A 123558-nucleotide genomic window follows, 5' to 3' on the forward strand; every position below is an offset into this window, starting at 1 on the left:
ATGATAATAGTGACGTATCTATTTTATTTAGTCATTCGTCATATAGAATAAAATTAAATATACCATATTTTAGTGAACTTTACAAAAACACTTCATCACAAATCAAATTTCATCTATCCTTTTTTTTTAATCTGGATATTTTTAAAGTGTTCTGAATTTAGTCAGTTCTCAACCTTTAACCACCATCTTGCTTTTTGTGACTTAGTGAATAGTCGGTAAATAAAATGTTTCTTTACATATTATTTTGTTATTTTGTTTTCATGTTTAACAAATATTTTAAATAAATATTGCCTTGAAATGTGTGTAGATGTTTTATTATCAACTGAGCCGTTGTGACTTAATATACATAAACATATTTATATACAGTGGTGTGCACAAGGATTTTAACTAGGATAGGAAATTATACATCCTACAAATGGAAAAGTCTGCAATACAGTATGCAGTGCTTTTTGCATCTTTAAGTGCTCACTGCATATTTATAGTAATTTTAAAATTATTTAAATAACGCCTACTAAAAAAGCCAAGCCGTTCTTCGTTATGTGATTTGGAGTTTAAACCCACCACACTGCTGCTATGTGGGCTTAGGATGATAATGTTAGACTATAATCTACATTGATCACAATGGCAGTAAGCTATGGCTCTCATTGATGTGGAGGTGTATCTACCACAGGCTTCCAAAATCTATACTTCTATACAGCTGAAGAGTTTGTTTGTTTGATTGAACGCGCTAATCGCAGGAACTACTGGTTCGATTTGAAAAATTATTTCAGTGTTAGATAGCCCATTTATCGAGGAAGGCTATAGGCTATATATTATCCGTTTTCCTACGGGAACAGGAACCACGAGGGTAAGACTGCGCGGCGTCAGCTAGTCTGAGAATAAATAGGAAAGAAAGCAATTTTTTTTAATTACAGTTTTAAAGGTGACTGATTCTAATCAACCATTTATTACAAAGTCCAAATTAGTGTAATTTCATAAATAATAATATCAGTTTTTGACGCTGAATTTCAGTTTCATTGACAGTTACTAATTTATTTTACCTACTTATTAATTTACTCTTTGGTTTTGGTAATTTAGAGTTATCCTAAAATAAAGGATTTTTCGTGATTGTTCATCAGCAAATCAAAAAGCTAGACTATATTTAAATCAATTTATTCATAAGCTATAATTAAATCAATTTATTCACATGACTGTCTGTTTAACACTTAAAATAGGTAACAAAATTAAACAATAATATTGCATCGCAGTAACTCTCAGATTACAGAGCCTTGACTTTGAGCTGCTTCATTTTGGGGGCCTTACGCTTCTGCTGGCGCTTCTGTTCCTTCAGCTCCCAGCGACGTTGCTTCTCTGGATCGTCCTCCTGGAACGAACAGAGCAAATCAACTTGTATACATTCGGGTAATAAGGTCAATGTTAACTAATTTATACATAAAAGCAAAGATTGTCTGGATATTTACAAAATAAATAAGATTATAAAATTTCAAAATCTATTAAAAGTCTTTTATCGTAGTAAGATGAAAATTCATACAGTTTTGGCTTCCTTATTATTAAATGTGACATGTTTTAATATGTATGAACTAAAAACATAAACGCACAAATAACAAAAATTTTAGTAATTTTGTTTGACCGCCCATACAAATCTAACGATCATTACGACCTACGACGTCATTAAATCGTACCATTTGTTGCGTTTTTCAGGGATAGCGGCCGCAAATATGACCCTTTAAATCCCTGTAGCTCCGAAAGTAATGATCGCAGATACCCTGTCACTTACAAAATTGCTTTACTATTAGCATACTCCCAATTTATATGCAATTAAAAAAACTGTCTGTCTTATTGGGTGTACTGACCGTCAACATCTTCTCCTTCTCCTGCTTTCTCTTCTCTTCTCTGCGGAGAGCGGCCTGCTCCGCGCGCGCCGCGTGTGCGCCGCGCATCCACGCCTCGGCCGCCTTCTGACGACGCTTCTCACATTTGGACAACGCCTGGACAACGAGAGAAAAATATTCAAAATCTAATCAAAGAATGGCGAGATTGCATGTATTTTGGGACTAGCTGATAGAAGTAGCGTGCATAATATAAACCTAATAATAGCTGTTTATTGTGATTAAACTAAGAAATAAGTAAATGGTAAGCAGTCTTGAAAAGCAGGGATAAAAGATATAACTTAAATTAGTAGGTACCCTATCTATACTAATATTATAAAGAGGAAAACTTTGTTTGTATGTTTGTTTGTTTGATTGTGATGAATAGGCTCAAAAACTACTGGACCGATTTTAAAAATTCTTTCACCATTCGAAAGCTACATTATCTACAAGTAACATACACATTTTATTTAAAAAAAAATAGGGTTCCGTAAGATATTTTGGTTTTTCGGACACAAGGTGTAAAAAAGTAACCAGAAAAGTAGGGTAGGGGTAGGGGTAGGCTATAGGTAGGGTAGAGGTAGGATAGGGGTACGTGAAAGTTTACATCGAGTTTCACGCGGACGAAGTCGCGGGCGTCGGCTAGTTTATACATAAATGTGAAAAACACCACCGCTGACATACAACTGCGTGGTTGCTTCATAAATACTACAAGGTGTTTTTGCAGACGACTTTTTTTGTAAATAAAATGTTTTTTTATTCTTTTGATTCCCGTTCTGTAAAATCTCAATATTTTTTTTTACAAGCAACTTACAAAATAATAGTTTTACGCGCGTGGCGCAGTGGGTAGTGACCCTGCTTTCTGCATCCACGGCCGTGGGTTCGATTCCCACAACTGGAAAATATTTGTGTGATGAGCATGGGTGTTTTCCAGTGTCTGTGTGTATTTATACGTTATATAAGTATTTATATGTAGTATATAATTATATATTAATATTATAATATCAACTATCTTAGCACCCATAACACAAGCTACTCTGTATGCTTACTTTGGGGCTAGATAGTGATGTGTATTGTTTAAGTATATTTATATTTATTTATTTATAAAAAAAAAATCAATACAAATACGAGTGTACGACGCTTCAGAGTGTGACTCCCACTTTCGCCAACCTCCTTTTATTTAAATCAAATAGGCTTAATTTACAAGCACTTTTGAAATGACAAGTTATTTCATGTTTTAATGGTGGTAATTAAAGTCGAAAACTTGAAATTAAAGTTACAAGGGTTCCAAACGCGACTCGGTCCGACAACACAAAAAACTAAGCCAAGGTTTATTTTTTTGTTTACCACCATTTTACAAAGTTACTTAACTAAAACTAAATACACAATTACACAATCGGATAATATTAAATTATTATTTAATATTTGATTATTTAATATAATCTATATAGCAGAGCCATATCCACAGAGGACCTGATGTCAACAAATCATAAACCACGACGACGACTATGAAATGTACTATAGTCAGATCGGGTAGGTATTTTAAACAATGTAAATAAACAAAAACAGCTGACTCAGGGGTGCTCAACATTTTACTACAGCATAATTTACGAATATTGTCATGAAATAAAACTTCCTTTGATAAACAAATATTTTTTTTATTCTATATTCCTATATCCTGTTATTTATCTAACAGATAATGTTTCACTTATATTCCGACTAAGGGTTCCGTAGTCAATATAGAACCCTTATAGTTTTGTTTTTTATTATGTATAAGCAAGCATAAGGTATCCTCGACATATTTAAACACATTAATCAAAACGGTTTTCTCGGAGGACGATAAGGGTGATTGCTTCGTACGTTTCTTTTTTGGTAACGGAAACGATAGCAACTCGGAATAACTGCTCCGGCTAGTACCAGGCTCCGCTTCACTCATTTTCGTACTAAACTAAATAAAATTAATAAATTAATTAATTAAACAAATAAAAAACCCGACTGCCTATATGATACAAAAACTGAAAAGAAAAAAAACAAGATCAGTCCAGAAGTGTAGAAAAAAATTAGAAAACAGTCGGGACCTATTATATTGAATATAATGATTTACGTCTACATTTTTTAATAGGTCCCCACTTTAGTTTAATCAGTTTTTGTATCATTTATGCAGTCGGGTTATTCGTTTATTTAATTATTTTATTTCATAATTTTTAGTTAGATAGATGGTGAATTTCGGATTTATTTGTTACGTTTGTTACAAAGTACGATAGTGTATACCTACGTCCAACCGAGGATAAGTAAATATTCAAAAAAATCTACGGAACCCTCGGTGGGCGAATCCGACTCGCACATGTCGATTTTTATAATCAATATATTTAATTTAGTCTATTTAAGGTATTTTATAACTACACTTCATAAACCTTATAGTCGTCCGCCTCGCGTATTATGTATACAACGTGTCCCAAAATTCAACGATAAGCGGGCGCCAAAAGATTGACCTGCTCATGAGCACTTAAGGAAAAATAATAAAAAAAATATACCTAAATTTTTTTTTTAGTTACAAAATAAATTTTAAAATTCTTTGAAAATTTACACCTTGTATGATATTTTGAACTACCGCAGCTACAATTTCTTAAATATGCTTAAGATTTTTTTTGTATCGGAACCTAAGTAGTACTACTATTCACCACAACTCTTAAAAACACCACAATGCCCGCAGTTTTTACACAAAAAAATATCAAAATATTTTTTTTCCCTCAAATTTTTAAAGATTTTTACTTTCAGTCTACTTTGACTCATGGTCTTGCAAAAAAAAGTATGAACACCGCTATGGCAAGTTATTTTCAAAGTTGACGCAACTAATCAAGATTTCAAAATAGTATAATACCCTAGGATAACTAGTCACAAAAAAAAATATGCGTACCATTTGTAAACAAGAACCAAATTTCTTAATTGTTCTTGTTGTTAGTAATAAATTTTACTATGTTCCAAAAATGTGTTTGTTATTTTAATTACACAACATTAAAGTAAATGTTCGAATTGTTTTCCACCGGCATTAATACAGGCACGACATCGCCTTAAAAACGACCGTTTTATTTTTCGCGCATATCTTCTAGCATTGATATGTGCCGCAGCCTGAGTGATTTTTTGCCGAAGCTCGTCCAATGTCGTAATCGGTTTTGCGTAGATCCTGTCTTTGAGACAACCCCAATAAAAGAAATCCAGGGGGTTTAGGTCGGGTGATCGGGGTGGCCATAGGATAGGACCAAGTCGCCCGATCCAACGCCCCGGATACTCGTGGTCTAGGTATTGTCTCACAGGACGAGCGTAGTGAGCTGGGCAACCATCATTTTGATACCACATATTTTGAAGGTCGCTTAGGGGGACGTCTTCTAGTAATTCTTGCAAATCATTTTGTAAAAAGTTCAAATAACTGTCCCCATCTAAGTTTCCTTGTAATTCAAAAGGCCCAATCACTTTTCCATTTAAAATGCCCGTCCATAAGTTGACCTTAAATTGATATTGGGATTTGTCTTCTCTCATCAGGTGCGGATTCTCATTGCTCCAGCTGTGTAGGTTGTGAAGATTTAAATAGCCATCTTTCTTGCAGGTTGTTTCATCCGACCATAGTACTTTATCCAAGAACTGAGGATCTTCCCGATGCTTTTGAAGCATCACTCGGCAAAATGCGATCCGCAGTGGATAGTCCCGTGATAGTAACGTTTGTACACGTCTGTAATGATATGGGTGTAGCCGATGACGTTTTAGTATTCGATGTGCTGAACTTTTTGGGATTCCCGTAGCTGCTTCTATGGCACGCACTGAGGTAGTTGAATCAATGTTTATTTCATTGAGAACTTCTTCATCGCATTCCGATCTAGGTCTTCCAGCGTTTCTTCTAGCTGACGGCAAACGACCCTCCGAAAACGCTTGATGCACATTCATAAATACCCGATAATCTGGATATCTTTGAGCGTTTGGGTACCTTTCTCGATACAATCTGCTAGCAGCGTTAGCATTGCACCGACATTCTCCATAAATGAGATGCATGTTAGCGTATTCCATCGGCGTGTATGGTTGCGGCATGATAACGCTAAACAGTCCAAAATACACCAAAAGTCCAATTCACAAAACACAGGCACAGTCCAAAATAATGCCAGGTCAGTTCAGTTTGCAGATCACTTAAGTCCAGTCCAAAATGCAAAGCCAAAAGTCGTTAGTACGAGAGCCACGTCAATTGAATACGGAAAGTTGCGCAGTAAACAAAGGAGCAGAGCGTACTGACTTGCTGGGAACAGGATTTTCTTTACCTGCATCATTGTCATTCAACAAAGAACATCTGTCTATCCCTCTCTAACGTATACTTATCGCTATCTTTCTCTCTCTCTCTCTCTCTTATTTTTAAATGTTATCGTTCGTTCCATTAAAATTCTAGGAAATTGCAACGTATGACTCACATCATTTTGTGCATAAAGTAAAAGTGATTTCTAGGAGCAAAAACATTTTAGAAATTTAGTTCTTGTTTACAAATGGTACGCATATTTTTTTTTTGCGACTAGTTATCTTAGGGTATTATACTATTTTGAAATCTTGATTAGTTGCGTCAACTTTGAAAATAACTTGCCATAGCGGTGTTCATACTTTTTTTTGCAAGACCATGAGTCAAAGTAGACTGAAAGTAAAAATCTTTATAAATTTGAGGGAAAAAAAATATTTTGATTTTTTTTTGTGTAAAAACTGCGGGCATTGTGGTGTTTTTAAGAGTTGTGGTGAATAGTAGTACTACTTAGGTATCCGATACAAAAAAAATCTTAAGCATATTTAAGAAATTGTAGCCGTGGTAGTTCAAAATATCATACAAGGTGTAAATTTTCAAAGAATTTTAAAATTTATTTTGTAACTAAAAAAAAATTTAGGTATATTTTTTTTATTATTTTTCCTTAAGTGCTCATGAGCAGGTCAATCTTTTGGCGCCCGCTTATCGTTGAATTTCGGGACACGTGGTATACAATTAATAAATAACGTTTTTCTAATTGTAGTTTTTTGTTGGCCATTATATACCATTTTCTCACAAAAATTTGATTCCCTTGTTGCAATATTAAAAAAAAAATCACCTCGATTCTATAGCATCTCACAGTCGTCTTGTTGGTTTTTTTTTAATTTCACCTATCTAAGAACATTTGGGTTATTAAAACAAATCTAAGGATATCTGAATTACGTAAATCCGTTCAGCGGTTTCGAAGATATGAGGTAATAAATAATACATACAAGATACGCGCGAAAAACAAACAACAAATAAACAATAATTAACAACAACAACGAAACGAGAACAAAACGAAATAATAAAAATTATTTCGTTTTGTTCTAAAAATAGAAAATACGCACAACAGTCTGGATTTAGTTGACGAATCATTAACGAATACTGTGAGGTAGGAGTATTAGTCACAGACAACAAATAAAGTAGTGTTTTGTGCTGTGAAGTGTGTGTGTGTGAAATGTCAAATCTTCTTTCACTTAATAACACAAAATCAAAAAAATTAATCATAGTATAGGGTATTTCTGCAATAAATGAAAGGTAAAATTCACATTAAAATAAAAGAAAACATCTTCTTTTGATATGAAAATACGACATTTATAAAAATTATTAAAGTTATTATTTAATTTTATAAATGCACATTTAATACCCATAAATCTTAATATCTATGTTTTTGATAATGGTTTGTGACTCATGTCTGCTTGGGGTATTTAAGGTTCTTTTTATGTCGTTTATCGTTTTTGGGCAAATTTTGCCCAACATTGTGCAAACTCTATATAATAATTAACATAGACGAATTAGACATGGAAATGAAATCGCACCCAAATGCAGAAACAAAATTGCCTGTCGTTTTTTGAAGGAGACGAGGTAAACTCACTCATCGAAAATATTTAACAAGAATAAATAATAAAATATTTAACAAGAATAATATAATCTGTACACAGAACGTTAAATTAATGGATCGATGTTTTGTTCGTTCGTTCGTTAGAAGAATAGAATCGATTTTTCTTTTAGATATTGTTTTTATTACAAATTTATTATAAATTATAATTATGTTTTTGACGACCTCCGTGGCGCACTGGTACGCGCGGTGGATTTACAAGACGGAGGACCTAGGTTCGATCCCCGGCTGGGCCGATTGAGAATTTCTTAATTGTGCCAGGTCTGGCTGGTTACCACCCTACCTACAAAACGTACCGCTAAGCGATTTAGCGTTCCGGTATGATGTCGTGTAGAAATCACACCGTCGATCTTAGATTGCATCATCACTTACCATCAGGTGAGACTGAAATCAAGGGCTAACATGTAAAGAATAACAAAAATAAAATAGAAATATTTTCAAATTGAACGTCACGTCATCTTTTACTGAATTAGAAGTCGTTGGCCGTTTTTCATGCCATTGAACTGCTTATTACACAAACCGGAATATTTAGGGAGTTTTTTAGACGACGAAAACGATTACAACAAAGAAACATCGATACAATCGAACAATCTAACGCGTTTGTTAGTTTTTTACACGCGTTAGCCGCTCAACTATCCCAGCCGATTTTACAAACACTTCTAAATGCCGCGCTCTATATAGATAGATCGTTGATTCTTTGACAGAGAGGTAACGTCTTGCGAGGTAGGTCCTTCTATTATTGGTCCGAGATAATTAATTTATTGTTTGTGAATCCGGGCTCAAAAGGGCTAGAACCCAGAGCCGTAAAGCTTATTATTAAAAATACAATGTATGTGAATCGAAACGAAAAGTGTCGCCCTGAAAGAACCTTTTTGAGAAGTGATATTGTTGTGTAAAAAGCCTAAACTTGTGGACTATATATGATTAAATTGAACTGATTTACATGAAAATCGTTTACAATAATATGATTATATAAATAACAAACTGTATCGCCAGACAAAATTGTCTCAGCGCCATCTAGTATCGATCGTGTCAAACTTTATACCGTGCAAACGTTATTCATTCATATCTTTATCCTTTTCATTTCGTGTATGGTGTGGACTGTAAACTTTTATTGACATATTATGAGCTGAAGCTGTGAAGTATTAATTTTGAAGAAGGGCAAAAGAAGTGGACATAGTATACCTCCTTGCTGAGCCGCAGCCTCTTGATCTTGTCGAGCAGGTAGAAGACGAGCAGCAGCAGCGGGCGCACCTCGTCGCCGCCGCCGTCGGGCCCCAGCGCCAGGCTCACCAGCATCACGCGCTCCGTGTCGGGCGGCTTCGTGGCCACCGTCTCCCTAGACAATCATACAGTATTAGGTACTACCCGTGACTTCGCGTGGAGTCTCCTATTGTAAATCCCTCGGGAACCATGGATTTTCCCGGGATAAAAAATAGCCTATGTGTTAATCTAAGCTATAATATATCTTAATATCAAATTTCAGCTAATTCGGTTCAGTAGTTGAGGCGTGAAAGAGTAACAAACATTCATATCATTAAAATCATCAGTTTTCGCAAATCTCGGGAAACCATGGATTTTTCGGGATGAAAAGTAAGCCTATGTGTTAATCCAGAGTAAAATCCATATCCATTCCAAATTTTAGTCAAATCGCTTCAGTAGTAGCGGTATAGAGTAACAAACATCCAAACATCCATACAAACTTTCGCGTTTATAATATTAGTAGGATTAGTAGGATTTTTAAAAAAAAAAATCTGATTGTGTAAGTGCCGTAGGCTCCTTAATGGGACCTCAGTGGAGTAACCGAGGGGTTTTGAGCGAGCACAGAAGCAACGCCTGATGGGGCCCGACGGCAGAAGCAGATGTGGGCGGAACGACTCTTTAAGGGCGTCTCCTGAGACTGGGACCTCGGCTTAGAGGGCCGTTTCGCGGGGGTGTTTAGGCTTGAGTATCAGTCCGGGCGCCCCCGAGATCGTGAGTTAAAAATCCGACGTCTGGGACGTCTTTTGGACGTCTAGATCGAGAATCGGCGTTGGGATCGGGGTTTTGTAGCAAGTCTCAACAATTAGTTGGTTGGGGTCGGTGGCAGCTCTCTCAAAATAAGTTTTCGAGAGCATATATGATACACATATATTATAGGGAGGCTATTGTAGGAGGACTGCGTACAAACCACGGAGCACCTGAATCGGTACTGAAGGACCTGGAGGGGTTTCAGGATACCAGTGTGAGGTAGTCTGCGTCGGAAGCTGTGTGAGGTAGTCTGCGTCGGCGGCTGTGTGAGGTAGTCTGCGTCGGCGGCTGTATGAGGTAGTCTGCGTCGGTGGTTGCATGAGGTAGTCTGCGTCGGCGGCTGTGTGAGGTAGTCTGCGTCAGCGGCTGTGTGAGGTAGTCTGCGTCGGCGGCTGTGTGAGGTAGTCTGTGTCGGCGGTTATGTGAGGTAGTCTGTGTCGGCGGCTGTGTGAGGTAGTCTGCGTCGGCGGCTGTGTGAGGTAGTCTGTGTCGGTGGTTATGTGAAGAAGTCCGCTTGCCGCGTGATAGAGAACTCACTCCATCTGCTTGGGCCCGCAGTAGCGGTCGGACACGTGGATGTACTGCACGTGGCGCTGGTACTGCTCCAGCGCGGCGGTCACGCGCGCGTCCAGCAGCGCCGCCGTCGCCTCCGCGCACTCCGACAGCACGGCCAGCGTCGCCGGCAGCCCGTGCTTGTCGCCAGGGCGCTTCTCCCCGCAGAACATGCTCTGTAAGAATAATTTACCTATTGAATTTCGACTACAATAATAGGTAACAGAGCCGTGATAGCCCAGTGGATGTGACCTCTTCCTTCGATTCGGAGGGCGTAGTTTGGAATCCGGTCCAGGTCGTGTACCTCCAACTTTTCAGTTATGTGCATTTTAAGAAATTAAATACGTGTTATTTACGTTTCAAACGGTGAAGGAAAAACCGACAACTATCAAAATTGTATACATACACAACTTCAACCGATATTCGGCTCACAGCTAAGCGAATCTCCTCTTAGAATGAGAGGGTTTAGGCCAATAGTCCCCCGCACTGGCCCAATGCGGATTGGCAGACTTTACAAACGCAGAGAATAAAGGAAATTCTCTGCGTAATAATTATCTAATTAGTCTGAGTATCTATCACACTGACCAGGTCCTGCATCTCCTTGCCGAGGCGCGTGGCGAACTTCTTCTGCCCGACGCAGAAGACGTAGGGGTCGCTGTCGTCTTTGCCGAGTTCCACTCGTATGAGCAACGTGTCCGGAGTGGGTCGCACCAGTCCCAGCAGAGTGTGCACTAAGTCTTGGCGCTGTTGACAAAAAAAATACGTTTTAGGGTTCATTTGCACGAGCAGCAACTGCTAACGACGACTGCAGTTGGCGACTACCGTTGGCTGCCGCCGAGACGACGCCGACTGCAGTCGTCCATAGTTGTTGCCCATATAAATGAACACAAAGTAACCAGAGCGAGTCTTTACAAACAGTGGGTGATGCCGGCGAGAACCCCTAAAATACAAACGACACGCTTCCGACTCCTTGACATCCACATCTTGCTATCTACAAACTTGTTTCATGATTTACCTTAAAGTTTGTAAGGAATATTTATAAAATAAGATTTTTTTTTCGAATCATTTTAAATATATACTTTAAGAATTATCAGTCTAATTAAAATCAGTCATTATTCAAAACTCAAATATCAAACCCAATAGTATAAAAAAAACAGTTGATGTGCCTAGTTTTTAGGGAGAATATTTTAAAATAAACTAGCAACACTGGACGATTCTCTGGTAAAAATAGTTTTGTATTTCACGTTTCATCACTATTATCGATATCAAAATAGATTAAGTAATCATCAATATTCACTTATGAAAAGTGACTCCATCTGCTTTCTTTTTATTTTGTGAACTGTTTTTACAATTTTTAAAATCACAAGACGGCATTTTTCGTATTCAGTCGCCGAAATTACCGTGACGTTATCGCTTCAGGCCTTCGAGTGGTACTGATTTGCGTCCGTATCCTTTTTTGAATTTCGTATCCGTGACGGGTACGACACCGTCATGTTCCGTACGCTACGTCTGTATATTATTGATTAATCTGTGATGAACACTAAAAGACTTCATATCAGCCGATGGACGTCCATTGAAGGACATGGAGGTAGTCTGCAACGCAAGCTGCGTTGCAGACTACCTCATACACCGAGTTTACGCCAAGTTTGCTGGCTGTCTAATGCTTCATAATATAGATGTAACGTTGAATAAACTATATTTAAGACACTATAACAAAATCGAATACATTTTCTTTCGATTTCATCTGGTATGTATGCCTATCTCAGACCAATTATAGAAGGACCTGTATCACACTCAGTCACGAACAAAATTGTCTGTTTTCTGAGGAAAACGAGCTTAGATTTTGTATATATCTTATACTAAACTAGAAGATTTTGCCCAATTCAATAACACAAAAAGGTATTTTAACGGAGCTCTTTAACCAACGAACACGATTAACATCGATTCTATAGAGACAGTTTTTATAATCGCATTAGATCGTTGATCATATACTTTGACAGAAAAGTAACGTCTAGCGAGGCAGGTCCTATACAATAATTGGTCTGAGATGCCTATGTATGTTGCTACATAGGTATAGCAATACGTCCAACCCGCTCTGGCTGGTGCTAGAGCACCCTGTACCTTGATCAGTTTGAGCGTGAGCAGCATGCCCTCGCAGCACTGGCGGCCGCTGCACCACATGGTGAAGCAGTGCTCCGCCTCGCGCCGCCAGCCGCGCTCGTCGCACACCGCCACCACGTCCAGCCCGCTTTCTCCTGCATAGGCATCATATGTGGAAATCGTACAAAAGAGAATGGCGAGGTTGCTTGTATTTTGGGACTAGCAGATAGAAGTAGCGTACATAATGGAAACCCATTAATAGTTGTCAATCGTGATTAAACTAAGAAAAAAGCAAATGGTAACCAATCTTGAAATGCAGGGAGAAAAAGATATACCTTAAAATTAGAAGGTACCCCTATATATGCATACGAATAAATATGAATTTACACTGAAAAACACCGCCGCTGACATACAACTCGGTAATTGCTTTATAAATAAGACAAGGCGTTTCTGTCTCAGGCAACAAGTAAAACAATTTTACTATGCTAAGTATAAAAGTAATCTTGATTCCTGTTCTGTAAATTCTCAATATTTTTTTTACCAGCTAAAATAATCGTTTTAATTAATACAAATGTATGAGTATACGCCACTTCTGAGTGTGACTCCCACTTTCGCCATCCTCCTTTAAAACTCCTCCAAGAAATGCAGATATGGAGAGCAATTTAAACCAATTACAGCAAGCCATGTAACAAACATTTATTACAGCAAACCATGGCTTGCTATAATAATAACTTACACATTTTCATCCTTTAACATTTTAACTCTAACAATTATGCAAGTGATATGAATTAGGGTCAGATATAGTTTTTTGTGTTCCTTTGGTGTGTAATTTTTAACTACTCAAAAGTGAATGAGCAATTTATTATAGTAAAATGTTTGTTTTTAGTTCATGCTAGTGAACAATTCGTAAGCATTGTTCTGGCAACCAATCGAAAATAGGCTTTTAACATTTGTGACGTCATAATACGTGATCACGCGCGCTAAGATATTGGATTTTGAAGACTTATACATGTGTAATGGAGTAAGTGTTTACTTTCTACGTAATAATTGTTAAGAAACAATGATCCTCTCTAGATTTAACTTTCATCGTAGTTTTGCAATGTCAGAAATCTATGAAAAATATAAAAGACAAATGCAAATTGTAATTTCTGTAACATACAGTAAGCTACCGAATTTATATTAATAATATTTTTTATTATGTGTTTAGAGAGATTGATTGATTGATTGATGATTGATAGAGAGACAGATTAACTCACCGACTAAAGTGAAGTTGTCATCCAAAAGCGGCTTGTGGAACTTGAGGAAGTTGGTGGCAATGGACGCATTCTTGGCGCGACCGATTGCGTACGCCAGCGCGTACGCCGCGAGCAAGCAGCACAGGATGCCCTCCAACCAATAGGCGTCCCAGCGCGGACGCACCATTATAGGAACCTATTTAACAAATCAATTCAAATTAGATTTGCCAACCTTACTACAATATATAGTAGTGTACTATATTTAGGGTCTGCATACTTTATACTGTCAAAGAAATATATAGTACGCAAAAATACTATATTTTCAACATCTTTACTTTTTACAAACCTCTTTCATTTTAAACCTAGTAACGCATCTAACAGTATTTAACATCATTGTTTCTACCTTGATTCTCCTAATCCCAATTCAATAAAGTTGAAATTACCCAAAAATCCTTAACCAAATAATTCAAAAATAAAAATAAAAGCTTATTTAGGTAGAAATTTCACCTTGTTGGATGTCAAAAAGTTCTTAGCTATTGGATGACTGTTGGCAACCAGAATAATTGTGGATGTCACCACTGAGGTCATGTCAATAAAAACTTTTCTGTCATATATTTCATTAAAGGAGATCATTCATTTTGGGCCCTTTTTGAAAGTGCCGGCCAACGAAAAAAAATGGCACGAATCATTAGAACTAGTCATTTGGAGTAATAGTTAATATGGCATGAAAGTTGTAGGAGGGCTCTGAACCAAGTTATACAGGTTCGACGATTCGTTATTACCATACATTTTGTCAATTTTCAAAAGTGCCCGCTAAGAAAAAAAACTGGTACATATCGCTAGAACTGTCCATTTGGAGCAATAGTTACTACGGCTTAAATGTTGTAGGGCTGCACTGAACCAAGTTATACAGGTTCGATAACTCGTCACTTGTATATATTTTACTGAGTTTTGTAAGTGCCCGCAAACAAAATAAATCATACGTATCGTTATAACTAGCCATTTGCAGCAATAGTTACTTTGGCATAAACATTGTAGTATAGCTTTGTGTCGAGTTATACAGTTTCGCTGATTCGTCCAATCTATTTAATTTATTGATTTTTTAAAGTACAGTTTAACAAAAGTATGATACTAATGGTTACAACTGCCCATTTGGAGTAATACTTAGTATAACACAAATGTTGCAAGATTGTTTTGAACCGAGATATACAGGTCCGAAGTCTCGTCACTTTAATGTATTTGATGGAGTTTTGTAAGTAACAAAGTAAATGCTATTTATCGTTATACCTAGCCTTTTTAAATAATAGTTACTTGGCATAAACGTTGTAGTATAGATCCGAATCAAGTTATACTGTTCAGATGATTCGTCAAATCCATGTATTTTACTGATTTTTTAAAGTACCGTTCACCTAAAATATGGTATCTAACGTTAAAAGTCATTAGGAGCAAGTTAGTAACACGTTGCACACGTTTCAGAATAATTCTAGTACTGAAACAAGTTATATAACTTTCATTCATTGATTTCCGAAAAAGTTTGAAAACATTAAAGCAATAATAATATAGAAATAATGATTCTGAGCATTTGCACAAATTCAACATTATGGTGCAAATGTAACTAAAAATTGTGTTATTGTGCATTGAGAGAAATAAAAACGTTTTATTAAGTTCTTCAAGTAATGGTAATTTTGGTTTACAAGCTTGAATAACATAACAAATACACGCACAACGGCCAATCACATGGCCAAGTGCAGAAACGGTCCAGAAGGAAGCACATAACAAATAATGATGACACAGCTCTTACACCATGATGACATTTATTTCATATTATTAGTTGAGTATTCATCATTATTACCGATTTAATGTTCCCCATTACATTCTACAACTCAACAGATATCAACAAAAACATAAGTGACGAGTCATCGAACGCAAATAACTTGGATCAGAGCAATCATACAATGTTTCTGTCATACCTACCTACTAACTGTATTGCTTAAATCGATAAAATGCATAGAAATTAAGAATCATTGAACTTGTATAACATGGCTCATAGCAGGCCTACAACGTTTGTACTTTACTAACTACCATTACCACCATACCATTTTCATGGTTGGCACTTAAAAATCAAGGAAATGTATGGATATTACAAATAGTCACATCTGTATAAATTAGATCAGAGCATTTATACAACGTGTCTGACATACTAACTGACAAAGTATGTTTAAATGATCAGTTAAAATGATACCTGTAAGAATTTTGTTGGCAGGCACCTTTTAAAATCAATAAAATGTATGGAGATGACATGCAATTTAACCTGTATAACTTGGTTTAGAGCAATCCTACAACATTCGTGTCATACAAACTATTGCCACAAATGACCAGTTAAATGATACGTATCATTAATACTGTCGGTGGGCACTTACAAAACTCAATAAAATGCATATAAGTGACGAGACATCGAACCTTTCTAGCTTGGTTCAGACCAAACCGTGACATACTAAATATTACTCCAAATAAGCAGTTCTGACGATAAGTGCAGTGATAAGTACATATTTTTGTAAAACGGCACTTTAAAAATCAATAAAACATTCGGCATTTGACGAATCATCGAAACTGTTTAACTGGACACAGAGCTATACTAAAATGTTATGCTATAGTACTTATTGCTGCAAATGGCTAGTTACAACGATAAGTATCATTTACATTGTTGGTGGGCACTTACAAGACTCAAAAAATATGTATAGAAGTGACGAGTCATCGAACCTGTATAACTTGATTCAGAGCAATCTTACAACATTTGTGCCATACTAACTATTGTTCCAAATGGACAGTTCTAACGATATGTATCAGTTATTTTTCTTAGCAAGCACTTTTGAAAATTGACAAAATGTATGGAAATAACGATTCGTCGAACCTGTATAACTTGGTTCAGAGCCACCTGACAACTTTTATGCCATATTAGCTATTGCTCCAAATAGCTAATTCTAACGAGTCGTGCTATTTTTTTTCGTTGGCCGGCACTTTCAAAAAGAGCCCAAAAATGTATGGAGCGTGAATGATCTCCTTTTACTTTAAGACTTTGTTTATGTTTTATTACCTGATCAAATTGAGGCGCAAGTTTTAATTCCTGAACCAATCATTATGAAATATTGCATACAGGTTGTCAGGAGTATAGAAAAAGACGTTATTATGGTATTTGGTACTAAAATTAACTTTTAAACATGCATCAGGTATAAAACTGATTGGCAAAAACAGTATTAACGCTACAGAGGGAAAAGATAGTTTTTGAATTTGCTAAACTTATTCAAACTTTGTTGTGAAATATATACCTACTCAGAGGGTCAATCATTCGCCTACTTTAATATTCATTATCAACCCATATTCTGCTCACTGCTGAGTTCGAGTCTCCTCTCAGAATGAGAGGAGTAAGGCCAATAATCCAACACGCTGGCCCAATGTGGATTGGCAAACTTAACACACAGAGAATTAAAAAAAATTCTCTGTAAGTGTTCTCACGATGTTAATTAATCCGTCCACTTTAATACTCGCGTATATTAAAGTGGGCGGATAATTGTGCCTCTGAGTATAGTTGTCAGTTGTTCCTAGTTAAACACTCTCATATAAAAATTCGTGATATTTATTAGAAATCAAAATACCTTTGAAATTGTTATCTTGGGTTGTTCTGAAGTTTTTGGAGTTGTTTCCTGAAAGCCTTCAAACTCCTCAGGATCTTGGAAATGTTCAAATTCATTATCTTCATCCTAAATAATCAAAAATATTCAATTTATTACAAGTGCAGAGAAATTCAACAATTTTAAAACTGAGTAACAGTGTCGCTAAACTTGAGAATGACTCAAATAGTTTAATTGCATATTTTTGTTTTATTCAGCTGCATGTTAAGGAGAGGAATTTGTAATTTTGTAGAAAAACTTTAGGCTTTATAAAGTACTATTAGCTATAAAGAAATTAGAAATGAAGGTAGAAATCGCATGGCATTTCATAACTTATTTATTTTAATGTAATGTATGGTTTGTTTATAAAATGTTATTTACAAAATATTAACCATATCTAATTGTTCTAAGTTTATTAATCAAATTTATTTTCATTAATTTAAGAATAAGTTAATTATAATTATTATTAGGTGTGAAATGACTAGTGATTTATACCCTTTTTTTTAATTTGTTTGTTGGTAAACAGTACTCATCAAGAAAGGCTCAGTACAACAGTACTCATCAAAACAAATATTCTAATGAATATTTCAGTTTTTAAAATCTATACTAATATTATAAAGCAGAAGAGTTTGTTTGCTTTAACGCACTAATCTCAGGAACTACTGGTCCATTTTGAAAAATTCTTTCAGTGTTAGATAGCCCATTATCGAGGCTATAGGCTATATATTATCCATGATTTCTACGGGACCGGGAACCACGCGGGTAAAACCACAGGGCGTCAGCTAGTGACTTTATATAAAAATCATTTTTTATCTAATATTATTAGATTAAATGAGTTTTGTTTCACACCTACCTCAATTATAATGTCATCTTCTACATCACTACTGTCTTCAAACTTCTCTTTAACTGGCGGTAATTTTGGCTTTAACACTGGTACAACATCTTCACTGAAATCTATAAAATTGAACAGAATTGAATCTATTAACATCTTTATGCACTATTGGATAGAAGCAGGCGTTACTTTGCGGAAGTTCACCATGAATAGATAATAATTTATTTATTTTTTTATCACCTGCAAATAGCAAACAAACCCATGCAACAACATCACCTAGGTCCAACAAAATACTCTCAACAAACTTTGCAATTGCATGTTGTAGAGTCAACATCTCCTGAGGATGCTCTGGTTCTTTAAGAACCTTATTGTTAACTCTAGCCTATTAAGGCTTTGGATTATGAACTCCTGGCATTGCTGCCTGGGATGGGCAATAAAATGCTTTTTTTTCTTCTCATAAATTCTCAGTAAAAGCCAGGAGTTCAGTTGATAGGACAACTTCAACCAGCATTAGAGCAGTGGTGGCTCTTCACTCGAAATCTCTCCTGGAAACAGGGAGCCCTGCCCCTTTAGGTGTCCAGTCATATAGACTGATAACAGTGGTGTGCAGAAACTTTTTAACTATGACATCCACTAGTTTTGGCTGGTGGGAGGCTTTGACCATGGGTAGTTACCACCTTCCTGGCAAAGACTAAATCGTTTGGCTTGTATGCCAAGCAATTTAGCGTTCTGGTACCACATTGTGTAAATAATAATAATAATAATAATAATAATAGTTTATTTAAAGGTAAAAACCCAGTGTAAAACAAACAATAATATTAACAATACAAAAATAGTAAAAATATTAATTAAAATTGACATTACACTAATTTAATTGTCTAACTAGTATAGGTATTATCTATACATATTCGTATGTTCTGCTACTTTCTATTAGGCTCTTGGTGCACTGAAAGCCAATGTTTATAGATTGAGCAGTCCAGACACTCAGCCAGCGTGGTGAGAATCTCATTTTTTGAGGATCGCAAACGGTACCAAAAATTTGCGATTCGCGATCGGATGATCGCGAAGAAGTCCGGTACTCTGGCCACCGCGAACATGCCCGACGCGCTGCAGTACCGCGGCAACTTCATCAGGATACGATACGCATCATTGTATTGTACCCTGATGTTGTTGATTGCGCGTCTGGTGTACTTGGTCCAAAGTTGACATGAGTAGAAGCATAGACAGTATGCTCTAAACAATGTCACTTTGACCTGTTCGCTGCACTTTGCAAACCGACGTGCGAGCATGTTGCATCTGACAGACAGAGCACGTCGCTCCCTCTCTATATCTTCATTGTCATTGAGATCCTCAGTCACAACGTGTCCGAGATATCTGAACCGCTCAACCCTTTCAAGTAAATTTCCTTCAAGGAACACCCCAGGGATCCTCTCTGGACCTCTGCCTGCACGGAACACCATCGTAACTGTTTTCTTGACGTTATATTTTAAGCCATGATCTAAGGCGTAACGTTCGCAGATTGCAACTAGTTTACGAAGTCCACTGATTGAGGGACTGAGAAGAACCATATCGTCCGCATAGCTAAAATTATTCATGCAGGTGGGCCCGATATGACAACCCACCTAAAACCCAAAGGGGTATGGATTTTCATCCTCCTCCTAACAAGTTAGCCCCCTTCCATCTTAGATTGCATCATTACTTACCATCAGGTGAGATTGTAGTCAAGGGCTAACTCGTAAAGAAAAAAATATATATTAAAATTTATACAAAATGGTTCTTTTTAATTCAGGTTTGTAATGAGTCTTTAGGGTAGGCAGTGCATTTTTACATCTTTGAAGTGCACCACAGGTAAAGATAATATTTAGCAATCATTTTATGCTCCCCAATATAGGATTGTACAGGGCAACACTCACCTGCGTCTGCAGTCTCTTCATCCGCCTCAAACTGCTCAAACTCTGCAAAATCATCATCCTCTAGTGTCTGGTCTTCATATGCACGTGTAACATATACACCACACAGTAACAGTGTTAAAGACAAAATTATAATACGCATTTTTCTGAAACAGGCAAAATCATTCTCATTTTTTTATATGAAAGTTTATACATCATATAATAAAAATAATGCATTGTGGTTCAGAACAGTGGTGTATGAACTTTTGATGTGTATACTAAATTACTAAAACAGACACACTTAACAGTAATATGAATTATCTTATCAAGTATCCAATGTTTGTCTAACTTACAAATTAAATTTAAAATTATTTTAAACTTCAGATTTGATGGGTAGCCAAGGTTATTTATTATGCAAGGTTACTGCCTGAAATCTTTCAGTAATTCTACGCATAATCCCATGTACTATTTATAGGGTTTCCTTTAACAATGTATATACATTTGATGACCTACTAAATAATTGAAACTAATTGTGTACTTATTACTTAATAATACAACCGTAAATTTCATGGTTAATTATTTATGTGGGTATATTTTGTTCAGTGTAAGTTTATCATTTAAATTAATTAGTATTTTCGACATCAAAGTATTACTATGCAGAGTGTGCAGAGACTGTCATGCGATATATTACGTTTTATTTTTAAATTATAGTAAATTCTACTGAAATAAGACTGTTACCACTTGACCAACCTTTTCTTGAAGTTTAGAATTAAATAAGTATATACATTTAATACAAATCACTTATTTTTATCCAATTTAAATCCTAAAAAACGCCACTTGCTTACTTGCATAAAAATAACTAATTTGTTCTACGATTCCAAACCACTCACGAACATACTTTTTGTTTTTATATACCTTTCTATTGGATATAACTGCACACGTACTTTAGCAGCAACCAATCACAAGCCAATACAGAAGTTCACCTTTTTAAGTGAAATATTTTCTGTAATAGAAAACGCACGCTTGACATTGACACTTTTTCTGTCGTCACATGACGTACACAGTGACACCAATGTGAACAGTGACAGCAGTAGTGTTGCTATATTTTAAAACAAAATTATATTTTTTTCCTTTTATACATAGATGTCAAAGATTTTTCTTTTCTACTTTGAAGAAAACACGCTTAAAATAATCTAAAGACGTCGGTTGAAAAGACCATTATTTAATGGGGCCATAGATTAAGAGTCGGTACGGACAGCCGAAAAACTCATTAAAACAAACGGCTAAATAGATCCTCACTATAGAAGCTAGCAATTTATAGCTTACGCTTAGGATGAAGCAGCACCATCAGAACAACTAGAGTTTGGCTAATGAAAGACTGAAATCGCCCGGGAAATTCAAAAAAATATCTACTAATCTTTATTAAAAAAACTAATTTGTGTGAAAACATTAGGTACTAGTTACATATTGAAAAAAATATTTAAATTGCAATTAACAAACTTGAGATAGTTAAACATTTTGTTTTTTTGCCGGTCGATTTCAGCCTCTACTTTCATTAGCCAAACTCTAATGTAGTATTTATAAAAATCAAGCTAAGCTAAGTTAAGCTTAGGGCTACTTATTTAGGCTTATTTCGAATGTCACTAATTAAGGCAATTTATATAAATAAAAATTTACGGCAATCCAGGTAAACTACCCTCAGAAACAAGTTACGAGAAGGTAGGTAGGTGCATACCTAAATATTTTTTATTTTATTATCATTTCTTAAATCAATGGTGTAATGAAAAATTTTATAACGTACATAAATTAGGTAGGAAGGTACCTAAAACTAAGTAATAAAAGAAAAGGAAGATTTTAGTGCATTTGTATTTTAAAATCGTAATTTATGGAACATTAAAAATTATTCTCCGACCTCCAAAAAAATCTGTCTGTTCTGTTTCATTTTAATGTTTTTGAAGTAATTAATTATGTAATAATTAGACACTCGTAAGAACGAGGATCTTTCATTATAAAGTAGGACTATGTGGATTAGATGCCGAACAGAACACGAGTTAATGCAATCAATAGCTCACTTTGTAAATGATTTATCTCAACATGGTACGGGGCCGGACTCAAACCGAGATGGCTACGCATTACCGTGGTGTCACCTGGTTCCCGTGAATCGGCTTGGTATAAATCAGCGCTGTATGCCCAATATTTGCTTGGTACAATGCAGCACAAAATCAGCACAATGTTGAGCTGGAACCTTTTTCAAAGTTCTGTCAAGCATGACAAGACAGTGGTGTTTTGATGCATAAACTAATTTTGGTTTTTGTCTTGCCTAAATGGTCGTGATATCACACACTAAAATAGTGTTAAGTTTTCTTTTCTCTCTTGTAAAGTATCAATTTGATACTTCATAAAATTACGATCTAGCTTACTTATGTGACTAATTAGTAATTTTACTTTAACCTAAACTTATAATATATTACTATTATACTAAGATAATGTCCAAAACTTAATCTTAGTCTTTCACTAACTATTACGTCTTTAGGTCACTTTGTACACGTGATCTTCCATGTAGCACTTAACACTACGCTATCACTAGTCACTAAACACTAACTCAAATGGATTGATCCGTTTTTTTTCTCGACTACGGCCAAGTCAATAGGAAGCTGCTCTAATAGGATCTTACCAAATTTGGCTAGGCAGGGAGAACAACACGAGCGGAGGAGGGGAGTTTTAATCGATTGTCAAGGAATTCCTTAACCCTACATCCAGCTGTCACAAGTCCTGGACTTTGCTCGGAGTTTTTTTCTCTACCACGCGTTGGACCTGGCACCCGCACGGTGAATCCATGGATTGCTAAGATATTCGTCTCATGATTTTGGCAGTCTATGTAATTTAGTAGGTAGTTTATGTAGGTATTTTCATTGATATAAATCGTTAGATGTGCCTCTCCATACTAAAGAATTACCCAAAGACGTGCACGCACATCTTATCTTAGTACGTAACAAGCGCATGCTGTGAGTAGACATGAACTTAAAATATTTACTGTTTTATTTTATTTTAATTTCTTATATATGCCTTCGTGTTGATTTTGGAAGTGTAAAAACAGAAGCCACAACATGAATAAAGAGAAATGTGTAACGAGTGACGACGTACTCAATGTGCGAAACCAATGACAATTCCGCGACGCTTTGAGGCCCATCTAACGATCTACGACCGATGTGTATTTTAATATAGGCAGGAATTCTCCAATAAATCGGTTTATTAACGGATACAACAGTCTGACCCGCCATGATATTGATATCTTTCAGGACACCTTGTTTAGTTTTAAAAGGAAATTGACATCATTTCTGTTAATATTATTATTATTGTTATTTTTATTAATTAATTGTATTATTGTTTATTTTTATATATGTCTACGACCGAAACGCCTGTTTTAAATAATGGAGCAATCACGCAGTTGCACGTCAGCGTAAAGTCTCTGGACAGGGGTTATTGGCATTTTTTGCAAGTCATAAATTGATAGATTGATTCTGGCCTATTAACTGGGCACGATTAGACGCGTCTCTGTTTGTTACTTATATGTAATTACCACCAATAAAGTTAAGTTCAAGATACCGGATTTTATTTGGCCATCTCGTTCTATACATGGTCAGCTTCGGACGGATATATTTGTTTGCATCCAGAAGGATATGGAATAAAGAAAATACATAGTGGAGTGAGATGTGCCCGTGCGTACTTGGAATTTGAACTGGTTGTATTCTTTGTTCTAACATTTTATTAGGTTGTTAGCGAATTATTAAGTGTTTTATAGTATTCAAATTATATGTCTTATTGTTTCTTATGTTGTTATAGAATCATATTACAAGTAATAAAAGTAGTTTGAATAGTAAAGTAGTATAAATTATTTGTACTTTTTTGTTTGAATAGTAAAGTAGTATAAGTACTTAGTGCAGTAGATTTAATTCGTATTGTGTACCTGCTGTAATTTGATAAGTATTGCAACATAGGTTTTGTATTAGGTATTTTTAATGTTTTTTTTGTGTTTACAGAAACTAAATACCTGATAGGTTTATCACTCACCGTCTTCCAAAATGACTGAAAATAATAAGGAATTTGCTGAGTTAACTAAAAAGAGAAGTAGCTTTAAAGGTAGAATTACCATATTCTCCGGGTTTGTGCAGTTAGTTGAAAATAAAACAACACAGTTGTCGTCCAAGGAAGCGAATGAGTTGGAATTGAGAATCGGTAAGCTGGAATTATTGTACGCCCAATTTGATGAGACTCAAACTCGATTAGAGTGTATTGCGGACAACATGGATTCGCAATTACTTGAAAGAGACGAGTTTGAATCTCGTTATTATAGTGTACTCAGCAAAGCACAAGACATTTATTCTAATTATAAGAGGTCACAAGTGCCGCTTCCGAGTGAATGCAGTCTACGGACTGGTAACAGACCGCCAGTTAAGTTACCTACTATACAGCTACCTACGTTTAGTGGTACATATAATAGTTGGCTCGAGTTTCGCGACACCTTTACTAGCCTCATCCACAATAACGAGTCTATAGACGAAGTGAACAAATTTCACTACCTGCGTACGTCGTTAGAGGGGTCCGCTGCTGTGGTCATTCAGTCCATGGAGTGTACATCTAATAACTATCAAGTAGCTTGGAACCTCTTGTGTGACCGGTTCGACAATAAACGATTGTTAATACAAAATCATGTTTCGGCTCTCTTTAACATCGACCCGGTCACACGGGAGTCCGCGGCAACCTTAAAAAATATATTGGACCATTTGAATAAAAACCTTCGTGCTCTTGGTTCATTAGGTGAGCCTGTCCAACAATGGGATACTCTTCTCATTCACATGGTCACTATTAAATTAGACATTAAAACGTACCGTGAATGGGAAGAGTACAAAGGTCGTTTGGATCAGGAACACAAAATTGAGTTACGACATTTTTTTGACTTTATGAAGTTACGTATAAATGTACTTGAGACAATTGAATTTTCGCGTCATACGCAACAACCATCTAAACAACCCAAATTAAAAACATTTGTTTCCACGAATAATGGTGGTAATAATATTAATAGTAATCTTATAGTTAATAGTAAATCCACAGATTCGTCAGATTCGTGTCCAAAGTGCAGTGGCGATCACAAACTAAGTAGTTGCTCTCAATTTTTAGCTTTAAGTAACGAAGCGCGTTTGCAACTATTACCTACATTAAAGGTCTGTTTTGTTTGTCTTAGTCGCTCTCACTTTGCCAATCGGTGCAAAAAGCCAGGTTGCAAATTTTGTAAACGGAGACATTCCTTTTTGGTCTGTGTTGCAGACAAACTGAAACCTGCTGTGCCTGCTGAGCGCGTTGACAGTAGTATCATCAGCGCGACTCCGTCCGCCGGCAATCCAATTAACAATTTAACATTATCGGCGAGCGTGTCTTCCGCGAGTCAAGTAGGAGCTAGACGCCGCGGAGACGTTTTACTATCGACTGCGCTAGTTAAATTGTACGATTCGAACAATCGCGAACATATCGGTCGCGCTGTTTTGGATTCCGGTAGCACATCATGTTTGTTATCAGACAAAATGTTTCGTTTGTTAAATTTGCCTTACGATCACATCGATCGACGTGTGCTAGGTATAAATAATGTCACATCGCGAATAAATAAAATGTGTCACCTACACATGAAGTCATTAAATGAACAATTTTCAATTAATTTAAACTGTTTCATTTTGCCGTCTTTAACAGATAATGTACCTTGTCGGCCTCTCGACGTGTCAAGTCTTAATATACCTACTGACGTTTGTTTAGCGGATCCTCATTTTCATTCGCCGTCGTCAGTCGACATGATCATAGGTGCTGATGTTTTTTGGGACATTCTAGGATCGCAAAGAATTAATTTAGGTAGGGATCAACCTACACTTTGTGAGACTAAGCTAGGTTGGATAGTATCTGGCCCAATGAAGTTATTACCGTTATCGGTATCTAACCCCATTCGGTGTAATTTTGTAAACACCGACTCGACTAGTGATATGTCGAATGATAATATTCAAAATCAACTAGCTCGTTTTTGGACTTTAGAAGAAGTAAGTAATTTAAATAACCGTTCTATTCTCTCATCAGAGCAGAAGTTATGTGAGGAACACTTTACAAAATATACCTCGCGCTTATCGGATGGTCGCTTTCAGGTAAGAATACCGTTAAAACATGATTCTACTGTTTTAAGCGATACTTTATTTCGAGCTAAGCAGTGTTTTATTTCTCTGGAACGTAAACTTCTTAAAGAACCGAAACTTTGTAAGATGTACCGCGAATTTATGTCAGAATATCAGTCACTAGGGCATATGTCTGAATGTGAGTTAGTATCGGAATGCAATGCTAACTTTATACCGCATCATGGCATTTTACGTGGATCTAAATGGAGGGTGGTATTTAATGCAAGCTTTTCAAGCAAAACTAACAATGCAACTTTTAACAGTATTCAAATGGTGGGTCCAATGGTACAGGATGATCTGTTATCCATTCTATTGAGATTTAGGCAGCACAAATACATCATTATAGCTGACGTAGAAAAGATGTACCGTCAGATACTTGTGCATCCTAGTGATAGGCATTTACAGCGAATTATTTGGCGCGATGATCCTGCCGAACCGATTAAGGCGTTTGAACTTAATACCGTAACGTACGGTACTGCTAGCGCACCCTTTCTCGCTACTAGATGTCTTAAGCAGTTAGGACTTGAATGCGATGACAAACGGATTGCTGAGGTCATCCTGCACGATTTTTATGTCGATGACTTACTGACAGGCGGAGACGACCTAAGCACCGTGCTTGAAATACGTAATAAAGTCTCAGCCACACTCGCTTCAGCTCAGTTACCACTTAGAAAGTGGAAATCTAATGATCCACAATTAGTATCAGAGTTCACTAAGTCCTCGCATAATCTGAATATAGGAGGTATTGAACCAAGTAAAACCTTAGGTTTAGGTTGGTATCCGGAATCGGATCAGCTTTATTTTCCGATTAGTGCATCGAAGTTTGAAGGAAACTCCAAACGCGAAATTCTTTCTGTAGTTTCCCAGATATTCGATCCGTTAGGACTAGCCTCCCCGGTTATTATTAAATTTAAAATGTTATTACAAAGTTTATGGTTACAGAATTTGTCGTGGGATGATTCTTTACCTTCGACAGTCCATAAAAATTGGTTGGATATCAGTAAAAACTTAAATGTTTTAAATAATTTACGCGTACCGCGCTGCGTGTTAATACAATCTTTCGTGCAATTAGAATTTCATATTTTCTCTGACGCTTCCGAACAAGCATATGGTGCCTGTTTTTACGTCCGTTGCGTAGATAGTCACGGAAAGGTTTTAGTTCGCTTATTATGCGCTAAGAGTAGGGTAGCGCCCATTAAAGCCACCACTATTCCTAGGCTTGAATTATGTGGTGCTCAGGTCGCTGCCAAACTATATGAAAAGGTTACTAATTCGTTAAGAATTCAGGCTACACGGACTGTAATCTGGACTGATTCCACAATCGTATTAGGCTGGTTGAAGATGTTACCGTGTAAATTAAACACATTTGTTCGCAATCGTGTTGGTGACATCTTGGATAGAACCAGTAAATGTACGTGGCGACACGTTTCCTCCGAGGATAACCCAGCGGATTATGTATCACGCGGAGTAAGCGTTGGCGCTCTCGAATCTCTTGATATGTGGTGGTCAGGCCCAAGCTTTTTGAAGGAACCGGAAGCCCGGTGGCCTTCCACAGTACTAAATTCCGAATCGCTACCTGAAACGCGTACGGAAATATCATGTTTAGCAAAATCTGATACTTCTTCAGATATCATTAAACTCATAAATTTTGACCGCTTTTCTAAATTTAATAGGCTCAAGCGTACCGTAGCCTATATGCTACGATTTATTGAAGCATGTAAGGGTAGGCGTTCAAAAACCGACTTCCTAACCGACACCGAATTGAGTAAGTCATTGCGCGTAATTGTTAGCATGGTTCAAAGGGAATCGTTTCCTGAATATGAGACGTTAATACAAAAGAAATCTTTACCTAAAAAGAGTGCATTAATTAAATTCAACGCATTTTTAGATGAAAACAATTTGCTTAGGGTCGGAGGTCGTTTAGGAAATTCTGAATTTTCGTATGATAAAAAGTATCCTTTAATATTACAGTCCACACATCGATTTACAAAATTATTATTTGAACATGAACATACGAAGCTCATGCCGGGCCTCAACTATTGTTAGCCTCAATTAGGGAAGTCTATTGGCCTATCGGTGGTCGAAATTTAGCAAAGGCAATTTATCGCCGCTGCATTAAATGCACTCGAATGAAGGGAAAGGTTGTGGCTCCTATTATGGGCAATCTACCGCAGCAGCGCCTCACGCCCGGGGGTTTCCCCTTTGAATCCGTCGGCATTGACTACGCGGGCCCAATTTCGTCAGCTAGTCGTCAGGGACGTGGATGTCGTATCGTAAAGGTGTATATTGCGATTTTTATATGTCTCACTACTAAAGCCATTCATTTAGAATTAGTAAGTGACTTAACCAGCAACAGTTACATATCAACCATCAAAAAGTTCATCTCGCGCCGCGGAAAACCGCGCCATCTGTCCTCAGATAATGGAAAGTCACTTATTGGAGCGTACAATGATCTAGCACGATTCTTACAAGATAACTCTAGCTCCTTATCTAACGATTTCGCAAATGAAGGAATTGATTTCCATTTTATTCCTGCTTATTCGCCTCATTTTGGTGGTATATGGGAGGCGGGAGTGAAATCTGTTAAGTTTCATTTATATAGAGTGCTAGGAAATTGTAACTTGACCTTTGACGAGTTGTATACTGTTTTAACCCAAATTGAAGCGATATTAAATTCTCGGCCACTCACTCCACTTTCGTCGGATCCTGATGATTTCACGGCATTAACTCCTGGACACTTTTTAATTGGACGACCCCTCACTGGACTTCCAGTCAAAGATTACCAAGAGATCAAAACGAATCATCTCAGTCGCTATCATCGAATCGAGCAACTTCGGCAGCATTTTTGGGCTCGTTGGACCAAAGAGTACGTGTCGGAGCTGCAAATCCGTACTAAATGGCAAGTTCCGACTCAGCCAATGCAAATCAACTCATTGGTTCTTTTAAAGGAAGATCATTTACCTCCGCTGAAGTGGAAACTGGGTCGAATAGTAGCACTGTACCCTGGGAAGGATAATGTCGCAAGAGTTGCAGATGTGAAGACATCCACTGGAGTCATAAAGCGATCCTTCAGCAGAATCTGCCCACTGCCCATCAGTGATACTGTTTGAGTTGGTTGAATGTCAAGACATCAACGCCCGGGGGCATGTCTACGACCGAAACGCCTGTTTTAAATAATGGAGCAATCACGCAGTTGCACGTCAGCGTAAAGTCTCTGGACAGGGGTTATTGGCATTTTTTGCAAGTCATAAATTGATAGATTGATTCTGGCCTATTAACTGGGCACGATTAGACGCGTCTCTGTTTGTTACTTATATGTAATTACCACCAATAAAGTTAAGTTCAAGATACCGGATTTTATTTGGCCATCTCGTTCTATACAATATATATACATTTTTTTTAACTTGAAGTGACATTCATTTTAAATTTTTAACTTTAGCTTATGTATTAATTAATGACATCCCTTTCTTAAACTCAATTATTTGATTTTGACATTTTAATTAATATTGTAAACCTTCTTGATTTTGACATTTTAATATTTTTTTTTATTATTGTAAATTTTTGGTAAATTATTTTAGATTGTAAGTTAATCTTTTACTTTTAAGTTTTTAACCGGACTCTGCAGTGTTGTGAATGCCTGTAAAAGATGGCTGCAGTAGTTCAAGAATTTTGTAACTCACTTATATATAATGTTTTCTGCTGTCATTGTTGGCGTTACAAATAAATAAATAAATAAATATAAAATGACGAATCATTTCATCGGGCTCTTTCATCTACACATTCATTTTACCTATACGTACCCCCAAACACATCCGCCTCCGTCATTCTGTCGTGAGTAATAAACTCACGAATATCAATGTACTAGGGTTTTCCTTTTTATTTATATCTATAGATAAGCTTTAGATAGTTATAGTAAGTGTCAAATAAAAAGAACGATCTCAGGAGGTTTTTAATAATAATGCAAACATTTTAAATTTTTGTAGTACTTTCGTAGGTTTAGAGAACCATAAAGTCACTTAGCTAATTGGCACATCCTGTATGAAGGTACATTAAAAGCAAGTTACATAAGACACTCTATTCAAGTCAAGTAGTTATTGAATTAAATCATAACAAACAAGTAAATAAAAAATCAAATCTTACCTCTTTAGAACATAAGTTTATGCTAGGTATTATATCTATACTAATATTATAAAGCTGAAGAGTTTGTTTGTTTGTTTGATTGATTGTACGCGCTAATCTCAGGAACTACTGGTCCGATTAGAAAAATTCGTTCAGTGTTAATAGCCTATTTATCGAGGAAGGCTATAGGCTATATATTTTCCCCGTATTCCTACGGGAACGGGAACCACGCGGGTGAAACCGCGCGGCGTCAGCTAGTCTGTATTATTTGCGGTAGTCGGGTAGTAAACTCAATGCTCTTATTACCTGAAATCTACAATAATTCAGTAGGCAGGTACAAACAGAGATAGAGTATTGATGTCAATCTTGCAATCACGATTTTGTCCTTAAAATAATATCACGATCATATGTGATCATAAATTCATAATATCGATTCTAGTATCTAGCATGCATCTATAACTAAATATTATAAAGCCGAAAGGTTTGTTTGCTAATAAACGCTCTAATCTCATGAACTATCTACAAGTTAAAATTAAAAAGAAAAAATGTATTGTATAGTCCATTTGTCGGGGAAAGTAAAGCATCACGGTATAGGAGCGAAACAGCAAAGAAAAATAGTGGAAAATCAAGAAAAACAAACCTTTTAAGAGCTTCCGTTGCGTGCCCTTATATTTAAAAAAAAATGTCGCAAACGAAGTCGTGGGCGATCGCTAGTCTAGTATATATAAGGCTGTTCGTAACATTAGACAAATCAATTATTAATAATTTCAAGGTAGATAGATATCGAAATTATAATTCAAGACCAACTTCCGAGAAAACCCGACATGATTTTCCCGGATTAAGCCGTTAAATATGCATTGTTGTACCTACCATTTTTTTAATCATACACCTCCTAAACGTAAATAGTTTAAGTTATTTATTATGTTTCTAAATATTGGCTGGTGGTAGGCTTCAGCCGTGGCTAGTTACCACCCTACCAACAAAGACGTACCGCCAAGCGATTTAGCGTTCCGGTACGATGTTGTATTTTCTCATCCTCCATAATATTCTTTCTTCTAAAAAATTTTCACTAACAATTCTTTGTCCGAAATGTGCATTCGCGTACATAGGATAGCAAGAAATTAAGTAGTCGGTCCCTATTATTAGCATCTGAAAGTGCTCGTAAAAGAGCCTAACATTGACAAGCTAAGCTATATCCCCTCTCCTATACAGGGTACTCGGTAGTATTTCCCATATCTTCAAGGTGTTGACCTTGAAGATATGGGAAATACTTATACGAGTAGGACCAGTACCGCATAACTAATTTTTTTTTTAACTACAGAATAAAAACTTTTCATTTTTTTATACAAAGTAATTCAAATAATTCCGACTATCCATGTAACACACGCCTATATCTATCTCTGTATTTTAATAGTCAAAGTTTGACTATGTCATAATTATAAGGATGCGTATGAAAGACACATTTTAAGATCTATTTACATAAGAAATATTATTTACTCCGAAAGTATTAATTTTAAAACACATGGTCTTTGAACATTTTTAATTAATTTTCGTTAAAGAACTCCAGAGTTAAGGGAAATACTCCCCAGCACCCTGTTTAGAGGGAAGACCCTAGTGGGCTGTTTAAATATGTCGCTAATGATGTCAACTACCCTAGACAAAGGGTTGGCGACAGTCTTGGTTGTCGTCAAACATACCCAAAAATAGAATTTAATATTTTCTACGGAATTCAGTGAGTCAAAGCGGTCATCCAGCTTACATATATAAGAGAGTTTAAGGCCACGACCAATGTCAGTCGGCTTCGGATGCGCGAGCGCACTCTACGTATATTAATATATATTTTTATTGCAAATTGTTAGTCTGTCACCATGGTTTCAGCTGTGATTAAGTTAAGTGCGGTGATGTTGCTGGTTGGAGTTTGTTTTGCTGACATTAGTAAGTTTATCTATATTTTTTGAGTTCTATTCTTTCTTATTTTTTTTAACGACCAAAACACATTAAGAATTTTCATTGAGAATATTTTAGAAGAAAGAAAATCTCAATATTTCACAGCAGGGGTAGCTACGCCCCTGGTTCGAATCCAGGATTACAGGATCCTACAGGGGCCACTACGCAAAAATATGTAAAAAGCAATCTACAATATTCTTAATGGTGGTACGTCCCGAGAAGATAAAAAACATAAAAAACTCGTCTATTGAGCCCCCCAACTAATTATGATACAGGGCCCCTCTAAGACACCCTACGCCACTGATTCGAACCAAGGACCCAAAATTGGTGATCCAAAGCACCATTACAAGAGAACCTGACTGACGAAAGTCCAAGGAGCTTAATCATAGAGTGGAATGGGGCGACCACTGAAGATCTATGATCTATGCTCAATACTGTGTTGCAAATCGACTAAATGAGACTTTGCTTTAGGCTTTATTTCGTGGAAAACTTTGACACAGCAGCTATAGGAGCAGAAGAAGGTAACGCTTTTAGCGATAACTCAATTATTACAAAGTATACAAAGAAAAAAAAATTATTATTTCCCCCTGTAACTCTATGTTTACGGAAGACATATGCAATCGAAATCCGTTTATCAAAATAACCATTGTTCAGCAGTTATTATAGGTAGATGATATTTTTTTTTATTGTTTACGAGTTAGCCCTTAACTACAACCTCACCTGAAAGCGCTATTAGTGTTTTATCTGTTTTGACCACAGTCGGTTTACTACAGTTCGTTTCATGTAGGATGGTGCGGATGACAGCTCGTTTTACTCTTGAAAGTTTATAATAATAGTATCTACGTATTATGAACGTCATACAGGCGACTGTCACCGTACCCATGCTATCTGAAAACACTTTAACAACAAATGTCATAGTAACTGGATGGATCAATGAACTTTGGTGCCAGGGTGCGGATCATATGAGATCACAATCGAAGCTCGCTATCATGAAAAAAAAACAATTCAATGCAAATTAAAAACATAGATAACATTTATTTTTTATTTCTCTTCATGCTATACCGGATCGGTTAGTGACATTTGCGAGTGGGAGGAATTTTCACTACCCGGTACCTGGTAAGTTGTTTTTGTTTTTGTTGATTCGTGATTCCATTTTTAATTTTCAAGTTTATTTAAACAACTCAGTCAAACATTCGATTTCTCCTTCTAAATATATTCAAAATTAATTTATTTCAAGTGGGTTTAGTTTACAAGTAGGTAAGTACTTTTGAAACGTCAGGTTGTTGTTATTATAAAGTTGAAAACTTAAATTTAAAGTTACGAGAGTTCCAAACGTAGAAGATAAGGAATTTTGACTACCTCAGTGGCGCAGTGGCATGCGCGTTGGATTTACAAGACGGAGGTTCTGGGTTCGACCAGATTGAGGTTTTCTTAATTGGTCCAGGTCTGGCTTATAGGAGGCTTCGGCGGAGGCCAGTTACCACCCTACCGGCAAATACCGCCAAGCGGTTTAGCGTTCCGGTACGATGTCGTGTAGAAACCGAAAGGGGTGTGGATTTTCATCCTCATCCTAACAAATGTTAGCCCGCACCCATCTTAGATTGAATCATCAATTACCAAGGATTAACTTGTAGAGAATAAAAAAAAGTTGGGTTATTAAATATTGTGCACCTAAAAATCCAACTGGCCATTAATTACAAATTACATGTTAATAAATACACACATGAGGAACTCCTGCGCCTTAAATAAAGGGACATAGGATGGCACTTTGTCGGACGTGAGCCTTGCACACCCACCGAAGTTGCTCTGCTTATAGGCTTTTCCGCCTACCATCCATATGCTTGTTTATTTATGGCCATTAATTTATTAAAAAAAATATTTTTTTGAAAAACCCCGAATGTCATGAAATTATTAATTACACTCTCGATCACATCTCTTTCAGTGCGCTTTCATTTTAGACCCCACTCGAGTATATTTGCAGACATTCGGTTATTCTTCCCCAATTTCAACCCCCACAACTTTTAAACCGCTCAACCGATTTTCATCCAACATGTCTAAGAACACTCACGCACATCCAAAACACCTTTCATACAAAAAAAAACTAAATTGAAATCGCTTCATCCGTTCGGGAGTTATGGTGCGTCACCACGTCAAACTTATACTCGTACCACCTCTCTTTTTGCGTCGATGGTTAAAAAGGTAGGAATAACTCATCTTTTCCATTAAGTACAGCGTAATCTTAAAAACTTCAGTTTTAACCCAACGACCTCTTATCTAATATCGTATTGATATTAAACTAGTATGTGCCTATTTATATATATAATATTTATATGTATATAGTATAGTTAGCTACTCGTAAGTCATAACAACACATATTAAGGTAGGAGTAGTTGAAAATTTACATCGAGTTTCACGCAGACAAAGCCGCGGGCGTCCGCTAGAATACTATAAATATCAACAGCATTACCCCTCAGTAAAATACCTTTAGACTTAATGCTGTGAAAATGTAAATTTTATGCATTTTGTTTGCAAACCAATGTACCACTTTCATGAGAGAGTTGTTTACATCGTCGTAATTTATTTCTCCTCTATTAATTTTAACACATAAGTGATGTGTCATCTGCAAACAAAACTATATCATGTTTATCCTTGTCAACTTATGGAAGGTCGTTAATATAAATGAGAAAAAGAAATGGTCCTAGAATAGATCCTTGAGGAACCCCCATTTTTACAACAGACCCGGTAGACTGATTTCCATTGATCTCTACTTTCTGAATTCTATTCATCAAATATGAACTCAGCAAGTTTAGGGATTTATCAGTGATTCCGTGCTAATGTAGTTGCCTTACCAATGTTTCATGATGCACACAGTCAAATGCCGTATTAATAGATATGTCACTAGCGCGTCGAAACTGAGGCGATCAAATGTGGCCAATTGGAATAAAATATCGTTGAGAAGGTCTAAATAATACATAAATAACCTCCATAATATATAAATAATTGAGCAATCTAAACAAGATGATTAAACAAATCTTCCAGGAACAAACTCGTAAATTTCATCGATTTCCAAGTATTGACTTCGAGAATGAGGTAAATGAGATTATAATGAAAAATAAATCGATCCATGACGGACTAATGTAGTTTAATTGATCAATCAATTATTGTATTATTCTCTGTTACATAGTGCATTGTCTAAGTGATACCCTATTTCATTAATGGGTAGGCAATTATTAAATAACATGTTGGTTTCTTCCTACAAATTAGTGTCAAATAGATATTAGTCAAGTCTATCGCGGCTCTTAACCAGGATATGACTTCTGCCTCCGATTCCGGAGGGTTTGGGCTCAAATCCGGTCCGGGGCATGCACCTCCAACTTTTCAGTAGTGTGCATTTGTGTCTCAAACGCTGAAGGAAGAACGTCGTCAGGAAACCTTTATACCTGAATTTCAAGTCTGCCAATCCGCATTGGGCCTTCGTGGTAGACGAGATTGTAGTCAAGGACTAACTTGTAAAGAATATTAAAAAAAAATAGTAAATTATGAAGCTTTGATTGTAGTGGCTTTGCAACCCTTCGAAAAACACCGCTATAGAACAAATTTAAGGCTCTCTAGCTCTCCAATGTTTCTAGCGAAAACAAAAAAACTTAACTTTTCTTCGGCAGTCGAGTAACTAAGTTGATGACATCGTAGTCGAGTAAAGAGGTCAACTCGGAGATTACATAGTTGAAAAGTTAGCCCAATATGAACAATTTACAAAGAACTACCAAGTATTTAAGAATTTAAACTATCGTGAATGGCTATTCATATTAATTTGTTATGAAACACGGCTAATTAACAAGTACCCAATTATCTAACAATCTAATTACAAAATAAAAACAATCGTGATGAACGTTTGAAAAAAATAATAACCTCTTGAAAAATGTTTGTTACATGAATAACAATGCTTCCTCTGAAAAAAAATGCAATTTCCTGAATTCCTGCATAACAATAACAAGTTTGTATACCCACTTACTATAATTATCAACATATTCTGAGGTACTCATGATGATTCAAGCTAAATGTCTCGTCGTTTATGGAAAATGCCCGGGTTAACTACTCTACTTACTCGCAGCATCTTACTTATAATGAAGGTTGCAGATTTCAAGGGTTTAGACCTTCAACCGTCCAAATACAAGGTATTTTTTTATACTTTCCTTAGCATAATATGAAAAAGAATTTTCCCAAATTGTCAGTCACTTCTTGGCAACCGTTCTAAAACCACCGCAAGAGTATTTTAAGGGTCTATAACAAAAGGGTTGCCTAAAAGGTCTACCGACTAGAAGAATTAATGAAAATATAAAAAAAATCCGTATTATTCTTATGTCAGCCACCGACAATCAAGTAAGCTCACACGCCTTCAGCTGTGCATGACATCATACACATCGCGACCAACACACGATCAATTTTAACGGCTGCCAAGCCGTTTTCGAAGGCTTTCGGTCCATCACTGCTAGGCTATTCTGTATATTTTTATAACTCGCGAGTTTCGAATTTATCTCTATCTCTCTCTGTTTTACACGACACTATAGAATGAGAAAGATAGCGGTGAATTCGAAACTCGCCCTTGCGAGTTATACAAAACATCGTTAGAGAATAGCCGTGGTGGTTTGTCAATACGACGCGACAGTTGACAGACTGTGTCGTAATAGGTCATTCGGATGACCATGGGTCAGCGAAAAGTGTCAGTGTGGTGTCAATCGTATTATGCAAGCAAGTTTATTCATATACTTGTATCGGTCTGGGTTGCATGTCGAATGATGTAAGGTCAAATAGGTACCTATTGTATGTTTTCCAATAGACAAGCAGCTTAGAAAGTAGAGTGCGATAAGTTTACGCGCACACGATAAGTTTGCGTGTGGTCAAAATCAAGAACTAAACAAATGTCGCCAACTTGTCGTCTATCTCTATCTATCTCTAGGCTGGTAAAAAAGATCGCGGTAAAACTGGCATCAAGAGCCACCAGTCACGAGTAGATTTTTCTTGCGCGCACTCTGTAAATACCGACAAAGACGTACCGCCAAGTGATTTAGCGTTCCAGTACGACGTCGTGTAGAAACCGAAATTTTCATCCTCCTCCTAACATGTTAGCCCGCTTCCATCTTAGATTGCATCATCACTTACCATCAGGTGAGATAGTAATTTATAAATTTCAGCCAAATCGCTTCAGTAGCCGCAGCGCAAAGGCGGAACAAACATCCACACTTACACACAAACTTTCGCCTATAAAATATTAGTGTGATTGCAAGCAAGTAAACCTACCAATTTTTTTTAATAAATAAATAATCCTACATTATGGTTACAAAAGTTTCACTTGTTGGTCAACTTGAATAAACAGATTTTGAATTTCGAATTTATTTACTTTATTTTTTTAATAACTGGCTACACGACTCTGGGATCTTGTCCTTTTATTTATATTAACTACTCTGTACCGACTCTTAAGTCTATGACTTAAGTCTATGAATATGTATTTATTAGTATTGGACAGATGTCTTCTTTAAACCGGATTGATTGGCACGCGGATCCAGCGGACGTATTAACATGGTAATCGTCTCGGAACAACCGTAAGGTACCTACTAACGGTATAAAGGAATATAAACTTAGCAAAGATATAACATATATATCTATTTTTTTAATTAACTATCAGGCGCTCGTTTTATTAATGTCTGAGTTCCAATTTCGTTTAATAGGTACCGCCTATAGGTTGTCCATTCGGAAATTAGGCGAGAATTATACTTTTATATTATTTTTTTTTCTAGTAATCTCTTTCCCATAATATGCTAAAAGCATATAATATAATTAGATGCCATTTAATACCAATTAATATTTTTTTAAATAATTAATTCAATTTATTATTGTAAAACTTATTAAATTGGATAAATATAAAAAAAAAATTAAATCAATGGTCGGGTACTCAATTAGATATTTCTTAATATTCAAATATATACCTACTAACATTATAAAGCTGAAGAGTTTGTTCGTTTGTTTAATTTGCTTGAACACGCTAATCTCAGGAACTAATCGTCCGATTTGAATCCTTTCAGTGTTAGATAGCCTATTTATCGAGGAAGGCTATATATTATGTACTCCTACGGGAAAGGGAACCACGCGGGTGAAACCGAGCAGCGTCAGCTAGTATTATATAAAAAAAGTAATGAGTGCATAAGCTAACTTGAGTTTGAAAAGGATCCCTAATTTCTAACATTTATTCAGTCTCTTGAATATTAAATGCTATATTTTATGGCTATAGTCAGGTTTTATGACTAGTCTGCAAATTACAATGTTGTCTGACAACATCAAGAATATTGCCCACGCATTATAATATAAATAGACGACGCAGGTACGAGATAGATACTGGACTGCGAACCTGTATTGCCAGATCTACCCCATTTTATAAAGGCTGAAACTTTGTCAATCTAATTGTATTATCTGTCAGGTAAACATGTGCAAAGTGTAAGAACTTAAACTGTGTAACTATTTAAAAAATATATAGCGGTAGCGGAAAGCCCATTTGTTTTTGCGACTGTTGTGCATATACATCATTATGGTGAGTCATAGATAATAAGTCATGGACAATTTCGGCTCAGTAAGGCTTTCCGGCATTTAGATATTACAAATGAGTTTTACACGGAGTTCTAAGGATGCTAATTTTAAGCGATTTAGCGTTCCGGTACGATATCGTGTGGGAACAGTACCTAATGGGTGTGGATTTCATCCTACTTCTAACAAGTTGCCCGCTTCCATCTTAGATTGCATCACCACTTACGAGTACCATCTGGTGAGATTGTAGTCAAGGGCTAACTTGTAAATAAAAAAATAAAGAATAAAAAATAAGTAAATCTATGGATTCACCGTGCGGGTGCCGGGTCCATCGCGTGGCTGAAAGAATACCCCGAGCAGATAAATCCCCGGACTTGTGACCGGTGTAGGGTTAAGGTCATCCTTGACAGTTAACTAACACTCCCCTTCTCCGCTCGTGTTGTTCTCCCTCATCATCATCATCATTATCATCATCATATCAGCCGATCGACGTCCTCTGCAGGACATAGGTCTTTTGTAGGGACTTCCAAACATCACGATACTGAGCCGCTTACATCCAGCGAATCCTTGCGACTCGCTTGATGTCGTCAGTCCACCTGCCATTCTCGTTATGATCTCACAGAACTGATATGTTTATGCCAAAGGATTTATAATAGGTAGGAAATGCCGAGAAAATTCTTAGCTTACTCTGCAAGAAATAATTAGCGAGGCTACTATTGTAATTTTCTACTTACGAACAGCTTACACTGCTAGAAATAATTTGCTATGTTATCTTGTGTTCTCTCCTTACGAAGGTTTTCCTAGCGCAAATTGTAAAAATCCCGAGTTCCATCTATTCTAATATTCCTAATACCACAGAATACATAATTCATACTTTGAATGCGAAAATAAGTATTGGCAAAATCTTTGAACTTATGAAACTTAGTATTTAACTAGTTATAAATACATTAAACCGCACCTCCAACTTTTTAGTTATGTGTATTTTAAGAAAATAAATAACACGTATCTCAAACAATGAAGGAAAAACATCGTGAGGACACCTGCATACCAGAGAATTTTCTCAATTCTGTGCGTCTGTGTGAAGTCTGCCAAGCCGCATTGGGCCAGCGTGGTGGACTATTGGCCTAACCCCTCTCATTCTGAGAGGAGACTCGAGCTCAGTAGTGAGCCGCATATGGGTTGCTAATGATAATGATGAGTTGTAGAACCTTGGAACACTACTTATTGTCGTGAATATATACCTAAATGGAAGGGGGTGAAGCGGGGTTCAAAAGTTATGAAAGGAAAGACCTCACTCTCTTCGAAACTTAATAGTATAGGTAAGCGATTTCTTCGTGCGGCATAGAGGATAATCGCGTAGGCTATCGCGGCATAAATAACTCAGCAGTAACTTTGTAGCTTATTGATTAAAATCCATTACATTTGTTAAATAATCTAACAACAGCATAATTACGTGTTGATCTAAGTTATTATACTGAAAACTAAGAACCTCCTTTTTTAGTCGGATAAATTACGCAGCTGACGTCACTTCCTGTTCATAATAACGTTCCATTTCCACGTAACATAATTTTATTCTACCCTACAGATCACCCACATAATTAAGTTGTAATAAAAGGTCATTCGTCAGATACCGATCTGACAGCTAACACAACGCCCAGAACAATGCCAATATGAGTTACGTATGACTAACCGGATCTTAGTAACTCCTACGCAGGGAAACAAGACTAAGTTATAATTTAACCTAAATGCAAAGTTTATTAGATCCACAATTAAGATGCCGACGTGCAGACGTCAGCAAAAGAAGACCTTTTGTGATTACATACAACCCTCCTTTATGTCACGCTCAAAACCAAAACGTCGAAGCCAAAAGGGAGTGTAATAAGTTTGGCAATTTTTATATGAATGTATGCACGTATGTTCCACCATAACGCCTAAACTACTCAATCCTATATTAATGATTGAAGTTTCCAAAAGATACTAGTAATCAGGTAACCCATTTTACGTATTCTTGAGATGAGTATTTCTGATGATAGATAGATAATTTTAAATAATTATGACGAGCTGCCCTAAATATGCGGAATTTGTATAAAGGTCACATAATTTGTGAAAATACTCAACAACATGCAAGGTATTCTTCTAGTTCATCTGCTGTGCTCAAGTAAATCCCAAAATACGTTCTTCGGCTCCTATACCAATAAGTACTAGTGAAAACTTTTTGTAATGAAGTTCGACCGATGTGCAGAGTCCAAGATTCTATGTCAGACCTTCACATAACAATGCAATAAAATTATACAATGCAATTAGCGTGTTGCGGCTTTAATTTATAAAAAAAAATCTATAAATCTTCTTCGTCGCCAAACCGGCAATGTCAACAATATAGCTGATACAATGGTTTTCTTTGATTAATAGAAAAAAAACCGGTATCCAAATTTGCGGTTTGGCTCCCCAAGTCTTTTGTTTCATCGTTTATAGTATATAGACACATCTTGAAACACAACTGGCCAAGGTAAGACGTACCTTGACCTCCCCATATATTACGAATGTCAGCTTCTACTGGAGGATTTACATAAATCGAATCACGTAATTTTTGACGATATTTTATATTGACATTGTTATTAGTGTTGTTTTGTTCTATTGGTTGTATTTAACATGATTTTGATGTTGCTTGTTTTTCGTGTACTTCCATTTTAGGTTAAGTGGAAAACTATGCTAGGTTTACATGTATCTACTTACCACAAAACCGTGCCCTGCATATACCTACCGACCTAATAGTCCGTATTAGAGAGGTGAAATGCGAGTAGGTTGATTCATAAACTCCTGGCCAAACTATCATTAATAATAGTTAATATTGGTACTTATCATCCAATAAACAGATGGGTGAAGGTCGTTTCTAATACGGATTTCAACTATACTTCGCCACGAAACAAGTATCATCTATGAAACAAGTCCCGTAGACACGAATCTTCTTAAAATAGCGCTCATTGTCATTTGGTAATTTCGGTCTTATTGACATTTTTAGTTCAGGTTTTAGCTGCTGGACTTCTTTCGTGGCGCGGAGTCTATAAGGCTAATGTACGCTGTAATTAAATAGACTGTTATACCTGTTATACCGGAACACAACAATGCTGTATCGTAACAGAAATAAGGCATTCGTCATCACTATTTGAAATTTAAGCCTATTTTATAATATGGCTCACCAATCTCTAAACTATGAAACAGGTGAGGTCTCTACCCCTTTTACTTGAAACTTATTGCAGGGGCGTAGCCACCGCCGTATCATTGATACGGGGTCCCCGGACTACAGGCCCCTTACGTGTGAAAGCAAAAATCAGTAAGATGTAATCCACAATCTCACTTAATCTGGTGCTTCGCGAAAAAAAACACATAAAAACTGTGTGCTTATCACTTCAGAAATAACAGAAGTAAAAAACTCTATCTTTTTTTTCCGGGTTAAGCGTGCGCCCAAAAGTTGGAAACATCCATGTCATATTTATATTAAAGAAACATTTTTGTTTATTTTGTGAAGAAACTTTACCCTTCATTTGGGGCCCCGTAACTTATTTTAGAGCCGTGATACCCCACTTGACCTCTGCCTCCGATTCCGGAGAGTGTGGGTTCTAATCTGGTCCGGGGCATGCACCTTCAACTTTGCAGTTGTTTGCATTTTAAGAAATTAAATATCACGTGTCTCAAACGATGAAGGAAAACATCGTGAGGAAACCTGCATACCAGAGAACTTTCATAATTCTCTGCGTGTGTGAAGTCTGCCAATGCAATGGGCCAGCGTGGTGGACTATTGGCCTAACCCCTCTCATTCTGAGAGGAGATTTGAGCTCAGCAGTGAGCCGAATATCGGTTGATAATGATGATGATGATGAACTTATATTGATACTGGGCCTCTCCAAGTACGCCACTTAATGTTAAATTTATTGATTCCAGGCCTGAAACCGGTCACAGAAGTGTGTCTGGGATGTATCTGCCAAGCGGTGTCGGGCTGTAAGATTGGTACCACCTGCGACGGCAACGCTTGTGGCCTGTTCAGAATCACGTGGGCTTACTGGGCTGATGCCGGCAAACCAACGCTGAATGGAGTTTCTCCTGACTCCACCGACGGTATGTATCGCGTTATTATAACGTATTTTTTTAAGTAAAACCTTTTTACGTACGTTTGTTGACTTGAGAGGAAGTTGGTGAATGCGTTATAGGCCGTACAGTGACAGACAGATTTATTTTATTTAGTACTCTTTATTTGTACACCACAATAAATAAAAGAAAACAAGCAAAACAGTAACATAAGGAAAAGTAGAATACAAAAGGCGGTCTTATCGCTTAGTAGCGATCTCTTCCAGGCAACCTTAGGCTTAGGAACTTATTAAGATAACTGTAGGTGGTGTGTACGTAGTAATAATGTACATTATACATACATACAAACAACTACACACTAATACATAAACCATAATACACAAATTAAAAACGTTTTTACGTACGTTTGACTGTTGACTTGAGAGCAAGTTGGTGAATGCGTTAATGGTTATAGGCCGTACAGAGACAGACTACTTTAGTATTTTAGTTGAGTACGATCAATTTTTTTAGATTTACCGCCCGAACGCCCGTTACGAAAAGTGTACCTACTCGGGCGTGGCTTTTAAGATTCTTACTGCCATCTACAGGCATAGTGTAACAATGTTTGTTATTTTAAAGTACCAGTAGATGGCGTTCTTAGAGAACTTCGAAACAATCCCTTTTTGTAATAGAGATATAATGCACTCCGTACCGACTTTTAAATCTATGCTTTTTGTGCGCTGCAAGAACCTGTTGCTATGCTTGGAAGTTGAAGGTAGTGCTTTGTTTTTTATTTTTGAAAGAAGTTTTACTTCAGCCATGTGGTCTAAAGCACACTCGTTTTTAAAGTATTGTTATGTACAGGTTGTCCCGTAAATATTACGACATACTCTACAGGGCGATAGCCTGACATCAAGGCCCATTAAAATAACGCAATACCTGTTAGACGAAAATTTACTTTTTCTAAGTATTATTGATTTTTCTACAAATTAAAAAATCATTACCTTCGGTGCAATTTGATCGTATACTATATGCTAAAACATAACTTAGTTGTTTCAGCTAATAAACATTTAATCTTTCGTTTTTCAAAGCCACCACAGTCTAAACTATAATTGGCTACCGTAATGACCTATGGTTGGCAAACTTTCAGCCTCTTCAACTTCATTTAGAGATGTACGAGTATGTCTGGCTATCACAGCCTCTTGATCCAATATGGCAGATTCATTCACCTGACAAAAAGTTGTACCCATTGTTTAATATGCAAATTCAATTGAACACCTAAACCTACGGTCACCTTACTTGTGACATTTACAACATCCTGATCCTGTCCAACTCACGCTTCTAAATGTCACGAGACAGTACTATAAAATATGCCATGTTTATGACATGTCAATTTTAGCTAGCAGGATAAGTTTGTACCTCTCGAGCCGTGAATGACGCATTTAAAACCTAAATATCAGGGTTAAGTTCCCGGAATCAATAATAACGAAAAGCGAGTACTTTAGCCGTGAACGAATACAATCCAAGGTCTTGAATTCGTCATTACTTACTGGTGAATCAGAAATGTTAGGCTACTTGTTTATTTAACGGACATAAATGGCCTTTTGAAGCTGACAAATCCGGGGGGGGGGGGGGGGGGGGTCTGAGGAAATCCGCTTTTGAGAGGTTCCTAGCTGAGTTCTAGAGTTATTGATACAGATAACTCGAAAATTGATACCTGTATTCTGTTAATGAACTTTTTTGGAGTGATAACTTAGTATAAGAGGGTAAACCGCTTCGCAACATAACGCGTTTCTTTTTCTGTCTAGCTTCCCTTTCCCTCACGTATACGGCAGCAGGCTTAAGTTATAACTTCTGTCGATCGACACACAGGTTTTTTTTTTATTTTACGTGGCATCTCAACACATTCATACATATATTGTTTCAGAATGGTCGTGAAATTTTCAGTGTTATGTCACGTCACGAAAAACAAATAGTTTGTTAAATTTAAACGCCTGGGTAACAATAATTAATGTACCATACTTGAGTGTTCTCAAAAAAACCAGACCTGAGCGGTATCTACCCTCCTCGATAAGAGGGTAGATATCGCTAAGGGCTGGTTTTGCCACTGATTTTTGTTTGTTTGTTTACTTGAACGCGCTTATCTCAGGAACTCTCAGGAACAGGCTCCGATTTGAAAAATTCTTTCAGTATTACATAGCCCATTTATCGAGGCAGGCTATAGGCTATGTATTCCTACGGGAACGTGTAACACGCGGGTGAAACGATGCGGCGTCAGCTAGTAATTTATATTTACAAAAAACATTTTTCTATTTCAGCATATTCAAGCTGCACCAATGACCCGCACTGTGCTGCCGACACTGTCCAGGGATACATGAGGAAATTCGGACAGGTACTTAAAGCTAATACTTTTACTAATACTAGAATATATAAGCCAAACTTGTAGTCCGCTCTGACGTTGCAACTCGCGAAATTGCGCAATAGTTTTAACCCATACCCTCATAGCCTCATGTTCAGACCGGATACGAAATTTTTCACATACTATATAGTACCTAGATGTTTTATCGATAATAGAGTTAATGTTGCGGAACTGCTAATGCAAAATGTTGCTTCAAAGGATTTGTTTTTTGCTTTAAATAACGCTTCATGAAATGACCGAAACGGAAAATTGGTAATACAATAAGCCAAGTCAAATAAAAACATGTCACTTTAGGATAGGTATATTTCTATTCAAAAATCTGGTAATACCTATAATGGGATACCCGTAATCGACAAAGCATTCATATTCATACCTATAACAAAAAAAATCTCAGAAGAGTATTATACAATAGTCTAATCTTACATAGAATAATAAGAGAGACAATAGTCAACTTATTAAAATTTGCATAAGTGTTACCGCTTCGTGTGGAATGAGATCATTGTAGTTCTTCTTTGACAGCCAATGAACAATAACAATCGTAAAACGATGACAAAGATATTCAAATGAACTTAAACAAAAACAATAAACACCATCATTTGCTAAATACTTTGCTTATATACCCAATGTATTTTAGCTTATATAACTTCATTTAATCGATTTCTATCTTAATCTAAATCTCAAACTACGAGTACGTACCGATATAATACGCCAAATTTCGAGTCTACTCTGGCATTGCAACTAATTGAACTGCTTTTATTAATTCAGCGGGATTTATTTCGATAATTGCACCACACGCCTCGTATTCAGAGCGGACTCGATGTTTAATGCGATCAATTCTCTAAATCTATAAAAATATTCAACCACTACACATTAAGTTAGCCAGTATACCTAACGTTATATAATATGATGTGATGATTTTCGACTAAAATTCACATTCAATATCTACTAAGTTCAACCGACTGATTAGCATAATCCTCTATCACTGTCAAGTATCAAATAATTCAAGCGTGAGGTCACTAGAACCAGTTTGTTTGCGAGGCGAATCCTCGGAGCAACAAAATGTCACATAAATAAAAACAAATTAATATTTCCTTAGTAATCCTTGATAAAATAACATTACCATTAGGTACATAAAAAAATGGCAATGTATAGAAATGAGGTCGTGAAATACGGTTTAGGCAAAATACCTAATTACCTAGTGCGTCACAATTTCAACATAGAAATCATTCGTGTTGCAGGACAATCGGGATAAACCTTTGTGCTATTCCTGATTTTATTTCCTGTATAATTTTATCTAGATCCGTTCATCGGCTTTGTAGTAACTGAGGTAAAGGGATGTATCACCCCACCCCAGTAACACGCCCCACTTAAGAATGAAAATTTATTCTGAAACTTCTAAAAGAGAGAAATGCTCAGTATTTTTCAGCTCCATAGCTACTTGGCCTAGCCACTCGTTCATCGAGGCAGTTTTCCATACATATGCAATTATAATAATTTTTTTTTTTTTTTTTATTCTTTACAAGTTAGCCCTTGACTACAATCTCACCTGATGGTAAGTGATGATGCAGTCTAAGATGGAAGCGGGCTAACTTGTTAGGAGGAGGATGAAAATCCACACCCCTTTCGGTTTCTACACGGCATCGTACCGGAACGCTAAATCGCTTGGCGGTACGTCTTTGCCGGTAGGGTGGTAACTAGTCACGGCCGAAGCCTCCCACCAGCCAGACCTGGACAAATTAAGAAATTCTCAATCTGCCCAGCCGGGGATCGAACCCAGGACCTCCGTCTTGTAAATCCACCGCGCATACCACTGCGCCACGGAGGCCGTCAAAAAAATAATTACTATAGGCTTGCGTCAGTTCTCTTTGCGTAGGGATAGCAGGGTCCCCTGTCCACTGCAACTACATCCTGATACATACTCACATTCATCTTGAGAAAATGATCTCTGAGATTGCACACCTCACGATTATGGAGGTCCTTGGCGTTCAAGAAGCCACGTTCTCCAGACGTGGGAGGTCTCTCATTACAGATGAATGGGGGTGATGCATCTGGTATGACGTCAGCAGTTTGCGGACTTTACAGACCAGGGAATCCAATTCTGTTTGAGTCCACTTTAGAATGCCAAAAGTGTATATGAGTAAATAATATTATGAATTGACATTTTTCTTTTGCAGGACTGCAATGGTGACGGAGTGGTGAACTGCTACGACTACATGGCAATCCACAAGCTGGGAGGATACGGCTGCACGGCTGACTTACCGTTCCAGTACGTGAACGTATTCAACCAATGCGTGGCCGCGGTCGCACAGGCTCAACAAGGCTGAAAATAACATCAGAGCATTTTAAAAATAGAACACAATAATTTTATGTATCTAAATTATTTTTAACTGGCAACTCATAACATTTACACTACTCTTGGGATAAAAGCAAAATGTCACTTTAATGTCGCGTTTCTGTCTACGCGCAATTTAGTGCGATGTCACGTCTATTGCAGTGTATCAATGTGGTGAGGTGACAGGTAAAAATTGATGTACTTGAAAAAATAATACGTAATAAAATAGGTATCTAGGAAAACAGTAATAATAAGGTTCCAACTTCCAAATAGGCACGAAAGTTTGAAAAACACAAAAATTAATGTAACATCGTAAGAAATCTGCTATGTGTTATTTAAATTATCAAAAAAAAAATTATTGAATGATTTATTCCTAATTTTTTAAAATTAAAAAAGCCATGTTTCGATTTAAAAAAAAATACCTGCCATATATTTTTCTTTGATTTTTAAGAACTTTAGCGAAGATATGAATAAAATCTTTAGAGGTAACCAAAAAAAACGAATAAAATTTAAAATGCGTTAATTTTAGGTTAGATACTAATAAAAATAAATAGTCATTTACTAGTTTTTATATACCTACATGATAATTTGTAAAAATAGAGAACGAGGAGAGTCTCAAATCAAATAGCGCCTCCTTCAATAATAATAATTAATTAATTAAATAAACAAACAATAAACAGATCATCTTCTATACTATTCTGTACTTATGTTAGTACAAATCATAATCTAAGTTAATAAAAAAAATATACAAAACTAAAAAGACTTTTATTTTTAACTAGCCTGCGATTTCGCTTGCGATTCACAAATCCCAAGGGACCCATGAATTTTTACCAGATGAAAAGTAATTGTGTGAAAAGCCTATGTGTTAATCTAGAGTGAAATCTATTTCCATTCCAAATTTCAGCCAAATCGTTTCAGTAGCAGAAGCGTAAAGGAGGAACAAACATACACACACACTTACACACGAACTTTCGCCTTTATAATATTCGTGTGATACCCGTGCGAAGCCGGAGCGGGCCACTATGTTTTTATTTACAACGTTCACAGTTTTTCTGCAATGTATTTAGTATCAGCATTGCACCCGTGCAAAGCCGGTGCGGGTCGGACTATCTATTAAAAAAAACCACATCAAAATCCGTTGCGTAATTTTAAGCATAAATAAGACAAAGAAAGCTACTTTGTTTTATACTATGTAGTGATACGTTCTATCTATACCCTATAAACTAATATTATAAAGTGGTAGGTTGTACATTTAGGGGTACACTGCATCTACTGAACTGATTTCAAAAATTCTTTTACCGATAGAAAGCCACATTATTTGTGAGTGTCATGATATAAGTGTATGTACAACAATCAATCTGCATTTAAATTATTATGCTAAATCTCACTTTCAATTAGGTAAATATTTTTTACTGTGGAAGTAAAAAGTTGCAGATTACTCTTAAATCAATGATGCTTATGCCAGATGTAACTTATGTATTACTAGCGGACCCGGTCAAGCTTCGTTTTGACATAAGTGCACTTATTCTCTATCCCTACTCTACCCTTCTATACCTCTACCCCTACCCTACCCCTACCGCTTGACTCTTAAACGTTTGTATGGGAAATAGAAAAGGGCAGTTTTTAGGGTTTTCCCGGAAATTATTTGATTTTTTTCTCACCTTTTAAACCTTCCCTATACCTCCACGAACATTTCAAGACCAAGATAAGATAAATCCGTTAAGCCGTTCTCGAGTTTTAGCGAGACTAACGAACAGCAATTCATTTTTATATATTATAGATTAAGTATGTGCTATAATTTTTTGCAAGGAAATTTTTTTTAAAGGAAAATTTTTGGAATTAATTTTCAGCGGGCGGACCGGTAGCAATAAAACTTGTAGATAGATAATAAGGACGATAGTATTGATTTCTAATATAAAATAAAATGTTATATTTTCTTTAATTTTTTTATTACAACAAATTGTAGATATTTATATGTATACATATACTTCTTATGTATTGTAAATAGGTATTATATTTTTTAACAACATTTTATTTAAAAATTAAAAATACATATTATAATTTAAAATTAAATATATATATTATAATAATATGTATATTTAATTTTAAATTATAATATGTCCCTACCTTATTAACAATTTCACTAAAATAAGAATGAATTAATTTATTTACCAAATCATTTTTTGTTTATGCAGTTCAAATTTCTTTATAATTGATTTTTCTTATAATGGCACGATAATTGAAACATAATTAGGTATCAATCATTAACAATAATTATAATAATTCTATGAAACTTCATTATAATAGTTCTTATGTATAATGTCGATTAAAATTAATAAACTTTAAATTAAATTATTTAAATCTACAAGACTTTGTAAGTAATCATTTTTGTTGTACGAAATAATTTACATTTTTAATTCACTTTAAAGCATCTGAATTTTCTCTCCTCCCTACTTTGTGTTATTTCCTATGAAAAATTGTTAAATTGAATTTATTGTTTAATTAATCTGTTTCGCCGTTCTAGCTAAACTTACCTACTGAGAAAATAGTTCCAACTACTATGCATATAAAATATATATCGTATAAATATAAACAGTAAATAAAAGTCTACACTATTTATAACGATTCACGTTGCTTGATTATTCAATAATTACTTAAACAGATTTTCAGGTAATCATTTTGATTAAATATCTTCAAACAGTCACAAATGAATTTTTAAAATCTTTCTAAATGCGTAATATTTACTGCCAACATACTAACTACTTTAATTTACTTATTATGATAAATCTACATTACATGTTATATATTTAATTATGATTAAATTTATTTTTAAAGCTTAGGCCAGAGTTAAATTTAATTTAGACTCAGTTCACATAGTTGCGAATTGGAATAGAAGCGTCAATTACACCTCGTCATGTGAAAAGATTCGCGAATTCCCGAGAATGATTGTTAAATCTCGAGATAATACATTGACAAACGTTCAAATGTTCAAGACTTTGAACGACATCAACAGCTAATCCTTGGGAATTCTTCTCTTTTGACAGACGCGGACGACTGACTTCCAAAAAATACATACATATACATAAAAGGAGGAGGTCTCTTTGGAAGTCGGTTGTTCTACGTTGAGCTGTATGTATGTTTATTTGTCTCCTATTTAGCTCAATAGTATACTTTTACCTGATACAATACAAATTCACACATTATGTTTGTATATTAAATAAGTAGGTATGATAGAGGACGAGGAGCCCATGATGCCTAGTATGGATTTACTCGAGCATCATTATAAAATTTGGTTATTGTTCGCTTTCATTCCGCGCCAATGTAAACTGAGTGTTAAATATTTTTAAATAGGTAATTAGAGTTCAGGCGAAAGTCACAAGCGGAGCGGGAGTATTCCATTGCTCGTTTTCAGTTTCTTCGTCAGATTCATCGGGGAAATGGACCTGAAAGCATTAGTTAATTTATGTATGTACTCGTGTATAAAAATAATCCCTTGTTTCGAAATGGATGGTTAAGTAATTTCTTCCTTTTATTTTTGTTTGATATATTATGTTACCATTGGTTGGACCTTTAATGTTTTAGGATATCAGTGCCCATATAAGAAATGGTTCTGTTGAACTTTTTTAAGGATTAAAAAAAAATAAGTAATTTACCCATGGAGTTACAAGGCGCTCGCCTCCCGATTTGAACGACGCAGCTTCATTTGCTTGCCAAGTCTGTAAAAACATAGTTTTGATTTTATTATAAAATAGTATTAAATATTTAGTATCTGGTAACAGGCAGTTTGTGTTGTTTTCCATATCCTGCCAGAGGTTTAAGGCTTACCGCTTATTTGACTCGGTTCACCGTTACGCGAAACTGTGATTTTGAACCACCGCCATTTAAATAAAAGGTGGTCTAATTTAATACATATAATATATCCTCCCTAATAATAATTTATTATGAAAAAAATCATATTTTTTAAATAATAATAAATAATATTATTATTTAAAAGGCAGGAAGTGGACCTTCATCCTTACGTACATACAGACAATAAACTTAACAGCTAAGTGAATAATGTAACCTCAGCTAAACTATAAAAAAATGAGAATTATAATACCTGGTAAGCATCGTTGAAGGCGTGTGCGAGTGACAGAGCGAGTGCGCGCGCCTGCTTCCGCCGCGCGCACACGAATACGTGCACCACGTGATTCTCTTCCCCGCTTAAGCTTTTGCCTTCCACCACCGCAAACACGCGAGCGTTTGCCGCGTCCGCAGAGCAATATGAGATCCTGTAAAACATAAAAACGTTTTATTATAAGAACGTCTTATTAAAAAAATAAAGGGTACTGTTGAGCACTAGTCTCCACTGGATGAGAGGAGTTAGGCCTTAATCCACCACGTAAGCCCAATGCCAATTGGCAGGCCTTCCACACGTAGAGAATTAAGAAAATTCTTAGGTATGCCGGTTTTCTCACTTTTAATTAACAGTTACACAACATAGCAGCCACAATGTTCGATAAATTGCGTGGTACATTATCTCGTTCCGACGCTCCGAAATTTTTATTACCTGATAACCCAGTTAGCTGCCAGAATCAAGAAATTTCGTAAATAAAAAATTGAGCGTCTCATCAAGATGAAGCCACTCACGGAAAATTAACTTGATAGTAATCAATTGTAAAAATTATCGGATTTTAGATGTCACTTATCAACCATTTTAGATAAGTGACATGTAAAAATGGAACACTTATACATGACACAACCAGAAGTCATTAGGTATATAAATAAGTTTAATAATATAAAATATATAATAATTATATTGACACGATTTATTTATCGGTACAATGTTCTTTCAATAATGGCGGGTGAGAGTTCAGGAGATAAAGGAGTCAATGATTTTTCTTCTGTTACGTAAATAACACGCACCCATTGGCGGCACCCTTTGATACTTGTAATTTATGTAAGACCTATATTATCTACCTTGAGAGCTTCGCTTTTTTCCTTTTTTTTATTCTTTACAAGTGAGCTCTTGACTACAATCTCACCAGATGGTAAGTGATGATGTTGATGCAATTTAAGATGGTAGCGGGCTAACTTGTTAGGAGGAAAATCTACACCCCTTTCGGTTTTTACATGACATCTTCATACCGGAACGCTAAATCGCTTGGCGGTACGTCATTGCCGGTAGGGTGGTAACTAGCCACGGCCGAAACCTTCCACCAGACCTGGACCAATTAAGAAAACCTCAATTTTTTTTACCGACGTTTTAACTTCCTGTATTCGAGCTGAAAATGTTAGAAATAAGGAAAATAAGCAGTTTATTTTTAATGTGGTCTTACTGGATTTTTTTAAAGATTGCCATATATATTTGAAATATGACCAACTAGTCGGAAAAGACTGTTAGGAGTGGGTGCGACAATTGTCCAGCGAGCGGGGATCGAACCACCTCTCGGTGATGAGTCCGGCCCCTTTACCACTGAGCTATTGAGGCTTTTGAGGCGGCTTTGATTTTTGATTTGGTCTACTATACCGAATTCATCATTAAAGCATATACATATAATCCGAATCATTTCACCACGTCTTGTTGCCTCGACTGGTGACTGAAGGGCTGACTCATATTTTTTGCGAAGGATCAGCCTGGCTGTCCAGCGCGGACAGCCTGTATTCTTGCCAATCCACGTGGGTATGATTTTTATAGTTATTAGGATAAGTTAGCTTAAGTATATATTATATACTATTGTATTCTTTCGCAATAAATACAGGAGATGGTCCATTTCAGGTCCACTCTTACCCTGTATCATTGAAATTTTAAAAATACAAGGACCTTATTAAAATTTATTAAAGTGAATAAATGTAACTAAATAAAAAGAAATAAATAAAATTAAATCCCAAGTTTTTGAGTTATATCAAGATGGCGCCCTTAAAGCAACTATGTCATGACAACTGACAGCAAACGTCAACTCGATTACTGCATTGAAATCGTCATCAATCCGCCATTATTACCCTTAATAGTGTTGCATTTTTTGTGAGATAATGAATATTATTTCGAAAATATTAAAGTAAATTCGTAGATTTGTAAAATCAAAAATAATTTTAAAAAATATCTTCTTTTATTTCCGCTAGGGTACAATGACTGGACCTGGGCTCCATACAATTTTGGACCATCTTCTTTACCATCCTGAGCTTACCTGTAAATTGAAACGCTGAGAACGTTTTCCTGCGTCTCGGCGTCGTTCACCAGAATGCCTTTAGCGCTGATGTCCAAGTTCACCCTCTGTAATTTTTTGTTCAGAGCTGAAAACAAAAGAAAAACTAATTTTAGCATACCCTTGTAACCGCTTGTACGTGTAGCTTAATCCAATTTGGACTATTTTGGTCCAATCTTGCCTTAACTTTAGTATATGAAACTGATGTTCCCAAGTAGTTGCACACTCTTTTTTGATTTTGACACAGATTTTGCACTAACGTCTACATTACGTAACGTAGATATTGTATAAGACCTTTGTCTACCCGAAATATTTTGTTTTATCTGATTTAAGGATATAATTTTTTTTTTAATTTATTAGAAGCCCCGCTACATGTTATGCTTAAATGCAGAGGTGTATTCTCATGGGAATTAATCCCACGGGTGAAAACGCGAGGTTCTACTAGTAGTATATGTTACATAATATGGTGTCATCTTTCATTGAACTTCAGCTGGAGCATTCGCTAGCTAGCTCTACCTTAGGAGGACACCTTTAACAGAGCATGTTTGATATTAGTTAATTTTTAACCGATTTCAAAAAAAGGAGGAGGTTCTCAATTCCATTCTATGTATTTTTTTTACATTGCAACGTAATTGAACAATACGTTCCAAAAAATATATCATTGCTTTTCTTTTATGGATTGATACTACCTACTAAATGTTAGCTTATCTTCTACTAGCTGATGCCGCGCGGTTTCACCCGCGTGGTTCCCGTTTCCCGTAGAAATACGGGAATAATGTATAGTTTATGTAACACTGAAATATTTTATCAAATCGGATCAGTAGTTCCTGATATTAGCGGCTTCAAACAAACAAACTCTTCAGCTTTATAATATACCATTACACGTTAGGTACACATGAGTTGAAGGGTGACATTCAAACTCACGTTATTGAGATAGCGAATATCCCAGCTGAGGTGAGAATATAACGACAAGATGATAAGTACGAAATAAAAAACAGACATTAACATCAAGGACATATTTCAAAAGTATATCAATGTAGACGCCTAACACTGACTTAGTTCAAAAGTGCCTAAGTTTTAAATAAAGCCTTGAATCACAGATGTCTCCTATTTATCTCTCGTCTCGAACTTATCTCCATCCACCTTTGTACCACGAGACAAACATAAAACCGTTCAAAATATTTACATCATTTTTTGCACAAAACCTTGACGCATCGATTAGCAAAACATTCTATAATATTCTCTTCCGTATGATAACAAACACGAAGTTATCTGTTAAAATTATTTTTAGGTACAGTAGTCATAACACGAGTATACTTTAGGGTTTTCTTTACACTATTGTATATGGTCTTGATGGACGACCTTAGAACGAAGCAGAAAAAGAGAAATTTACCTCGTCATTACTAATTACCATCACAATGACCAGCTGGCTTATTCACTAATTCTGTCTTTATTAACAACCTTTTAAAATAAACATCAAATCAAATAACCACCGCATGTTTCGTATTCGTTATAGCTCATTGTTAACAAAAATCACAATGTCAACTGGGCAATGTTATAACTATTCTAAGATGTCTGTCAACTAGGATTGTCAGTATGCACTGTAAACATTTTTTTCCTGATATAGACTCAATTTTGATTGAGTTAGCATTAAATAAATACTGAATACGAAATCACGTGACCAAAGAATTACTAACATTAGCTAGTTTGTAAGTTTCGTATATGTCCTAACATACGTCAAAGGTTTTTTTTTTATTATTTACAAGTTCGCCCTTGACTGCAATCTCACCTGATGGTAAGTGACGATGCAATCTAAGATTTAAGCGGGCGTACTTGTTAAGAGGAGGATGAAAACCTTTCGGTTTCTACACGACATCGTACCGGAACGCTAAATTACTTGGCGGTACGGCTTTGTCGGTATGGTGGTAACTAGCCACGGCCGAAGCCTCCCACCAGCCAGACCTGGACCAATTAAGAAAACCTCAATCAGCCCAGCCGGGGATCGAACCCAGGACCTCCGTCTTGTTAATCCACCGCGCATACCACTGCGCCACGGAGGCCGTCAAAAGTTCGTGAATTAACCTGCAGAACGGATTAATGTGCACTTCAAGGCACGGGGATCTAACACCACCAACTTCATCACCTTTACAGAAAATATCTTAGAAGAAAAGCTCATTACTTATTTCATTTTCCGACCCTTGGAAGTCCCTACAAAAGACCTATGTCCTGCAGTGGACGTCCATCGACTGATATGATCGGGTTAGACTTATTTTTAGCAGTGGCGGGCGCCGAAGCAGCGCGCTCCACGCGGGAGCACCGGCGTACCGGACTTCCGTGCAGCCCCGGCCTTCCTTTGCCTTCAATTCAATTCAACCAGCCTTCCCCCTCACATTCAGCTAGAGCCCAGCCTTTTTTGTGCTATTACTTAAACTTACTTTGACCAGTATTGAGCTCTGACCGAACCGCTAGCGCCTTCTATATTCTCCATCTTGATGATGATTTTGTGTACATTCACTGATATTTCCGTTAATTGTGGAGCGATTTGAGAAATTCTTTTTTGTTTGAAAGGGTATACTTTCAGGGTGATCCCAATAATAAAATAAGACTTACTTTTAGCAGTATGATACGCTGACCGGGCCGCAAGCGCAGTGGCGGGCGCCGAAGCAGCGCGCTCCACGGGGGCAGCACCGGCGTATTGGACTTCCGTGCAGCCCCGGCCTTCCTTCGCCTTCAATTCAATTCAACCAGCCTTCCCCCTCACGTTCAGCAAGAGCCCAGCCTTTTTGTGCTATTACTTAAACTTACTTTTAGTGGTATTGAGCGCTGATCGAACCTTTTATATTCTTCATCTTGATGATGATTTTGTGTACATTCACTGATATTTCCGTTAATTGTTCAGCGATTTGAGAAATTCTTTTTTTGTTTGAAAGGGTATACTTTCAGGGTGATCCCAATAGTAAAATAAAACTTACTTTTAGCAGTATGCAACGCTGACCGGACCGCAAGCGCAGTGGCGGGCGCCGAAGCAGCGCGCTCCACGGGGGCAGCACCGGCGTACCGGACTTCCGTGCAGCCCCGGCCTTCCTTCGCCTCCCTCCACCAGCCTTCCCCCTCACATTCAGCTAGGGCCCACTCCTCGCATAGTTCTGAAAATAAAATTGATGTTACAGTCTATACTAAAGCCATACTCGATGTTTACTAACAAACAAATTAGAAATGAGGGTAGAAAACGGATGTCATTTCATAACTTTTTCATTTAAAATTATGTATTGTTTTTTTATAAAATATTATTCAAAATATATTAACTATATCAAATTGTTTTAAACTTATTAATCGAATTTATTTTCATTAATTTAAGAACAAGTTATTTATAATTATTATTAGGTGTATTTATACCCTCATTTTTAATTTGTTTGTTGATAAACAGTACTCCTCGAGTATGGCTTTAGTATAGTATAATATCATTATCGTCAGCCTCTTTTTTTTTTATTTATTTCGCAACTTCGTCCGCGATAAAATCACGTCATTATTTTTTGGAAGATATTTCATCTTACAAAAAATTGATAAGTGTCAATGTAATAGCACAAAAAATCTTCTCCTGTAAAATTTGGTTTTTGTCGGTTACGATAATCCAGCGGTTAAGGGTCGATTTGTGATGATTTCTCAATAGTCTCAATCTCAAATCAAAACAATCGACCCTTGACCAAACAAACAAACAAACGTATATACCAAAACCTTCCTCATGAATCTTCTTTATCTTCTTTTCTTCTTTATCTTCAGGAAAGACTGTATTAGGAGTGGATACGACAATAGACCAACGGGGTGGGGATCGAAGCACCACCCCTCCGGTCGCGGAGCGGATGGACTCATCACATCGGTGATGAGTCCGACCGCTCTTACCGTTGAGCTATTGAGGCTTAAATCACTCTATATCTATCTATATTGATGAAAACCTCACGAAATTTTCTGAAATGAGTTTTCGAGTTAATTGCAAACAGACAACCGCCTCGGACGCCTTTATTTTATAAAACTTTTACATTAAAACGTATATAAAAATCGCGAGCAAGAACTTGTGTCGCAAACTAGAAAGTTCAAATCAGTGAACGACCGCGATAAGCTAATCGCAGTAGCCAGTAGCCATGATTTCCTCTACGACTGACGGCTACGATACATAATAACATAACTATTAGTAATGAGCTATCATTATAAATTATAATCGAACGTAATTATTGAGTGGACAATCCGTGTTCAATAGCAACATGTTGTGAAATTCAGCTGATTTAATAAACGAACCGCCTTTTAAGTCTAGTCGTCGTTAGCAACCCATATTCGGCTCCCAGAATGAGAGGGGTTTGGCCAATAGTCTACCACGCTGGCCCAATGCGGATTGGCAGACTTCACACACGCAGAGAATTAAGAAAATTCTCTGGTATACAGATTTCCTCACGATGTTTTTCCTTCACCGTTTGAGACACGTGACATTTAATTTCTTAAAATGCACACAACTGAAAAGTTGGAGGTGCATGCCCCGGACCGGATTCGAAAGCACCCCCCGGAATCGGAGGCAGAGGTCATATCCACTGGGCTATCACGGCTCCAAGGTCTAGTAGCTACGTTAAGTCTAGTAGGTAGCCTATACTCGTAGGTTCAAATCCAAGGGCTATGAAATATTGAGCTATTTTTTCTTCCAAGAAATCTCATCCTCAGCCAGGAGTTAGTAAGTTGGTGGTGTTACCCCCCGTGCCTTTGAGAGTACGTTAAGCCATCGTGTCGGTGCAGGTCAATGCCATTAACACCTGATAGTAATCGTTACATACTAATTAATATCCCCCTAGGCTGACGTATAGAGCAGCGGCGGACTACTTAGGCCAGGAAGAATCTGTAACCCCTCTCCTGTAAGAAGGGAGTCCTTATAGGAGAGGTATTAGACTCACCACGCTGCTCCCATGCGAGCGGACTTACGGTGATAGTGTTTTCTACTTAACGATCACTATAATATGTCAATGACAATAATGACCAGGAGCGACGGCTTGACGTGCTCTAAAAAGCCGTTACCCTCTAAGCCGAGGTCAAAGTCTCAGAGGAGGAGCCCTTAGAGACTCGTTCCGCCTATATCTTCTGCCCCATTAGCCCCAATGCTCCTGCGTTCGCCAAACCCCGCTGATGTCCCATTAAGAAGCACTTACACAATCAGAAGAAAAAGAAAAACGTGCTGAAAACTAGCACTGAAATTGTCTAGAAAGAAAAAAACCTCAGGATGTATCTCACACTCGAACTTCGTGATCTTATTTAGAAGAACCATATTTTTAGTCTAGCCAGAAATATCTAATTTAAACTAACTATCCTAGATAAATTAGGATATAAATTGATACTGGTTAAGTACAAGCAATTTGTGCTTGAAATTCACCCCGATACGTAAATTACGACGATTATAATAGTGCCGAACCCGTGTTTATCAACAGTTTTAGATCCATAAATCGTGATTATGATTGCGGACGAGAATTATGTGGCGACGTCGAAATCTTGAATAATTAGTAATTTAATTCAAATGTTCGTGTTCCAAAAAAGGGCCAATTTTTTTTTTATAGAATAATGTAGAATCACATTAACATTATAAAGGTAAAAGTTCGTATGTAAGTGTGTATGTTTGTTCCTCCTTTAGGCTGCGGGTATTGAAGCGATTTGACTGACTTGGAATGAAAATAGATTTGACTCTGGATGAACACGTAGGCATCCCGGGAAAATACATGGTTCCCGCGGCATTTGTGAAAAACTGAATTCCACGCGGACGAAGTTGGCGGATGTCTGTTATGGATGTCTAGGGGCTAAAGTAATTTTGTTTTTTTAATGTCTGTCTTGTCTGTTACGAGTACTAGCTAAATACTAGCCTAATACGAATAGAGCGAGATTTGAAGTCATGGGCCATCTTGTACGGTGTAATACCTTTGCCTTTTTCTCGTCTCGGGCCCTAAAAATACCTCGTATATAATGGGTCTTTTTAGTCCCTTGTATAACAATCTACTATTGCGCAACTTTTACTATCGTGCGCGGAACCTACGCACCGGAAATTCTCTATAAAGAAAAATTTTTCTCGATTTTTGACTAATTTTTAGTGACTAATTTGACTATTATCCTCATCCATTCGCATCCATTAGCATCCATTAGCCTTAGTCTTAGTCTTCAAAAATTTGCAACTGAACATTTAGCTTGGAGTCAAGATTGCGTAACTTATTCCTGATGCCTCGATTAGCGCAATATTGATATGTATTGTATTATTGTCTCGATTGTATTAAAATTAAATATTCGCAAACGACATCCTATCAAACATTGTAGAGCATTTATCGGCGCTCTATCCAGGTCAGTCTGGAGATAACAAAGTAGGCCATAGTTCAGTATATTAGGCGTAATAACCTATTGAAAGACCATAATAATGATCAATTTGATCTCTTAATTATCGTCTTTACCCTTAGTGTTTGTGCGCGACTTCTCGTGTTAAGTAGACATACTTGTACGTATAGCTTAGCTTAGCATTCAAGATTTCTCTATGACGTGAATATCGGTAAAACTCATAATATCTTTAAATTAGAAAATTTTATAGTATTCTAAAACAAAAATTAATGAAAATATTATGAAAATAATAAAATATAAAACATAAAACCATATTTTTAAATATGTCTTTAATTTTACGTCCCTCGAATCATTTTGGCCCTTACATTTTAATCGTATCCGGTTTGATCATCCAACTCTACCGTAAGTTGATGACGTAAATAATCAAAATAATAACTCTTCTATTTATTCGACGATGCGAAATGAAATGGAAGCGAGCTTGGACACAGGCATATACAAAGGGGGGCCCGGGTGGGTCGAGCCCACCCTAGAATAGACCTGTGCTCACCCTAGGATTCTAGGCTAAATATGGAATTCTATTACGATACTAATAATAAACTTGATGTAGGGGAAATGATCCTAGATACGCCAAGGCACTTGGAAGAGGTACATACTCGTGTTTGGCTTGGCAGCATGTCACATAGTGGCCGTGTCTAGTTACCACTCTATCGGCAAAGGTATGTCTTTGCCTGTAAAGTGGTAACTAGCCACGACCTATGCATAACACTAGACCAGTCTTGAGCAGTGTTACCAACTGTCAAAAATACTTATCCCTAAAGTTTGTGTCAAAAACCCCTAAAATCGTCTTAATTATTGAGTTGTCCACCTAAATAATATAAATTCATAATGAATGATTTAGAAATAATATGCTGTAATAAAATGCTGTAATATGACGCGTTCATCTGAAGATTCAGATTTTTTTAAATCGTACATGTTGATATTTAATAATTTTTTTTTATTGGATAAAAGTTGCCTCCAGTCACAAGAGAGTGGTTATAGAATTACGTATTAGATGTTGTTATAAGTCGCTAGGTCATGAAAGAAATATTAACATTATTATGAATTTAAAAATATTAATGAGTCAAAAAATCCCTCAAAACACCCCTAAAAATTTCAGACCTCTAAAAAACCCATCATACTTATTTACCCCCTAAATCAGGGGGAAAACCGCTAAGTTGGGGACCCTTGGGCAAATTAAAAAATATAAAATTGAGGTACTACCCAAGATGGGAATCGAGTTCGAGGCAAAAGCTTTTATGTATACTTTCGCGTCTTTGTGAAAATAAAATCACACCGTTATCAGAAGAGCATCGATCTGTAGGTAGCTAATCAATCATAACGGATTGATGCACGCAATTATAAAGCGTTCATACACCTCAGATAAGCGACTGTTGACTAGAAAGTAAGGAAGTGGACAGGTTGCCTTCGTGGAAAGTAATGTATTAAATGTGTCAAAGCCTATATCATTTTTTCCTTGACTTTATGGAGGCGAAGGGATAACGGCGCAGCCTTTGGCGTGCCTTGATAGAGGCATCTCGTAACGGGCGTGCGTCGGCCATAAAAGTTTTATTGACTTGTCTTGTACAAACATTTCAATTATTAATAAGGTAATCAAACAAACGTTATTCGAAAATCGATAATTTATAAGGGCGTCTCCTGTGAGACTCGGACCTTGGCTTAGAGGGCCCCAAGATGTGAGTTAGAAAACCCACGTCCGGGTGACGTTAGATATCGGTGACCTCGTCTTCGCCGGCGAAGACGCTGTGTAGCTTGTGTTTGTGTTGCCTGGGAAGCATTGTCGGTCGTCATGTCATCGTCTGGATCGTAAAGGAGGTTTTTGGGACGCCATTAACGTTGGGGGTGTAATTGCAGACCTCAACCACTAGTTGGTTGGGATGGGTGGCAGCTCTATCAAAATAGTTTCGATAAGTTTTACCCATTGGCGTATCTAGGATTATTTCGTAGGGTGGGCCCAGGGCCACCTTAAGGGGCCAGCCCCAGACATAGAAGCAGAAGAATTTATAGAAATGTCGTTTACAATGTTTGTGGACACTGGCTTCTGAAACGGGTCGATTGATTTTTCTTTGTATATTTTGTGTTTTGACGTCCATCATAGAATTAAAAATCGGTAGCCCAGAATTCTAGAGTGGGCACTGGACCATTCTAGGGTGGACCTGGGCCACCCGGCCCACCCGCTATATACGCCTATGGTTTTACCGGATAATTAGTGGCTGACAAAACGCGGATGGCTCGACTTGAAGCACAAATCGCGACCAACACACGATGTAATTTCGGAACGTCATGCTGGCCGCGCTGCAGGCATGTGGGTACATCGGACCGTGGGAGGCTAGCATAACATACCTATAGTAAAGTTATCAGCACTAGGGAAGCACTAACCTTGGAAAGGATGTGTATTGTCAGTTGAAACTAGAATTGTCGGATATCAGTTTCGCGTCACCACATCCGTCAACAAACAAATTAAATTACTTTATAACACATTTGCTCGTAAAGTATCGCTTATTCCACCAATTTCAATATCGTAATTCGTAATGTATCTCATTACGCACATGTGCCGTAATGTAAAGTAAAATGCACATGTGCCGTAATGTAATATAAAACCTATAACATCCGTCTAAAAACGAACGGTACTTTTTTAAATCTTGGCAAAGAGTTTTTATGTGCTGAACATGTTATGAACAAAATTGACTTTGTGAAATAAAATATAATAAAAAAAACATTTAATTCTTTAATTTTAATAATTTTGCCAATAAATGTCAACCATTTATCTGTATCAGAAACACAAATATACTAATTTACTTTATTGTAAATGGCTGTTTTTGGTGCATTTGTCTAAAAAAAAACAAACGCTGGTGTGCGCACTTCGTTATCTGTGCAAAACTGACAAGCGTAGGTACCGTACATTCTTTTTTGGAAAAGAATCGTTGATTTTGAATTTCGCGCGTTAATTTATTAGTCATTAATAAAAAAATACTGGAGAGTGAGAAAGATCGTTGTACTATTAGTTAAGTCTAGTAATTAACTAGTCCAGTAATTAAGACTGGACTTAACTAATACTAAGTTTACCTAGGTAAACTTAGTATTATTTAAGTCCAGTGTGCTGTCCACTACCGTATGTTTCGGTCGGAATTGGTATGTGCTTACAAAATCAAGAAACGGCAAATACTATAGCATTTAATTTACATGTTAAAATGGTACCGCTCGGCGCTCCCGATGCCCGCAAAAAGTTGTCCCGCATGTGGTCTCACCGCCATTTCGGTCTGGAGAATGTTTTAGGTACGTATTACTTACAGCCTTATTGTCACAAACCATAACCCTATATCTACTTGTAAGAGTAATGTTATATATGTTTTAGGATTCCGTAGTCTACAAGGAACCCTTATAATTTCCCCATATCTATCTGTCCGTCCGTGAGTCCTCGGTTTAATGCAGAAACTATTACTACTAACGCTGTAGTCCAGCATGAATATATGTGAACAAAGTCGTAAAATAAATATATTTCTTAGGGTACATACATGTAAAATTTTTTTTACTTGTTTAAAATCTCATATTGTGGGGTATCGTTAGGTAGGTCTATATAAGATAATTATGATTAGTCTTCTACCTAGTTTTTGTTTTTCTTAGAGTAAAGTATTTTAAACCCCCCCCCCCCCCCCCCCGTTCTCTACCAGCTAAAGCCGTTATTTATTAAGAAATAAAGAAATAACTTATAAGGAAAACTATGACAGACTATAAGCGGGCCCAGTCAAGCTTTGCTTTGACTTATGTACACTTTTTCCCTATCCCTACCCTACTCTACCCCTACCCCTACCCTACTCTACTCTACTCCTACCCCTACCGCTTGACTGTTAAATGTTTGTATTTTACTAACTACTAACTATTTTAAGAGTTATAGTGGACTAACTTAAAAAACCTAACTTTGATTGTATAGTATAAACGCGATAGAATGAGAAATAGGTATCGAGAAAATTAAGATAGTACCTATCTTAATTTTCTACATTAGATCTGAAAACCGGAAAAATGCAGAAAGAGGTCACATCAATCAATAAGTGGCCCACTGGCCTATGCCCAGTCTTGGAAAATTAAGTATGCTGAGGTACCGTACCAAGGTGGCGTGAGGTAACTGCAGTGAACCAGTGGTTATATGGCTTCCGATCACGAGGTCCTGGATTCAATTCTTAGGTCGGGATATGCAGTACTGATCTTTTCTTCTAAGAAATTTTCACTAAAATTCTTAGCCTCGAGTCGGGAAGTTGGTAACATTTTACGAATACATCCGTGTCCCGAAAAACACGTTCCAACTCTCTGTCCCGTTTATTATCATTAACATACGATAGTGATCTTTGACGACTTTGTAATTAATATTGTTGAAAATTAAAAAAGGGCTAATAAATAAATGAGAGATATAATATGTATCGTTTAAGATATGCATGTTTTATTACTAGACTAGCGACTTCGTCCGCCTGGAAATCAATGTAAACTTTCAAGCCCTATTTCACCACTTTAGAGTTTGAATTTGAAATTTTTTTAAATCCTATTATATTCCGTATTTTTTTATGATTTATGAACAAATTTTTAAAACTAACTCTAAAAATGAAGGACTTTCCATCCAAATTTTCAAACCCTATTTCATCCCTTCTTATTTTATTTTCGCAATAAAAAGTATCCTATAACCTTTTCCGTATTAAGGTCTTAAACCGTGTCAAGTTTCATTTGAATTCATCAGTAGTTTCAGCGTGATGCCCGATTAACAAAAAAACACGGACAGACGGAAAGACGGACAAAAAAATCGAAAAAAAATATTTTTAGCGTATATAATGCCGTATCGATTATATAATGCCACCCAACACAAATTTTCAAAATATCTTCAATGTACAGAATGTACAGAATTCGTATTATAAGTATAGATTCTAGATGGCGCTGGCGTCCGTTATGCCACGGTAACGTTTGGTGTTACAAATGGTATAAGTAAAATCTCAAATTGCGAATAAATGTACAGAATTCGACCAGTTTTATTATAAGTATAGATAGATAGATATAGAAGATAGATAGATATATAGATATACTTATGTACAGGTGTCTAAAGAAATGTTTAAGCAAGCCTCAGATGTCAGCCTCAGTCGAAGCGATTCCTGTCTCCTAAAGAAAACTGACACAACAAGTTTTTTTCTAATCCCGAGAATCGCCCAGTAAGGCGCGTGTCGCGAGTTCTAATTCCTAAGCTATTAGAGAGAAACTTAACCATCTGAGATATTAAGTACGCCATGTAGTTATTTTAATGTTAAGCTTTAGACATTATCTTAGTATAATAATAATATATTATAAGTTTAGGTTAAAGTTAAATCACTAATAAGTCACTTAGGTAGGTGTCTTTTTCTCTTGTAAAGTACCAAATTGGTACTTTACAAGAGAAAAAGAAAAAAGAAAAAATGTTAAGCTTTATTTATGGAAGTTTAATGTTGTGCTGGTAATATGCCTAGATTTCAGTTTATAATAAAAAGGGCAGTATTTTTTATGGGACATGCAGTTGGTGGCACACAGCCTTTTAGGTTGTAAAGAATTCTGAAGAAATTATTTTTTATAAGTTCTAAATGACAGCCCATAAATAAAAGTTTAAAATTCAAAATACATTAATAAAAATACATTCATAATTAATTACACTAAATAAAACTATAATATTTAACTAAATTAACTACCTAAACCAGTAATAAAAATAATTATTTGATTAATGAACCTACACACTTCTAAAATGAAAATTACTCAATAATAGATAAATTAAAATTCATAAAGTTGCGTTTAATTAAATCTTATTTTTTTTTTAATAAAAACTTCTTATATATTTTAAACGTCCTAAAGACTAAACGCTTTTTTATAAAATTAAATTAAAATAAAATAATTTAATTTAAAAATTAAAATAATTAATTTTATTTCGAGCTTTGGAACAATATAAACAAACATACAATACAAACAACAAATACATTTGTTTACATACATTACATTCAAAAATATCTTACAGTTATTAAAAACATTATTTATATTAAATATTAAAAATAAAAACTCACTTTTGTGTTTCGAATGGTTTTTCCACATTTTCCGTAAAAGCGTCGTCATTGTCGCCTGTGCTATGACTCAAAGCTTTATATTTGCGCGCAGCTTTCCCCGTGCGTTGTCGACAGATAACTGCACGGCAGTAAGTTCGCGAGGCAACCAACCCTCTGAGCACTGATAATGGGATCGAGAAGCTGGGACTACCAGAGGCGGATCCAGGAACAAGTTGGACTTAGCATGGTTACTGGCATTAGAACAGTTTTTAAGCTTATTAATAAGCTCATTTATACTTATAATAACTGTAATAGATCAAATTCTGTACATTGAAGATACGTTGAAAAAAAAAATTGGAGGTAATTCAATATACGTAAATCGATAATGAAGCCAAGAATATATATTTTTTTTATTTTATGTCTCACTGTCTCTCTGTCCGGCCGTGAATTTGTTGACCAACCGTCTCTACTAAATGAATTTAAATGAAACTTTCACGATTAGAGACCATAATACAAATAATATTATAGGATACTTTTTATCGCGAAAATAAAATCAGAAGAGGGTGAGAAATTGGTTGAAAGTTAGTATGGAAAGTCCTTCATCCTTCAAGTTACATTTGTAAAAAAATGTATGTGTGCTACTAAAATAATAGCAAAAATAATGTAATTCAAGATTTTTCAAAAATATATCTCTTAGGGGTTAAAATGGAACCTTTTTTGAATATCAAACTTTTATAGTTTCAGTTATAGACTATGTACAAGAACACGACATGCGCTCTCAGTGTACATGCAAATTATAGATTTTTTAGAGTATTTATTTTAGATTTTTATAATAATTATGTATTTTAAAAAGTTATAATAATTATTTTTTTCTGATAGTAAGTTATTGGTTCTGTAGCAGGTTAGCTACAGCAAGAGGGACTGAGCACTACTCCCACTGAATCCGCTACTGATAACGACTGTATGTAAACATACCTAGTGTAGATAGTTTGATAAATTTAGCAATTTATAGCATTAGAATCTTTCGTCGCATATTGATGGAGCTTTTCCGCTTTTTATAAACTTTCTAGGTCCAGTAATCTAAAGATTTAGCCTCGTGTTTGGTTATAATATCATCGCCATTGTAGTAGATTAGCGAGGGTTGAAATTTTGATACAGATAACTCGATTATGTATTTTTGGCTGAGTGCAGGGGGGGTTCATACGGACCCCGGACTACAGGTGCCCATTACGTGTGAAACCTATAATTTGTAAAATTTTAATCCATAATCTCAATCTGCTCGTCGTTCGTCTCTGAATGTTAACGTAAATAGTTATATAATTTATTATGAGGTAAATTTAGTTGTTTAATTATTATTTTTTTGTAGGTTTGACTGAAAGTCTGATCTGAAAATAAGTGCGTTTATTCAAGTGTTTATTACCTATTCACAGGATACTAAAACATAATGAAGTTTTTATAATTCTCGTCTGTCTGTCTTTCTGTTTGTCCTAGCCAATCTCTGGAACGGTTGAACCGATTTTATTCGGACTTTCACAGAAAAATACATAAGGAGGAACATAAGGAGAATATGAATTTTTATAACGAAAAAACTGCACACGGGAATAGTGATGAACAGAATTTACAAAATGCGAAAAAATCAAACTTTTTCAATTAGGTATAATAATAAATAATAATAATAATAATAATAATTCTAAAATAGGTATATTTTTGAAATTAGGTTTAAATCAGTTTTCAATTAGTTTAGTTTAGAACATAGATTTACGATTCGGTACAAGTTTAGAAGCACTTTTGGAACGTCAAGTTTGTCTATGTGTCAACTTTACTCTGGAAGGCAAAGTCTACTGACAAAAGTTTTTCAATGTATGTAGTAGGTACCAGGTAGGTTCATACTTCTCAAAAAGTAATTCCATAAACTACTCCATAAATTTCGTATTGCGAATTCAATTTAAATGTATCTGGCACTCTACACGGAAATTCAACAAAATTACGGTGATTAGCGTTTGTAGTTTGTACCGGACCACGCTTGCTTTGGACCATAATTATTTGGCGGCAAAAAACCTGGTGGGGTCCAAACGAGATCTGAGGACTTGCTCTCTGTTGTTTCGTCAGATATGATCGCCGAGTGCAAACACTTGCATCAGGATGTAAAGAAAACTGGCTTTTAGTGCACGTGACTTTTTTCTTTTAGTTCAAGTTAGTCCTTGTCTTATTGTCTATCTCATTTGATGGTAAATGAGGATGCAATTTAAGAAGCGGGCTAACTTGTTAGCAGTAGTATAAAAATCCACACCCCTTTCGGTTTCTACACGACATCGTACCGGAACGCTAAATCTGTAAATTTTTTCACGTATATACAGAGTCTCCCGTAATTAATGGATAATACACAAATGGTAAATACACAACCTAATTATCTAAAAGTAATTTGAATAGTTTTCCAAAAATCCCTAGGGCGACCAAGATATTATTTTAATTTTCGGAATTTTCAAATTTTACTTTCTTGAGTCAGTTTTTTCAATGCTGTAAGTAGATGTTGTTTTATTTAAGATTTTAAAGATCTGATTTTTGTTATACATTGCCGATTAAATTACCAATGTACTATAATACTATTTTTATGAATAATGTTTTATTTGTTTAGTAGAAGAAGTTTTGAATGCAATAATTATTTTTCTTTCATTAAGATGACCCGATTAAAAAAAATTGTCCTGTAAAAAAATGTATGAAAACTTGTGTCTACTTTTTGTAGCTACAAATTTGTTGGTAAAAGTGTAAATGCCGAATTTTCAATATAATGAAAAGGTTTTTAAAGTGTGCAAATTTCAACTTTTTTTCTTCAAAATGGATTTTGAAGAAAAAAGTAGGTTTGTGCACACTTAAAAAAAAATTATTGTATTGAAAATTCAGCACCTCACCTACACTTTTACGAGCAACTTTGTAATTACAAAAAGTATACACGAGTTTTATACCAATTTATAAGCCTCGGTAAGTGTACAAGTTTTTAAAATAATTTAATGATAGAAAAATAATTATTGCATTCAACGCTTCTTCTACAAAACATTATTTATAAAAGTAGTATTACAGTACATTGGTAGTTTAATCCGCAATGTATGTGTTTTATAACAAAAATCAGATCTCTATAATTTTAATTACAACAGCATTGAAAAAACTGATTCAATTGCATCGGAAAAACTGATTCAAGAAAGAAAATTTTGAAAAATCCGAAAAAAAATATAATTTGGTTCGTAGAGATTTTTGAAAAACTATTCAAATTAGTTTTAGTTATTTAGGTGGTGTATTTACCATTTGTGTATTATCCATTAATTACGGGAGACCCTGTATATATTTTTACAAGCGTTTAGCTGGTAGAGAGGGGGAGGGACAATTGATTAACTAAAAAATAGCTCATTTATCCGTATTAGTTATTATTTTGTAATGTGTATTTCATGATATTTTTAATTCCGCGATTTTCCCGCCTCATTAGAAAAGAAATCTATTACTCTATGGACACAAATTTTTAGGTTGGTAAACCATACACCACAGACAAATCACTTGATACCGTAGACTGCCGTAGACAGAGAACGCTTGATCATCATAATTTGCTTCACAGCACAGACCACAAATGAAGCTTCACAGACCATCGTTTTCTTGTACAGTAAAAATCAAAATATTTTGTAATCTGTGCCCACCATAAAAATATCCATGAAAAAAAAGCGTCCTTTCGCCACGTTTCATTTTACACAAATTACTTGGAAAAAAGACAATAGCCATTTGACATTTTTTTAGTAATTCAAAATTAGAACAAATTAATTTTATGTAATAAAATAAAATTGTATTATTTTCAAATATTTTGCTGAAAAAAAAACTTCTTTGTAAATTGTTTCAAATAAGTTAATTAGTCTTCATAGTAAAACCAGTTATAAAATTATAGTGCTTTGTAAATTGTTAAGAGGGATCGTAGAAAGAAACGTTATTTACCAATTTCGTTTCGTTCCGTTCGCTTGATAAAATTGAAAGAACTTGCTTTGCTTGTTTTAATGTAAAGATTTGAGTGCAGTTTTTAGATTTTATTTTCATAATCTTTGAATGGTTTTATCTAATTTCTTATGTGTGCTAAAATGTTAGGTGTGTCAAAATTAAGTTAGTGTAAATTAAATAAACTTTTCTTTCATTATTGTGCTGCTGGCATACATTTTTATTCAGCTCGGTCGTTACAAAATATTGCAAAATGACTTCAGCTCTTTATCTTGAACATTATTTGGACAGTCTGCAGCATTTGCCCATAGAATTGCAGAGGAATTTTAAGCTGATGCGGGACCTCGACGACAGAGCGCACGGCCTAATGAAGACAATCGATCTTATGGCCGATGATTTGTTACCGAATATATCTAAAATGGACGAAGAAACGAAAAAGGAAAAGGTCAACACTATTCAGGGATTGTTCAACAAGGCGAAGGAGTACGGGGACGACAAGGTACAACTCGCAATACAAACTTACGAGCTCGTGGACAAACACATACGTCGCCTAGATTCTGACCTCGCGCGATTTGAATCCGAAATTCAAGAGAAAGTAATGAGTTCCCGCGCAGCGCAGCAGGCGGCCGCTGACCAAGAGACCAACCCCACCACCGTTAAAAAGGGAAGAAAGAAACTTAAAGGCACGGAGAAGGCGGCAACGACGACAGGTAAGAAAAAGCGTACAGGTGCGTCGAGCGAGGAGGAGGCCGTCGCGAGCGGTAGGTCCGCAGCGAAGAAGAAGGCGCAACGCAAGGGTACCACCACCGCTGCCGCGACAGTCAAAGAGCAGGAAGAGAACGCCGACCTGGACTCGGTCGGCGGCATGGCACACCCCAGCGACGTGCTGGACATGCCCGTAGACCCCAACGAGCCCACCTACTGCCTTTGCCACCAAGTGTCCTACGGAGAAATGATAGGCTGTGATAACCTCGACTGCCCTATCGAGTGGTTCCACTTTGCATGTGTAGATCTTAAGATAAAGCCCAAGGGCAAATGGTACTGCCCCAAGTGCACTCAGGACAGAAAAAAGAAATGATCCACAATTAAACCCTCGGCCAAACCCACAGAAAAGACTGTAACAGTTAAGAAAGAAACAAAGTGATTATATTAGGCTTTAAGAATAGTATCTAATATAACATATTGTTTTCTATTGAAATATATTATATTGATTGATGTAGGAATAATTTATTTTTAGCATAAACTGTTTGATGGAAGTAAATGAGAATAATTATTACAATTATGCAAGAATTCTGCCTTTATAACACCAGTATGGTATATACATTTAGAGCGCAATAGTGTAGCATTGCCTTTTTTAATATAAATCAGACCTTATTGATTATAATAATGCACAATTATTAAATTTTGTATATTTGTACATAAAAATACATTAGTCTACAATATTGCAATCAATATAGTTTTACATAGTGAATGAATAATATTGCTTAAAATGCCTTAATATTGTATACCTATTTTTTTATTGTTGCAACATAATATTATGTTACCCAAGCCTTAATAATGCAATAAACTTAAGCAACTATAAAAAAATAGATATAACCATTTTATATCAATTCTAAATTACATTGTATTTGAAAATAGGGACTATTTGTTGCAATGGAATTGATGCATAATAATTTCATGATAACAATTATTTATTGTAAATAGTATAATTGTTATGTACTTTAATAGAAATTTCACTATTAATAAGATAAAATAGTTTCATCTTATTAGTTATGTTTTATATGGTAAGTATGATTTATTTCATAATTTATACCTTTAAATATTAGAATTGAGTTCGATGAATTGTTTTTATTTTTAACACACTTTTATCAAGTAAATCAGATGAAAAATGTAATCTCGACGTTTTATGATTTTATAAATAATGGTTCTATACTGGACCATATGTGCATGGCCTATAATAGTAGGTCTTTAGCCTTTGAAGGCCTCGCACAAAGGAAAGTGTTCAGGCATTCTGTGTTCTGTGCAACATTTGTAACTTTTTAAACCAGCCCAGATTTCAGGCTGTCAGACCAGGCTGCTTGCTAACTACAAGATGCTTTAATGTTACATACATTATAGAGAATGCAGCATTCTGACTTCGTGAATGTTTTCTGTATGCATGGGGTCTTACCAAAGTATCTTGAACTTGTTTAAATATGATATTTAATAATATAAAGTCCAGCTGTTAATTTCTTCCTACAATGTCATCACAACAGTTTAGTATTATCCAAAAGTAAGAATAAATAATTCAATTTAATAATTTTCTGTATCAGTATGGATAATGTTATGATATAATCTTCCTTAATATTCATTATATAACTTAATAGGACACAGTCTAAAAAAGAACCATAGAAAATTGACGCTTGGCACTTAATATGTTTGTTCTATTTATATTAGTCGGAGTACCTATATCAAAATTGTCTACATTTGGAAGTATTTTTAAATATTGCATACTTTAAGCTAATTTTAAAATTATTAAATAATGTCATATTGTATTAAGTCTAAATATGTCTCAAGTATGGTATGGCTGTTACTTTTGTATGTATAACAAGCAATCTGAACATAAAGACATTTGTGTATTTTATTATTATTTTAAGTTATATAATCATCATTCAATCAATTATATAAGTTGATATTAAATGTTTTTATCATATTTCTTATTTTTATGTAGGTAAAAATACCATTTCTTTGGTTTAGTTACCAAAATTAAATTATTCATAATTTTCATTATTATTAAAATAACTCATAATAAATCACATGAAGTAGAGTGAAAGTTCTTTATTTAATTAGTTAACATTATTATTAAATTAACTTTTCCTAGTACTTATTAGAGAGTTATTAGTATTACTTCTAGAATTTACAAATATATTGATCGATTTTTTAAACATATTTATGACAAATCATACAGTATTTAGATGTTTGAATTACAGACTTATGAGTTTTCACTTTTTATTGCCAATTTTATTAATAATTATTATATTTAAAACCAAACAAGGTTTAAATTCTTCACACAAATCATCTAAATATTAATTTTGTTTAATTATAAAATTGGACACCAACTAATAAATAATGTTATATTTAGATAAGTATACAATTGACTATAATTGTTATTTTTTATTAAATATGAATGAATGAATGAATTTTGTTTTTATTTATTTCCATTCAGATTTTAACTTCCTAGGTATTTAAAGTTAGATGTTCTGCAGTAAGTAAAAAAAACTGTCTTCATAAACATGAGCAATATTCTAGGGAAAGCCTTTGCTTGGAGCACTGCTATTAACAAGAGCGGGATTGAACTGAGGACCTTGAGGCTGAATCACTACTGGTTCTACATACTGGCACTCTAATGGTTTCACGAGAAGACCTTGCTGCCTAAGGTGCTTGGTTCCTCAGAGCCCACTGTTGGGCTGGTCCCGTTCATTATTGTCTTCAACATCTGACGTGACCGTTACAGAATAATGCATTGGTGTGGTGGCTTATGGCTCCAGTCTTATCTAAGCACAACTCTATTAACTTGCAGAAGTGCAATTTTTTTTTTATTCTTTACAAGTTATATTAATGAAATGAAAATTGAAATCATGGTGCGTCGACTTTGGTAGGCAACTACTCATTGGCGTATCTAGTATTATTTCCTAGGGTGGGCCTGGCCCATGCCATTAAAAAGAGTCGACACTCGATATATAAATTTCGTTTACATTGTGGACGCTGGCCTCTAAAACGGGTCTACTGACTAAATTGATTTTTCTTTGTATTTTTTATATTTTAGCGTCAATCATAGAATTTTAAATCGGTAACCCAGAATTCTAGGGTGGGAACTTAACCATTCTGGGTGGGCACGGCCCCCCGCTATATACGCCTATGCAACTACTACCACTGCGTACGTGATCCAATGCAAGTAAGCTGTTGTCACAGGGACTAAAGTTGCTTGAGCGCACGCACTTTTGGAACCCGTCGTTGGTTGACCTCCTTTTCAATTCATCTGTAAGTACATTATTGTATTTCGGTGCCAACTGCCAGTCCATATATTTTTGAATGAAAGCTAAATTGTTTTTTTTTGCTTAGAGGAAATTTCACTTGAGGAAGTTTGATTATTAGGTGATATTTTGATATATATATGCGCTCTCTTGGAAGGAATTTAAGATCTACGGTTTGAACCTCTCAACAACCCGTTACCTAGAGAGGGCCCAATTTAATATTAAATAAAAGAGGATGAGAAAAATTGTAATTGTAGGTAGAGTCAAAAGCTTTACACTAATTGTAGCGCGAATGTTCATTTATAGAATTATCATTGTTGCTACAAAGCAAGTCGATTGAATGGCCTAGGACTTGGATGCTTTGCATTTGACAATTTTTTTTAATTACCATCTGCCCTCTCTGCAATCCGTACACAACATTGTAGGTAGAAATTTAATGGCTAAAGAAGTAAATGGTGAGATTCGACAAGGCGTAAGCTAAATATATCTCAAATACATTAAATTTTAAATAAATCTAGTTTTCGGCAAACAGACAAAAAATTAAAAAAAGAAAACAAACAATATATTTTTTTATATATTTTATTGTATGTATTAGCAAATAAACAAGTTATAAAATATTTTCTTAATAGAAATGACACTAGTCCGGGATACAAAGCACTAGCTTAGTGTTACATCAATCTTACATGGGTGTCCATACATACCTATTAACGCCTTTTGATATTAATTTTTAATTATTCATACATTTTCGTATTACAAGTTTAATAATAATTGTTTGATATTATAAATATTGCAGATACCGAAAGCGTTTTCGATTAATTAATTAATAATAATTTATAATTAAAAACCCCATGACTGACTGTAAAGATTGCGAGGTCAACCGATCTCAGAGCGACAACAATATACTTTAGGTAATTAACATTTTAAAATTATAAACTTTAAACGTACATGAAAAAAAATGCAAATAAATAATTAGCAAATACCGGCATACGGCGACACGTGGGAGCGTTTACATAATCTACAAAATATAAAACATGCTTTATTTGATTCTCTTAATATCTATAATTTACATTTCCTTAGCACATACAGTGATTCATATACGTAAGTCATGCTATACTACAACATTGTTCATAAACATACCGAGAACGTAAACATTTTTGAGGGTAGATTAATATATTAATTTTTTTACCAGTAGGCCTAGCATGCAGGCGTATAATATAGCGAGGTATCTAGGGATGGGCCGTGCCCACCCTAGAAACCTGTGCTGAGGATATGGAATTCTATTAAGATACTAATAATAGACATGACGCCGGGGGTCAGCCCACCCTACGAAATAATCCTAGATACGCCAATGCTAGCATAGCGACCAACAACAATATCGTAACGAGAAAAATACATTGTCGACCAAAAGCGGAGTTGTCCGAGTCCCGGCTCTTCCGTTCCAAAAACAATGAAAGAGAAAGCCATATTTCCGGTTGCACCGCTATTGGTTGTCTCGAGATATGTCGTGGTGCGTAATTTCGGCCTACGGTATTGAATAAGTATTTTCCGAAAGATAAAATTCAATTTAAATTTAATAAAAATTTTTTTTTCATAAATTACCGCACTTAAAAATACACAAAAGATATATTACAATATACAAACTGTATAAAGTCAAGTTGAGTGACTTTGCAACTATAAATTATAATTACTTAAATTTAAAAATCAGAGAGAATTTCTAATTATATTAAATAATTAGAAAGAAGTTCTAATTATGAAGTTTTTTATATTGAAATGTCGTGCTTCACGCTATAGATGGGCGACAAATTATGAATTTATTATTATTTTTTATGTACATACAATATATTAAAGTACTAACGCATGTTGCAATACACACTTCGCCATCTAGTTTGTGTTATGGGTACTAAAAATCTCTAATTATTTATTAGATTTCATAGTTGTAACTTACAACGACAATAATGATCTTGTTGATTGTTGCTATGGACAAGAAATGCTTTTGGACTCATAGTACTGCCTTGCAACAACAAATGATTTTTTTTTCATGTTTGTTTATACATTTTAAATTAAATCATTTTCCAAAGAATTGCAAAGTGACTCAACTTAACGAATCCGCACTTATTAGTAAAAAAAATACAAAAAAAAAATTAAATAATAAATGTACATAGCAAATAAATGTAATAGAATCATAAGAAAACTTATTATCGTTATTTCTAAAACGTTTCGGTGTAGTTTCTCTGGTCACTTATTAAGTAAAAAAAAAATACATAAGGTACTTAAATGAAGTGTCAACTTAAACCTAACTACGTACAAATTCTACACTTTACTCAAATTTGGTACACATTCGTTGCTCATTTTTCATTAATAGTATTTTTTTATAGTTGCAGGAGATGGGAGCAACTGAACATTTTGGAATGCATATAAACATGAAGTTGTTTGAATTGTTGTTGAATAACAAATATATTTATTAACCATCCACAATCAGACTATATTATTAAATTATTTATTATTATTAATGTGCGAGACAAAACCTTTATCTGTGGTAAGAAATTTGAGCTTGATTACCATATGTGAATAGTTAGAAGAAACTCATATATAGAAGTAGAATTACAATTTTCACTGTTTATTCAAGAAGAAATATGCAACAGCGCATTTGACTGGAATAACCAAAATTTTCTCTTTATTCTATAGCTTTTAACCACCTGACTATATTTGGGATTAGGTAAGAAGAAGGTAGGTCCTTAATTCATCGCAAGTAAATATTTTAGTAGAGCAATATTTTTTTTAATTTAATTTAATTTAAAAACTTTTTTCTTTGAAGTCACTTGAAATGTCCTGAGAACTCGCTCTTATCAAAGGTACCCCGCAGAATTCTCATTTCTCGAAAGTTGATTTTTTACAAGAAAAAGGAGAAAATTTCTTTCTAAAGGAGACTGAAGATTATTATGTCAAGGTCATCCCGTCAAATTTCTCACATAGAACACAGACAGTTTGATGATTAATGATTTCTTAAAAAAAATGGAAGTTATCAACTTATCAGTTTAACACAATATATGATCAGTTTTGTGATAGTTGGCACTATATAATTACACAGGTCACCATTTACTCACAATATCATTACAATATTACACACCTGTAAAAGTACAGCCATTTGAATAGTCCCTTTTTGACATATTGACATTATAATAAAAAATATAAAACAATTGTGTTGGTTTAACTATTAACTCCTTCAGGATAGCTGAACCGATTGGGATAAAATTTATCATAGACAAAGATTTCTGGTACAAGACGTAGGTAGGTAGGTAGGCTTATTTATCTAAAAAAGATTTTAACTCATGGCCTTATTTATCTAAAAAAAAAGGTTGCAACTCATAGGCGTATTTGTCTATTTCTTCCATAATACACACAATTGGATAAATAATACTTGTGGCGCTCCTAATCCAGATATTTCTGGAAAAATCTTTGAAAATCAACCGATACATTTTAATTTAGCTAGAATAACGACTTTAATGATAGTAAATTATTTCCGTTATAATAATATAAAAACGCCGATAATTCCGGATTGGCTTATCGGATCTTCATCGTAGACCAAGAACAATTTCTATTACTCCAGATAAAAAAAAACAGCTTCATAATCGGCCTGTTACTTTAGTTTTTAAAACATGTCTGTCTGCGGCATCGTAGCTTTTAAAGTCATATAATTACAAGTATTATCGACACGTCAGACTTATTTACTACTCTTTAAGACGTCAGGGTTAAATGTCTATAAAAGTTTCATCAAATGTGGACTGTTCAAATGGCTAAACACTAGTGTTCATTTTATTGTAAACGCATCTAAATTACATAAATACATATAATATTCACCATCTAATAAACATGTCAATATAAACATTTTTCATAAGGTCAGCCGCACATTTTCTACTAACGCAGAACGTGTAAAATGAAATATTCCGCGAAACCTAAAACGCAAAATTGAGCATTATAGCAAATGATTACTTTTTGGGTCCTCGTCTTCGCCGGACGCTGTGCAGATTCCTATTAATATTAAAAACCCGAATGTATGTATGAATATTTGTTACTATTTTAGACTTAGGGTAATTTTTATCCCTAAAAATCTTTCTGAATTAATCTCAAAAAGTGAATATCACACGGATAAAGTCGATAGCCACCTCTAATCGACTATTTTCCGAGGACACTGTCTGTCTACGTCACCGTTTATATAGTAGAGGACATTTTTCGAGCTATATCAAAGATGATTCTTTCTCGATGATTGCAACAGTTTAAGATTTATTTATTTTGAAAATAATAATATCGTGACTGAACTAAAAATAACGAGACTCCTCAGATACGTACTTTACAGACTGTAGAACATTGATTTAAGCATAGATAAACATAAATGGGTACAAAAATCTCAGTATAAAATGTGCGGCCGCCCTTACACCGCAGTAGAATACTTTATCGGCAGATTATTTCTAAATATAAAATAATATTAATAGGGTATTACACACAGGGTTGTATTATAAGATGGGTTGGGCATACGACGAAATCCGACAGTAAAATTGAACTAGTATAGCTTACTAAATATTTTAAGGGTGTCTGCAGATCAGAGTTGCCACCCTTAGGGAAAAAAATCGGGACGATTGGGCATTCATCAAAGACGTTCGTAGTTTGGAGACAGTCTATGGAAAATGAAATTTTATTGTGTTTTTATTTTATATAATTAAGTATTTCTTGTTGTTACGAGCCGCTTTTAATAATTCTACATCATTTTTGTATTTATTTATGAAGTCTGAACAAGACATGTGTATGTTCAAACAAAGCAATTCTCCTTTTATCAAATCTACCGAGCAACGATTTCTGACATTAGACCATTTCATGGCCATTAGTGAAAATACGAGCTCAACATACGCAATTGATTGAACCTATCGCATATTGCCAAAAATCGGGACAAAATCCATATGCCGTTGGGACGCGGGACCACGTCTTTGAAATCGGGACGGGTGGCAACTCTGCTTCGAATTATTTTTTTTGTCTTTGTAAATACGTTCATTTACAAACCACGCGACGTCGCGTGAAGCGGCCTTTTAAGCGGTAACGCGACATCGTGTGGTTCCTGACAATCTTCTACGAGCTATAGAACATTGGCCATTTACGTAATTTCAAAATGAACTTGTTAAAAAATTTGTAAGAATAGTGTCATGCAATGGCGTGCACTTAATAGACGCAAAAATACACTGCCTACCTTAGGACTCAGTACGAACGAAAATTTTGTACAATTTGTACATATAAAACCTACCCTTGTTAAAAACCTTGTACACGCCATAGGTGTCATTTACAAAGCACAGTAATAAAGTACCCTTTACATTACCGAAAACTTAAGCATGGGCTGTTTCCAATATTTCGTTTCTGTTTTTATTTATGTATTTTTAATAAATTCACAAATAACACACATTTCTATAAGTGTAATACCCTATTTTCCACACACCATAATATATATAATATTTTCTCGTTAAATTGAAACACACGGACTAGCTAGATCATAATACAGTCAACGTATTTTTAGAGCATTTAATTTAAACATAAAATAAAAAATATATCATCTCAACATGTTCTTCACAACCGCTAAAGAAGATTTTTTTTACGCAAAACATTTTTTTTTCAACAAGCAATAAGCACCATACATAAAGGTTGTGCTTAGGTGGGTCCATTTGCGATCGCTAACCTCCGCATCGTAAAGCTGATCGCATGTGCTGAGTTCACATTAGATAATTTTAGCAATAACTGTAGCTATCGCGAATTTAGTTAATTTATCGTATAAAAATAATCTAATGTGTCACCAGCTTTATGTGACGTAATAACGCGTTCTACGTTTGAAAATGCGTAATACATCTCTCAGACTACTTATGGACCTGTCTCGCTAGACGTTACTTTTCCGCCAAAGTATATGATCAACGATCTAATGCGATAATTAAAACCTGTCTCTAAAGAATCAATAGTTGTAATCGTGTCCGTCGGTTAAAGAGCTCTGTAAAAATACCTTTTTGTATAGTTGAATGGTGTAAAAACGTTCAACAACTTCTAGTTTGGTATAACATATATCAAAGCTCGTTTTACTCATAAAATGTCAGTTAGTGTTGTTCGTGAGTTTGGGTGCGATACAGGTCCATAGGTAATTAGTCTGAGAATATATCTGCGTTTTTGGCAAATTCAAATTTCGAATTCGACCTTTCAAACGATCAGCGTTCAACGCAAAAACACACAAGACACATAGGCAAGTACCAACACAAGCGCCACGTAACCAAAACTGCCAACTTTCAAACATTACGGTTAAAGGGAAATCACACTCTCGTAACCTCTACGCGACTAATCAGTTTTTCTGTGACTACAAGTAGTTTTTTTTTTTTTTTTAATTTCAATATCCATATTATTTGGTTTACAGTAAAACGTTTCAATATCGCCCCCTACTTCTATCCCATTTCGAACACTAACTAACTATTATAAACTAGCGAATACTCCTCAATAAAAAGAACGTACCGTCACTCCCAAACCGATTACGCGAATACAATAAATATTACAAACGATATTTCACGCGAAGCGCGCACATGGTTCTACTGTCTATGATATATAGGGCACGAGGCCCCTACGCGTCTTACACTACGAGGTTATCACAAATTTATAATTTATGCATGGATTAGGGCGGTGTCACAGAAACCTTAAAAACAACACATTAGAAGTACCCTGCAGCACTTTTAAATGTTTTTCAGATAGCATGGTGCGGGTGACAGTTTTTTTCGCTCTAGTAAGTTTGCCGCGTTTCGCGATAATAGTACGTAAGCAAATGTCACCGTATCCATGCTATCTGAAAAACACTAAGTATAGAAAACACTTGTCGCCGAGCGACAGACTCCCAGCGGCTGTACTTACTGTATAGCTTGGCGACTTCGTTCGTAACACTCCCGGTGGTCCGCGCGGGCCGGGGTGCGTGTAGCGATGAATAAAAAACCCACACCTCACTTCCCCGCACACACGATTTCACACCCGCACAGTCTTTCCTCCCGTCGCCCGCATACCATGGGAGTGTCATTAACAAACTTGCCAGACTATAGTTTACTACATGTTGTGAGTCATACATTTCTGTTTACAACAGCGTTTAGTAATTGTTTTAAAGCATAAGAGGCAATGTAGTTTTATTTATTTAGCTTTCCTTGACTAAAGAGAGCTGTCTTGAGAATTTGTGTACACTGAGTCGCATTTGTGACGACAAGTATACACAGCACTTCTAGTCACTTGTTATTAAGATTTCTGCGGTCTGTGTGCACTAAACTAGTGTCTCGTACTTATCTAGGACGTGACCTTGGTTGTTTTCGTCGCCGTGGGATCGCGAGCGGGGTCGAGCTTCTGCACCAGCACTCTTCGCTCGAGTCTTCTTATCGTGCCCGCAAGTGCAGGCGACAGAGGACTGACGTTTCAGAGTCTGAGCCCTAGAGCCAGCCCACTGCGGGTCTAATGACTCGCTGCGTGCGTACATCTGGCGTTTCGGACGTCCCATCGTTGCGTGCGCGAACGTCGCGGACGCTTGCCCGCTGTCAGACGACGGACGCACCGATTCACTCCTCATACACAAGTTCCCGCCCGCCCGACGAAACGAATCCAACACCCGCTCTTCGATCTCCTCGATATCCTTCTTCTTCACCAGCCATATCTCTTCGGAGCCCCGGGTGAAGTAACTGGACCCCTTGCTCACTGAATACTTCTCCTTATTTTTAAATTTACAAGTCTTAAAATTATTTTGAGTATTATTTACATCGTCGTTGAACTTGTGAGCGTTCGAGCGGGCTATATCGGGGGACGCCACGTTCCGGAACGCTGTGCCGTGGGATGGGAACTGATCGGGTAGTTTGGACCCCAAGCTGGGGGAACGTATTGTGACGTCCACGGGTGAGGGCATCGGTTTGAACTCCGGTTTGATGATCTTCTGCGGCTCCGGTTTCTGTATCTTCTCTTCGATGGAGGAACTCTCGGCGCGTTGCCACTTTGCCGCTGCAGAATTGACAGTTCCTTTGACAATGTTGTGCTGCTTTTCGAAGGATTCTGTGTTGTTTGCGACGTCGGCGACTTTGTCTGCGTTGCCGAGGTCGAAGAACACGTGGTCTTTGAAAGGCGTGGCGGGCGGGGGCAAGTCGTTATCGGATCCGAGTCTTTCGGTCCGAGCGCGACCACGAACTGACCCCGGCCGAGACAATTTCCCTGCACTAGCGTCTTCGGCTGCCTTTTCAAATTTCCTTATTTTATCGCCTACGCCATTCGACTCCGCATTTTTTGAATTTTTATCTCCACTTTCTTCTTCCTCAGGTTTATTTGTATTGTTCAAATCATTACCTTTGTCGGTGATGATTTCATTAGCGACGGTTAAAGAGAGTTTATCAGATTTTATGGGTGCCTCTTTGATCAGCGCAGATTCCTTTTTTATTTTTGCGGTAAAGGTTTCATCGGATTTCGAATCGGTTCTGTTGAACTTGAACGAGTTTATCGGAGGCGATGACACGATTTTGGATGGCGGCGGTGAAGTGACGTCACTTTTTAGAGTCCCTTCTCTGTTTGAAGGTGGGGACATGACTTTATTTGTCAGTTGGGATGGAACGACGCCTTTGTTACTCGGTGGGGACGAAACTTCGGCTTTTTGGGTTTTGAAACTGTGATTTTTCGATGGCGGGGAAGTCTCTTTTTTGAGTGTAAACGAATTGACATTTTTAGCGGGCGGGGACGAATTATTCTGAGATTCAACTGGGGGTGAGGTGACTTTCTTTGGGGGGGAGTTAGCTTTCGGCGGCGATTGGCCGTTCTTCGGCGGAGACGGGTCCTTGACCAGACTGCTTATCCTCGGAGGCGCTGACACGTTCTTGGGCGGACTGGTTTTGGGCGGGGACTCTGATTTGGTGAGCTCCACCTTTGCCTTCTTGGCTTCGATGTCTCGGCTGAGGAACGACGAGTTTCTGACATAACACTGATCGGTGTTATCGACAGTGGGTGCGTTGCTTTTGATCGCTAAAGTGTGCGATTCTGGCACATCGATCTGTATGACACTAGGTACATCACTAGAACGTGTGGTTGGCGTCGGTAGCGGGACGCTGTCTATGTCGAAGGAGGTTCGGCGCGTCTCTTCAGTTTGCTTCTGTTCTGTGTCCGCTGGGTTGGTGTCGGCGTTGTCGGCGTTGTCGGGGTTGTCGTCGCGCAGCGGGCGCGGGGAGGCGCGACGTCACGCGCGGGAGTCGGTCCACTGCGCGGAGTCGTCGGAGTCGGAGTCGTTGTCGGAGCTGGTGTCGCTGAACTCGACGGCGACGCGGCGCGCGATGATGGACGCCACGTCGTGCAGCGCGGGCACGCCGCGCAACGTGTCGTACTTGCCCGCGCTGTCCTCGCCGCGCTTGTCCACTTTGCGGAGTTTTATACCTGTAAACGATAACATGAATAATTGAATGTGGAACATGCTCAATGGGGATGATGACGTCGCAAACGGTGGCATCCATATATTGTGGATATCCAGGCAACTCGTACGAAAAGATTTGCATCTACATTTCTAATTCGTACAGCAAAAATTTGGAATGCCCTTTTGGCGTTTGTTTCCTGACACATATAATTTGGACACCTTCAAAGCTAGAGTGAATAGGCATCTTCTAGGTAAGCGCGCTCCAACTTAGACCGCATTAATGCTTACCATCAGGCTTAATTGTAGTCAAGCGCTGGCCTATATTGCATAAAAAAAAAAGTTTGAATATATTAATTTTTATAAGACATTCGGGTAAATAAGGTCAATGTTAACTAATTTATACATAAAAAGCATTGTCTAGATGTTTGCAAAATAAATAAGATTATAAAATTCCAAAATCTATTTAAAAATCTTTTGTCGTAATTAGATGAGAATTCGTAGGATTTTAGCTTCCTTACATTAAACGAGACATTTTCCAATAAATATAAACATAAACACACAAATAACAAAAATATTTGTAATTTTGTTTAAACGCCCATAATTCGTGCCATTTTGTATGGGGCGCAAATCTGAAGTTTCACTCCCGTCAAGTATTTGTTATAGCAACTTCCATCTCTCTTTCATCAGAGCCATTTACATACTTGATGAGGTGACCAATCGCAATCGGTGGACGTTAAGAGAACTCTTAACTCTTAACGTCCATCGAGCAAATATTTAATAAATACAGCACTCTATATGCCCAATATTTTCTTGATGTATTCAGCACAATTGCTGACCAAGGTTTCATGATTGATTTGCTGACCATTTTCAAGATTGTGACACGTTCTGTTCTGACGGTTATAGTATTTTTAGTTTTGACTTGTCTAAATGGTCGAGATATTAGTGTTAAGGTACCACAATTTTATTTATTTAGAGAGGAAAACTTACAGCTAAATGAATGATAATAAAAGTAACAACATAGAAAACAGATTACAAGTTTTCGTAAATAAATTTTACATATTAGATAGCAAGCTCGCAAGGAAATCATACTCCAATAAAACATAATCCAATATGAAAAAAAGAGATAATGATAATAATAATAATAGAGATAAATTAAAAGAAAAGGCGAAAGAGAAAAAATAATAATCGAAATAAATAAACGTTTTTATTTCTTCTTCAATCCTGATGATGAGATGAAAATCAAAGGTGAATGGCAAAGTACCTTCTCGTATCGCCTTGAGCAGGTCGGAGCGCGGGTCGGGCGCGGGGTCGGCGGCGGGGCGCGGCGGCTTGAGCGCGGAGGCGCCGCGCAGCAGCGACGCGGGCGACGGGGGGCGCGGCCGCTCCTCCTCGGGCGGCGGCGGCGCGGGCGGCGCGGGCGGCGGCGTGGGCGCGCGCGGCGGCAGCGCCTCCACAGACATCATGCCTGCACCGAACAACTGATAATACTACCAATATGGGAAGGCACTAATTCAGTTATGTCGAGTTTACAACGAACATACAAATGGCAGAGTGGACTTGTTCCACCAAAGTTTACAAAAATTTAAAGGCACCATCATCACATCTGCAATCGGCCAGTGATTATGTGGATACTAAATAACATATTTATTTTTTTACTAGCGGATCCGCTCAAGCTTTGCTTTGACTTATTATTTATTTATTTGCACTTCTTCCCTATACCCCTACCCTACCCTACAACTACCCTACCGCTACCCTACCTTTACCCTATCCCTATACCATAAAGCTACCCTACCACTACCCTACCCTACCGCTACCCTATCCCTATACCATACCCCTACCCTACCACTACCCTACGCTAGGATTTAGGGGTTTGAAAAATAGATTTTGTATTTTCTATAGTCATAACGAAGCTAACACTTTGAAATATCATTTACCCAAATATCAGGCTCCTAACTTTTCCAGAATCTGAGATCTAGAACCATTTGTAACCACCAAATTACATATTGCACACTCTCAAACGGATCGAGTGTTAGCCGCGACGTGCATGACATCATGCCGTTAGCGCTGCAGGTATGTGAGCTTATCGGATGGTGAGTGGCTAGCATAACATCAGCACGGCTATTCTCTAACGATGTTACGACTCGTGCTCAACAGTAAGCCAAATATTGGTTGATAATGATGAAGAGGCAGTTGACGGTCGCGTGTTGGTGTACAAGTGACAACCGCGTGGCGCAGTGGGTAGTGACCCTGCTTTCTGCATCCACGGCCGTGGGTTCGATTCCCACAACTGGAAAATATTCGTGTGATGAGCATGGGTTTTTTCCAGTGTCTGTGTGTATTTATACATTATATAAGTATTTATATGTAGTATATAAATGTATATGAATATTATAATATCAACTATCTTAATACCTATCTTATTTTGACGGCCTCCGTGGCGCAGTGGTATGCGCGGTGGATTTACATTACGGAGGTCCTGGGTTCGATCCCCGGCTGGGCAGATTGAGATTTTTTTAATTTGTCCAGGTCTGGCTGGTGGGAGGCTCCTGCCGTGGCTAGTTACCACCCTACCGGCAAAGACGTACCGCCAAGCGATTTAGCGTTCCGGTACGATGCCGTGTAGAAACCGAAAGGGGTGTGGATTTTCATCCTCCTCCTAACAAGTCGCCCGCTTCCATCTTAGACTGCATCATTACTTACCATCAGGTGAGATTGTAGTCAAGGGCTAACTTGTAAACAATAAAAAAAAAAAATACCCATAACACAAGCTACTCTGTATGCTTACTTTGGGGCTAGATAGTGATGTGTATTGTTTAAGTATATTTATATTTAAGTGTATATTAATATTTATAGTAAGTATAAGTATATTTAAGTGTCCAAGAGTCCTCACCGATGACGGCGTGCATCTGGTCCAGGTGCGCGTCCAGCGCCGTGCGGTGCGGCGGCGACGCGCCGTTCATGGCGGGCGGCGACGTCGAGCCCTCGGGCGGCGGCGGCGGCGGCGGGAGGGACGACCTGCCACATACATTATCACCATCATCTTTTTTAATAATAATAATAAAGCTTTATTTAATTCCATATAAACCTAAAAACTAATACATAATCTTAAATTACATGTATAAAAATAAAGTTTTTTTTTTTTTTAAATTAAAGTTTTTATATGGACCCCCTGAGGGTAAAAGCCTCCTCCAATGTTTTCCACGTTTCCCTATTTTTAGCTACATCTTGACTCCTGCTTGCGACTCTGTTTCATCTGCCCATCTAGCAGCTGGGCGGCCTCTGTACCTATTGGACCACTCCATATCAGCACTCTTTCGGTCCATCTTTTGTCCGTACATCTGGCTAGGTGACCTGCCCATTGCCACTTCCTTTTGAGACAGTAAGTTAAAGCGTCTGTTACCTTCGTTTTATTACGGATATCCTCATTTCTTACTCGGTCTTTTAACTTTATGCCTAAGCAACTTCTTTCCATTCTTTTCTGAGTAGTCTGGATTTTTCTTCTCGTTTTAACATCAAACGTCCAGGTTTGGCATCCGTAAGTGAGACAAGGTAGTATTTCCGAATCCATAACTATCTTTTTAGATGTTAGCGGGAGCTGTGATTTAAATATCTCTTTACGAGCCCAGTATTTGTTCCAGCTTATCGCCACTCTCCGGTCTACTTCTGCCATATTTCTCTCTTTGCTGAAAGAAATCTGTTTACCTAGGTAGAAGTACTTCTCTACATATTCGACGGGGATGTTATTTACCAAGATAGGTGTCGTGTTGTGATTCGTCATTACTTTCGTCTTGTCCAGGTTTATCTCTAGTCCAACTTTTATGCTAGCCTGATGTAGGTCTTGTATCATCTTTTTTAATATGGCCTAATTTTTTGACAGCCTCCGTAGCGCAGTGGTATGCGCGGTGGATTTGCAAGACGGAGGTCCTGGGTTCAATCCCCAGCTGAGTCGAAAGTCGTCGAAGCACTTTTGAAAGGTCAGGATTTGTCATAATTTAATTTAATCTAATGGTGTTAATAATAGTCGAAAACTTAAAATTAAAGTTACGAGGGTTCCAAACCGCCTTGGTCCGAGAAGAGTCCACAACAAACTCAGCCAAGGTTTTTTTTTTAACCGACTTCAAAAAGGAGGAGGTTCTTTTACCACCATTGTACAAACTTATTTAAAACTAAGCACACAGTCGTATAATACAGTTTAACACCAAGCTTTTTTATCTATACTAATATTATAGAGTTTGTTTGTTTGTTTGATTGAACGCGCTAATCTCAGGAACTACTGGACCAATTTGAAAAATTCTTTCAGTGTTAGATAGCCCATTCATCGAGGAAGGCTGTAGGCTAAATATTATCCCCGTATTCCTACGGGTACGGGAACCACGCGGGTAAAACCGCACAGCGCCAGCTAGTCATTTATCATTAACACTATATTAAGACTTTCCTAAAAGCTTGCGTTTAATAAACACTTTGAACTTTTTATGGATAATTGCGGCCTTCGTGATGCAGTGGTATGAGCGGTGGATTTACAAGACGGTGGGTCCTGGGTTCGATCCCCGGCTGGGCCGATTGCGGTTTTCTTAATTGGTCCAGGTCTGGCTGGTGGGAGGCTTCGGCTATGGCTAGTTACCACCCTACCGACAAAGACGTGCCGCCAAGCGATTTAGCGTTCTAGTACGATGTCGTGTAGAAACCGATAGGGGTTTGGATTTTGATCCTCCTCCTAACAAGTTAGCCCGCTTCCATATTAGATCGCATCATCACTTACCATCAGGTGAGATTGTAATCAAGGGCTAACTTGTAAAGAATAAAAAAAAAAAAAATTACCTGGTGGGCGTATGGTGCTGTGGCGAGTCCGGCTGCAGAGGCGCGGGTGGCGCCGGCGGGGGGATGGAGGGGCGCGCGCGACGGGGGGTGCCCGCGATGCTGCCGCCGTAGATGGGCTCCACCGGCCCGTATGGACTCTCCTCGCCCACTACTGTAAGTGTTACCATACTAATTAACATAATCTAATGAGGTAGGTGGAGTGGCGACCCCGTACTAGAAAGCGCAATATTGGTCCCCCCCCCCCCCCACCAAAGGACATCAAGCGAGTTGCAGGTATTCGCTGGATACAGCCAGCTCAGGCGGCATGTTTGGACGTCCATCGGCTGATATGATGATGTGATGATGATGAATGAGGTAGGTATTTAATAGTATCTATTTTGAGCGTGCACATAAGACGATAAACAAAAGTTATAGATGTCTTACAATATGCTCTAAAGCAGAAGTGGAGGTGGGCAGGTCATATAGCAAGATACACGGACAAAAGATGGACTTTAAAGACAACTGTATGGGAAGGACCAACTGGAAAAAGGAGAAGTGGGCGCCCTAAAAAAAGGTGGATAGACGATATACGAATAATAGCAGGAAATGAATGGACAAAGAAAGCTAAAGACAGAGAGGTCTGGAAAAAGCTGGACGAGGCCTTTACCCGAGAAGGGGTTCCGATCAATGGTAACGAAGAAAGCAACAGCAATTAATATATTAATGTATTTTTTTTTTTGTTTAAGTATGTATGTTAGTAATTAACTTTAAAAATTGCTTGTACTTTATGTTATTTTATTTGGATTGGAAATAAACAGGCTTATTATATAATTATTATATTCAGGCAGAAGCAGATTAATAGATAGGCGGAACGACTCTGAGACTGATCTCGGCTTAGATGGCCGTTAAGGGTGTTTTGTTCCGACGGTCCCGTGATCATGGATGGAGTCCTCGGGCCCTGACACATGAAAGGAGTGCACACTCACTGTGTCCGTTGCCGGTGAGGCGCGGCGTCCTGTTCTGCTGGTTCTCTATCTCGATGGAGTTGGGGCGCGCGGGCTGCGACGCCGGCCGGCTGGCGGGCGCTCGGTACCCGCCGTCCGGCACTGTCGTAGCTGGAATATACGCACGAGGATGATTAATAATGTACACAACATGAAAAAAAATATATAGACCTTTCTTTCTGTCTATTTGAACGAGTTAATTGTAAATCTAATATGGCGGACCACTTTTATACTTGATATGGGTATCCTTTAGTTGTTGTACAATCAGGGACGTCACTACCGCCGTATCAATAATATGGGACCCCTGGACTCAAAAAAAAAAATCGTAATTTGCCGCTTGTCTATTGAACCTCTTTTTTCTTCATTTCTTTCTACGATATGGACCTTTCTTTCTACTATGTGACGTCATATTAAACCCAATATGGCGGACCAAACTAATCAGTTATCTATCGTACTTGATATGGGTACTGTCGCGCCCCTCGGCGTCGTTGCTGGAGGTCGGACACTTACTCTGATAGAGCGGGTCGGGGCGGTACTGCTGGATGTTGTACCGGCACAGCTGGTTGGAGGACATGATGTGCTCGCCGCGCGTCACCACCTCCGCCTTCTGGCGGTCGCGCGTGGAGTGCGGCACGCGCACGCGCCGGGTGCCGCGCCCCTCGGCGTTGTTGCTGCGGGGTTGCCGGACCTGCCACCAGGTTTTATTTTTATTTAATTTATTTTCACATATGCGTTAAGAAAAGTGTAATCTGGCGAAGCTTTTAAGATGTGTGCTGCCATCTACAGGCATAGTGAAACAGTGTTTGTTATTTTAAACTACCAATAGATGGCGTTCTTAGAGAACTTTGAAACAATCCCCTTTCGTACACTTTACCCAGTTGCGAAGCAGTTGCCTGAGGCTCACAGATGGCGCTTTGTTTTTTATTTTTGAAAGCACACTCGTTTGTTTGTAAGCTTAGTCACACTAATATTATAAAGAGGTAAAGTTTGTGGTATTTTAGAGTAATCTCTGGATCCACTTAACCGATTTTGGAAAAAGAAAATACTACTAGAAACCGACGTTATTTGTAAGTGTCATAGGCTTTTTATCCCCATATTTTCTGGGAAACGGAAACTACGCGGCTGAAACCACGAGGCGTCGGTTAAGTTATATAATATACATAATGAGCTTTGCTTCAAGTACTTTTTTTTAAACTTTTTTATCAAGGCCCGCAATAGACTAGTTGACTCATATCAAATTTAATATAAACAATATTAATTTCGTGTAGTACATGGAATAAGAATCCGAAATATATCGATATCAATTAATAAAAGTTAATTATACGTGTTAACATAAGTAAACTTTGGGAGGCGGTGGTGGTACCTTCTTCCCGCGGTCGTGCTGGATGCGCTCGGTGTCCTGCAGCATCTCGCGGCGCCACAGCTCGAAGAAGTAGTCGGGGTCGGTGTAGAACTTGCGCGCGTCGCGGCCGTCGTCGCGGAACTCGTTGAGCCGCTCGAGCGGCGGCGGGCGGTCGCAGCGCGCGTACGTCGCGAGCATCGCGGACGGCATGGTGCTGCGCGAGAACAGCTGCTGCTGGAACGAGCGCGCCGAGCGGAACGCCTTGCGCATCTGGATGTCTTGCAGCGACACTGGAATCGCGACATTGGCTGGATTATCATCCAGGGGCGGATTCAGTAATTTTGCCGTTGCGGGCAACATACACCAAAAATATTTTTTTTTTATTATTATATTAGTATATTGTTAGAATAGTATAGTTTTTTGAGCCCATTTTGTTATGTTAAAAATACTAAATGCTGGAGAATAAGTCAATTTTATCTCACTCCATTTTGGCAAATGCTTGACCCCCCCCCGGATCGAGTCCATTTTCATTCATCATCATTCCAATTTTGCTTTGGAAGCAAAATTGGAAGGGGGGGGGGGGTCAATTAATTCAAACATCAAGCATTAAGGGGGTAATTTTGCAATAAAGGGCACAAATTATATTTCGCAGCTTTGATTTGATAAATGCGTACTCTCCAAACATCACACACACGTTTTCTTTTGCTCCTGTCGCGTTATGCTCCAAGTTATTAGTAAAATAGATTTCATTAAACTCTCCTCCATGCCAAACACAAGAATTCTAGAAGATGGTGCTAACTGATTGACCATAGATATCAAGCGGGTTGCAACCGCTGGATGCAGGCGGCTCAAAACGTTGTACTTTGGAAATCCTTCAGAGAGGCCTATGTCCATCAATAGACATTCATCGGCTGATAACGATGATGCTGATAAACGAACTAAATAGTACAAATTGAGAAATGTCATTACCTTCCTCAACGCCGGAGTCGAGCTGCGTGACCTTGATGGCGAGCCTGTCTATCCTTGCCTGCAACACGTTAGTGCGGTCGGCCAGGCTGGTCGCCTCGCGCGTCAGCTCGCCGAACATGTCCTCCGCATGCTTCGACAGCGACGACAGCTGTCTGCAACACGTTGACAATTTACAATTAAAACGTGAGTAAGGTGGGGTGTAGTGGGAGACCAAATAGTGACGATATAAGAGATCGCTCGCGCGGTTCATTCTTGTCGTGGCATTCTATCCGTTCGTCCATATCTCTTGTTGTCTTCAGGGATTGTTTTGGGAAAGACTTGAGTAAAGAAGGGGAGTGTTAAGGCATTCTGAAAGGTACCCTGACCCCTACATCCATCGGCTGGGACTTCGCTCAAGGTTATGCCAATGCGTTGTATACTCGAAAGTTTATTGGTAACATTCTTGATGGGAATTGTGAAACCTTACATCCAATAATAGTGTTTTGCCCTTTAAATCCGCGTCTGATGTCAACCCGTTCTCCGGCAGCCTTAGACCATTAAAAAGAATGGACCTGTCTCGCTCCCAAATTCACCAACAAAAATGTCTGTCGTTTTTTGAGGGGGACGAGGTAAACTCACACATCGAAAACATTTAACACCATTAAGTTTATTCTGTGTCCATACACTACACACAACTATATAATTGACTCGCAATACACACACGCGTAATTTTACACTGACTAACCAACACATCGGTTAGACTATCCACAGAATATATATAAAGAATGTTCGATTACTTGATCGATTTTTTGCTGTTCCGTCAAAAGATTCTTTTTAGAAATCGTTTTTTTTACAAATTTGATAAAATTATGGTAGAAATACCTACTTACAAATGAAACGTTACTCCATCTTTTACTAAACTACAAGTTTTTATGCCATTCAACTACACAAACCGGCATTTTTAGGCATCTCGTTAAACGATTACAACAATGAAACATCGATTCTATAGCAACAGTCTTTATAAACGCGTTAGATCATTGATTCTTGATCTTTGACAGAGGGGTAACGGTTTACGAGGCAGGTCCTTTCTTTTTAATGGTCTAAGATCGCAGCGCAGCGCTTAGGCATTCTAGTGTGGCGGAGAGTGTACCTGACGGTGTTGGCGAGGGTGCCGTTGGTGACGGCCTCGAGCTCGGAGGGCACGGCGAGGCGCTCGGGCACGGTGCCGCGCGACACGTGCACCGGCTCCACGCAGCGCTTGGGCAGCGGCATGCTGCTGCGCGCCGCCCGCTCCTACCTCGTCATCACTGGAAATAGCACATCCAACCTTTACATCATACAATCAGACAAATTACGATTAGACAGGCAGACGGACTGTTCGTGAATGACTGAATTATTCGTTTTTGAAATAAAAATTCTTGATGCTCGTTTGACTTTAGGAGTGGGTTGGTGAATATGTTACAAGAATTGTACTCAGGACATGCGTGCTGCCATCTACAGGCAAAGTAAAACAGTGTTTGTCATTTTATAATCTACCAGTAGATGGCGTTCTTAGAGAACTTTGAAACAATCCCTTTTGTATATACTTCAAGAACCTGATGCGATGTTGTGCCGAGGCTCATTAGATGGCGCTTTGTTATATTTGAAAGAAGTTTTACTTCAGAAGAAGAAAGAAGGTCTACAGCACACAACAGTTTGTTTTTGTTTATATATCTCGGCGAAACGCAACGTCCTGAAACATTTTCTATCAACTTTGTGATGTGGAAAAAAAATAGCGCGTAGATAGTAATCACGACGGCAAAATAAAAATGTATTTTTCATTCAGACCAGCTAACTTTACTTCACATCATATCACACCATCACTGTAATTTTCTACGTTACAAAATATATGTCTTGTCTTACTTTATTTTTCATAAAATGTTATAAATTGATTTATTATTACTGGTGACAATGTAAATTAACACTAAAACAGTCGGCTATTCAATGGTATAATAATTCCCTAACGCCAATTTCAAAACAGACGACAAATAGATAAAAAAAGCGTTAATAGTTTTTATTACGCTTTTATCGCTTCGTTCGCTTTATATGTAGATACTGGAATCTTTTGTTGACACTATAATGTAGGTAAATCCATTATAAGCGCGTTTATTTAAACATTACCATATGTACACTGAACTCGCGGTTAGTTACACGTAATGTTGTAGACAGTTACGCTTGGAAATGCAAAAAGCGGCAGCACAAATAGCAACTAGCACTATTGACACTTTCGCTACTAAACATAGATAATACGCTATTTTCTTTTAATTTTAATGGAAAATTTTGCCTGCGGCTTTACCTAAGATAGCATAGCAGCGCGGTAACAATAAAGCATTAAAAATCAGGAATGCTTAAATCGCATGCAGATCTCTTCTTTTTCGAATAATTATTTACTTGAATGTATACAAGAATACATTATGTTGGGAAGGCGAATTATGTGCTTACCAAATCCAGGATATTATGTTTTTGTCATTTATCTTTTTTTTTTGTGGTTTTTTTGCGTGATCGAATCAGAAATCAGAAGATCCGCAGACGAACCAAAGTCACTGACATAGCTCAGTGAGTCGCGAAGCTGAAATGGCAATGGCCAGGCCACAATTTGAAGAGGGACGTTGGGGTCACAAGGTGCTGGAATGGCGACCCCGCACCGGAAAGCGTAGTGTTGGTCGACCCCCCATTATAGGTGGACCGAAGACATCAAGCGGATTGCAGGGAGCCGCTAGATGCTGGCGGCTTGAGACCGTTTTGTTTGGAAGTCCTTGCAAGAGGCCTATGACCAGCAGTGGGCGTCCATCAGCTGATAATGATGATTTATGAAGATTACCCTATATTTACCTAAACCGACGAACTTGCATACGATTAAAAGAATGGAAGAAGCAAGGGAGATATGTTAAGATTGTATCTAGCAAGTGAAAGGACGTGGTCTCTAAGGAAATGACGCGATATATCATCACGTATGTACGTTTAATTATTTCCTCTATGCCCAGAGGAATTGTCACATATGGTTAAAGCAATTAGCGGATATGTGTTTGTGCCTATCACAATATAATATGCTAATTCATGTCCATTGCATAATCCTTCCGGCACGACCAAAAAGTGTTATGCAATGCAAACAATTTTCTTTTTGGACGTTACGAGGATTGCATTTTAAAAAGTTCACGTCTTACTATGATTGTGATACTGAAATATTAACAAACACTTTATTTTCTTCACACATCTCTGCTTTTTAATGATTTTTAACTTTACCTATATTATCCATTTAAAAGTTTCCCTTGAAGACCTTTCTTTCAGTAGCATTGTGACCTTTATTTAGTAAGTGTACTTGGTTAAAAAGTCATGCGCGAATCATGAATATTTCCGGAATAAAAAATAGTCTATTTTCTGTTCTAATGTTCCATTTATCACTGTACCCAATTTCATCTAAATTGGTTCAGGGTTTAAGCTGTTAAGCAGACAGACAGACTTACTTTCGCATCTATATTAGTAAGTATGTCAAGTCTTGGGTCTCACGACCCCCATTCACACGAGAGCTTTTTTAACGGACGTTAAAAAAGCGTTCAAATTTAATATGAAGCTAATCAGCTCCCATTCGCACGGGAGTTTTTTCAACGAGCGTTAAAAAAGCGTTCATTTACAACAATAATGTAATCCCAAGTATATGTTCACACGACAGCGTTTTTAAAACACGACGTTTATTTCCAGCAGTGGTGCATTTTCAATTTTAGGCGTTGGAAATAAACCTTCATTTAACTTCTATGTATGTTTGAAAGGTTTTTTAACCTCCGTTAAAAAAACTCTCATGCGAATGAGGGCTTACGTTGTCGCGTGGATTTGCCTGTTTTTCACAGAGAATAAATAACACACTAAATCGATTATTCATGGTGCATGAATAATTTATTTAGTATGTTATTCATGGGTCATGAATAATTTCCACAAAGTAGCGCCTTCTTCTATTCAATATTCAAGAAGTTTGTAACATAACCTATAACTACAGCCTTTCTTGATGAGACCTGTTTACCAACAAACAAATTAAAAATGAGGGTATAAATCACTAGTCATTTCACACTTAATAATAATTATAATTAACTTATTCTTCAATTTATGAAAATAAATTTTATTAATAAGCTTAGAACAATTAGATATGGTTAATATATTTTATATATCATTTTATAAACATAATTTAAAACAAATAAGTTATGAAATGACATGCACTTTCTACCTTCATTTCTAATTTATTTGTTGTTAAACAGTCGTCATCAACCCATATTCGGCTCACTGCTGAGCTCGAGTCTCCTCTCAGAATGAGAGGGATAAGGCCAATAGTCCACCACGCTGGCCCAATGCGGATTGGCAGACTTCACACACGCAGAGAATTAAGATAATTCTCTGGTATGCAGGTTTCCTCACGATGTTTTCCTTCACCGATTGAGACACGTGATATTTAATTTCTTAAAATGCACACAACTGAGAAGTTGGAGGTGCATGCCCCGGACCGGATTCGAACCCACACCCTCCAGAATCGGAGGCAGAAGTTATATCCACTGGGTTATCACGGCACTTCTATGTAGAATAGAAGCGGCATGATGTTGCAATGAAGCCGCACTTATCAGCAATACGAACGTACACTGCACGTTTTGCCGCATCCCGAAGGGTATTCGTGACCCGGTCAAATGAATTTTGGCTATGTCAACGGTGCGCTAGTGAAAAATATACGTGTTTCGTAAATTTTTGAGCGACAGCCAGGTTTAGACAGTATTTTATTCTTACGAGTATATGTTGTTAGTGTTACAGACAACCCTATGTGTAAATAACCTAATATTGAGAAACGTTTTATAAGATTTCAGTATGGCAATAAGCTTGTGAAGATTATATAAAGCCTCAATAGCTCAACGGTAAGAGCGGTTGGACTCATCACCGAGGGGTGGTGGTTCAATCCTCACCCCATTGGTCTATTGTCGTACCCACTCCTAGCACAGTCTTTTCCGACTAGTTGGAGGGGAATGGGAATATTGGTCATATTATAAAATATATCGATAATATTCTTTTTAAAAAAGAAAAAAATATATAAACTTATTAACATACAAATGCACCCGACTTCAAAGACATATTTCAGTTATTTTGAATTTTAACACAAAATCACTAAACATATTTTCATGAAAATGAAATAGGACCAATGTGGAAGTATACTCTTTCAAATAAAAAAGAATTTAGATTAGTAAATGACGAAGTTATGAGTAAACAAACATTTAAAAAAGCAATAAAAAAAGACATACCGTCGAATTAAGAACCTTTTTTTGGAGTCTGTTGAATATAAAAGATTTTTATACATAATATGTCTATTTCTTTGCAACATGACACAAACTAGAACTCATTTTACAATGGCACACATTACTTGACTGTAGCATAAATAATTAAAACCTTAATAATAATAATTATTACCTTAATAAGAATAATATTTACTTAGTAGTCAAGAGTAATCTATATTTTAAGTTTAACAGCTTTGAGGTAGGTCTATGTAATTACCTATTTGTGTAAAACGATTAATCTGTGATGACATCTGTGGCTATGTCAAAACTGACATAATCTTCTCTTTTGTCTGTGACAAGATAACTTATAATGGTGGATTGATACGAGTTACAAACGTGTTTGAATATATTACTATAAAATCACTTTTAATAGTGTAACATCAAAATGAAAGAGTGGAGTGGACTAAATGAGTTTTTCATTATTAAAACTATTTATATTGGAACCTTTATTGAGGTTTATGTTACGAGTTATGACTGCAAGCTACAAGAAAACTTAACAAGGAGGAACGCGGTTTGATAATAATATATTCTATAATACACTGCCTGCTTCAATATGCAGCTAGAAAAGTTCTTCCTTCAGCGTAAATAATTCTGTAAAGTTTTCACGTAATCCGCGCGGAAATTGCTCCCTCAGATAGAATGGATAATGGAAAAGTTAGGCAGATGTAATTTTTGTTTATTTAACAATAGATTGATTTCAGCTCTTGACTTATAGTTAGGCAACTTCGTTTGTAACACTCTTGATGGTCCACGCGGGCCGGGCGGCGTGTAACGATGAATGAAAACCCCACGACTGATGCACCTCACTTCCCCGCACGCACGATTTCACACCCGCGCAGTCTTTCCCCCCGTCGTCCGCACATCATGGGAGTGTCATCAACGAACTTGCTAGACTATAGATCTCACTTAATGTTAGGTGACCCCATGCAGCCTTAAAGAACTGCGAGTAAGTTTTGAAGAGGTACAATTTGACTCTACCATAACCTTAAGCAAATTTCAACACGTCATCGAACTAGAACGCTATATCGCTTAGCAATAGGTACGTCTTCTATATGTCCCAGCGGGATTTTACCTACGATTGAACGCTACTACCAATATTATCAAATGACCATGAAGTCTCAAAGGGCTGTGAATTAATTTGGAAGAGGTACGATTTGACTCTACCGGCAACTACCCTCTGCCCATACCATAAGCAGATTTGTGCATGTCATTGTAATGGAAAGAGCCGTGATAGTCCAGTGGATATGACCTCTGCCTCCGATTCCGGAAGATGTGGGTTCGAATCCGGTCCTGCTTTCATCCAACTTTTCAGTTGTGTGTATATTAAGAATTTAAATATCACGTGTCTTAAACGGTGAAGAAAAACATTGTGAGGAAACCTGCATGCCAGAGAATTTTTTTAATTCTCTGCGTGTGTGAAGTCTGCCAACACGCAACACGCATTGCCCCTCTCATTCTGAGAGGAGACTCGAGCTCAGCAGTGAGCCGAATATGGGTTGATAATGATGACCATGAAGTCTCAAACGGCTGTGAATTAATTTGGAAGAGGTACGAGTTGACTCTGCCGGTCTCTATCCACACCATAAGGAGATTTGTGCATGTCATGGTATTGGAACGCTAAATCGCTTAGCAATGTCTTCTGTTTTTCCAAGCGGGTGTTTAGGGTTCATTTACACGAGCGGCAACTCTACCGACGACCGCAGTCGACTGTAGTCGGCAAGTCCACGACCGAAGACTACCACAAAATCAGAACTTAAGCTATTAACAAAATCATATTTTTTCCCAGCTGGGAATCGACAAAGATTCTTCTATTATAAAGCAAGGCATTCCCAATTGTACCAAAAATGTCATCAAAATAGATAATGGTTTGTATACGTTGACCTTTGGAGAGTCATACGATCAAATTATCGCGGTTAGGTACGTCAGTCACAAAGTAATCTAGGCTAAACTAGACTGACAGGTACAAACTGTGCCTACACCAGAAAATGTCCTATTTTCACGTGTTCATAATCTGACAGAAAATGCCGCCCTTTTGAACGTCCATTAGTTCGCAGTTGCTTTTACGAAATAAGATTCTTTAGGTACTACATTTTATTTTATTATAATTTGGCTGGCTAGGGAGAACATGAACGAAGAAGGGGAGTGTTACCTTGTTTTAAAGAAACTCTATCCTACCGCCTTTGCCGCGTCACACGATGGACCTGGCATCCGCACCATCAATCCATGGAATAAGGGATAATCGTTGTATTTTTGCTGGTCCATTGCAGTCCTTTATGGCACAAACCTTTATCATCATCATTACTAGTAACCCATTATCGGGTTTTACCCAAAAATTTTAATTTATTTTAATAAGATTTCTTCTATAAAGATTTCTACAAACCTTTATAGAAGAGGGTATTTCGTCCTCGTAGAGCGAAATGCCATTAACTCAAAAAACACTGTGGATATAAGGAGCCTTTAAAGATATTTTTCTGAAAAAATGTTGGTAATCCAGAGTGGTCGTGGTCCTCTTTAAAGGGTGGTGAACCACTCCGTTAAAAGTGCAGCGACAAAGAAGAAGATAACTCAAAATGGCAATTTTAAGACTTGGTGACTTTTCGCTCTATGGAGACGTTTTAGAGCTATTCCTTTCGGGTTTAAATAGGCTGACAATAATAAAGCAACTATGTTGTATCAGCTAGTAGTCTAATAGTTCAGATAGAAGTATTAGAACTTTATCATAGTCTGACATTGGTTGTCCTTGTTCCGAGTTGACCTTTAAAGCGCGCTGGGTGAATTATTGCGGTAGCACGATGCAAAGTTATTTAGGTGAAATGGGCCAGTCGGGAATACAAACGTATGTATATACAAGTACAAACATATTATGTATATACAGGGTGCTGGGGAGTATTTCCCATAACTCTGCGGTTATATTCTTTAGCGAAAATTAATTAAAAATATTCAAACAACATGTGTTCTAAAATTAATATTTTCGGAGTAAATAACATTTCTTTTGTAAATGGATTATAAAATGTGTCCCGTAAACGCACCCTTATAATTATAAAGTAGCCAAACTTAAAGTTATTATTTTTTAATTAAAAAAAAAACATTAGTTGTGCAGGTCGGCCCCTATAAATGGACTCGTCAACACCTTAACTTATGGGAAATACTCCCGAGCACCCTGTATAACGATGTGACGCACCTAATCTAATCGGTCAGCAAATACGGGTGCGTTATTATTAACCTCGATTAATATGAGAAATCCTCTGATAATTATCAGCCTATTTTAACGGCCCATTTAAGGGTCAAAAGCGTCCCTCTTATAGTAGAGAGGATATGGAGCAAAAACCCACCATGATGCTCCAATGTGGGTTGGCGAGCTTAGCTAGTGTTGAACTGTAATGGCAGGTGCCCGATACGCATCTTACCTATCGGGAACATTGCATCAAAACATATTTTAGTATTCTTTGTATAGAAAGTCATACAAGTGCGTCCACAGTTTCGCAATACAGATCGCATCGAACGGATTTTATCTACCGTTGCGTTCCGATGCGACGCGTTACATACGTACGATGAGGATCTGTGTGCCTAGTGGGAGTTTTCAATATTTTCATACTGTTACTATCGCGTAACGTAAACGCGAATTTATATGGAATTGAAACAGTTGTGCAGTAGTGCCACTACATTTCAATTCCTTACGAATTCACGTTTACGTTTACGCGATAGTAAACAGTATCAAACTGCCACTAGACCCTCTGAGGATGCCTGCCATTATGCGGCACGCGCCAACTTTCCAATTTTTACTGATAATAACTTCTTATAAGAAGAGAAAATAGGTGAAAACAAGACTTAAATTCACAAGTTTCCGCGTCCTATTAAAAACCGTTCAGTAGATTTTCATGAAACAAGACAAAACTTTGTGTAAAGTTGGCAGCGCGCAGATAAACATTTTATCTAAATATCTCGGCCTAATGTGTTAATAATGAATGAATTTTGTAGATCTCTTTGCTCGCTGTATTCTAGAACATATTTAAAGTAATATCCTATTAATTTTATAAACGTGAAAGTTTGTATGGATGTTTGTTACTCTTTAACGCCGAAACTACTGAACTGGTTTTGCAGAAATTTAAAACGAAGATAGACAATACCCTGGATTAACACATGGAATTACTTTTCACCCCGAAAAAATCCATAGTTCTCGCGGGATTCGTGAAAAACTGAATTTCACACAAACTAAGTTGCGGGCGGGCGCTAGTTAGATTATAAAATATAACTATAAGTAAGACTTCAAGATACTGAGCCCCGATAAAATTTTAATATCTATACTAATAACTGAAGAGTTTGTTTGTTTGATTGAACGCGCTAATCTTAGGAACTACTGGTCCGATTTGAAAAATTATTTCAGTGTTAGATAGCCCATATATCGACGAAGGCTATATATGATCCCCATATTCCTACGGGAACGGGAACCACGCGGGCGAAACCGAGCGGCGTCAGCTAGTTATTAATATGCATGCTGTAAAATAAGACAAAACTTTTATTGTAACTTTAACTCTGTGCAGTATAATCTATACCAATATTAAATAGTGGAAAGATTTAATTGTTTGTTTGTTCGCAATGTTACAACTGCCAGGTCTCTTTGATTTGATCAACCCATAATTGGCTTACTGCTGAGCTCGAGTCTCCTCTGAGAATGAGAGGGGTTAGGCCAATAGTCCACCACGCTGGCCCAATGTGGATTGGCAGACTTCACATACGCAGAGAATTACGAAAATTCTTTGGTATGCAGGTTTCCTCACGATGTTTTTCCTTCACCGTTAGAGACACGTGATATTTAATTTCTTAAAATGCACACAACTGAAAAGTTGGAGGTGCATGCCCCGGACCGGATTCGAACCCACACCCTTCGGAATCGGAGGCAGAGATCCACTGGGCTATCACGGCTGCCAGGTCTCTTTAGGGACGAAGATTACAATATTTTAAGCTTCAATACAATCAAATGAAGATGACCTCAACTAACAATCCATTAAGTTGATTTTGCCTGATGCGTGTCAACGGAGTTAGACGCAAAAATTGTAAACTCATAAACGTCGAGGGAAACTACTTATAAGAAGAAGAAAAAATAACTAATTTAGTTCCAAACGCATACTTCCACGTACAACGAACATTTCACGCGCGCTGAGCAGCGTGGTTAAAGGCGACTAATTTGTTAAATTGCTAGGAACTAGTGGCGGAAAACGGCCAACCAGGGAAATCGTCAAGCGTTGGATTATTGAATTTATTAACGCAGGAAGTTATTTGACTCATCGACGCGACGTAACGGCCCATCTCTTGAATTTTATTTGTGACTAAATGAGATAGTAAGAAATAGTGTTATCATCATTATCAACCCATATTCGGCTCATTGCTCGAGTCTCCTTTCAGAATGAAAGGCGCTATCCCAATGCGGATTGGCAGACTTTACACACGCAGAGAATTGGGAAAATTCTCTGGTATGCAGGTTTCCTCACAATGCTTTCTTTCACCGTTTGAGACACTTGGTATAAAATTTCTTAAAATGCACACAACTGAAAAGTTGGAGGTGTATGCCCCGGACCTGATTCGAACTTACACCGGCAGGAGGCAGAGGGCTATCACAGCTCCAGAAACAGTGTAATAACATAAAATTGAAAATTTTAAAAACCCCCGATTGTCATGAAGTTATTACACTCTCGATCAAGGCATCAATATTCTCCTTCAGTGCGCTTTCATTTGAGACCCCACTCAAGTATATTTGCAGACATTTGATTATTCTTCCCAACTTTCAACTCCCACAACGACATTTTGTCTATTTCGCTGCACGTGAGTATTTCTTTTTTTGTTTTTACAAGTTAGCCCTTGACTACAATCTGACCTGATGGTAAGTGATCTTTTCTTTCTCGGTCTTTGTCGGTAGTGTGATAACTAGCAACGGCCGAAAGCCTCCCACCAGCTAGACCTGGATCGATTAAGAAAACCTCAATCAGCCCAGCCGTGGATCGAACCCAGGACCTCCGTCTTGTAAATCCATCGCGCATTTATATCGTTGATTGCATGCGAGGCCTACAGGGTACGACTTTAGGCAACTTTACCCTGCCCTACCTATAGTAATATTACAATGAGGTAAAGTGAGTTTGTGAGGTTGTTACCAATCGAAAGCCACGTTATTTGTGAGAGTCATATGCAATTTAACCCCTATACTCCCACGGGAACGGGAAATACGCGAGTAAAACCGCAAGGGCGTTTGCTAGTAATTACTAACATGGCATAGAAGCAATTAATCTAAAAATTACGTTCTATAAAATCTTTTGTGGAAGGATACAAAACTCAGAAAGAAAAAAAATAATAACGATGCGCGCTCCATTTTAAAACTGGTAACCTAGTTTGCGTTTTCAAGTGCCTCGACGGCAGACGATGCATTCAAAAAGAATTGTGCAAGTCTCCTTTGCACACACAGTAGAAATTTAATCAGCTTATTTTTTTTAAGTATATTTGCCATATTGCCATATTTGCCAATTCTCTGTGTGTGTGAAGTCTGATAATCCGCATTGGGCCAGCCTAAACCCCTCTCTCTGTCTGAGAGCAGACTCGTGCTCAATAGTGATCCGAATATGGGTCGTTAATGATAAGATTCCCGGTTAAGTTGCCACATACATAACCGCTGGGCTGTGCAATCGGAAATACTGTTATCCCTCTCATTGGCGTTGGTAAGAAAGAGATGATACTGGGACAACTCCGCCGCCTCCATAGCGCAGTGGTATGCGCGGTGGATTGAAAAGACGGAGGTCCTGGGTTCGATCCCCGGCTGGGTCAATTGAGGTTTTTGTAATTGGTCCAGGTCTGGCTGGTGGAATGACGGAAAATGAGAAGTCCTGGGAAGCTGTGGTCTCCTTCTGTGAGATTGTGATGTCACAGAAAGAGGCAGCGGAAAGGTTGAGAGAGGTCGACGTGGATTCTCATCCTATCCGCCGTAAGAGAGCCGGACGCAGGCGGCTCGTTCAGGACCGTCATTTGCCTCCTTGACGAGGACCTCCGGGTGATAGATACGGGGAATCTGTCACCCACCGGAGATGAGTCCTCGAGTTGTTAACGCTTTCAGTGTTTCCTAAGCGATCTTAATAAAACAACAGAAGAGCTCGATTTACGAGTGTCGCTTGGCTGGGTTGCGGTAGTTTACGAAATGTTCCCGTGGCTCAGTCATCAGGCGGCGAGTCGGAACACCGTGGGGTTTTAGTCGGTTGAAGTCCGACATAACCTTCTTGCCTCCCCGTGGCGAGAAGGTATCCATGAGGATTTCCCCACGTAAAAAAAAAAAAAAAGTTCTGGCTGGTGGAAGGCTTCGATGGCTTCGAGGCTACGATGTCGTGTAGTAACGAAAAGGGATGTGGATTTCATCCTACTCCTAACAAGTTGGCCCGCTTTCATCTTAGATTGCATCATAACTAGCCATCAGGTGAGATAGCAGTCAAGGGCTGACTTGTCATTAACTAAAAAAAATCCATTGGCTGAATTCTATATGCACTGGTAGACGGCCGCGTGGCGCAGTGGGTAGTGACCCTGCTTTCTGCATCCACGGCCGTGGGTTCGATTCCCACAACTGGAAAATATTTGTGTGATGAGCATGGGTGTTTTCCAGTGTCTGTATGTATTTATACATTATATAAGTATTTATATGTAGCATATAATTGTATATTAATATTATAATACCAACTATCTTAGCACCCATAACACAAGCTTCTCTGTATGCTTACTTTGGGGCTAGATAGTGATGTGTATTGTTTAAGTATATTTATTTATTTATAAAAAAATTTAGCACCACTGGACAGCTCATTATTGTATTCCTTTCGAAAAGTCAATAATATATTTACTGACTGTACCACGGGTAAGCAAGTGAGACTCGTATGTAACTAATAGCTGTTACGCGCCGAAATTATAGACATGAATCGACAAAATAATTCGACTAGCCTCTGGCAGTTACATAGGTCAAACCCATTACGCTTTCACCAAATTCACAATTATTAAATAACATATACCTAAGTTAAGAAAAGAGACTGTCTTTCAAAGAAATAATCGAGTACGGTAACATTTAATATGCTAATTGTATGACATTCAATGTGAAATTATTTATAAAACGTTTATTGAATAGATAGCACAAATGAACGGAAAGTTGTTAATTTATTTAATTTACGTAAAATTTTATGGTCGTACACGGCGGCTAGTTAGTGTGTGAAGAAACAAGAATAATTCACTTTAATTGAGTAACTTAACAGTGAATAAATCAGAAAGTGACATATATGCAATACGTCAGTTATTTTGAAATCAAATGTATGAAATGGTTTTTGTTAAGTTTAATTCAATAATTACTGTGTTCCGATCTGAAAGGTACAGTTGCCGGTAAGGGTGCAGGTATATAAGGCTCAACAGTCAACACCCAAAAAGCGTCAAGTTTACCTTAGGTTCAGGGCAGTGCATTAGGGATGATGACAGTTTTTTAAATTGTATATAAATTAGGAGTATGCTAATAGTAAAGCAATTTTGTAAAAGTAACAGGATATCTGAGATTATAACTTTCGGAGCTACAGGGATTTAAAGGGTCAGATTTCCGGCGCTGCCACGGATCCCTGAAAAACGCCCAATACAAAATGGTAGGAATTAATGACGTCGTAGGTACATAATGATCGATAGATTTGTATGGGCGTTCAAACAAAATTACTAACATCTTTGTTATTTGTGCATTTATGTTTATAGTTCATATATTAAATGTCATATTTAATGTTAGAAAGCTAATACTGTATGAATTTTCATCTAATTACGATAAAAGTTTTTTTAATAGATTTTGAAATTACAATCTTAGCTGTGGTAGTTTTCCTTTAAATTTCATATTTCATACTATTTTTTCGAATGTATAAAAAGTAACGTTTAGCTGGCAGAGGGAAGGACACCTGACTCTTACAGTAACAAGAATTGGCACTTTAAACCTTAACATTCAATATGCACGTATGAGCACATACGTGAGATATGACGTCAGCATCTCACAAATGTTATGTATACTCCCAATGTTAGAGAGACCACGTGAATATTTAACAAACACAGACTACAAGATTACTCGACAGACACTAGTCTAGGTGTGAGGTGTGAAATTTATTCCATGAATACTTTACAAGTTGGAAGGACAAGGTAACTTTAAGTGTAGTTTGTGGAACATGCAGACTGCACTCCTGGTGAAAAAGTCCAAACCAAAGTTTATAATAGACTAACCGACGCCCGACTACTATACACAGTAAGAACACAACCTACCACCTCCCATGGCCCACCCGACTTCGCAGTCATACGGGCCGAATTAGTGGGCGGGTCTCCTGACTCCCTACAAATTCTTTATTTTTCGTCCCTGTCCCTGTACTCGCTTTCTCCCCTTCTGGGGCAGCAACACCATCTAACATGAGATTTCACGGTAAGACTACCATGTATAATAGCTTGGCAACTTCTGTCCGCGCGGGTCGGGGGGAGTGTAGCGATGAATGAACTGAGAACTGAAACACACGACTGATGCACCTCACTTCCCCGCACGCACACCCGCGCAGTCTTTCCCCCCGTCGCTCGCATATCATGCAAGTGTCATCAACGAATAGACTATAGTATCCACGCGACTATCCACAGTAAGAATACAAAACGCGACATTGTATTTAGTACTTCGCAGAGCTACCAATGGACCGCCAGCGCACTCGAGTATTGTATGTAGTATGAGTATTATTTTCAAATAATATTATTAACAACCCATATTTGGCTCGCTGTTGAGTACGAGTCTCCTCTCAGAATGAGAGGCGTTAGGCTAATAGTCCATCACTGCAAATGCGGATTAGCGGACTTCATACATGTAGAGAATTAAGAAAATTCTCAGAAATGCAGGTCCCCTCACGATGTTTTTGTGTTTTTCCTTCACCGTTCGAGACACGTGGTACCTATTTCATCATCACAACCCATATTCGACTCACTGTTGAGCACGAATCTCCTCAGAATGAATAGTCCACCATGCTGGGCCAAATGCAGATTAGCAGACACGTAGAGAATTAAGAAAATTCTCAGGAATGCAAGTTTTTCCAACAGCTTTCAAGACACGTGGTATTTAATGTCTTTAAATGCACATAACTGAAAAGTAGGAGGAGGAAACTACAACCTCCGAAACGAAGGCAGTGGCCATATCCACTGGGCTATCGCGTATTTAATTTAATAATAATGTAGTAATTAATTTAATTTATTGGCATTATAACTCATACAGACAAAAGGGATGTTCAATCAATCAACAAACGTTTCGTATGAGGAACCAGTTGCATAAGGACTAATACGTGTATCTAGGTCTTTTTGCAACACGGATCGTCGAGTCGTCATCCTGTTTTCGTTACGATTATCCTGTACATACTAACCTACGTTGTACTAGTGTTGTTACCTATTGTATTGCATACTAGTGGACGCCCCGCCCCCCTGTTCCCGTGGGAATACAGGGGTTCAATATAGTTGTATATTACACGTTTATAACGTAGCTTTTCAGTGATGTGTTATCGCCGCGTTGCACGCCGCCGCTTTTAAATTTACATGTTTTTAATAAATAGTGTAGGAAATAGTTGTCTGTGACGGATATGACGTCGCTCGATCTCGTGTTGGCTTCAGTGTGCTCGTGGCGTTCAAGTCGTTCACATCTCTTGTTGTGTAATTCTTTATGGGTTACTTGGGATAGGCGGGGAGAGTGTCTTGAGTGGAAAAGGGGAGTGTTTGTTAACAGTCAAAGGTACCTTTAACCCTACACACAACGTTCACAAGTGCGTGACCTCACTCAAGGTCATTCTCTGCCATTCTAGGGGCTTATTTTTGTTACAGTTGACAGATAATTAAGTTTTCCTGACAAATGTTGTGAACCTTTGTTCGACATTAGTTTTCTTATTTTGGAATCACGAAATTTTAAAATAAACATTTTTTCTTTCTTTTTTTCTAAGTTTCACATTTATAATAATAAACTGTCCATAACATAATGCCCGTATTTCATTATATAAGTCTAACGCACGTCTCGTTAAATACCTTGTGCACGGACAGTGCACAAGGTATTTAACGAGAGTACGCAGTATTCACTATGCCTACAAATTGTACTAATTGGAAAACTCCTTCTTCGAAACCGACTCCTATTGAGTCTTCAGGGTAGGCAGTGCATTTTTGTATCTATAAAATGCACGCCACTGGCATGAATAGTGAAAACAGAAACTATGTGAATTTGAATGTTGTATTTATATTTGAAATTTGTATTTGCTCTAGAAACGGTCGCATTTTTTCAAGTCGAGCCGTCAAGCACATCGCAACGTTCACACGGTAAGTTTTACCGGACGTCATGCCGGCAGCGCTGCAGACGTGTGGGTTTATCGCACCGTGGGTAGCTCGCATTAGCCCGTTATAGAATTGTTTATGCAGGTATGTTTTAGGTACTGTTTTAATCTTCTCGTTAACTAATATTATAAAGAGGTAACATTTGATTTTTGTTTGTTCCGAAACTACTGGATCGTTTTTGAAAATTATTTCACCAATGGAAAGCCACATCATCAGCGAGTAACAGACTATATTTTATCCTAGCGTTCTCATGGGAATGGGAACTACACGGTTGAAACCGTGTGAGGTCGGCTAGTTTCTCCGATGAAACGCGACTATGTGGACATAAACGTCATATATATTTTCCGCTACCGGAATCGGGTTAAATAAAAAACCAAGTACAAACGATAAACCCCGCTTTATCTATTACACATATAATTTTGCTAACATAAATAGTATTATCGGATGCATTTTTACACATTATCTTATCACTGTCGCGTATTCTACTCGTTTTAAACGCCGTCCAAATGATTCACTACTTTGTAATCGAAATAAAACTATGAAAGAGAAAATCATAAAAATATATGGAACTGAAGTGTATGGTACACTTCAGTTCCATATATTTTTTACAGAACAATTTTTTTTTTGGGTCATCTTAATGAAATGAATGAACATTATGAAGAAAACTCAGTTTTTTACAGATTTCTAAATCCGAAAAAAAAAAATGTTACTCGGTCAGTCTAGAAATTTTTGGAAAACTATTAATTAGATTTAGATACCTAATTATACGTTTTATCCATTAATTACGGGACACCTTATACATACATATAACTATATCCAGATTTTACACACGTGAGAACATAATGAAGAGAACTCAGTTTTTTACAGATTTCCTCGCAAGATTTTTCGGTGCCGATAAAGCAAGTGATAGCTATTTAATTACTAAAAACGCACTAAGAGCGTTTAGTAGAGTGGAATCTCTACCTTCCCGAATAATATTCGAAGTCTCAAACCAAAAATGCGCGTATTGCAAGCACAAATGATTCAAAGATAAGCACGTCATTTGAAAATAGATTCCTGAGCGTCGCGAGGGATATAAAGGTAAATTAACACCTCCCTACCATCACTTAAGCTTTTTGAAATAAATTTATTGACAAAATTCACGTTTCTGAGCGCAATTGAAGCCGTGGGCTAGAGGTAATGTCACTCTAAATTTCGAAATTGAAGAGATCTAACGAGGATCCTCGATGAATAAAGTCAAGGCTTTTAAAGTGTTACTTTCAACACGTAAGGAGTATTGTAGATACACAAACGCTATAAAACGGATAGTGCGAGGGCGTATCATAGCCAGACACGCCACATTTTATGGAGACTAAAAATTCGTCAGCTTATATGCTCTTACCATAGTACCTATGGTAATAGCATAAGCCGTAACCAATAATGGAGTATGGACTGTAAGTTTGGAAGATAAGAGGTTTCAAGGGTTCAGACCCAAGTGGACGGTTGAGTTGGACAGTTGAGGGTTGAATATTAAAAAGCCTGTACGATGTTAAACTGCTATTTCTAACGAAAGGTTGTCACGAAGCTGTCGGTCTGGCGAATGGAGACATGATTCCTCATGATGATGACTTGGGTCATTGAGGATCTGGAACTATACTAACTAACTAACTATAGTCCCTCCATTCCCATTCTATCACAGAACAGCGAGACGCCGTTAAAAATGGCATCCCCTAGATGTTGACGTCCAGTCAACCCGCACCAAACGTTTTCCACCTACCAGCTTTCATAAAATGTAGTATGTCTGGCTATCGCAGATGTTCTATTACGTTATAGTTACTATACTCCATACGTTGTAGTTACTACTACAGCTAAACAATATGACCTCATATTGTATAGCCAAGATGATATGACTTAGCACGTAATGACATAATCTCTATCATTAAACTGTGAACGTACTACACATACCTACCTATTAGTTGTTTAACTTTAATTTTCAAATTATATTTGTGAAGCATTAATATTTTTTGTTTAATTAAATAATTGAATCACAAGTGGGAGGTACGAGTAGGTCCATTAGTTTAGTTGTTAGATTATTATGATTCGATTATATTCGTTTTTCATTTACCGTTTGAGACACGTTTCAACTGAAAAGTTGAAGGTGCATACCCCGGACCAGATTCGACTCTATGCCCTCAGAATCGAAGGCAGAGGATCCACTGGGCTATCACGGCTCATTAGTAGGTATACCTAACACTGAGTAGTTATGAACTAATGCTTGCACTTAGTAGTGGCAACGCTGGATGTTGCTGTGGGTGGAATAAATTTGACACTTCCGGCAGTGTTAACGCTTTCGTTCAGCGTTCGAACGAAATATCGTGTCGTATTATACATAATTTAATTTTGAACAAACGCGTTTATGATTACATTCGTTATATATTATTTTTCTTTCATTTAATTATTAGTTCTTTCTTTTTAATTTTAACAATCTATACTAATATTATAAAGAGGTAAAGTTTGTAAGTTTGTAAGTTTGTCACATATTTTAAATGGGGTAATCTTCGGAACTACTGATCCGATTTCAAAAATACTTTCACCAATAGAATGCTACATTATCGGGGAGTGCTATAGGCTATATTTTATATTAGTATGATATATATTCGCCGACTTAACACAGTTTTTGTCATACAGGTCGAACCGAAAATCCTCTTAAGCAGACTTATTCGCATGCCCTGCCTTCACCATTGTGTATAATTTAAATTAATGTATGGAGGCTTTATGTATCTTTAAAAGTTCTACAAAAAAGTCTGCGACACCATATATCTATCTTCTATATATTAGCAGATATAGTACCTTTTGTGTTTTAAAAATTATAAATTTTATATACTTAGGTTTGCGTCATTATGGGTAGGTGTAAGGTAGGGAAGGTATAGGGTAGGGTAGGGTAGGGTACAGGTAGGGTAGGGGTTGTGTAAGGGTAGGGTAGGGGTAAAGGTAGGGTAGGGGTAGGGTGGGGTAGGGGTAGGGTGGGGTAGGGCAGGGTAGGGGAGTGTATAGGCCTAGGTTAGGGCTCCTATCCTAGGGGTAGGGAAAGGGAAGATTACGGGTAGGGTAGGGTACGGGTAGGGTAGGGGTAGGATACAGTTAGGGTACGGGTAGGGTAGGAGTAGGGTAGAGGTAGGAGATCGATACTGAAGCCTATTTTCTATTTTTTGTCTGTCTGTTTGCCTTTTTTTGACCGGGCATCACGCTGAAACTACAGAATGAATTCAAATGATACTTAAGACGATTTGAGACCATAGTACGTAGAAGGATAATAGGATACTTATTGTCGCGAAAACAAAATCAGAAATGGGTGAAGTAGGGGTAGAAAGTTTGTACGGAAAGTCCTTAATTTTTCTAGGTACATTTGTAAATGTAAAATGATAAGTGGACTATTTATTAGGTATAAGTTATAAAACTTGCTAAATATGTAGAATGTGAAATAGGGGTTGAAAGTTGACATCGATTTTTACGCGGACGAAGTCGCGGGCGTCCGCTAGTGTCAATATAAATATAAAATACAAAACACTATTAAAAATTTATATAAAAAAATCAACCCTAATGCTGCCGGGACATTTGGGTACCCAAACAACCGGTGGTCAGGGCTCCAGAGTGAGGAACCTCCTCACAATACGCGCCATCTCAAGAATCAAGCCTTTTGTATCCGACTCTTGATCCAACAGTTAAGCGAAAGCTTCTTAAGATGTTGGTCAAAGCTTTTCGCTATAAGACCATTTACTGTAACAACTATCGGAACAATAATAGTTTAGTAGCGGTAATCTCGTGAGCAAGGTCCAAGTATTTTGATACCTTTTCCCTTTCGGCTTTAACCAGATTATCGTCATGTGGAACAGTAATATCAACAATTATTGCACGACGCACTGACCGATCGTCTAGCACTATATCAGGTCTATTGGCTACAAATATATTATTTATCATTACCGATTATTATTTATCCCTAGAAGCCCGGACTCCGGAGTTGGAAAATGGGTAGTTCTTATGTTTTCTTTTGTTACATAGGCCTCTGCAGACATTCATTATGAATAGGAAATAATTGAATTGCTATTCACTGCGATAAACCGACGAATCCAAGCGACATAACACCCAGATCTGACAGCAAAATCTTCTACGTACATACGTTATATTTCGAAACCGGAGCATCTTCAGAAAATATTGGCAATAATTTATTACAAAAAAATCCTCTTTACTACGAAAAGCACAAACTTTTTGTATTAAAAACGACTTAATATTTTACTGACAATGGTTTGAAAGAAAGTTCTTAGGGGGCGCTAATAATTGGAAAACTGTTTGCGGACTAATTTATATAAGTACGCACCCCTAGCATTACGTATAGTCGACAAAACAGAAGCCCTAAAGGCCTATCGCTATATGAATTGTGGCTAACTGGGTCATTTTCTTCGCCGACGCGCGCGGTATGTTTTTCTATTCCATCTAAAGAGTAGATTGACCATTGAAAGCGTGATTCCAACTTTCGTGACTTTCATTCGCCGATCGCTAGATGCGAGAAATATTTATTGAGTTTTTTTTAATCTATACTAATATTATAAAGCCGAAGAGTTTGTTCGTTTGTTTGTTTGATTGAACGCGCTAATATCAGGAACTACTGGCCCGATTTGAAAAATTCTTTAAATGTTGATAGCCCACTTATCGAGGAAGGCTATAGGCTATATATTATCCCCGTGTTCGTACGGGACGGGAACCACGCGGGTGAAACCGCGCGGCGTCAGCTAGTTGTAAATATATACGGAAGATACGTGATAGCCCAGTGGATATGACATCAGCCTTTAATTCGGAGGGCGTAGATTCGAATCCGGGGCATGCACCTCCAACTTTTCAGTTGCGTGCATTTTTTTTTTTTTTTTTTTTTTTTTTTTTTAATCTCTCAATATTCCTGCAATCTGTCTTGAGACATTCAGCGGGATTTTAAGTATTAATATTAAGGCGTGTTAGGTGCAAAATCCAGTGATTTGCCCATATATAATAATGTAGTGTCTATTTCATGACATCTTGTGGTGCTCGTCTCTTGAGCCTTTTGAAAGTTGTACCAGGTTTCTTCATCATTAGGTTCCTTGCAAGTTGATTTGGATGTTTACGAATACGCATTTGGTATGTTTTCAGTGAGTGTGCAACTTCTGTCTTTATAGTCTTAATTTTTAGTTCACGATGCAGGCGATCATTTTTGAAGTACCAAGGAGCATTGGTAATCATGCGCAGCATTTTTGACTGGAACCGTTGCAGAATTTCTAAATTCGAGTTTGATGCTGTACCCCAAAGTTGCACTCCGTACGTCCATACCGGTTTAAGTATGACTTTGTATAATAAAAGCTTATTTTCCAGCGATAGTTGGGACTTTCGATTTAAAAGCCAATACATCTTTCTCACTTGTTGGCCAAGGGCTTTTCTTTTCGTGAAGATGTGTTTCGTCCAAGTTAGCCGTCTGTCCAGATATATACCTAAGTATCTCACATTCTCTGACTGAGGGATCTTAACTTGATTGAGTTCCACTTCGGGACATGTATCGCGCCTTAGTGTGAAAGTCACATGTACGGACTTCGATTCGTTTGCTTTTATTCTCCAGTCCTTTAACCATTTCGATAGACAGTTCAAAGTTCCTTGGAGTTTAAGAGAAGCTCCAGATGCAGTTGCATCAGCTGCTAAAATGGCTGTGTCGTCGGCATATGTGCCGGTGACCACATTATCTGCATTCGGAAGATCATAGGTGCGTGCATTTTAAGAAATTAAATTTCACTTGTCACGGTGAAGGGTGCGGATTGGCAGATTTAACACACGAAAAAAATTAAGAAAATTCTCTGGTATGCAGGTTTCCTCACGATGTTTTTCCTTCACCGTTTGAGACACGTGATATTTAATTTCTTAAAATGCACACAACTGAAAAGTTGGAGGTGCATGCCGCGGACCGGATTGAAACCCACACCCTCCGGATGCGGAGGCTGAGGTCATATCCACTGGGCTATCACGGCTTTTGAATTTTATTCAAGTTTAGACTTCAAACAAGCACCGCTGTAGTACTTCCCCAGCCAAACTCTATCAAAACTCTACTAGGCACTTCTACTACCAACTTTTGAATACGAAGACATTACGATCGTCTATTAAGACTTACATAAGCGATATTGTTTCGGCCTCCTCATGGGTTTATGACTAATAGTAACGAATAGCCTTAATTCACTAACAGTCATACGACACGCAATAGTTTTAAAATGGGCGCACACAATGGCCGTCTTTGTATTGTTTTATAATTGGCAAACTAATTCTATAACGTGTTATCTCGCACGCATGGCATATAACTCCACATTCACGTGATAGTTATAGCCTTTTTTATTTATTTTGACGGAAGTCTTTTTTTGGAAACAAATTCTTTTTTGCTGCTTACAGTAGAAACTGGCACATATCGTCACGTAACGCAAAACAATTGAAGCATTAGTTACAGGAGGTTAATTTATAATTTATACGATCACTGAAATCTATACTATCTATACTAATATTATAAATGAAAGTCTGTCTGTCTATTACCTTTTCACGGCTAAACGACTAAACCGATTAAGATTAATTTTGGTATTTTGATAAAATAGACCTTGGAGCAGAACATAGGCTAGTTTTTATCCCTAAAAAAAAAAGAAAAGGGGGTTGAAAGTTTGTATGGAAAGTCGTCCATTTTTCGAGTTATAAAAATTTGTGCATAAATGTATGTGGGTGGGTGCAATTGTCGGTTTATGGGGTTTAAACAGGGGTTGAACTTTTTTATGAAAGTCTGTCATCTTCCAAGTCAAGTTATGTTTATGGTAATAGATACATTGATTATTACCATGTGTGAAATGTAAAGAGGATAAAAAATTCAACTTAGTAATGCTGCCTGCATGATGCCAAGGTAGACAAAATTTGATACTTAAGTATTTTTAAGTCTTAGTTTTAATTTATTTTTATTTTATATAGGTTTAGTTAATTTATTTATATTATTAATGTACGTCGAAAGTCTTCGAACAGTGCGTGTTGCCAGTGATGACCTATGTATCTGAGACTCGGTTGCTAACTATGGGCCTTATTAGAAAGCTCAGAGTCACTCAGCGGGCGATGGAGCAAGCTATGCTTGAAGTTTCTCTGCATGATCAAATCAGAAATGAGGAGATTCACAGACAAACCAAAGTCACTGATATAGCTCAGCGAGTCGCAAAGCTGAAGTGGCAATGGGCAGGCCAAATAGTTCCAAGAGCCGATGGACTTTGAGTTCCCAAATTTCAAGCAATTAAATTGAATAAACATGAATATGAAATGTAGTAGAGAAAAAAGGTTTCTATTTCATTCCTTCTCTATTAGAATTTTCTACCAGTTCTATTAGAATCCAGAAAGAACAAATGAACAACTCTAATAAAAAGATTGATATCAAGAATATAATCTATGGTAATGTTTTAACAAATTAATACAAATGGTCTATGAAACAAATTAGACATTCATCATATATGTGAATCAAAATCCACCCCACACTACAGAGGGGTGATTCATGCTTCATTTACATTCACAGTGGTATCAATATTGTTGTTCTTAGCAACCTTTTCCTGATATTTACTTCCTGGTCTGTTAATAATAAACAATATTCTTTCTTTTATTTGTCCTTTTTGAAATTAATTTTAAGAATGTTAATAATATAAAAAAACACTTTGAAAATTATATAACAAAAAATCACAACCGGTGGATGACATAAATGAGACTACAGAATGAGGAACCTCCTCACAATACGCTCCGTCTCTTACAATTTCTTCACTGCCTTCTGTATTCTTAAGGTGTTGGTCGAAGCTTTCTGCTATAAGACCATTGACTGAAAGGTCTATCAGAACAATAATAATTATAATTATGACTCAACATCCCACATGGCGGTAATCTCGTGAGCTAGATCGAAGTATTTTGATACTTTATCCTTTTCAGCTTTAACCAGATATTAACATCAATATTATTATTATATGGCAAAAATGATAATAATATTTCTTCTAAGAGCTACCGCTGTGTGCCCTAAGTAACCAGTTAAAATTACAGGAAAACCTTTATTTAGCCAAAACAAATTAGCCAATACAAATATAAAAAAGAAGTTTGTCATGATTACGAGTAATATCTTAGCATTCTATGGATTCTCTGTGAAAGTGCTTTACTAAAGCCATATACAATGTGCACTGCTTCATTATCAGCCCATGGGCGTCGACTGATATTCATAGGCCTCTTGCATGGACCTCCAAACAGAACAGTTTCGAGCCGCCAGCATCCAGCGGCTCCTTACAACCTGCTTGATGTCTTTGGTCCACTTAGTGACTTTGAGCTTTCTAATGAGGCCCATAACAGTTAGCGACTATGTCATGGATCTGTAGGTCATAACTGGCAACACGCACTGTTTGAAGACTATTGTCTTCAGGCACAGGCAGGGTAAATTTGATTAATAAGCTTAGAATAATTAGATATAGCTAATGTATTTTAAATAACATTTTATATGCAAACAGTCATTGACCTCTTATAAAAGGACACAATAATGTAGAAAATTTCACTTAAAAACTGGCCAATTTTGCTTTGACAGTTTTAGAATTATTGGTAAAGAAAATTATACTTATAGGTCTTTAAATATAGTCCAATATTCATTAAAATCCCCAATTTAGAGCAAATTCAACCTAAAGGATTGAGTTTAAGGTTGAATTTGCAAATGCTACTACTTGAATTGAGTGCCAAGAAGTTGTGTTTGGCACTCATTGAGTGGAGACATTTTTTTTGGTTGCTGATTGTGCATCTACTTTTTAATAGGAGATAATAGCAAACAATACATAATTTAAAATAAATAAGTTATGAAATGACATGCATTTTCTACCTTCATTACTAATTTGTTTGTTGGTAAACAGTGCACATTGAGTGTGGCTGAAGTGACAGATAAAAATCCATGAGAGCTTATATTATGTTTTTTTTTTTTTTTTTATTCTTTTACAAGTTAGCCCTTGACTACAATCTCACCTGATGGTAAGTGATGATGCAGTCTAAGATGGAAGCGGGCTAACTCGTTAGGAGGAGGATGAAAATCCACACCCCTTTAGGTTTCTACACGGCATCGTACCGGAACGCTAAATCGCTTGGCAGTACGTCTTTGCCAGTAGGGTGGTAACTAGCCAAGGCCGAAGCCTCCCACCAGCCAGACCTGGACGAATTAAGAAAATCTCAATCTGCCCAGCCGGGTATTGAACCCGGGACCTCCGTCTTGTAAATCCACCGCGCATACCACTGCGCCACGGAGGCCGTCAAAAGTATCTTTTGACAAGGGATTCTATAACGATGACGTCTATTATATCCTCTAAATAGTCCTCTTTTTAGTAATTCATAATATAGCAATTTTCACACTCAAAGTTTGTAAGTATGTCATCGTGTCAAATTCAGGACCTATTACATATTTCTCATAGGTTTACCTTGCATACAACTTCTATTTACTCTAAGCCCTGTTTAGAAGATAAGTTAATTTAGCTGAATAATCATTAACAAGACATTGTTACCAGAAAGTTATTTGTCAAGTTAATCTATTATCATTTATGAGATCTATGCTAAAAACTGATATTAGAAATCAAAAACTCATATCACAGTACAGACCCAGAGTAGGTTATAGGCACATTACCCTAATATCCAGCGGCTGATATATTCCTCCAGTGATATGACATTAAATAAGTTAATGATGAGGATCTTAAAAGTAAATAACCAACTTAAATCTTATAGGTATATCAGTAGGAATTAGGTTAAAATTACTTAATGTTCTTGTACCTAATTACGCGACAATCACAAAAGTCAATTCTCACTATGAAATATGATTATCCCCTGCATGAGGCATAATATGACGATGTTGTGAACTCTTAAATCACTACGCCCATTTCTTGGAGCACACATACCAGACCAGTGAAATATTTTTTCAATTCTCAACATACAAACATCACAAGTTATTCAATCACAATAGTTTTGAATCCCAAAAACTGGGTAGAATTATGTATTTGATCCGATATTAGGTGAAATATTGATACAAGAACTCACCAGTTCCACCCAAGGAAGTCAACAATTACTCGGTCGGACGGCACACACTTCAAGATGTTATGTTTTAACACTCCAACAAACGAACACTTTGTAATATTCCGTGCACTATAATGTAAAATTTATTTAATGTAGATATTTTAGAGATATTTCACTTAAACTGCCGCTATAACCGTGCCACAAAACGAAAATGGCAGCGTTGATGTTTTACACTGGAAAATTAAAAATGTCTGTTAGAAAGTGACATCACATATGGCTATTTCATTCATTCATATTATTTAAGGGCAAACACTTTTTTCTCTTTACCGACCTTTCATTCGCGAGAATGTAGAGTCTTAATAAAAAAAACTAATATCATCAAATATTAAATGCCTTGCATCCATCGTAATATCTAAAAATAAAAACTATAAACTAAAGCTAAAGGTCGTATTTTTCTTTTTCAACTTAAAAATGAAAATACTACTTTACGTATCTCAGCATTGATCTTCGAATTATGAGATCTTAGTATGAAAGGGAAATGCCCACCGGCCCATACAACGTCGGCCCAAGAAACCCAGGTATACCCCCGTTTATAAGATCATCATCATCATCATTATCAGCCGATGGACGTCCAGTGCTGGACCCAGCGGCTTGATGTCTTCGGTCCACCTAATGGGGGGTCACTCTGCGCTTTCCTTTTTGATAATATTATGATGTATAAATATAAGGATCTGGTTAACTAATTGGCTCAATAAATACATGTTTCTTGAAGAAAAATATATATTTTTCATCACTCTCCTCGGGAAAAATGTTTGCCGGTGTACCAAAGCGGCGAGGTATAAGAATATTATTATTTTTCTCTGTTACCACCAAGCGAAAACGAACAAACAAATAGTAAGTCGTAAAAGAAATATATATATTCAAAAAATATATAAATAGATATATCTTTTTTTGAATATATATATCTTTTGAAGACTTCGTATGGTCAACGATCATAGCTTGTCCCTGTTGTGTACAAAATAAAAATGAATTTAAAACGTCGTTAAACGTTGTAGTACACTTGTTTTGATAGAGCAATAATTTCGAAAGTAGAATTATAAATATTTTTTTAGATATATGTAAATAGCAGGGTCTAGACCTGTGTCGATCGCGATTGATCAAATCTCCGAGACCCGATCACTACTTGTGCGTGAGCAATCGGGTCGTGGACATTTAAAAGACCCGATCTTGTGTGACCCGTTTGGAGACCCGCCGGGTGCCGACTCGATCAAAAGATCGAAAGATTTTTGTTTACCATACTAAATTGAACTTTATGTCCATTACTATAACTCTCAAATCTGTAGTTCTCGTGAATAATCGGGTCGCGGACGTCTAAAACACCCGATCTTGTGGGACCCGTTTGAAGACCCGCCGGGTGCCGACTCGATCAAAAGATCGAAAGATTTTTGTTTACCATACTAAATTGAACTTTATGTTCATTACAATAACTCTCAAATCTGTAGTTCTCGTGAATAATCGGGTCGCGGACGTCTAAAACACCCGATCTTGTGGGACCCGTTTGGTTATCTATATATTAAACTCGATCACTCGACCCGACCACACTAAATTGAACTTTATTTTCATTACAATAACTCTCAAATCTGTAGTTCTCGTAAATAATCGGGTCGCGGTCTAAAACACTCGATCTGTCGACCCCATCACACTAAATTGAACTTTATTTTGATTGTATTAGTGTTACAATTATCAGGCTCAATTGCATTTGTATTTAGTAATTACAATCTGTAGTTATCTCTTATATTCGTATGTAAAGGCAGATATGTATTACTCTGTCTGTTAAATGGTATACCTGGTATCTGTTAATTAGTGCATTTGTTTGGACTTTGGATCGCGAAAGAGGATGTTTTTGTAGTTTAGAGCAATCTATACCTATACTGTTGGCGAAACTAAAATAGTTATTTGATGCCGTATTTAAAGTTTTGCCCTGGATTTCTAAAAATGCCGTGTATATAATTTTTAAATAGTTTGCATAGATATTATGTTGTGTTCGTGTTGATTTACGAACTTTTTTATGCGTAAAATAGGACTCACAACTTGTATTTGAGGTTCTGTCAAGTGGTGAAATAAAAAAATTTTGTAACTGAAAATTTCCCACATTTTTTTTTTAATTCTTTACATGTTAGCCCTTGATTACAATCTCACCTGATGGTAAGTGATGATGCAGTCTAAGATGGAAGCGGGCTAACTTGTTAGGAGGAGGATGAAAATCCACACCCCTTTTAGGTTTCTACACGGCATCGTACCGGAACGCTAAATCGCTTGGCAGTACGTCTTATAATATAATATATCCGTATACATATTACTGTATACGGATATATTATATTGACAGTTTGAAAGCTACTAAGTACAGTTTAGCAATTCTTCAAAGGATTTTAATTTGGAACTATAAATGAATGAAATAGAATAGTCACAAGAAGTGACTTGGAGAGGCACATTATATAGCAATTGGTATTCTTTGGGTCATGCTATGGTCAACGGCATTATCTATCAGCCTATTAAAGGTGCACTACAGAACTAAGTCGCTCTACCCTCCTTATAGTAGAAAGAATTTCGGATGTAGAGCTTAAACCCACCACGCTGGTCCAAAGCGAATTTAAGGTGATGTTTTATTATAAATTAGTCACTACCAGATCTTAACAATAATGGCTGCGACCGACGTGCTCTCCGATTTTATAATTACTTTTATTATTATAATAAAATTTATAAACTACGCCATGAAATCATTGACAAGTCTCTCAATCAGCTCACGGTTTTTATTAAGCTCAAGCTTATAGAAAAATCTCATCATAATATAAATGATGAAAAAGACGAAAAACCTTGTGAATTACTTGCATTATATGACGGGGTACTTAGTTTTCGACAACATTGTGGAATGTCACAAAAATAAGGCGATACCCTGGCTGTGTTTTTATAAGCTCTTCTCGGACCAAGGCGCCTTCAGAACTTTCGTAAGACTTTAGTTACACTATCATATTATAACAGCATAACCTGACGTTTCAAAAGTGCTTGTTATTAAACCTAATTCAAGTGAATTAATTTTGAATTTGAATTCTCCGAAGTACGGTGGTGTTACGACACGGTTATGAAGTACTTAAGTCTGCAGAACCGTACCACTGTGCTATCCGTTGTACCAACGAGGCAGTCCACTTGGGGTGATAAGTGACATTTAAATTTATGTAAATTTAAATGTTTTTTTTTTGGTGATATGGCGATATGGCTTAGAAAATAGGTACTATTCCACACCCATTGTTTTTTTTTATTTCCGCTTATAGACCGAGAGCCTGTAATAGCCAGACGTACATAATTTTATGAAACTGGAAGATTGACATACTCTTACCATAAGTAAGCACGGAATCTCATTATGTATAATAAAATAATGTACTACAAATTTGCAGAACACATATTTTTTTACAAAAAGTGTCGCGACAGTATATGTCTAACTATAATAATAATCCAACCAGCTCTTGAATAAGGGCCCCGTATGGGTTCGAAACTAGTTGGGCATACTCCGACCTAATATCACGTGAATTTTAGCTGTGTTTCATAATCAATTAATATAATAATAATGACACAATAAGTGTTCTTTTATTTAAAAAAAAATAATGGAAATGCCGCCGTTATAAAAGGCTCTTTATTTGTAGTATTATTTTATTCAAAACTACGTTAAAGTTTCTTCAAATTCAAGACTGCTTCAATACCTTATTTTAACATTTTGAATTATTATTATATTATGCCAAGGAAAATATTTAATTAAAAATCTGCTATAAACTTGGATGGCTGAGGATATGGGCCCTTGAAACCTGCTACTTTCCTAAGCCATCACGGCCCATAGTTGGCTACCGTAATTAACTATGGTAGGAAAATAGGCTGACGAACTCTCAGGTTTTATAATATGAGGAATGTCTGACTGCCGCAGGCTCTTAGTTAATTGCTATTTTGTCAATACCCACTTGAGAAATTCTTAAAGCTTTATGGGCAAGTAAGGACTTAGCTATCCATAGAAATTCGAGTATAATTGCATTGCATTTCTAACTGCCGTTGCACTGTGACTGTAACTAAATTCGTTTTACTTACATTTAAGCTGTAATTTTATATATAAAATATGTTTTTATATTAATTTTCGAGAAAAGTTAATAAAAGTAGAAGTTTTTTAATTAATTAGTTTGTGTGTGTATTATAGTTATATAGTTATAGTTTTAAATTAAATAAGATTAATAGAATAATAATGTCGTATCTTGCAAAAAAAAGGAGTAATGTGTGGAAGCATTTTACTATAGTCAACAAAGACAAGGCAAAATGTGAGTACTGTTCCAAACTAATTAGTTACAGTGGTGGTGCTACCGGAATTTTAACAAGACATTTAAAAAAACTACATGGGACAGTAACGATAGAGGCTCCAATAAATCCAAGTTTTCATACGACCTTACAACCACGTATAGAGCAAAATACCGCGGAATTTGTTGATTTAAGTAGTATTCCATTAACGTCAGAAGAAGGCTCTTCCTCTATTTCGACTGCGCCCCAAACAAGTAAACCATCTGAACACTCAAGGATTGATAGTTTTATGAAGTCTACGAGACCATTACCCCTTAGTACGTCCAAGCAACTTGATCTCCAAATTGTTAAATTCATAGTAAAAGGTTATCATCCTTTTTCAATTGTGGAAGAAGAAGAATTTAAAAAAATGTACAAAATGATATTGCCGACATATAGATTACCCACTCGCAAAACTATATCATCTAGTTTAGTGCCTAAATTGTACCAGAGTACTAAAGAAAAGGTTTTAGAATTGACTGCCGAAGCTGAGGCTGTATGCCTTACTACTGATGGTTGGACATCTATTAATAA

At 37.0% G+C, this 123558-nt stretch overlaps 6 protein-coding genes across 6 annotated transcripts; 3 read left to right on the forward strand and 3 right to left on the reverse strand.

The window, feature by feature from the left end:
- Window positions 1–1136: 1136 nt before the first annotated feature.
- LOC112045570 (PAT complex subunit CCDC47) lies at window positions 1137–20990 on the reverse strand. The gene is made up of 11 exons (XM_024081802.2): window positions 20835–20990; window positions 20109–20251; window positions 18217–18317; window positions 17349–17453; window positions 13717–13891; window positions 12482–12615; window positions 10946–11104; window positions 10346–10536; window positions 8984–9137; window positions 1854–1988; window positions 1137–1363 (listed from the first exon to the last, which is right to left on the reverse strand). Exons 2-11 carry the CDS (start codon window positions 20245–20247, stop codon window positions 1259–1261), a joined length of 1398 nt encoding a protein of 465 aa, XP_023937570.2. The 5' UTR covers window positions 20248–20251; window positions 20835–20990; the 3' UTR covers window positions 1137–1258.
- Window positions 20991–24166: 3176 nt separating this feature from the next.
- Window positions 24167–29641, forward strand: LOC128199170 (uncharacterized). The gene is made up of 2 exons (XM_052887436.1): window positions 24167–24320; window positions 25410–29641. The coding sequence occupies exons 1-2, from the start codon at window positions 24167–24169 to the stop codon at window positions 28337–28339; spliced, it is 3084 nt and encodes a 1027-aa protein (XP_052743396.1). The 3' UTR covers window positions 28340–29641.
- Window positions 29642–32187: 2546 nt separating this feature from the next.
- LOC112045548 (lysozyme) lies at window positions 32188–48508 on the forward strand. Its single transcript, XM_024081776.2, has 4 exons — window positions 32188–32347; window positions 42875–43048; window positions 45316–45389; window positions 47591–48508. Exons 1-4 carry the CDS (start codon window positions 32281–32283, stop codon window positions 47738–47740), a joined length of 465 nt encoding a protein of 154 aa, XP_023937544.2. The 5' UTR covers window positions 32188–32280; the 3' UTR covers window positions 47741–48508.
- A 1361-nt stretch (window positions 48509–49869) lies between these two features.
- On the reverse strand, window positions 49870–66560 carry LOC112045588 (low density lipoprotein receptor adapter protein 1-like). Its single transcript, XM_052887382.1, has 6 exons — window positions 66401–66560; window positions 56906–57079; window positions 53916–54021; window positions 51848–52019; window positions 51402–51464; window positions 49870–51191 (listed from the first exon to the last, which is right to left on the reverse strand). Exons 1-6 carry the CDS (start codon window positions 66447–66449, stop codon window positions 51111–51113), a joined length of 645 nt encoding a protein of 214 aa, XP_052743342.1. The 5' UTR covers window positions 66450–66560; the 3' UTR covers window positions 49870–51110.
- A 3770-nt stretch (window positions 66561–70330) lies between these two features.
- On the forward strand, window positions 70331–73523 carry LOC112045582 (inhibitor of growth protein 5). The gene has a single exon (XM_024081834.2). It carries the CDS (start codon window positions 70602–70604, stop codon window positions 71424–71426), a length of 825 nt encoding a protein of 274 aa, XP_023937602.1. The 5' UTR covers window positions 70331–70601; the 3' UTR covers window positions 71427–73523.
- Window positions 73524–83514: 9991 nt separating this feature from the next.
- Window positions 83515–118897, reverse strand: LOC112044600 (actin-binding protein WASF3). Its single transcript, XM_052887469.1, has 10 exons — window positions 118678–118897; window positions 93024–93180; window positions 91895–92046; window positions 90947–91215; window positions 90094–90271; window positions 89566–89694; window positions 88601–88751; window positions 86673–86797; window positions 85044–85247; window positions 83515–83805 (listed from the first exon to the last, which is right to left on the reverse strand). Exons 2-10 carry the CDS (start codon window positions 93143–93145, stop codon window positions 83612–83614), a joined length of 1524 nt encoding a protein of 507 aa, XP_052743429.1. The 5' UTR covers window positions 93146–93180; window positions 118678–118897; the 3' UTR covers window positions 83515–83611.
- Window positions 118898–123558: the final 4661 nt, after the last annotated feature.

Source organism: Bicyclus anynana, chromosome 19 (assembly GCF_947172395.1).
Source record: "Bicyclus anynana chromosome 19, ilBicAnyn1.1, whole genome shotgun sequence".
NCBI lineage: Eukaryota > Metazoa > Arthropoda > Insecta > Lepidoptera > Nymphalidae > Bicyclus > Bicyclus anynana.

Excerpts from the sequence above, each read along its gene's own strand:
- LOC112045570 (XM_024081802.2), bottom strand. The coding sequence starts at position 20,247 with ATGCGTATTATAATTTTGTCTTTAACACTGTTACTGTGTGGTGTATAT. Across the intron at positions 18,318-20,108 it reads TGAAGAGACTGCAGACGCAG|ATTTCAGTGAAGATGTTGTA; the intron begins GTGAGTGTTGCC and ends TCAATTTTATAG. Across the intron at positions 10,537-10,945 it reads GCAAGGAGATGCAGGACCTG|AGCATGTTCTGCGGGGAGAA; the intron begins GTCAGTGTGATA and ends TTATTCTTACAG.
- LOC128199170 (XM_052887436.1), top strand. The coding sequence starts at position 24,167 with ATGACTGAAAATAATAAGGAATTTGCTGAGTTAACTAAAAAGAGAAGT. Across the intron at positions 24,321-25,409 it reads TGAGTTGGAATTGAGAATCG|ACAAACTGAAACCTGCTGTG; the intron begins GTAAGCTGGAAT and ends TCTGTGTTGCAG.
- LOC112045548 (XM_024081776.2), top strand. The coding sequence starts at position 32,281 with ATGGTTTCAGCTGTGATTAAGTTAAGTGCGGTGATGTTGCTGGTTGGA. Across the intron at positions 43,049-45,315 it reads TTCTCCTGACTCCACCGACG|CATATTCAAGCTGCACCAAT; the intron begins GTATGTATCGCG and ends TTTCTATTTCAG. Across the intron at positions 45,390-47,590 it reads ACATGAGGAAATTCGGACAG|GACTGCAATGGTGACGGAGT; the intron begins GTACTTAAAGCT and ends TTTCTTTTGCAG.
- LOC112045588 (XM_052887382.1), bottom strand. The coding sequence starts at position 66,449 with ATGACGACGCTTTTACGGAAAATGTGGAAAAACCATTCGAAACACAAA. Across the intron at positions 52,020-53,915 it reads CTCAGCGTTTCAATTTACAG|GATCTCATATTGCTCTGCGG; the intron begins GTAAGCTCAGGA and ends TATGTTTTACAG. Across the intron at positions 51,192-51,401 it reads AGCGCCTTGTAACTCCATGG|GTCCATTTCCCCGATGAATC; the intron begins GTAAATTACTTA and ends TAATGCTTTCAG.
- LOC112045582 (XM_024081834.2), top strand. The coding sequence starts at position 70,602 with ATGACTTCAGCTCTTTATCTTGAACATTATTTGGACAGTCTGCAGCAT.
- LOC112044600 (XM_052887469.1), bottom strand. The coding sequence starts at position 93,145 with ATGCCGCTGCCCAAGCGCTGCGTGGAGCCGGTGCACGTGTCGCGCGGC. Across the intron at positions 85,248-86,672 it reads CCAGATGCACGCCGTCATCG|GCATGATGTCTGTGGAGGCG; the intron begins GTGAGGACTCTT and ends TGTTCGGTGCAG. Across the intron at positions 83,806-85,043 it reads GCTCAAGGCGATACGAGAAG|GTATAAAACTCCGCAAAGTG; the intron begins GTACTTTGCCAT and ends TATCGTTTACAG.